We start from the raw sequence: 142,282 nt of genomic DNA on the forward strand, positions 1-142,282 counted from the left end.
ATATCTCACTTGGAATATTGATTATAATGATTCATAGTTCAAACAAACTGCATTGCAAGTTTATGACTTTGACATTGAAAGTTTTTGTCTCAACACGTTGCCCTCGCCCAGCGTGTACAAATTCCTCGCTGACAACAGTAACGAAATTGAGCCCCGAGAGCCTGGCCCTTTCTCCCTTCCCCTTAAATCTCTCGGGGTTTAGGGTCCTGACTTGCTGACGTCTCCCAAACGTCCTGTTAGGTGGACAGGGGCGAGGCTTCACCAAGTTCTGCAGCAAAGCAGACCCCAGGGCCTGCTGGGCCAGCTGGGTGGGCCACAGCCCACACCCTGCTGACCATTGCTCTTATTAAGTGCCCCTCTGGGTTTGGGGCACAAACCTGCCGTTACTCAAGTGCACCCCCTGCCAGGGTGACGCGTGGCTTCTACTGCATCAGTGTTAACACTGCCCAGAGGCCGGCAAGAGGAAGGAAAAGACAAGCCCATCAAACCCCATCCAACCCGCAGGGAAATGCCACGGGGTCAGGTTCTGCCACACGGGTGGCGGCCTTGCTCTGTAGCTGAGCTGCGGCGGGGCCTCCCAGCTGGCTGACCGCGATGATGCGGACATCCTCCGAGGCCCCCTCACTGTCCAAAGGTCAGCAACAGAGACTCCTGACATTTGAAGTCTGCAGCAGGGGGGTGGGGTGGGGGGGGGCGTGAGGGGGCGGGGGGGGGGGGGATGAGTGCTGGAGAGACCCAAGCACTCGTTGACCCAGGCCCACATCCAGCCTCAGGGCTTCCCCAGGGCCGGGGCCGGGCTGGAACAGCGTTCAGGAGGTGGAAGCCCGCTGACGGAGCCCCGGAGGTCTGCAGACGGCGTTGTGCTAGCAGCTTTCCTTCCTCGGGAGCTCAGCGTTCAGGGCAACCCCTGTCCTCTGAGAGGTGATAAAAATAATGAGGCTAAGACGACAGGACCAAAACAGATGTTTTTATCTGAGCAGACAGCATCTGTGTGTCTGGGGGCAGAGGGAACGGCCTCGGGTCTGGGATTCCCCCCACCACCACCTCCGGGCCCCTTTGGGGAAGGGTCTGTCTAGAGCACCTCACCCCCATAGGCTCCTGCCCACCCTCTGCCTCTCCCTGAAGGCCTTCAGAGCTGCTCGTTTCAGCTTTAATGTAGCACAGGACATGAACGGGGGCAGAACAGGGACAGGAACATGACACAGACGGGCACGACTTCTTCCCCAGTGTCCCAGGACTACGTGCTGAATTCAAGCTGGCGGTTTGGAGGAGTGATGAAAACCATGAGAGTTTTTACCCCGACTTCCAAGAACTAGAGGCAGACCCTAGGACAGTGGGAGTTGTCTGTGTGTAAAAATAGGAGGGCACATCTGGTAAGGAGGCTCCTCCTGCCCAGGAGAAGACCTCGGAGGCTTTTCCCAGCAAGGCCCAGCCCCAGGGGTGCTGCCTGCCCCCAAGGCTGGGGACTGATAAAGATTTCCCTCAACTCCTGGTGTCCACAGAGAGCAGGGAACATCCTGACAGTGAGTCATACCCTGCTCTAATCCGGCCTCGCTTTGCCAGAGAGAAATTTCTAGAACTCTAGCTTGTCCGAGCAGGCCACTGGTCTATGTAAATTCACTCGCTGGTCCCCAGACTCGGCAGATTATAAAGACGCCCCTCAAGGTCAGGCGCCAGCGTTATCTGTAAACCGAACCGCTCACAGGACCACACGTAGTGCCCAGTCTCCCTTGCTGCTGGTTGGTTCTCTCTTTGTTCTAGTTCTCTCCCTCCGCCTGACTGGCTGGCAGTTGGAGGTCTGGTTTTGGGAGATTCCCAGGTGGCTGCTAGCACCGCCCACCCCCTCGGAGTGAGGAGGGACTTGGCCCCCACCGAGGCCCGGCAGTCCATGTCTCCGGCCTGGCATTACACACCCACACGGAATTGTCTTCCTCCTTTCTGCGACGTCCCTCGCAGTATGAGACCTTCAAGGGCAAGGACCGCTCTTTGCCCTCCCAAGGACCGATTTTCCTTTCCGTCAGTGTGTCCCAGCTGCCGGGCTAAGCTTTACAGAGGTAGGGGCGAAAAACACGGAAAGGAAGGCGTGATGGCCACCTGTGTTAGTCTGGCTGCTGTAGCCAAGTGCCACAGACCGGCGGGCTTAAACAACAGAGGCGCATTGTGACACAGGTGTGGGTGGGCGGGGAGTAATGGGACCACCGTCAGCATCCTCCTCCGCCTCCTCGGAGGAACAGACCTGCCAACCCATCAATAAAGCTGAGGCATAACCGCTGCACTGGAAACGTGGGCGGGCGCAGAGGAAGCAGAAAAGCCAGAGGAATTCCTGTCCCCTGCAGAGGGCTCAGCAAGGGGGTGGTGGGCGGGGGGCCGGGGGGCCTCAGGAAAAGCTTCGCAGCGCAGTGGCTTCCAGCCTTTGTGCCTGGAGCAGAGAGGCCCCGGGAGCCCCTCCCGAAGAAGGTCGCTGCAGGATGGAGTCGGGAGGCTGGGTCCGCACCCACGTGGCCACGTGCACTCGGGCCGCTGCGTTTGAGATCTAGAACGCACGTGTGTGTTCTTGTCCTGGCTGTGGTCGAGGGGGCGTGGAAGCGGGCAGAGCGAAGTGTTGCCGGAATCGTAAAAGTCCGCCATCATTCCCTCTGGCGGGACGTCCCAAGGGACGGACACTGGCGAGGATGGAGGTCTGTGCCCCGGCAGCGGGTTCTGGAGTCGGCATGGGGATAGAAATGATGGTGGGAAGGGGGTAAGAGGCAGGGAGGACCTGAGGGCCGGACACACCCCCCTTGCAGAGCCCCAAGGGGTAGCACCGCTAGGCTGGGAGTGCAACTGGGTGAGCCGAGGGTGGGGTGGGGTAGGGTAACGCAACTGCCTGTGTTCCCCGGAGTGTGAGCGCCTCCTCGTGGCGGGGGGATGAGTGCGCTTGCTTCTGCAGTCACCAGGCTGGGCTCCGGTGCCACCATGGAGAAGGGATCCATCCGTGTGAGCTGATTCCCCTGGATATGTGCTTAGGGACTCTATTCAAAGTCCTTTTTCTCATCTGTCGTTTCACTTGAGCCCCATCTCATCCCTGAGAAATAGGCGGGGCAGGGGTTACTGACCTGGCTGCCCGTGAGAAAACACAGAGGCTGGGCGGCTCGGTGGGTGGGGGACACCGGGGCTGGCCTCCCCTTGACCTCTGCCCCTTTGGTGGGGGCCTGCATCCCCTTCCAGTCGTGGGGCCTCATCTCTTTCCAAAGTGTGGAAACGGGATGGATTAAACTATCAAGTTGCTTTCAGCTGTGCCTTAAACCCCAGCGCGTGGAGAGCAACAGGCCAGACATATGGATGTGCCCCGTGGAGCACCTAGAGACAGGGACAGATGTCCCTGCAGCCGCATGGGGCTGTCTTAAGAAAGCAGTGTTGAGTGAGAGGGTAAGAAGCAGCAAGAGAGACAGGACACCATAGGCTTTTGGTAAATTAAAAATGCATGCATAAAGAAACAGTATTTTTAAGAAACTGACCCTAGCCGAGAATCATTTATAGAGGGATCAGATCTCTCTTCCGCCCTGACTGATACGCAGCTTTGACTCAGGGCTCCGCTTTCTAAATACCAGCTCTCTCATCCATAAAATGCGGGTCATATTAGTACCGACTTTAAGGCAGCTGTGAGAATTAACCCGTTTATGGCTCCTGGCCCACCAAGCATGGTTCATGCACCATGTCTCTAATTGTTATTTCTCCATGTAGCCTTAGAACAGGGACAGACTTCTGTGTGTGAACTATACTTTCCAAAGTAGCAGAAAGGGGCGTATTAGGGTGCACACATTTCCTCCGAAACACCAGAGTTACAAAGGAGCCCAGTGGGGTTAAAAACAAAACAAAAACCTTTTCTTGTTTGTCCTGGGTTGACACAGGTTGTTAGCAAATCTCATTCCGGTTGAGGAGGCTGGCAACCACGGATTGCCCATGGACGGTTACCATGGCTGCGAGGGGGGAAGCAGAAAGACCTTCCGGCATTGTTTGCTGGAGAAAGGGAAGTCCGGCTCCGATAGTTAACTAGTGCCCGCACCCGTGTGCTTCGGTCTAGGAGACAGGAATGGTGGCAAAACGCTTAGAAACACCCAGCCATGCCCTTTCCCAGGCAACCCCAGAATGTACCCCAGCACCCTGAAACCATCGTCCCCGACCCCATCAGTATGGTCCCTCATAGGGAAATATGGCCTATGTCTCCTTTCTTCCACATTGTAGGGGATTTTCCGTCCCAAGTGCCACTGTATTCTACAGTTGTGTTCATGCTCTCAGTATTTTAGGGACACTTTTTTTTTTTTCACGAAGTGAAGGTGGGTGATTCATAGTGGCCCAGATCTCTGGATTAATTGCGAGAATTGTGGAAATGGTGCAGGAGGAGAGAACTCGTGAAGTCACTCGTGCCCCCTCCCCGACTTGTTGAGGGCTGTTTCCACCAACAGTGGGTTCTGATCTGTCAGATGAGGGTACCGGTGGTTATTAAGTGAGAATGACCTTTAGTTGGGTAGATGTACTTTTGGATTCTGTACTTTACCCCTCAGAGAGTGTGTGGCACCTGTTAGTTATACAATGATCTCACCCGCAAACTGAATATAACACTCATACCGAATGTCACACCTCGGTCACAGGATGTTGCGAGGGCTGGTGATGGTGCATAGACAACAGGGAGCACAGAACGTGAAATGCACCCCCAGCGTGCCCGCGTCCTGATTTCTGGGGCCTGTGACTGGTGTGGCACAAGGGACCTTGCAGGTTTGATTACGCCAAGAATCCTAACGCAGGGAGGTCATCCCGGGTTATCCGGGTGGGCCTGGTGTAGTCACAAGGGCCCTTCCGCGAGAGAGACAGGAGACTGGAGTGAGTCGTGGAAGAAAGTGCTGTGACCACAGAAGCAGAGATTGAAGCGATGTGGCCGTAGGCCAAGGGATGCTGAAAGAGGCAAGGGACGTGTTGTCCCCCAGTGTCCCCAAGGGAACCAGCCCTGCCAGCACCTTGACTTTAGTCCCAGGAGGCTTATTTCTGCCACTCCGACCTCCGGAATGAAAAGATGATAAATTTGTGTTGCTTTAAGTTACTAAGATGATGGTAATTAGTCACAGCAGCCATAGGGAATGAATACAACCTTCTACAAATGGTGGTTATGTTCATTACCAAGCACAGTAACATTAATATCAAAATATGGAGACCCTCTGAAAATTGTAAAGTGCCGTGGTGAAGATTATGGTGGTAAATGTTCTTGTTTTGTTCTGTTTACATTTAAATCAAGTCAGCTGCTTGGAAACATTGCATTTCAGTATTTTCCTGTGATTGAATCCATGTACGGCAAAGCTGTATTTTCACTGTCTTTACCATTTTCCAAGAAGGTTTATATCTTAAGAGACAGTCAAGTGTAGCCCTTGCCCCCCAGGGGTGTGGTTGACTGACCTCCTCCCTCCCCTCATGGGTCCGTGTCACACAGGACGCTGCAGCTGCCGGGTTGAGCACTCATGGGGGGAGCAGTTGACAAGCGGGGAGAAGAGCGGAGCAGGCTGACGCACAGAGTGGTGGACACTGCCAGGAGTCTCCCCATACTCACTCTTTCTGCGTGGTGTCGAGACTCTACCTGGACACACGGTCACCCCAAAACAGAGACTGATGTTCTCCGACGGCCTTGCATGCAGGTGCGGTCCCCCTGAGCTCTGGCCAAGGAGTTGGAAACAGAGTGGACATAGGCATCTCCCAGGAAATGTCCTCCAAGAGCAGCTCTGGGCCGTCCACGCCCCTTTCCACGCCCCGTTCCTGCTGGCTGGACTGCGCATGCGACCTGTGGGTGGCCATGTTGTAATCCGTCCTGCGTTCCTCCCTGCTGGACATTTAGGTTATTTCCAAATTTCCTCTCCTCCAAATAATGCTTGGGTGAAGATTAGTGTAGCACCATCGTTACAATCGGTCTTTTAAATATTTTTTAAAAGGCGTGTGTAATAAAAGAACACCTATTCTTGGTAAAAAACTTAAAACATTACAGATATGACTGAAGAACCTATCAATGACCAGTTTCAACTAATCATAGTCACTCTTTTTAAAAAAATATTTATTTACTTTGTAGAGAGAGGGGAAAGGAGGGAAAAAGAGAGGGAGAGAAACATCAATGTGTGGTTGCCTCTCAAACACCCCCCCTACTGGGGACCTAGCCTGCAACCCAGGCATGGGCCATGACTGGGAATCGAACCAGTAACCCTTTGGTTCACAAGCCAGCACTCACTCCACTGAGCTATTCCAGCCAGGGCAAATCACTGTCACTCTTATAGAGATAACTACCTTTATTGGCTAGTGGGTACCTTTCTATTTTTAATGCGTTCACACATATTTTCACGCATCTCAAGAGAGTGTACGGTGCTGGGTGGTTTTTACCTGTGACGCTGGGAGTGGCGCACAGACGCTAACGCGCTCCCGAGTCGCTCAGCAGCAGAGTCTAGAAACGTTTACACATCGGCCCAGGAAGCTCCGCGTCCCTGTCCGCAGCTGCTGCGTAGGACTCCATCATAAGGCCGAATCACTGTTCCCTGCGCTCTTTCCTGGCTTTGGGTCTTTTCAGTTTCCGCCAGCACGAGCAATGAGGCACTGGGTCTTTGCTTTGTGCACATGCGCAAAGGTTTCTCCGGGGAGACTCAAGCAGTGGGACTGCGCCGTCAGGGAGGAGGCGCGTTGTCGCAGTGCCCACCAGAGCGGCTGCAGAGCAACTGTGCCACCAGACCTCAGATGAGGGTGTGTGTGCGTCCCCCCTACTTTACTCACGCTTGGCGGCCTCTGAACTGGGGTTGTTGCCACTCTGATTAAAAACGCTATCTTGTTCATTTGCATTTCCCCGATGCCTCGTGAGATGAAGTGTCTTCTCAAGTTTGTTGGCCATTGTAGGTCATATTCCTGGAAATTTAGTGGCTGGGCCAAAGGGTATGCGGCCTGTGTATGTGTGTGTATCTATGTGTATCTGTATGTATGTGTGTACATATGTTTGAGTGTACCATCTACTCTTTAAAGACTACATATTTTTTCCAAATTGCCCTTCTTTAATAATTGAGTCACATGAACCTGCTCACTACAGAGTCTGTAAACTCTATTTTTTTCCTACTCTCTACAGCACTGAGTTAACATTTTTTTAATTTGGTGAGTAAATATAGCATCCCATTTTTTAAAAATTGGTTTCATTGAACAAGAATGACTACTTGCTTATGCCGTTTGACAGTTTATACTTCTTTTTTGTGAATGACTTCTTTATTTCCTCCACCTTTGTGTGAGGTTGTTCACCTATATTCTGTGTGGATCTGTAAGAACTCTTTATACCCATTAAGAATGTTAACCTACATCTGAGGGTTCAATAAACTCTGGATAGTTCAATAAAAATAATAGTTCTAATATATTCATATATATTATATAACATGTACTAGAATTCTTAGTGACAATATAAATCCCTCACTGTGCAGTGACAAGCTGCCTACAGAAGGGAAACTCTCAGTGAAGGATTATCAATAAGCAAGGGAAAGGCCTTGCACAGCCCGGAGATGGAAATGGGTCATGGGTAGAGGAACCCTGTGTTCTTAACCTCTGCAGCCCGAGACACAAAAACCCAAAATAACTAAACAAACCAAACCCGCACAGCCCCCTTCAAAGATGTTGCAAAGGGGAATGAACTGTGAACTTGTGACCCGAAGCTTTGTTGACCGTGAGTAGCGAGCCAGTGCTTTTTTTCTGTGTGTTCACTTCACGGTGTAATTTTTCCTGGTGTTTCCTCAATGAAGATGTAAAACATCCATCCATCCATCTATCCAACACAGACATTTGTCAAGAGCTCCGGAATGTGAGACCCTCCCTTTGGCACCGGAGGGAGAAACGGAGCGAGGAGAAAGCGTGGCCAGGAAGCCGGGTGGAGGGCGGAAGCAAAGTGCTGACGACACCGTTGAGGACGAACCCATTGCAGCCTCTCATTGCTCCAGGCACTTCTGGAGTCCAGGCTCAGACTGGCAGTGGCCCAGGTCTACCCACAGAATCTGGCCCTTCGCTGGTTGTGACCAGCCTGGACGTGGCCCGGTCCCTCCACCCTCCATCTGCTTCAGCAGGGAGTGGGTCAGGCCAAGGCAACGGCCTTCTCCTGGTGGAAGGCCTTCTCAAAGACTAGAGAGTGTGACCCCAACAGCTCAGGCACCTGGGGTTTGCTAGACACGAACACGCAACCCAGGCTCAACTCAACTCCCCCCCTGCTCTGTGGAGCGCAAAGCTGGGCAGTTAAATATCTGTGAACCCCCTTTTCTGGCTTATGAGAAGCTTGTTCATAGTCACCAAATCGGGTCCCCCTTAAAAGTCAAGAACAAAGTGGTAGAGCTCATCAAAAAGCCACTCTTTAATGGAGTGGGTCGGTTTTACATTATGAAAAAGGAACAAAGAGAAAGAAGTGAGAACAGAAAAGAGGAGTGGGCGGCGAAGGCAGGAGAGAGAGGTGGGGGCCTAAAAGGACCACAGAGGTTTCCACTTTCACAAATGACAGCGCTGCCCCCCGTCGCTGCGGCCGCCCCCAGCAGCACTGGAACTTGAGGGGCTTCCGGCCCTTCTGCTGCGTGGGGGTTGAGAAGGGCAGTGAGATAAGGTGGCAGGGTGGGGCCAAATTGAGGGTCCACATTGAGGAGCCAGGGGAAACATAATCTGGACAGTTGTGGTTAAAACAGTTCAAGTAAGCAACCAAACAAACAAATCCAAGTCGCCGCTTGATTTTGAGGGTAGAGATGAGGAGGAATCAAAGGAGCGGGAACAAGGAAGAAGCATTTCTGACTTGGGAGGTGTCAGGTGCCTGGACCACTTCTGAAACCACGAGTGAGGGAGTTCAACTCCTTTCTTCCATCCTTCAGTGTTCCTCTGCGGTGCTTAAATCCTCTCCCTGGCCCCTGCTTTTCACCCTGCGTGAAGTAGTCACTCTTAGTGAAGCAGACTAACACTTCAAAGTCCCTCTTTTTTTCTTTTCTTTTTCTTTCTTTTTTTTTTTTTTTTAAATACTAAGTGATCCCTTGCATGGAAAGGAAGCTCCCAGAAGGGGCAGATGGTTTTCGGAAGGAGCCATTTCCCGTGTTCCCAACAGAACCGCAGACCTGCCCGGGTCGCACACGCGCCAGCTTCCGAGCTCTGCGTAACGATGTGTTTTGCTTCCGCTGTCAAGCTTGCGAACACTGAACACGGTTCAAAGCTTTTCTGGGTGATTTGTCAATGGATTTACGTAAACTATTTATATCCTGAGGCTGAGCCGAGGTCTGTGCTTTTGAGCAACACTGACCCCCAGTGTCTGAATGTGTAGAATTGAAAGGAAACTCCGAAATAGCGGGGCTGGGGAAGAAGACATCCTAAACAGAGCAGCTGTCATCCATTAACCTTCTCACGCCCCCTCCCGAGGTCCAGAAAGTGGAGTGATGCTGAGCTAGTCCGTGTTCTCGCTCGACACCAGCACCAGACTCGTTGGACTCAGAAGTGAATGTGGGCATCAGTGTGAATTGGGGCGGCAGGTCCAGAGTCCTTTTTTGTAGAAAAGATTATGAGTGTTACATGTCACTGAGTCCACTCCTGGCTGCTGGAGACCCCCATGCGTGAGTGACGTCCACAGCGTCCTGTCCGCGTGTCCTCAGCAGCCCCGCTCAGCTCCTGCAGACGCACACCTGCGGCTTCTCTGATGGAGCCTCTCCGTCTCCTGGTTGGTCTCCCCCTTCTCTGGCCGCCAGCTGGTTTTCCCAGCACTCTCGTCTCGTCCAGAGAAACCCCACCGCTCAGGATGCGCCCGAAGTGGGACAGCCTCTGTTGTGTTATTTTTGCTTCCTATGATGTTCCCAGCTTAATTCGCCCTGGGGTCCACCTGGTTATCTTTCTGGCAGTCCAGGGTGCCCGCAGAGCTCACCACCAACACTGCAGTGCACATGAATCCATTCTTCTCCCATCGGCCTCTTCACTGCCCAGACTGGCATCCATACCTAGTCATCGGGAACACGAGGGTGTGGGTGCTCTTAGCCTTGGTCTCTAGTGACACCTCTTTGCTCTTGGTGACCATTCCTAACTCTTCCGTTGCCGCCTTTCGGGGGTTCAGCCTTCTCCTGATTTCTTGGCTGTGGTCTCCGTTTGAGTTGGTGGCTTAACCAGTTTTATTCAGGGACTGTTTGGTTTTAAAAATTAATATTCAACCTATTGAAGTTTCATTTTAAAAATAAGCTCACTCTTCATTACGTTTTTAAGCTCCACTTTCAGATCTTATTATTTTATTAATTAGGTACCTTCTCAACAATCATATTTACTATTTGGGAAGGTCTGTCAAACAGCAACTGAAATGCTTAAAAAGAAACCGGAATATTAAAAAAGTGGGAAAATGCATTTAAAATATTTAAGGAGACTAATTAAATTTGTCAGGAGGTCCCTTAAACATTGTGATTTTGTTTATATTTATTATATTCAGATACTTTAGATACATTTTTACAATTATAGCTCACAATATTATTTTCTGTTTGTGTCAGGTGTACAGCGTCGTGGTTAGATACTTCTACAATTAAAGAAGTGACCCCCCCCCCGATAAGTCGAGCGCCCACCTGGCACCACACGTGGTTGTTGCAGTATTAGTGGCTGAATTCCCCGTGCTGTGGTGCACATCCCGTGACTACTTTGTAACTGCCAACGCGTACTTCTTAATCCCTTCGCCTTTTTCACCCAGCCTCCGACCTTAGATAACTTTTTAAAATCACATAAACATATAAATAAGGCAGCTTAAGTTGTTAAAATGCTTCAATATGGCTTTCAAACTTAAAAAATTGTATCATTCCTTACACTTCGAATCAAAAGTGTAAATCACTGAAAATACTTGACACCGGGATCGCAAGGCTCATTGGTAAAATTCTTCAATAGGGCAAATTATCTTTATCACTGTAGGCACCTTGAGTTCCCAGTAAACGCATTATCCTGAAATGTGATGTAATAGTATTAACAATGGGTTAGATTTACTCAGTGATCCAAACCTTCCTGATCTTAAGCAGACACTTATCCCATAAACTGTTAACGTCAACCCAGCCCAAGTCCATCCTGCTCCCTGTGTGGATGCTCCAAGCTCAGCCACAGCCCCTGGGACCACAGTGCACACCCTCGCTGATGAGTTGACCGGACACCGGAGACTAACTTATAGCCACCACCCCAGCGACTCCATTGCCTCCAATAGGCCAGGCCTGGCAGTCCGCACCTCCGGGTTTGAGACATTGGGCGCGTTTCCTCCTCCGTCCTCATTAAGATTGCAGCTGACTTCCTTCTGCTTCAGCTACGTCTGCCTTCGTTGGCTCCCCCATGCACCACTGCCAGCTGAATTATGACGCCGCAGTTTCCTATCACGTAGGGTTTTCGCTTTAAATTTACTGAACATTCTCGCTTGCGCTGAATCATAGTTTTAATATTAATTGCCTTTTGCAGAACCTACAGAAGAATGTGAAATAAATTGGTGAAGGCATTTCTACAAGTTCTTCACATTCCAGCTCTTTTAAATCATGTTCCCACTTAGTCGTTGACACTTACTCTTTCCAAAAAAGTTCAACAAGGTTCACATGCAAGTGTGCAATGAACAAAGGTCAAAGCTAAGGTGGAACCAGTGGTGTTGTTACAGAACAGACCTGTGTGTGGGGGGGGAGGTGAATGATACACTATTACTGAAAGAATCTCCCCTTTTTCTCCTGGGTCCCTCCCCACTTACTAGGTTCGCTTTGCCTGCTGCCAGAGGAAAGACATCTTTCAATGCCAGAGATTGGTGAAAAGGAAAGGAATTATTTATTTAAAAGTTATACAGACTTAAGAGTAATGACTTAATATCTTCATTAAAATACTAAATAAAGTTCTTTAAAATACCCGCAAATGCACACAGTCCTTCCTTCTTCCCTTTGCCCAGTCCAGGGCACCATATCTCAGGAAAAGAAGTAGAAGTCTGTGATTCAGGCAGCCCCTCAGTTCCAGCACCATTCACTGCGTTTCCACCACGCGTGGAATCCAGAGCCACGTGGCACCTTCTTGTGGCCCACCAGCAAGAGTCCTTTCTCCCCTTCTCTTCCAGGCAAAGTCTCTCCTGCTGCCTACGCCACGTGTGGCAGAAGGGAGCACCCCAAAGCCACGTGGTCCTAACTCTTGCCCAAGCTGTGTGGTCCCAACCTATTCCATCAAAGCCACATGGTCCTCTCTGGTATGGCTGCTGAGCCTGGGTTTAAATCCCCGTGCCAGACTTCCTCTGCAGCCCCACTTCTGACTCCTCCTACAATCAGTTACACCTGCCAGCACTCCTGTATTCTTCCAGCTTTCCTGGGCTGCCATAGTAGGTCTGGGCAGGCGTGGCCCCATGGCGTGGAGCCAGTCATCTCTGAGCTCTCATGCAGGCACTGTAACTAGGGGGAGTTGCTTCCCAGTTACATTCTGGGTTGAAGTCACTCCCATCCCGCTGGCTCAAAGCGTGGCCACAGCTATTTAACATATCCATGAAACCAGTTAAAGGTTATAGGTATGTTAAATGACCACGCCAGAGGTTAGCTGCAAAGCCGTTGCTGTACAAAACAGCCCTGCTTGTTCCTGTTCCATGTGTCCCTTCCCCCAGCTCAGACTGGTGGGGGTGAGGACATCATATATATGTTTCTCTAGTATTTCCTGAATATGCTGAGTTCTGGACCCCATTACAAATCCCCATTTGGGGGCCCCCCTTGGCTGCACCCTGTTACAGGGTGATACACCTGATTCCAAGGAGGACCGCAGAAAAAGCGTTTTGTGGGCATTAAAAAAAAATGCTGGAAGGAGATGGCTCGGTTAGAAACAAGACCGGTTTCTACCTGGTTTGTGTCCTACAAGGCAGTAAAACATATCTTTGTAGTTACTTTTCTGTTAGACAAAGATCATTTCTATTTCACCCAGACAAAAACCCCTGAGTGGACGTGTAAGTTCACCAACTGTAAGCCTTTACCGACAAGTAGATCCCCAATAAAACAGGAGAACACCCCGTTCCACCATTTCGTGACCTGTGACACATTAAAAGGACATGCCATTCTCCCTCATTCCAAAGTTTTGGGTAATTTTCCTTAATATTTCTATCAGAAAACACTGGTGATGCAGCATTTCTTAAAATAACCCACTGAGGAACCGAAACCACTGGTCTGCCTCATGCACTGGATTTATGACCATGATGCAGCTTCAGCCAACTCCGGCCTCCCCCTGCAGGCCCGCCGCTGGGCACAGCAGCTCCCCACCTCCCCCACCTCCTCCTCACACTCCCTGGAAGCCTCGGGGCGAACATGTGTTACACTGTTGTTTCTAGAACCTTCCTTCAAGCCACTCTAAGTTTTGCCACTGACACTGTATATTCTAGCAGTTTTAAGCAATGATAACCGTATCATGACCACTACCTGACAACCAAAGACTGTCAGAGGCTGCTGGTGTGAAGGCGCCCTCCACTTGAGAGAGGTCAGAGTGTGTGTGGGGGGGGCAGGGGGGAACACGTGTCGCAGGGCTGATGAAACAGAGCGTGTCACAGAGCAGCTGAAGGAGCCCGTTGAGAGACTGGTCTCGTATATAGGGTATGCGGAGCGTTCTGTGTATTTTTGGTTGTCCGCAGCTCCGTAAGGGGCAGTTTTCCTTCCCCTCTGTCAATACTGAAATCGAGTGACTCATCTAAGTACCTCTTTCTCTTGCAACGAGGAGTGCAGTGCGCCCGGGGACTGCTTGTTCTTGAAGGGGTTCTCTCATTGCCAACCGCCACGGGCCGGCTCTCCCTTTGTTATGAGCTCAGAGGGCAGGGGGAGGGTTTGTGGTCTGCCTGCTCCCAAGGGACCGTGGCAATGTCCTTGTGAGCCCGTAAACAGGGACACTTGTATCGCAGCGTTCTTCGGTTTCCGTGCAATGACATTCTGTCGACACCCCAGCACTTCACGGGGTGTCGCTGGCTATGCAGTGGTGCTCTGGAGGGCTCCCCGGTCTTTGTCATGTCACCGCACAGAGCAAATGGGAACATGTATCCGGCCACCGGGGCAGTGCGGAGGCCTCTCCGGACCGGAAGAGACTACCCAGGGGCTGCAGCTGCCCCACCCCACCTGACTGCCCAGGGCTGTGGGGACAGTGGCGGTCCCCTGTAGCCGGTGGGCGGCAGCACCGTGGGATCTGGTGCTGGCTATCCCTCCGCCTGAGTGTGGACCAAGGGCAGAACCTTAAAATAAGAGATAAAGCAGGTCAGGCTCTCGCAAAAGACCAGAATAATTTCTGTCCCTGGGAGGACGTGAGTAACCAGTCTTTCGAGATGAGTAGCCAGAGCTCAGCCACAGTGTGGTCACTAAAGCCCTCACCCCATGCTCAGCTGGACAGAGAAAACGCTTACGTCTCTCCGGCTGGTCCGATTTTCCTCACGAGCCCACGCCCTCTGGGCAACAGGAAAAACAGACTCGGCTCTGCGGAGCATGACCTGGCACGCTCGGTGCACTTGCAGTAATACAAGCTGGCCCAGTTTACGGGAAACGCTCAGTCCCTTCGGCATTTCTAACACTCGAGTGTCCGGCGTCCTCCCTGGCGCCCCCTCCTGGGGACGCCTGCGCTCTGGATGGGGAACGGGACCCTTGCTTTTCATTTTCAAAAAACCACCAGCCGCGCAAATGAAACTAGTGCCACGCTCTCACGCATGCCCCCCACCCCCCCCCCCCCCGGCCTCGGGGAAGCACCGCCAGCAGCAGCCTGCAGACGGGTCCTCGGCAGGCGCACGGAGACACCTCGGGCAGGAGATTTTGTTCTCATTAACAAATGGAACCACAATCTGCGCCTTATTCTGTAACATTTCTTTTATAGCCGCTCAGGTCGGATCAGTCCAGGGCTCGTTTGAGAGAGAAAGGGGGCGCTGCTACTAATGAGGCTGGGACCGCAGGCGCGTGTTCTCCTGGGGGCGGCGGAGGGGTGAGGCCCCTGCTCCTGTCCCTCCGAGCCTTCGGGTTGATGCGCTGCGGCCTCCGCTGGAGTCTGGGCCCTGGGCTGCTACCTCGCATCTCGACGTCTGGATTCACCGCGGCTTTTCTGAGGCTGCACGAGGTCTCTGCTCACCCATGGCATCCCCAGCACGGCTGTGTTCCCTCGTGGCCCCTGGGACTGCTGGCGCCCCCGTGGGCCACACACGGGCCCGGGATGCCCAGGAGCCCTGCGCCCACTCGTCATCGCCTTGTGCCATCTCAGCCGTGACGCTGAGACGCAGGCGGGCGTCTCGCAGGCCCCGGAGCTCCCCCTCCTCTGCCCGCCAATCCGGAGCCTCCCGGTTCCCGCCGCCCACGCTCGGGCTCCGCTCTTCCTGCCTTGGTGGGGAGTCGCGGGTAATCTTTCTCTCTCCCTTCTCCCTGCAGCCCCCACCGCCCCCCCCGCCCCCCCCCCCGGTTCCGGCAGAGACAGGCCCTGGGCTTGCCATCCCCCCCCACCCCCGGGTCACCCATCCTTCCGTGTAAGGGTGACAGCCTGACCGACCTAGCTGTCATGGAAGGACCTGGGGGTGTGGGGTGGGGAGGAGGAGAATGCGTGGGGGCTGGAGTTTCTCCATCAGTGGGGAAAAACGATCTGGGTCTAGGATCCGGGTCGTCTAACGTGGTTTCAACCTGCTGGAACGATTGAGAAAAATGTGTCTCGCCATGGAAGTCTGCTTTGAAACTGACCACCTCGCTGCGGACTCAAAGGGAAGCCCAATTTCATGGTCAATGCTGAGCAAAGACAGTGCTCATGAGGGGAGCTCTCTGCCTGTCCCCCGAGGCACTCCGCCCATGCTGGGAGTGGGCAGCAAGCCCTGGGTGGTTACCCCGCAAAATGGGAGCAGGAACCTGGGTGTGGCCCACACCTCCGCACCCCTGGGCTGTGCTCTGGGCTGGGGGGACTGACTCCCCCCCCCCACCCCTGGGGGTCAGGACAGGAAAGAAGGAAAGAGTGAGAAAGGGGGGCTCCCGCCAACCACATAACCACTCTGTTTCCAACTCATCAAAACAAGAATCTCAGACAGATGCTGGAAAGTACCCTGAACCATCCCTTCCTAGAAACGGGAGCAGGAAGAAACAAACGCACAACGAATTTTTTGGCACCAACAACCAAACATCGTCCCACTGACGGTCCCGCTTCGTCCCCTCCCGCTGCTCGCACTGGCCGAGCCTCGGGTCCCACTCCTCTGGACCCTCCTCCTCCTCCTCCCAGTTCAGGAAGAGCAAGTCCTGGTCCCAGAACCTCCGGACAACGCTCCGCCACCCTCTGGGGCGAGGGGCAGGGCAGAGGTGGGGAGGAGCATGGAATTTGGGAGAAGGCCGTGCTCGGTCCAGATCCCAGCTCAGCAGATGCATGACTCACAGCAATCTGCCTAAGCTCGGACTCAGTTGCCCCATCTGTAAGATGGGGATAATGCCACCTCCTTCCTGTGGGATACGCTCATGGATGCAGCCATCTCAGTGTGCCCCAAACTGCAGCCACCCAGGGGCTCACAGCGGAGCCCAGGGGACATGCCGATGGCCCTTTCTGCTGATTGTTTTCCTGGTCACAGTGGCGTTTCAGAAACACAGCAGAAATAAATTCCTGGGAACCGTTTTCATATGTAATTTCATGTGTCAGAGTTAATGAATGTGAGAAACAGCATGCTCATCTGCAAAGCACCCAGCACCGTGGGCTCAGAGCCAGCTAAAAGCCCCAATGAACATTGAGACCTCGAGCAAGGCCCCCAGCTTCCTGGATTGAGTTTCTTTTTCTGTACTCCGAAGGTTAGAGCCAGAGGGTCTCTGAGGCCCCTTCAGGTGCGGCCTGCTTTGATTTCCAGCAACATTAAAAATGCAGCTGGCTGATGGAAAACGCTTTCTAATGTTCTCTGGCCAGCAGCTCCACCGCCAACTCCTGGGTCTTGTTCTTCACCAGGAGGCTGCCAGACTCCCAGTGCCCAGCCTCAGCCCCCAGCCCCGCCCCCCCATCTCTTCCACAGGCAGAATTCTCCAACCTCGCTCTCCCATTCACAGCTGTAGGGGAGGACGGGGAAGGATGTGCGGGTGACAGACAGACAGACAGCGGGGCAGATTCAGAGGGACCATCAGCCCAGTGGCTCCCCATTATTGCAAGGCTCTTGCCTCTTCTCTTCTCCTGGAAAGTCTGAGAAGTCATCCACGCAGCTCCTGCCTCATGCTACAGTGACATTTGAGGAGGGTCCTAGACAGATGGTCCCTGGATCTTCCAATTAGCCCATTCGAGACGTTATTTTCAATGTGAGTCAAGTCCTTGATTCCTCAAAGATCCACACAGAAATGCCCATGCCCCCTGTCAACACGACTCTGTCTTAGACAGCACCCCTACCCCCCCCCATGGCACTGTCCCCAGTAGACTGTCCACCGGCCAGACAACCTCTGGCTTCAAAGCTGTGAGGAGGTGAAATCACAGACCAGCCAGACTCCTTAGGTTGCCTCACGGGAAAATGAGAAATGCAGCAATGAAAACAAGTGTAATAACTCCACTGTGGCATTTCCAGCTGCATTATGGGGGCGGGGGGGGGGGAATGAGGTCACCCACACCCTGCCACTCAAAGTGAGGTCCGAGCATCGTCAGTGAGGGTCACAGTGAGGTCCAAGGCTTGGCCGTCATCGAGGAGCTTTGTAGATGCAGAACCGCAGGCCCCAGGCCCGGACCCCCGAGTCAGAGCCTGCACTTTTTAACAGGGCCTGCAGGAAGGAGATTCCCAGGGCACACGACTGTTTGAAAAGCGCTGCTGGAAAACGCCTGGAGAAGTTACAGGACCTGTGTTGAAAGGTCAAGGATTTATATTACTAGCGTTTTGAGTAAAACGGCGTCTCCTGGGAAGCTACGGTTACACGTGTGTTTAGGTTCACATATGACAGAAACAAGAACACGAAGACTTTCCCCTCGCCCTCCTCCCTTTTCTGGCGCTGTGTGTGGAGCTGCAGCAATGAAAAGCTTCGTGCGGGCAGAGAGAAAGACGGGAGGTTCCCTGGGGTGGAAAAGAAAGCTCACAGACGTGGGCGGTGGGAAGGGGGAGAGTCAGAGGAGAAATTTTAGCAGAAGCAACTTCAGGGATTAGGGGAACTTAATGAAGCTTTTCTGAGACGGGCGGTGAGTTCGCCCTCGCTGCTTTTGGAGCTGAGTTTATGTTTCTTCTGGATGTGATACCGCATGGACGTGGGCCAGGAAGTCGGAGAGAGAGTCTCCCAGAATCCTCCGGGACTCCTGTGTCATCTCCCTGTAATGCAACTCCTCATGCTTCTGCTGTTTACCCAGCGTGGTACTAGGAAGACATAAAAACGTAAAAATGTGAATGTTCGGGTATTGTGTTAAAGATGTCATCACTCAAGAGCCTCACGTTCCAGATGAAGATGCTTTAGTCTAGGGACTGAAAGTACTTGCAGGAATTCGCAAGGAGGAAGAGCCTGGCTCAGGTGCGGCGCCGGGCCCTCAACGCTCATCACAACCTGATGCCCGAGACACCTGGCTCCCCCTCTGACACTTGAAAGCAGCAGGTGCACAGCTGGGGAGGAAACGCTGAGCTCTCTGGAAACCACCCCAGTGCCATGGAAACTCCCAGTTGACACCCCGTCGGCAGATGTTGATGCATGAAGTGGTTTTGAAGACGAGTGAGGACTCTAAGACTGACATGGAGAAGCCAACCCTGAAGAACACCTCCCCCACCTCCCCCACAAGGTGGCCGGGAGCCTGGGGAGTCAGGGGCTTCCCGCCCCACAGAGCCCCCTCCTCCCCTGCGGTGGGCACCGACCCTGCAGAGGGGCCCTCCAGCGGGAGGCAGGGTGGCCAGAGCGCCCAGCCGTGTCTCTGTCTGCAGTGCCCGGCCCCGGCTCTGAGCAGTGTGCTGGCCTCTCCCGCCGCCGCCCTCGCCCTCGGCAAACTGCTCTGTCAGGCCTGACAGGGTGGGCACCCCTGGGCTCTTGCAGTGGCCTGAGCACCCATCCAGCCCAAGTGCTTGGCTATTTCGTGCCACAGCCCAACTCAGGCTACTAGATTTTTTAAAAAGATTTTATTTATTTAAGCCCTAGCTGGCATAGCTCAGTGGATTGAGCACGGGCTGCGAACCAAAGTGTCGCAGGTTCGATTCCCAGTCAGGGCACATGCCTGGGTTGCAGGCCATAACCCCCAGCAACCGCACATTGATGTTTCTCTCTCTCTCTCTCCCCCTTCCCTCTCTAAAAATAAATAAATAAAATCTTAAAAAAAGTTAAAAAAAAAGATTTTATTTATTTATTTGTAGAGAGAGGGAGAGAAAGATGGATGGGAGAGGGAAATACCAATGGGTGGCCTCTCGCACATGAGAAGTAAGAGAGCTTTTTTATTTTTTAAAGATTTTATTTATTTATTTTTAGAGAGGGAAGGGAGGGAGAAAGAGAGAGAGAGAGAAACATCAATGTGCGGTTGCTGGGGGCCGTGGCCTACAGCCCAGGCATGTGCCCTGACTGGGAACCGAACCTGCGACACTTTGGTTCACAGGTAACAGAACCTTAAAGGTGAACGAGGGACTGGGGAGGGGAGAGTCGGGGCTCAGTGGAGTTAGGGAAGAGAAAAGTCACAAAACATGAGAGAGCGGGTCTGGTCCCAGCGAACCCCTGAGGGAGTGTTAGCTGGCTCCTCCCCGCCCCCAGAGGCCGGGAGAGGAAGGCCCTGCATCCAGGTGCCGGCTGGACTGAACAGCCAGTTCTCGCGGCAGGCTGGTGTTTTCTCAGGCCCTGTAAGCGGGGCTCACAGCCATCCTGGGGATGCGGCCTTGAGCTGCTGGAAAACTATGTGTTTGAGCCGTCCTAGGCCCGGGTGGAGGCTTCAGCGGAGAAGAGTGCCCCAGGGAAGGAACCGGGCTAGAGCTGGGTCAGTTGGAGGATCTCTGTCACTGGCCAGAGGTGGTCCCCCTTCCTGGGGAACATCTTCAACGGTGGTTTTTCAAGCAGCGTTCCCTTGGGGTCTGCGGACAGGGTCACCAAACACGTGGGAGCTGGCGGCCAGGGCTGCGCTGTGCTGGGCACGCTGACCACACGAGTGCCCCTTGCTTGGGGAGCGTGGGGGAGGGTGATGGCCCACTTTCGGCCCCGCCCCAGGATGCCCCGTGGGGGCGGGGGGGGCGTCACCGGTGGTCTCAGAGGAGCCATGGCAACAATCAGGCTTTGGTGGCAGAACTTGGTCCAAATGCGGTCAGCCCCTCTCGGAGCCTAAGCTCCACCCCCTCGGGACCAACCCGGGGCGGGGCCTCCCGCGGGCTGGTGGAGCGGACGGAGTGGTCCCGTCCAGTGGGCGGCCTCTGAGGAGCGCAGGTAACGTTCCTTCCTTTCTTCTCTCCTAGAAGGAAGCTCAGAAAGTGCCCAGTGTGATGCTCAGGCTAAAGACCAAACCCCGCCCTGGTCAGCCAGTCGTCCGTAACGTAGAAACAAGATAAAGCACGTTTAGATTCCCAAGCCCACCCACGAACACTGGTCTCTGCTAAATAGAGATGGTCCCCGGGTGCCTCCGGCGGAGAGTGGAGAAGCGAAACCCAGCGTTGGCGCCGGCCGTGCCCACGCGCACGGTGTTTCCAGGGGAGGCGCCCGCTGTCCGGAGGGCGGCCCCGGCGGAGCCCCTGGTAGAGCGAAACCAAGCGCCTGGCCTTCCTCCACTCCTGTCGGCCCCACCTGGAACTTTCTCCGAAAGCGAAGAACAGGTGTTGGTGCCAGGCTGGCGTTCCTGCCCTGACTCTTTTGTTCACCGATTCTGCGGGGCCGGGGCCAGTCCTCTGACTCACAGGAGCCTCACTGGTCTCACCTGAGAAATGGGCTGATCACACTGCGGGTCCCAGACGGTTCTGAGGGGACGCCCATGGGGAAGCGCGTGGGAAGTGCTGCGTGGGCTCTGTGGACCGGGGGGGGGGGGGCTGTTAGCAGACCCCGCGCCCCTCTGGGTGGCAGCCTGGGCTGCCCGAGCCCGTGCACGGCCGGCGTCAAGGAGCTGCTTGGAGCGCTGATCTGCAGGTGAGGGAGAGGACAGGGCCTCAGCCAGCCCATAGAGGACAGCTCTGCTTCATACAGACGCAGTTTGTGACAACTGCATTTTATGACAACTGCTGCTACCCAGCGCACTTGCCAGAAAGGCGCAGGTCGCCGGCTCTCTGCTGAGCCGAGTTTACAGCGCCCCCTAGGGGTGGAGCCAGAGGACGCAGTAACCGAGGGAACGTCCTGGCGCTCCCTGCAGGCTGCAGGGTCTCAGGGGGAAGTCATGCAGGCAGCCCCGGCGCCCCCAGGCCCCCAAGCTCTGGTGTCCCCAGGGTCAAAGCTTTCTCGTCTTGGCTAGCGGTGACCGAGAAGTGAGTGGAACCTGAACATATAGATGCACAAGGACATTTTTTTAAAATATTTTATTTATTTATTTTTAGAGACAGGGGAAGGGAGAGAGAAAAGGAGGGAGAGACACATCCACGTGAGAGAGCAACATCGATCGGTTGCCTTCTGCGGGCGCCCTGTCCGGGGACCGAACACACAGCCCAGGCAGGTGCCCTGCCTGGGGGTCAAACCGGCAACCTTTCCCTTTATGGGATGACCCCCGACCAACGGAGCCCCACCGGTCAGGGCTCACAAGGAAATTTTTATTTCATGTCAGTGAATGCTTATGAGAAATGTGACGACAGAGACAATGTGCCAGGCCGTTAGCTTCCTCATTCATTCATTCATTCGTTCATTCATTCATTCATTCATTCATCCCCTCACCAAACAGTGCTCCCACTGTGTGCGGGGTCGTGTTCCGGGTACCGTAGGCACAGCAGGGAGCAAAGCAGAGCAGTTCTGCCCGCCCGCACGGGGCTGCCACTCCAGCACGTGGGGGCAGGAAGGGACCGAGGGAAGGGGAAAGAGTAGAAGAAAGCGAGAGGTGGGGAGCAAGAGAAGGAGCCCTCGTCAGGGCCGGGGGGAACCCACCGCACGTTTTCAGGGTGCCTCTGATTGTTACCACGGTTACTGGCTCCTGATGGCCACCCCTGAAACTGAAAGTACTTTTCTGTGATTTTTGTGACCTTCATGTGCACCAGCCACAAAGCCCCTGTGTGGGCTGGCGACAACCCACCAGTGAACATCTACTACTGAGGGAATGACCCGGGAATTCTCCACATGCAGTTTTCTCCTCGAAGCGAGGCCTGTCTACGAAAAGTTCACATATGTCACACAAAGGGTGGCCGGGACTTGATCTGGCCCTGCCGTGAGTGTATCAGAAGGTGGCCGCCAACCTAGGGAGCAGGGCCCGTATACACAGACAGTAGGGGACCCGAGGTGGAGGGGGGCTGAGGGCATTGCCGAGGCAAGCCTCGTGGGGTGCTGCAGTACCACGCCCTGAGTCTGTGGGCTCCGGCTGCTCTAAGTTCCCGGGCAGGACCCCTGGCCCGCTCTGCTGCCTCCCCAGGGCCCAGCTGTCCCCACCCAGCACCCCAGAGGACTCTCCAGCTGTACCGTCCCGGGAACTCCCATCTCACCCCTCCCAACATGCAAATCGACTGGCTGCTGGGATTCCCGTGGGGGATGGAGAGGCCCTCCCCTGTCCAGCAAGGAGGGCCAAGCTTCCACCCTCCCCTGTCCTCCGCTCCCCACCGCCCCACTCCCCGCCTGGGTGCGTGCTACGCTCTGCCAGCTGCCGCAGCCCCCACGCCTGGGGTCACGCAGCACTCGCTCCCAAGATGGCTCCTCTGAGCCACCACGGTGGAAACGCTGGCAAAGAAAAGTACCCTCCTCCACCGGTGTTAGTCAAGGGGAATCAAGAATTTTTTATAAAGATTGCTCAACAGCCCTGGCCAGCGTAGCTCAGTGGATTGAGTGCAGGCTGAGAACCAAAGCATCGCAGGTTTGATTCCCAGTCAGGGAACATGTCTGAGTTGCAGGCCATGACCTCCAGCAACTGCACATGGATGTTTCTCTCTCTCTCCTTCTTTCCCTCTCTAAAAATAAATAAATAACATCTTAAAAAAAAAAAGATTGCTCCACAGCGCAGGAAGGGAAAGGGCAACAATTCAAAGCTTAGGAGTGAGTGAGCTTAGGGCCCACTTGGGCTCAGGGCACAGGCCCAGGCGCTTGGAAACCAGACAAACTCTCTGCCTTTTGAAGTAAATTTAGCCGTACCAGTCGGACTTCTCGTCCTTCCAGAACCGGCCGGAAAGTTGGAGGAGTGGGGGCGGGGCCATCTCGGGGCCATGCTATTGCTCGGACCTCCCTCTGCCCTGGTTCTGCCCCTTGGATGAGAGCAGCCTTGCTCCACCGGTTCGGCTTCTCCTCCCCTACCCCCCTCCAGCCCCCCCAGCCCCAGCTCAGACTTCCGCCAAGTCCCCCACCCCTCCCTACTCAGGATGATTGACAGGTAGGTAGACAGGCAGGTGACAGGAGAAATCGCGGCTGTTTGAATACACAGAGTAATGACTCAGTGGGGCCCTGGACACAGGGGGGAGCTGCAGGAATGGCGTCCTGCAGTTGCTAAGAGGTCCTGGGATCTAGCGCACAGGTGAGGCGGCAGCCTCGGGCGGGCGTGCCCAGGGAAGGAGGGAGTGCGAAGCTGGTCAGACGGTGTTTGCAGAACTGTTGCCAGCTTCTCATTTTACAGTGAAAGGATAAGCCTCATCCTGGGCTGGGAGTGCTGGTGGTGGAGGAGGTGCTGGTGGCGGCTGGAGAGAGGCGCTGTGAGGTCAGAGGGGAGACCGACTGGGCTGGGGGTGCCGGCCCAGAAGGTGCTGGCTTGAAATTCATGGTCCTCCAGTAAAGTGGGGTGGGTTTCGATTTTCTCGGGGCCCTTCTTCAGCTGCACCTGCGCCAGAGAGTGACAGAGCAAGGAGGGGCCGGGGAGTCAAGGGTTTATACAAAGGAGGGACCCTGATGATTTCCCTTGGACTCAGGGCTCCGGAAGGAGGACAGAAGGGGATCGGGTAGATGAAGGACAGTGCAGAGACGGCGGGGTCAGTGGGATGAAGCGCCTGATGGAGTCAAAGGGTTATATGAGTTGGGGTTCTAGGGGGAGAGAGTGGGAAAGAATGAGGTGCTGGCCGGTCTGTGAGCGGGGCAGATGAACAGGTCACGGAGGGGCACAGGTACTGAGGTAGCAGACAGCACAGGAAGAGCTCTGAGACTGCAGTACTGTCACTGGCCAGCATCTAGCACCCTGGTTGCCAGGAAACACCTTTTACCAATTAGGTGGAATAAACAGTAAACCGAGGCCGGGAGGAGGAAGGAGACAGGTCTCACATGCTAACTCAGCAGTCCTGAGCCTGGTCTGATAATACTGCCAGGTGTTCCAATATCACAAGAGACACTATGTTAGCAAGAAAGAAGGGAAGTCCTTGAAATGCTATGTAACATTTCCACTATCTGGGAAAGAAAGCCTTGAAACTGTGCTTTTATCCCAAGGCCTGAATGTGGGAGAGGGTCCCAGTGCCCACAGAAAGAGCCCATAAAACAACTTTGGTGAACTGCCCGCCTCTGGTCACTATCTGTTTTAGGAGGGAGTCCCTGATGCTTACGGAAAGAGCCCATAAATAACTTTGGAAAGTGCCCCAATTTTAATTAACTGTCAGGTATTTGTTTTACAACAAGATGACCAAACGGGGTCTGGAGCAAGATAAGGATTCGGGTGGACGGACCCCCATTCATCCCTAAATTTAGATAGACACATTCCCCCAGGAAAACTGGTGCCACATTTACCCGTTAATCAATATGTAACTTTTTTCCCTTCTATCCCACCAACTATGTAAGTCCTGAGAACAAAGGACTCGTGCTCTCTCCCTCTCAGGGGCTCAGGATGCTCTGTCTCGGGGGCTCAGGGGGCTCTTGGCTCTCGGGTCACAGGGCCTCTGGCCACCTGGCCTCAGGCTGCCCAGGGGCTTGCCGCCCTGGTCTCCAGCCGCTCTTGCTTTTCTCACCCTGCTTTGCTCTGAAACTTTGCCTTTCACCCTCTACTCTACCCAGTCCTGTTCTCTTGCATGGGAGCGAGCCACTCATAAACTGACTACACACTACTAGATTTGCTGATATGTAATTCTTTACATGCGTCAGCAAGAAGAACCAGGTCTCTCCCATCAACAGTGCCCGTCACGGTGCGATGGGTGACTCGGGATGTGCTCCCGAAGGTGGCTGAGGCGGGGCAGGGAGCGGGGTCTCTGGGGAAGTGGGCTCTGCAGAGGGAGAGGACAGAGAGGGCAGGTTGGGAAGCATGGAGCTACCGCCCCTGGGCAGGTCCAGCCTGGGGGGGCCCCCTGTTCTGTAAATGAAGTCTTGCAGGAACCCAGCCCCGCCCTTTCACTTCTGCACTGTCAGGGACAGCTCTGAAAGCCGAAAATATTTACTGCCCAGCCCTTTACAGAGAAAGTCTGCCCACCCCTGGTCGCAGTGGATATTGAACTCACCATTGCTTATCATCTTACGTGAGAAGCAATGGTCAACAACCGAAAAACCGAAAGCAATGTGGCTTTCTATAAGTACTCGTGGTGTAAGGGTCATAAGCCAGTTACCTTGAAACTGTGTAAACAAACTTTTCGACGTTACAGAGAAGCTCTTTGTGCTTCTTTGTGCACGGATATTGTCCGGCCTCCTAATGACGGGGTACTGAATAAGTACTGCTTTAACCTACATGATATGCTAACCGTTTTGTAACTATAGGACTGAACGTTACCCAGTTTTCATTACAAGGGGAAGGGTAAGCTGCCTGCTCCATCTTCAACCACCTACATATCAGCGAAGGCTGAATTAAGGAACAAAGAACTTTTAATTCCCAATTTTGAATTGGTGGCGCGTTCCAGTAATGTCATAGCCGTTTGGGTAGGTTCTGGACCTCATGAAGTGCTATGGGAATGACATACAAATATTCCGTGCTTTCAAAGCACCTTCGCTCCGTCCCCCGAAGAATCGGGAAGTGAGGTCTTCGGAGAGGGATTCCCTGCCCATTAAGTAGTTCCCCCTGCCGTTCTCTGAACCATGACACCATTCATTTTCTTCAGAGCAATTATGCAATGATGCAAACCAAGTCAGATAAGAGTATTTTCACTTACTGTCAAGTTTTCAGACATTTTCTAAATTTTGTAGATATCTGAGATGTTATACGCAACTTGTGTTAGTGGCATATATTTTTTTCATTGTGTAACTTATCTTTTGAGTATAATGTACATCTCATTTGCCTTCTATTTTGAAAGTATAGTTAACACAACTTTTTAGATTTGTGTTTTATGATTAAGTTAAAATAGTTCAGTTCACTCTTACATCATAACTTCTCCATTCCTGAGTCACCTCTTCTTGGGAGTTGAGTCATTTTGGGGGGTAAGAACATGTCGACAGGATACTTTCTTAGCTCTTGCGGGTGTGATCATATGCCCTTGCATTCGCACATGGGTGATAACATTCACTTGCTGTGGAATTCTTGAGTCACACTTGTTATATTTCAAACCTCCAGATATAGTCCCATTGCCTTCCAGTAATTACTGTTACGGAACCACTAAATCCACACTGGTTTCACGTTTTTCTCTACGGTAACTTTTTAAAGATCTGATTATTAATTTTGTGAAATTGAGCATTTCTCAAAGAACTAGTGTGTGTGTATGGGGGGGCCTCCACCCGCAGGGCCCCCCAGCCGCCATGGATGAGAATAAGTCTACCAAGATGTGATCTGCTTGGGGAGGAAAGGTGGCCAAACTCTCCAAAGAGAAGGACCAAGAGCCTTTTCCTCAATGGGCTTTTATTGGGTTTATTTGCACAGGAATCCAGGTAAAGCTCATTAATCATTGTCAGGCAGTAAGGATCAAACAACAGATAACAAAGAACTCTGAGGGTCTATTTTGAGTCAGGGTCAGATAGCTAAAGAGCTGTAAAACTTGGAGGAACAAACTCACTTCTTGCTTGGACCCTTATCATTTCATTGAGAGCATTCTAAACAAAACAGGTTTCGCAGGATTTTACACATTCTTTCTTAGGCCTGATTGCCCGGGGAACCCGCCTTCTCCAGCACAGGGCTGCACCGCCCTCTGTCATTGTTTCAGGGTTAAGGCATTGTCTCAGGCTTAAGTCAGGCAGGGGTAGTAAGGCAGCCAAGAGATTAGGAGATTTCTTGCAGACAGAATGAGGACTCAGGCTCTGTCCAAGCAGAGGGGTGCGGGTCCATCACCCTCTTTTGCTGCAGCCCCCAAAGTCCTTTCTTGGGGGCCTCCCATGTGATTGTGCCTGGCTTAGGTCATCCCCCCCTTGGGGAATCTTACCGATCATTGGCTAACCGATCAAATATTGGGGGCCAGTTATGGATGAAGTAAAAGGAGCAGAGGCAGTGCTCCTGCCAGGGAGGTAAGCTTTGTCTCCTTAGTGGCTTCTGGTCCAAAGGTCGCTCACTCAGCCTCAGCCTGGGGGGCGGGGGGCGGGGTGGTGGTTACAGCTTCTGAAACCAGGCCGGGGAGTTCCCAACGAACTAGTCAGGTGTTGGACTCTAATTTTCCTTGGTAAAGGAAGAGTTTTTTTCATTTCTAATTTTTGTTTCAGAAAGCCGTTGTTTTATCTCTGTTGTTTTTATTCAATTGCTCTGGTTTCTTCTTTTTACCTAGAAAATAGTCCCGCCTTCTCCAGCATCTCATGCATCTCTTCAACCTCAGCTCTCTCTGTCTCTGCACGCTGGGAGTCTCTCCAGTGTGACCCCCCGTCCCCCCAACCCCCAACCCGCAGCATCGGACCTTCTATTTCCTGCTACTCCAACGTGGTTCAGTTTTGCTATTGAGTTTTCTCTCTCTCTTACTCTGCTTTGATGTCCATCCACCAGGTGGCCAACACAGAAACCTGACTCTTGCTTAAAAAACCTTGCTGTCCCTGTGTCTCCCATCAACAGTCATACTTGTTCCCTCCTCTGGAAATATTTCTCTACACCGTCACTTTGCCTCCGTCCTTACTGCCCCCGCCTCGAAGCACCGCCCTCCCCACTAAGGCCGCCTGTCTTCGCTTCCTCCGTCATGTCTTCTAGTGCATTCTCTATACAGTAGTAACTAATATACGTGTATGATCGTGTCTCTGTGTAGGGACATATAAAAATAGATACGTATAAATACACACCCACATATGTCCACGCTCAGGGACTTCCTTAGAGTCCAACGTGCCTTCCGTGGCTCTGGGTGCTGCCGGAGCGGACGTGCTGGTGTTTCCAAAGTCAACCGGACCGCCCGGCAGGCGCCCCGGGCTTTGCCGGCTCTGCGAGCTCGGGGCCCCTCCCCCGAAGTGGTGTCTGCACTTGCTTTTTCTCAGCGCTGGCTCAGGCAGAGCATCACCCCTTCCAGAAGCTTCCGCCGATGGCTTTATCTAACTAAGCCTGATGTCCTCTTCATTTCCCAATAGCAATGACCACGTCAAGTGTTTTGTTCACGTTTTTATCGTCGGTGAGTCCACCAAAGGTTCAGCTACATCAGCCGAATGGCATTGGGGCCGTTTCACTCGTCTCTGTATTCTTCTAGCTCGGGGCTTGGCTCACAGCGGGGTCTGAATAAATATTTGTTGGAAGCATTAGTTTCTCTCATGTTACTCAGTTTTTATCTCCACTTATTTTTTCTTTATGTTTTTTTTTTTACTTTTGTTTATTAGAGTCTGTATCTTTTTATATCCTACAGGGGATGCCAGTTTGTTGAATCTTCTGGATCCTGCTTTTAAAGATACCATTCTTCTGGGTCTTCCAGATGAAACCCTTTTCCCTGTTTTTCTGTATTTTTTTTTCTAACTGGCTCCCCCAGAGGGCTCCCCCCCCCAATTGACTCATCCTTAAACGGAGTGACATCTATACAGAGCTCATATTTGGTAAGGGAGGGGGCGAGCAGCTTGTCCATGGTCATGTCCGCTTGTGTGGGATCCCATCCTCAGAACAAGGGGGAGGGGAGGTGACAATACAAGTTCTTGTCCCCAGCTTCTGGCTGTCACTCACCTATAGAAGCTCTATCTTACCAACTGGCCAACTTGTCCCACTTTATCTAATTGGTTCTCTGATGCCGAGTCCCGAGTCCAAGAAACACACAAAAACTTAGGCTTCCAATACGCTGCCGACCGGGTTCCTTGCCTGCTCTCCCAAAACTTAGAGAGCTGCACTGTGGGCACCGTTTTTCCTTAAATGTGATGAGCTTCTGCCGGTTCCTTCTGTTTTCTGCACATTGTTTTGTTTTCATTTGGAGAAGTCCCGATCTCTGAATGACCAGAGATTGAAAGGGGAATGGAGGGGAGGTGGCTATCACGAAAAGAAGGGAACTAGGTATCACAAAGAGGAACTCCCGGGTGACCTTCTGGCTGACGCAGCATTCCGGGCCCTGGGTCCTGGAGTGAGGGGCCCGCTGCAGGGAGAGGCGGGGTATCCTCCAAGCTTTTCCAGGTGGTCTCGGTGTCCTGAAGTGGAGCCTGGCTGTGCTTGGGGGGAGTCTGTTGAGCGGTATCTCCCCACCCAGTTTTATCTGCAAGGTCACTAGTGGAGGCCGTGTGTTTTCCAGTAGGTTATCCACCGAGCCTCGTTCTGGGGATGGTGTAAATTTTTGTTTCTGTTTTTCCCTGGAAGGCTGAGAAGTTGCATTTTGGGGTTGCTGATCAGATCTCATTAAAAACCAAACATGTATATATTTTTTAATGTTGGACACTCACATGATTTTCCTCAAAGCAGCATAAATACTGACTAGTGAGTATGTGCCTTCCCCCCGTCAGCTGTGCACCAGGGACTGGCACTAGCGGGAACCAGAGGAGGACTTCTGTGTTTTCACGGTCGGCTGGGCTATTTAAAGCCTGTCTTCCTCTCAGCCACACAGACTCTTGTTTTCTTCAGTACTTTCTATTTTAGTCAAGTGAGGAACAATCGTGAATGCCCATTTCTCCTTAAACTTTATTTTCTCCATTTCTTTTCTGTTTCCAACTATATGTGGGCTAGAGAAACATAGAATTAAACACTTTGACTAGGCAAATGAAAATGTTATTCTATTCTTTCAGGGGATTAGGTGATTATTATAGGAAAAACGGAACTAGAAGAGTTAGAAAACGTATTTATCGCTCAGCAACAGAGAGGATTTTAAATGTGTATTTAATAATATTTTACATATAAAAATATGTCCACTATGTTACACATAAATATAATATAGAACATATTTAATGGGAATTTTATATATAATGGTATTTACAAAGCCTGTATTTATTATTCAACAGCAGAAAGAAATTTAAATATACACAATTGTATATAAAATATAATAAATGTATATTTTATGTTTTTTAAAATTTAAGTATTATATATGTTATATTTAATTATAAATATGTTAAGTATATTTTACATTTTATTATATAAATCATATACATGAAATATATAGTTTATAAGTCAGAATACATTTTAAGCATATACTTTAAGTACTTTGTCACCAAGATAAATACGTATTTTGCAATTTCTCTGGCTTAATTTAAAAAGCACACGTTCACAGGAGCACAGACCTGCACTGTATTTAACACAATTATCCAGGGACCAAAATGGAAAGATTTAGCTCAGAGAGTCTGTGACATAGACTGTAGACTTTAGATCGGCATAAAATCTGCATGGGAGCCAGTGGATTTGCTGAGCGAATCCTTGCACTAAAGCTTTTATATTTTCAAGATAAGACGACCACTGAGCTGAACCAAGTAAAAACGAGTTCACAACTAAGGGATTAACACTTTATTTTGAAAGCAGAGCTCCACCTAGTGGCCATTCTTGTGCTGACGTGTAACGCTGAGCTTGCGCGTTTCCCAGGAGCATCTCCCAGTTTGCTTTCTTTCTGCCTGTATTTTCTGCTCCTGTACCTGAGCTGGATTTCAGCTTCCACCGCCCCCCGGGGGCGGGACCCCTGGCGTGTTGTCCTCCGTCTGGATGATGAAGACAGAGCCTTCCTCACGTGTGACCAGGGAGAAGGATGAAGGGAGAGGCTCACGTTGCTCCCAGAGCTCCACCCAGATCGAAGGAGGGGGGCACCGGTGCCCAGGCCCCAAGGAACCCGAGTCTCTAGGCCGCTGTGCACTAGGTGGATCAGAAGTGGCGCCTGTGATCGTGATGCTCGACCTCTGGATGTGAACTCCTAGGAGCCCATGTGGATACAGACCGGACGAGCAGACTTGCTCTGAAGTGGACACACGGTGTTCAATTCACGGGGCCATGCGCCGCGGCGGCCTCGCCCAGTCTGTGGCAGGCGGCGCCCGCCAATCACAGCACGCCATGGTCCAGCTCCAGTGAAGCCTTGTGGCCCCGCAGGCCGCGGGTGTGCTTGGTCCTTCTTGGAGGATTCACCAAGTCCAGTCTTCACCGTTGAGTGGGCTGACTGGGATATGGGTCTTCCTTGAGTTCTTTGCATGTGGATGTCCTGCATTCCGCAAAGTCAAAGGGTCATCCTCAGGGAAGGTGAACATCTACTTGAATGTTGCTAGCGAAAGTGGGGCGGGGCGGCAGGAATGTAGAACGGGGGCTAATGGGACAGGCTGGGTTTCCAAAGAAACAAGCAGCAGTGAGATCAGAGTCGGGAGGAAGCTTCTCCACACTGGTTTTGAGCCTGGAACGAAGCTGGAAAGGGGAACTTATGGCCCGTGCAAAGCCTCAGCCAGCGCCAGACAGCGGCTCCGCACAAAAACCGGGCTGGAACCCAGCTACGGCCTCGTGTACCACCAGTGTGGTGCGTGCGCACAGCAGTCCAGCTTGGGGAAGGAAAGTTCTCATAATTCATCCCGGAAATACATGGCCTTAAGAAACCCGTAGTCAGCACAGTGGCAGCAGTCTGGGGTCTTGGGGCTTCATGAAATTCAGTGCCACACTTTTCAGGCCTAAATCCTCCAGGTTATCGGGGACGAGGTAAGCCAGCTGGGATGTGATGCTGTTCCGGTGGGAAGGTTCGGCCTGACACCTTCTGTGAACAGTAACCATGGAGCTGCAGCCCCTGAATTAGGGCCTTTGTGCTCCAGCGGCCTGTCCGTGGTGGAGGGGAGGGGCGTCTCACACTTTCCCTCCCCCTCGGGCACACGGGCAAACTTGTGAGCCTGGGGTGGCTGCCTTCCAGCGGGGGCAGGAGAAGCTGAAAGAAAGGGCGGCCTTGCAGGGAGCTGGGGGATTGTTCAGAAGAACATCCATCCAGCTACATGGCTGCAAAAGCCTTCTAGAAGCCAGAAGTCCCAGGTCTTGCTTTGATACACTCTATCATGGAACAGATAAAATTGCAGGAGCAAAAGTATCATTGTTACTTTGTCAGCGGCTCCAGAGGCTAAGAACTCACAGATTCATAGAATTTGTAGAGACAAAAGGGACCAATGAGATTTTGGGGGGGTACCATCTTTGCATTCTGTAAGAGAAGAATCCTATTTGGCATGCTGATGTGCTCGCCGCATGGCTGGGCTTCGGGAGGACAGCGGGGCGGTCCCCTCTCACTGTGGGAAGGAGCAGAGTCATGACCCTGTGCGTGAGCGGCGGCCACAGGTGTCTTCAGTGTGAATCTCAGTCAGATGGGAGTCCTTTGAGCTGATGGCGCAGAGCTTACTGGCAGGCCATTTCTGGGTAGCAAGTGAATTTCAGGGCTCACAGTATTTCACATTTCCTCCGGGAGAGCAATTAGAGAGTGTATCAGTTTCCTGTTTCTGCTGAAACAAATCACTACCAAGCGAGGGGCTTAAAACGACACACATTTATTGTCTTACAGTTCTGGGCGTTGGAAACGCACAGCAGGGGCTGAAACCAAGGTGCTGGCAGGGCTGCGTTCATTTCCGGAGACTCTTGGGAGAATCTGAGCCTTGACCCTCTTGGTGTCCGGGGGCTGCCCACAGCCCTTGGCTCCTTGCCCTCCTCGAATCTACCAACACTGGTTCAAGTTCGTCTCATTCTTATAACACATCACTCTGACCTCCTCTTCCACCTTCAAGGACCCCTGCAGCCTCACTGGATGCACTCTGATACTCTCCCCACCAACTTTGACCCATCTGCTACACCCGTTTCCCTTTGCTGCGTGAGCGCTCTTATCCACAGGTGCCAGGAGTCAGGAGGAGACCCCCCCGGGGAGAGCCATCCCTCTGCCTTCCGCAGGGTGTTCCCAGAGGCGGCGCCTGCAGCCCAGCTTGGACATCCACAGTCTCGACCTTTGAAGGTTGATGGCTCTTGGGTCCCAACAACTTGGGAATGACAATCCACGACATACCACTGTCTGCTGTTCTCCTTCTGTGCTGTGCTGCCAGAGCCAGCACCTTCCTGGGGAGCGGGCCGCAGGGGCGCGCCCCTGCCTGGGCGATCCCCGTAATGATGCTCAGGGCAGATCTCAGAAAACCCTTTGCAGTTGATAATATCGTTCCAGGATTTATGGTGAGGAAACATAAAATTACATGCTGTCGTCACATTTTCAAATTCGAGGATGCCATACGGATTTCCCCCACAAAAATATAAAGGAGGCTCAAATCGTAAAAAAATGACCTTTGGCCACTAGAGGGAGACAACTCTCTGAAGAACTGAGGCCCTTAGGTCTGTGGGTCCAGGCAGATGAAAACGCTCTGTTAGCAGCACAATTTACAACAGCCAAGTGCTGGAAGCAACCTAGGTGCCCCTCAGTAAATGAATGGATCAAAAAACTGGTACATTTACACAATGGAATTCTATGCAGCAGAAAGGAAGAAGGAGCTCCTACCCTTCACAACAGCATGGATGGAACTGGAGAGCATTATGCTAAGCGAAATAAGCCAGGCAGTGAAAGACAAATACCATATGATCTCACATTTAACTGGAACCTAATCAACAAAACAAAGAAACAAGCAAAATATAACCAAAGACACTGAAATAGAGAACATGCTGACAGTGACCAGAGGGGAGAGGGGAGGGAATTTCAGGGGACAAGGGGTAGGGTTTATGGGAACAAATATAAAGGACACATGGACAAAAACTAGGGGGGCAGAGTGGAAATGGGAGGGAGGCAGGGAGGGTTGGGTGGGTGGGCTGGGATAGGAGTAAGGGACAGAAAACTGTACTTGAATGATTAAAATAAAATTGAAAAAAACGCTGTTAGTGTTTAAAAAGGGTCCCAGGGCTGCCCTAACAGGTGGACAACGCAGGGGGCAGTTCCTGCTCTCGGCCCCAGTGCCCACCTCCGCGAACCGCGGTCCCTGTCTCCCCACGGCTCCCTCTGCTGTGGCCACCCAGGCCATTCAGAGCAAGGGCCGTCTTAACATCAAAAACAAAAGCCTTCGTGGAAACATAGCCCAGTGCATGGTCAGAACTGGTACGGTGTAAAAATGTAGAATCCCAAAGGTTTCAAGTCCGCAAGTGAAGTCATGGAGGGTCTGAAACAGCAGCCACTGCTCGCCCAGACGCACCTTGCTGTAACCCCGAGTTGTCTGACAACACTGCTCTGACATGGGAAATGGGGTGCATTTGTTTCTGTTGGAGGGTTCTGGGTTCCCCAATACAGATTTGCTCCCGACAGCTCATAGTTTAAAAAAATGCAACTTCCATAGTCAAAAGGTTGGTCGTTCCCCACGAGGGACAGCATCTACTGTGGTCACCCTGCATGCCTAAGGAGGCCCCACGGATACCGAGCAGCCAAGTCAGAAGGATGAGTACAGTCAGGGCCTCGTGGGAATGACGTCACGTGACGTCAGCTCAGCGCTCGGTGAGACACGTCCCATGCACAGAAGGCTTTGCTAGATGACACACGCTCTCCCGTCCTCCCTCCCTCACACCGACCCGGGGATGCTGAGTTGTCCATGGGAGTGTCACACCCACGGGGAGGGGGTGGGGGACGTGCCTGCCATGCTGCTTGCATGCTGTGAGGACATAAAGGGGTCTGGCTCTGCCTTACAATCCGCCTTGGGGAAACCAGCCCTGTTATTTTTTAGCCGTGACTAGGAAGAGAAAACAGGACAGGTACCTGTAAAAATCCGTGGGCATCGAAGCCATGGCACACGAAACCTCTGTTCTTACAAATATGGATGGACCGAGGGAAACCTCTCTAAGTACTGGGCATAGCTCTTTGCCGTCACTAAGAGATGCCGGAAGAGAATGGTTTGGATGGAATAGGAATTTAGTTTTATTTTTCTCATGTACACGTCAAAGGTGGTTTGGGATGGCAGGCAGGCCTTGCTCCACAGGATCATTTGGGAATTCAGGCTGGTGGGGGACCCTTGGCGATGAAGCTCCCGTCGCTGGACCCAAGGTGGGGGCCCCGCCACCCCCCTCCTCACCCACGGGAAGGGGAAAGGGGCGTGCCGAGTGAACAGTTGTCCGTTCAGATCCCAAGTCTAGTCGCACGGCCTCACTTGCCTGCATGGGAGATTGGGAAATGGGGTCTCTAGTTCAGGGCACTATGCCCAGCGACAACTCAGAAGGAAGGAGAGGGGACTAGATAACAGGGGACAGGTTAGCAGCTCCTGCCACAGCCAACCTCCCTGCACAAGCTTACTCATGCACACCTTCTTCACATGGAGCGTCAATGCACCTGTCCCCAAGGGACGCAAGGCCGAGTCCCATCCGGTTCATCATGCAGGAACTCTGGGCAACGGAGAGCCCTTTGAACAGGGCCAGCTGGGGCTCTTGGTGGTCCAACAACCCCTGCACCAAAAGGCGAGTTGTCCGGCCGCCTCCCTGCATTGCACCACGGTGGAGTGGGAACAGGGTGTCTGCAGTACAAACTCCCACTCAGGACACAGCGGAAGGGGAACACCCGGCAGCCTGGCCATGGCACAGAGCAATCTCCCTGCCGTGGTGCGCTGTGTGTTCCGTGAGCAGCCCACCCGGCCTCCCCACGTGTCCCCTGGCAGGAACTCCCTTGTCCGGCGTCCTCGCTGGCCCCTGACTCTTCCTCTTGCCCAGTTCCCCTGTGGCTCCACTGGAGGCAGGTGTGGTGTCTGCCCTTCCTCGGGCCGTGTGGTGCTCACCGCCCACTTCCTGTCCACGCTGCTTCAAGGGCCTGGGGAATGACGTGTGGGCTTGAGCCCCGCCAGGCGTTTGCAGGCCAGGCTTGTGGTTTCTTGGGAGATGTAATTCTCTTGAAACACACAAAGGTGTCAATCTATTTTATTCTGTCTATTTCAGGAGCCAGTAACCACCCAAGGATCTCCAGTGACATGTCATTATTATATTTGCAGGCTGTGTGGTCTTCTAATTACTGTCCTCGGAGCTCAGCACATTTATTTCTCCTGCTCCCAGGTGGCACTCAGCTTGGGACCATCGAAAACCACAAGCTGGAGCGGGGAGACAACCTCCCCCCACCCCCGCACCACCCCCAGACACTGGCCTTCCCACCGAAAGCCTGTTCCTACTGAGGTGACATTGCTTCTAGGCCTTTCGGGTGAACAGAGCTACCAGTTTTTAAAAAAATAATATATAAGGATTTTTATTGGCATTTTCTTTTCAATTTTTATATAGCATGGACTGTTACTTAGTATCTTTGCTTGTTTTATAGGATCTCTTTTCTTGATGTCTTCTATTATTTCACTTCTAGTACTATCAGCACTTCATATTCCTGAGTCAGTTTTGGTAGGTTTTGGCTTTCTAGACATTTGGTAGCTTCCTCTGTCTTTGACTCCACTGGCATTACCTTACCCAGTATATCTTATTTATTTTTTGATCACTACAGGATCTGTGCTCACATCTGTCTTTTCATTTCTTTTATTATTTGTGCACACACTCACTTTCTCTTTGTTATGAACTTGCTAACTTCTGGTTTTGTTGATCTTCTCTATTTTTTTTCTCTGTTTATTTTCTACTTCTTTCATTTTGGCTCTTATTTTTATTTACTTTTACTTTTGTCGGGTTCGTTCTGTCGTACTAGTGCAGATTTCTCCAGTGGGACATTTAGCTCATTACTTTGCAGCTTGCTTATTTTAGAATGTAAATGTTCAAAGTGACCCATTTGCCTCCAAATTCAGTTTTAGCGGCATCCCACAAATTTGATCATGGAGTATTCATGTTATGATTTGGCTCTAAATATTTCCTAATTCTCATTACGATTTCCTCTCTATCCATGACTTAGTCAGTGTTTTCATCATTGCCAAACATACATGATCCAGAAAGTTATCACTAGAAAAACATTAAAAAGATATCTTTTTCCTGTTGACTTAAAATTTAATTAGACGGTGGCCAGAGAATATGGGTGGTTTGGTACCAAATTTGGTAATTTGTTTAGTAGTACTTTATGGCCCATTTTACACAGATATTCCACGTTTGCTTGGGCTCAGTGAGGATGCAGATGGGGCTCAGACTCACCACAGGGCTGGCGGGGGTCTTTTTTTTAAGTGATGGCCTTCTACCAATTATTGAGGGTCCTATCTTCATGATTCTTGTAGACGCCTCACTCCTCATCTCCGTCTGCCTAGGACCTGTCTCCTGTTTCTGGCCAGGAAGGAACCTTGAACAAACAGAGGTCCAGACCCCCACAGCTGGGCTCATGGTCACAGCTGACTTCAGGGCTCTGACCAGTGTGGCTTCTTCCTGTTTGGGGCTCTAGCAGTTATTTTCTTTCTTGAGACATTATGAATGCGTTTTATAAGTACACGAAGGAAATCACTTGGTATTTTCGTTGTCTGCAGCAAGCAGGCCAGGCTCGGGGATTGGGTTCACCACATTCCTAGAAGTGACATCCCCATCAAGCTCTTCAAAGGTCGTGTTTACTGAACATCTACAGCCAAATTTAAAATTAAACCTTAGTGGCAAGCAGCATGCACCGAATGGAACACATTGCCTCAGCGACAGGCCTACCAAGCTCATTTATAACACAAGATCAGAAATGCTGCTCCAATTTGACATAACGGCATCATTTGCTGTTAAAATATAGTTGCTGTTTTCAATAAGATTAAACTACCTCTGTAATGCATTTATGTTTGCACATTGCTCCAATCCGTGGATGTCTCCAGAGAAGGCACTCCCAGTAACTAGAATCTTGGGCTGGCCTCTAGCCCAACTCAGAGGAGAGCCGGGCCGAACCGAGACCAAACTCTCCTGAGGGATAAACGGAGGCCTAGAGGGCGTGTTCCTGGTGATCTGGGCCGCTGCTGTCTCCACGTGAACCAGGTCTGGCAGACACGTGATTAGCGTAATGCAGAATTTCTCAGGGAATGAGGCTGCAGGCTGTTTTCTGACTCCTAGCAGTGAGACCTTACGAAGACTCAGACCCCCCTTATGAAAAAGGGGGTTCGCTACAGGGACACTGTGGACTGGACATGGCGCCTGCCAAGGGTCCAGGGCAGAAGGAAGGCGGGCTACCCCTGCTTTCTCTCTCTCAGGGGAAGACAACCCCCCACCTAGACCTCTGCCTCTCTCTCCATGTACTCCTTTCTGCCTCTGCCTGTTTGTGGTTTCTGGTCTTCGTGCCTTCAGCTTCCACAGCCTCTGACGGCCGGCCAAGCATCTGTTCTCAGAGGAGGGACTCCCTGAGCCCCGCTCACGGGGCCCTATGCGGCCATGGCAGGCCGTCGGTTTTCGGTGAGGTTTACATTCCACTCTTGTATAACTGTGACGTAATCCACCTTACCTCCGCCTGCCTGCGTGATGACTTCTGCTTACCCAGCAGAGCCGTGGAGAGGGGACATTAGGTCGTTCTTACAACTGTGTTCGAGCCAGGACTCTGAGTTGCTCCTTGGTGGGTGGGCTGGGGTCACCTCTCTAGTTCTAGCTTGAAGATAATGTTCCTTTGTTGCCTTGGACCGAGGTTTGAATTCAGTGATCGTGCCTCTTTTTTTTTCTCCTTCTGATTTATATGATGAGGCGATTGCTTAAAGATGACAATTCCCCTCTAGTACGACGGGCCTTGACACACGGCGTCCCTCCGCCATCCAAGCCGGAACCCCGGGGACTACGCAAGGCCCCTCCCTCTTTCTTACCACCCGCGTGTCCAGGGAATCACCTGTTGGCCATTCGTAGATCTTCTTTGAAAAAAAAAAGTCTATTCCTGTCCTTTGCCATCTTTTTAAAGTTGTTATTTTTCTTGTGATCCAGTTGTTGAGTTCCTTGTATGTCTGGGATGCCAGTCTCATATCAGGTAGACGATTTGCGAATATTTTCCCCTGTTCTGCGGGCTGCCTTTTTCATTTTGTTGACTGTTCATTTTCCTGTGCAGAAGCTTTTTGGTTTGATTGAGTCCACTTGTTTATTTTTGTTGTTTGTACTTTTGGCGTCACAGCCAAAAAAAAAATCATCATTGCCAAGACCAATGTCAAGGAGGTTTGCTCTTATTTCTTTCTTGGAGTCTTATGTTTTTGAGTCTTAAATGTAGGTCTTTAATGCGTTTCAAGTTCATTGTTGTGAGTGGTGTAAGACAGGGGTTCAGTTTCGTTCTTCTGCATGTGGTTATCTGGTTTCCCAACACCATTAGTTAAAAAAGACTGTCCTTTGCCCGTGGAGTGTTCTAGGCTCCCTTGTTAAATATTAGGTGACGGTATTTGTGTGGGCTCCTAGTTCAGTTCCTGGAGTCTACAGTTTTGTTTTGTGCTAATACCACGTTGTTTAGGTTACTGTAGCTTTGAAATAACATTTGAAATCAGGAAGTGTAGTGCCTCTAGCTTTGTTCTTTTTTTTTTCTTCTTTCAGGATTGTTTTAACTATTCAGGGCTTTTTACAGTTCCATATGAATTTTAGGATTTATTTTATTTCTGTGAAAAATGTCACTGGAATTTTGATAAGGACTGAATTGAATCTACAGAAGGCTTTGGGTGGTATGGGCCTTTTAACAATGTTAATTCTAATCTATGGCGTTGGGATATCTTTGCACTTATTTGTGTCTTCCTCAATTTCTTTGACTAGTGTCTTATAATTTTCAGTCTACAGATCTTTCACCTCTTTAGCTAAATCATTCCTAAATATTTGATTATTTTTGATGGTATTGTACATGAGATTGTTTTATTTCTTTCTTTTCCAGATAATTCATTTTTTGCATATATAAATACAACTGGTTTTTGTATGTTTTTTCCTTCAACTTTGCTGAATTCACTTGTTACTCATTCTAAAAACTTTTTAAAAACTCTTTTTGAGTCTTTAGGGTTTTGTATATTTATAGGATCATGTTATCTGCAAACAGAGGAAATTGGACATTTCCTTACTGATTTGCATGCCTTTTTTTCCCCTTGACTATTTGCTCTGGGGAAGAATTCCAGCACTGGGTCGAATAGGAGTGGCGAGAGCGCGCATGCCTGTCTGGTTCCTGATCTTAGTGGAGAGATGTAACCTTTCACCACTGAGTATGGTGGTAGCTATGGGTTTGTCATGTATGGCCTTTATCGTATTGATATAGTTTATTTTTTATTGACTTTTTAGCTGTGCCTCTTTTGTTATTTTTTAGTGGTTGCTCTTGGCATTACCATATGCATCCTTATTATAATCGACTTAAAATGAATATTTGATCACTTTACACTTTATTCTTTATACCTGACTTTTCCCATTTTGTAAATAAAAGAAAAAGGTCACAACAGTTTAATTCCATATAAACATCCTACCCCTGTATTTTAAGCTACTGTTTTTTTATGTTTTAAGTCTTCATATATTATAAATTACAGAACCCATCATAGTGTTACTATCTTTACTATAAACGGTTATTTTTTAAAGGACGTTAAGAGAATAAAATATAGTCTTTTATGTTTACCTACACACTTACCATTTCTGATAACTTTTTCTCTTCCTGTTGACGTTAATTTTTATTTTGTAGTAATTTCCCTTCCACCTGAAGGACATTCTTTAGGATTTCTTGTAGTACAAGTATGTTGGTGACTAATTCTCTCAGCTTTCATTTTCCTAAAAATGTCTTTACTTCATCTTAATGTTAGAAGAATATTTTCCTGGATCTAGAACATATTCTGTAGGGTTTCAGTGATTTAAAATGTATTAAGACTCTAATTCCAATGCCTTAGCAGAGCGGGGGCCGATGGGGCAGTTGCCTGGGCCGGGGGTTGGGGCAAGCACTTGGAGGAGCTGAGCTCAGACCGCTGATTCCCGGGAAAGGGAAGCGCTGGCATGGCCGACCGGGCCAACATGGCTGGCAAAGCGGAGGCAGCTGGACAGGGCCAGTGAGGGTGGATGTCGGCCAACACGGGCTGACGTGGGTCCCGACTTTTGAATCTCGTCAGTTCTATAGCTGGAAAGGACCTTAAAGCATCTGTCACTTTTCAGAGGTAAAAACGGAAGCGTGGAAAGGCAGCTTTCTCGGAATCCCACAGGCACATAATGCCCGAGGTCCAGGCTCTGCAACCGTGTCTTCTCTCTTCTAGGACCCTTCCTTCCATCTGTGCACGGAGGCCGGGCCCCAGGGTGCTGCCGGACCGGGCAGCACATTCCTGAGAGCTCCTGTGTGTCCCCAGCAAGACCTGGGACAGCTTCCAGGGCAAAGGTGGTTCCCAGCTCTAAAGGAAATTTCTCCTTTTTCTTAGTTATCTAGGTTAACCCCCCAAGGGCAATGACCTTGTAGCCTTGCCAACCCTTGAAAAGCAAGTGGCAAGAAGCACTTTTACGTAGCAGGTGCTGAGACCCATCCCCAGTGGAGGACACTAGAAAACAGGCAGATGAAGTCTTGGACCACAGACTTTGGACCCTGATACTAACCACGTTTTCTGATTGAGTGACTTTTGTTACTGCTGTTCAGCTCTCGTTTCCAGTCTTTTCTAGGTCACAGTGCCCAAGACCAGGGGTGTGACTAGGCAATGCTGGGGTTTCCTTGGTTTAAATTCCATCTCAGTGGTTCCTTGCTTTCTTCGCAGGTTGGTGTGTGTGATGAAGGTGTTTACTTACAGTAGTTTGGGCCCCAGACTTTAGAGGAACTGTCTGAACATTATCCTACGACGATATAGGATCATCGTAAGCCAATAGAGGTCACATCGACGGTGCCTCTGCCCATCACGTCACAGCATTATCCGTGGGGCCCTGGGAACCTCGGAGATCTGCGGACACGCCAACGAGAGCGAGGTGGTGAAGGCGCTCAGGGGGCCGTATGTTCGGTTGTGCCCCCAGCTGGCCGCAGCGGAAAGTGACGCCCCTTTTATATTCATCTTCAAGATTGCCTCTCCCTAGTGAGCCCCCGCAGAGCCCCCGCAGAGCAGGTCACGTGGCCTGTCGCTAGTGTCTTCACAGTCCAGAAACTTCGGACCGCCCAGGACCTGACGGAGCACACTGGTCTGCCGCCTCCTTGGACCCGCACGCACTCCCGGAGAAATGCCTTTTCAGCGTGTGTGGGGCTGGCAGGCAGCCCCGCAGCCCTCAGTGCCTCCCCCGCTTCTCCCTCCCTCCCCCGCTCTCCCTCTTCCATCCTGTTTATTTTTTTTTTCTGTTTAGAATAACCACAATAGCCCGCAACTCAAAGAAATAGGAATTGCATTGTGCTTTCAAACTAACAAACATTACGAATAAGCTCCCCTCTTTTTTTCTTATTTGTTTAATTGTAAAAAGCAGGATTTGCCTTAGAAAATGGAGTCTGAATCCTGGGTAAGTCCACTGAGATGGGATGGTCACTTGGTTGGGTTTTGTGTGTGTGTGTGTGTGTGTGTGTGTTTAACAGCACAATTTAGAAAGTGACCTGTGGTCTCACGTGAGGGCTGGACTCTAAACGCGAGAGAGCAGAGGAGGAGGAGGCACAGGCCCAGAGCAGGGGGAGGGGCAGTGCAGAGCTGGCCGCCGGCCCGCAGCTGGTGTCCTCCCACGGCCTTGGGTCTCCGTGAAGCTTTGCCCTGAGCCTTGCAGGTTTCCACAGGCTCCGAGCTCCGTTACGGGGCTAATGATAGCACCCGTGGAGCACTGGCTGGGGGCCCTGAACATTTTATAAGCCTTTTTAATTTTCTGCCAAATGAAAGACCTGCTGTAGGGAACCCCGAGAATTGAGACCTGGTGCTCAGCCTCCTCACCCAGCCAGCCTTGCTGACTCCACTGGCCTCCGACTCTCTCTCCCGCCTGGTCTTTCTGGTGGCAAAGCCCGAAGCCTGAAGCCCAAGCCCCAAAAACTTTCTGGCTCTGCTTTTCCATTGCAAACGCTCGTCCTCCAGCTCCTCGTCCCATTGCCTGCCTGGGGCAGTGCTGTCGTAGAACAGCCTGCCTGTAGTGACCCCTGTTGTCTCTCTCTGGAACTTTCTCTCTGGCTCTCCAGCTCTGCTGAGAACCACCCCCTCCTACAGATGGTTTCAGACACCAGCAACTGGGAAAATAAAGCAGTCAATCCTGTCTATAGCTGCATGGGGCACAAACACTTCGTTTGTGACTGACCACTGGATGTGATTGTCTCGCAGTTTCTTTCCACCCTGAGCCGAGAGGCTTGCATTCCCGAACCGTCAGTGAAAGTCAGCCAGAGGGTTTAATTCAGCGAAGACGTGGGATAACAGCAATTTGAAAGATTGCCCTTTTCCTCGGCCCCTCCCTTGGGTGAGCCCAGCTGCAAAGTTAGCGTTGACCTCTGTCATCTTCTAAAGTTCCCCCTCTCCGTGGGTGCCTATATTTCTAGAGCATTCACCCAAGAATAATAAGGTTGCACTTCCTCCCCTGGTGTTCATTCAGGGCTGTCTGGGAACCCAGAGGAGTGGGTCCCCTGATTTTCCAGCCAAGGGTGAGCAGAGAGGTTTCTTTTAAAAAGGGGTGCTGTATCTTTAAATTCTGAACGTGAACTTGGCTCAGGAAGGCCAGCAGTCAAGATCCAGCCCCTAGAAGAGAGAAGAGCTACAGATTCTCCATCCTCAGTCTTTGCGAGGGGCCGGCCGTGCCAGCCAGCCAGCTCGGGCAGGCTCCTGGCAGCATGGCTGGGAAGCTCGGGGCCCTCCTGCTGGGCCTTGCCCTCGGCCTGGCCCAGCCCGCCGAGGCCCGCCGGAAGCTCCTGGTGTTCTTGCTGGATGGTTTCCGCTCAGACTACATCAGCGACGAGGCCCTGGAGTCCTTGCCTGGGTTCCAGGAGATTGTGAGCCGGGGCGTCAAAGTGGACTACTTGACCCCTGACTTCCCCAGCCTCTCCTACCCCAACTACTACACGCTCATGACTGGTGAGTGCCCTGCGCCTGCCTGCCGTGGGGAAGAGGGGGCCGGGGTCCAACTAACAGGGAGCCGCCGGTGCACGGCATCGGGGACTAATTTCAATGTGCAGGTTCCCCCAACCCTTTGGGACACCGGAGACAAGCAGGAAGTGTGTGTTCTTTGCCAGGATTTTTTTTTCATGTTTGTGTTTTTCTCCAAAAATCGTGTTGGATTCTCAGTGTGGAGAACAGAGAGCTATATGACTAGATGATTTTAAAGGGGGTTGTTTGTTTTACACACCAAACTTCTAGTTCACTCTGTTGTTGGAAGGTCAAGTTTAGCTAGTCAACCAACAGGTCCTCCTGTGTCTGTACCACATTCCTCTGGTCCCCTTGCTCTGAGGTCATCTGTCATCCTGGAGGCATTTGGCCTTGTTTATCGATGTGCTAGGCTGTGTAAGTTAACATGGGTTCCTGGATTACTTGGAGGGAACTTGTCAGCCAAACCTTGGAGTATTCCTTAGCCATGGCCCTTGCCCCTTCGTTTGCCTTTTTGGGTCAGGTAACATAACACGAAGAAAAAAAATGACCGTGTGGTTGAGATGCCCATTTTTAACTTCTAGCGTCGGTTTAAAAAAACAAAACAGAACAACAATGCCAGCTAACCCCAGACTGTGCCTGGGTTCGAGAAAGCTGGATTTCGCCCAAAGATGACCTTCATCTGGGTTGGCCAGAGAGCCAAAGCGTGTCCGTGAACTTGATCTTCTGTCTGAGCCACATCACGGACTTCCTGCTCACACAGTGGGATTCCCGGCTCCCAGCTGGTTTCTCGGTGACCTTTGTGAGGGCCGGCAAGGCTCTCTCGGGAAGAATTTCGCAAACTGTCCAGGGGTGGTGTCAGGAATGCACTGTTATTCTTACTGTGTATGCTGAGCTTTGCTGTGGGCCCTGAGAACAGGGACGGATCTATCAATGATGTTAATGGGAAGGGGGGTGCGAACTCTTGCATTGCATTACGGAACTCCACGGAACGGCAAGGCCATAGGAGTCTGGGAAGACGGTCGATCTCTCTGGCTGTCGGGATGGCTACTCCATGCACATGCACATCAACGTGCCATAAAATTAAAGGGGAAAGACGCTCCGGAGAACTAGACACGAAGGCGTGGAGAGGAAAGGAATCAGCCTGTGCATCCGCGAACAATGCGTTTGTTGATTGTTGGAAGCTTCCCCCACCAGCCGAGCGACCAGCGCCTCTGGGACGCAGAGGACGAACAAAGGCCCCCTGGTCCCGCCTTGGCACGCGTCTCCCCTCGCAGGGAAGCAGTTTGCCGGCCGCTGGGCCGCACACAGACGGGACTGTGTGCCCCAGCCCGACTTCGGTTGCGTCCGGGGAGTGTCGCGCACGCACACCGCCCCACTCCGGTCGCCTCTCAGAGCCGCGCTGGCAGACCCGATTGATTCGTCATGGGCTGCCACGTGCGGTTTCCCCGTCTCGGGGGGAAATGAACAAAATCCGTTTCAGAAAGTCAGGCTCCGGGGAGTCAAAGGGGACCATTGCAGCCTCCACGGAGGGACCAAGCCAGTGACACGGTCTTTTGTTGGTCGGGGCCGCATTCCTGAGATGGGCACAAGGAGTCATTGGCAACGAGACTCTGTCTCGGAGACATGCCTTCTGTCCTGGAAGGGCTGTTGTCACTTGTCCTTTCTGTGCGGGGACGGCCCAGCGCCGGGAGGGTCTGACAAAGACCTCGCCTGCCCTTTCAGACCGAGGTCAGCCCGCGGGAGCTGTGTGTCACACCTGTGTGTATTTTTATGTATAATCTGATTGGAGAGACGGCTCGGTATTTAAGTCGTCTTTTCCCTTTCTAAAGAAGCAATATTGCCCTGGCTGGTATAGCTCGGTGGATTGAGCACAGGCTGCAAACCAAAGCATCGCAGGTTCGATTCCCAGTCAGGTCACATGCCTGGGTTGCAGGCTATGGCCCCTAGCAACCACACATTGATGTTTCTCTCTTTCTCCCTCCCTTCCCTCTCTAAAAATAAAATCTTAAAAAAAAAAACAAAAAAGAAGCAATATTAACGCAGGATGCGTCCAGCAAGGCTCACATCACGTTCATGTGCACATGAGGGTGGGCACGACTTGTCTCGCGCCTGCTGACGGAGGGAAGGCTGGGAGATGCCGGCCGGCCGCGAAGCTGGGGGCGCCCCTGCTGTCCTGGCACTGACTGGGCGCTGCGTTTAGGCTATTTCCCCCAATATCCATGCTCGTTTTTCTACCTGGTGTTGAAAATTTCCTCTTTTTTTTTTAATATAGGGAAGACTATAACCGTTGGGAATTACACATATGGTTTGAGCATTTGAGCATTTTATGAACTAACAGAAGACTCATGCTAGATCCTTTTGGTGCTGAAAGGGGGGCTGTTTTAGGGTCCCTCAGAACTCATAGGGGAGACTGCGGTCTCACTTCGTTACGTGAATCACTGCCCACAAGCCGTAAAGCTTCACGTTCTCTCTGCGTAGGGAGAAAAGAGAGGTTATTGGGGAGGACCCTGGCCTTGGGCCTGGAAGACCTCGGCTGTGTCACCGCAGGGTCCAGATGATGTGGGAAGACTTGGGACAAGTCACTTTCCTGCCTCGGTTTCCTTGGTTCCCATCCTAATCAGCCCAGGATCTCAGGTGCTGCCAAATGCAGACGTGAAAAAATAAGCAACATAGAGAGAATTAGAAAAAGTCAGAGAACGAGGCGGCAGCCTCTTGAGGGGCCTGCATCTAAGAAATAAGCACACGTCTGAAACTCCTAAGAGGAGAATTTTGTGGGAAGCTGCCGGATCCAGCTCCAGCAGGTCCAGGGATCCCCAGTGGAGGGACGGCGTCGGCGAAGGAAAGACACGAGAGGTGCAGTTTCAAGCTCAACGGCCAGGCATCTCTGCTGGCTCTTGAGTTCTTTATTTTCATACAGTTGGGTGTGTACATGTGGCATATGTGAAAGCAATAAAAAGTGAGGTTTTTAAGTCATATTTGCTTTATCCTTATTCTGCAGAAAATAGGAAGCAGCTCTCTATTGTATATTATTGTGCGAGCTTTTAGCTCCTAATCTTTGCAACTAATCAGTAACACATTTTACCACACTATATAACACCTTGATTTCTTAAAGCTTAACTTGATTTTAATCTATATATTCTAAAGTTGCAAGCTGGGCACGTAACTGGGCACAGGACTGTTTTAGCTCACTGGCAAAGGCCATGCGGAAGGCTTTCGTGGTCAATGTGGTTAGTACCTGTCTCTCACTTCTCACTTCAGCGCCAGAACCCTGTCTTTCTATGCAGGTAATAATCTTTGTTTGGCTCAGTCCATTCAGCTGCCTGCCATCTACCTTGGTGTTGATGTATTTTTATTATTTGTTTCTATCTTTGATGTCTGACTTTTTAGGCAATAAACACCGTGGGGGTCCCGATCGCTTAAGTATTCATAGAAAAGGAGTGTATAATAATCTTTCCAATACCCGTTCTTTGAACTCTCCAACCCACTTAGGAGGACACTCTGGTGGGGAGTCACTCTCCAATGAGCTGTCATTTTCTTGCTTACTTTCAAAGAACTGTATTTCTTCTGTGGAATTGCCATTTGTCCCAGTCCCGTGGAAAATCACATAGACCCTATAAGCACGGGCAGTAATACAATGATTAAGCAGAGGAGTGCCAGGTACTTCCCCCCGCCGTGTCTGCTGTGCGGACCTACGGCTCCCTCCGTGACTGTGTCAGACAGCAGGGCTGGGCTGGCTCTCGGCAGGAAGCCACCTGCATCGTGATGGGACATGAACAGTCATAAGAGCTATAAGGAACCTTGGAAATCGTGTGGCCTGGTCGTTGGCGTGAGGCCACGGTGGCTGAGTTTATTTTCTCCTTCCAAATACGTTTGCATCAGGACACAGGCGAACAAAACTTCTCAGTGATCAGGAGGATCCATCAAACAAATGATTCCTGGGGACCCGGAGGATCTTAAAACAGGGTCTTTCGCCCAGGGAGCCTGCATTCAAGGCCAGGACAGGAGACGTGTCGAGTCCCTACTACTCTAAAATTGAATGACAGGGGCTGAAATGTGTCCCTCCAAAATTTGTGCGGTGAAGTCCCAACACCCAAGACCTCAGAAAGTCACCCTGTTTAAAGTTATGGCTTTTAAAGAGGTTTTTTCAGTTAAGATGAGGTCATTAGCATGGAGCCCTAATCCAGTATGACCGATGCCTTTTAAGAAGAGGAGAGAAATGGCCACACGAGGACACCACGAGAAGGCGGTCCTCTGCTAGCCAAGGGGACAGTTCTCAGCAGAGACTGAACCTGCTGATGCTTTTGATCTTGGGCTTCCCACCTCCAGAACCGCGAGAAAGGACTTTCTGTTGTTTGGCCTCCCGGTCTGTGACGCCTGGTCGTGGCCCTGCTGGCAAACTAACACAGGGAGACCAGTGGGTAGTCCTCGGATACGCTACGGAGGAGCAGAGGAGGGGACAACTTCTCCCAGCTGCAGTCGCACGAAAGCGTCGTGAGGGAGCAGGGTGGGCAGCCATAGGCCCGGCATTTACCGTCCTGTCCTGTCTCCGTGCGCACGCCCTTTCTGAAGAGCGGCGAGCAGATCAGCTGCGGGCTAGTTCAAATACAGCCATGGGGAAATGGTCCTGGGATGCTTCCTGCCTGAGTCTCACTGCGGGTCTTTTCCTGAGGTTACTCTCTTTTTGGATTAAACCCACGTTTGATTGGAGTAAAGTTTGATGTAAAATCCAGGGAAGAGAACCAGTGGTTTGTTCAGCCCAGACCGTGGGTGAGGGAGAAGGCCGAGTGTGCTGTCAAGGAACACGACAACGGCGTTTGGCCAAGGCCAGTGGCAACGCTTGTTTGCAATTCTCGGACACGTCCTTTTTAATTAAAGTGCGGATAACACATATTATATTAGTTTCAGGTGGACAACATCGTGATTATGCATTCATATACCTTACGCGTGATTGCCTCGATGGGTCTACCAACAGTCCGTCGCTGTGCGAAGCCCCATTGATATTATTGACCGTGTTCCCTGTGCCGTGTGCACTACACCCTGTGGCTTATTACTATTTTTTAACTAGAAGTTTAGACCTCTTATTCCCCTTCACCTTTGTTACCCACCTCCCCACCCCCACCCTGGCAACCATCAGTTTGTTCTCTGTATCTGTACGTTTGTTTCTGTTTTATTTTGTTTGTTCATGCTTTTTAAAGTTCTCATGTAAGTGAACGCATATAATACATTTTTCTCTGTCTGACTTCATTTAGCATGTACCCCCTAGGTCCATCCACGTTGTCACACATGGCAAGATTTCATTCTTTTTTATGGCCAGGGAATGTTCCATCGTGTGTGGGGGGTATCCCATCTTCTTTACCCTCTCCTCTACTGCTGGGTGGTCTGGTTCGGCATTTGGGGAGAGCGGCCCAGGATGTCCTGAGTAGCAGGGAAGCCAGTGCAATCTTCCCTGAATGTGACTACTGACAGACGAACACCCACAGGGGTGAATTTGCTACGCAGTGTGTTATTGTTACTTGAACATTTAGAAACTGGTGAATGAAGTGCCCGGAGGTGGGATGCTCCGCTCCAGACACCAAAGAATGCCGGTAGCAGGAGGGCAGAGGTCACGGGCTCAGTTCTCCCCCAGCAGGGCCCTGACCCAAATCCTGGAGTGTCTAGCAGGTTGTGACCTCGGACCCAGGGGTCTCCCCAAGACCAGTCCAGGAGCCAGCAAGAGCTCGAATAAAGGTGCGTTATTAACCTTTCACCAGAATCAAAGCAAAACCAAGCATATGAACTGTGTAGAATTAATAATTTGTGCTGATGTATTTCCCACGGCACTCTCAGAAGTTGCACGTGAAGCCAGTTCTTCCCAGACAGGCAGGACCCAGCGTGCTGGAGTCAGAGACTGCAGGGGAAGGTGCACTCTCCCCGGCCTTCAAGGAAATAGCTGGTTTTTCCCTGGCTGGTGTGGCTCAGTGGACTCAGTGCCGGCCTGCAGACCAAAAGGTTGCGGGTTCAATTCCCAGTCAGAGCACATGCCTGGGTTATGGGCCCAGGTCCCTGGTGGGGGGCTCACGAGAGGCAACCACATATTGTTATTTCTCTCTCTCTTTCTCCTTCCCTTCCCCTCTCTCTAAAAAAATCTTAAAATCTTAAAAAAAAAGAAAATATCTGGTTTTGATTAAAACCGGCTGTCACTTAGACCAAAGGATATCAGTGCAGGAAGTACTGAGAAATTAGGTTTTGAAAAGAGCCCACACCCTCAGCCTTCTGGAGATCTCGGGTTTCCTGTGGGGGCTGCCGGCAGAACCCTGCACACCCATGATGCGTGCACCGGCCCGCAGTGTCCGTGGTGTTATGGATGAGGCACAAGAGAAACTCACACGGACTACCGAGTCCTGTGGAGGAAAAGGGACGGCATGGCTACTCTCTCAAGGGGAAAGCAAGCCTTGCAGTGCCTGGCCACTCTCTCAAGAAGAGAGTGCCCGACCCTTGCCTTGACAAGCTTTTATTGGCTTTCAATCTGCATAGGAATACAGGTAAAGCTCACTAATCATTGTCGGGCAGTAAGGGTCAAACAATAGATATCATACAAGGAAATAAAAAGGCTTATTTTGAGTCAGGGTCTGTTAGCTAAAGGGCTACAAAACTTTGGGAAACAAACTCATTTCCTGCTCAGACCTTTATCATTTAATTGAGAACGTTCTTAGCAAAGCAGGTTTCACAGGAGTTTATGTATTCTTTCTTAGGCCTAATCACCCGGGGAACCCACCCTTTCCAGCACAGGGCTGCACCGCCCTCTGTCATTGTTTCAGGCTTAAGTTAGGCAGGGGAAGTAAGGCAGCCAAGAGATTAGGAGACTTCTCGCAGACAGAATGAGGACTCAGGCTATGTCAAAGCCGAGGGGCGAGGGTCCATCACCCTCTTTTTCTATAGCCCCTAAGTCCTTCCCTGAGGGCCTTCCTGTGATCGTGCCTGTCTTAGATCGTTACCCCCCTTGGGGAATCTTACCCGTCATTGGCTAACTGATCAAGCATTGGGGCCAGGCAGGGTGAAGTAAAAGGAGCAGAAGTGGTGCTCCTGCCAGGAAGATAAGCTTTGTCTCCTCAGTGGCTTCTGTTCTGAAGGTTTCTCACTCAGCCTTAGCCATGGAGCAGGGGTTACAGCTTCTGAAACCAGGCAGGGCGGTTCCCAACACACCCACAGCAGGAACAGAGTGGGCTCCCTCTCCCCTTCGTCCCAAGGTCAGCCCTTGCATGAGGACCTTCTCCCCAGTGGGTCAGTTTCCTTTTCCTTCCATACACACAGGGCTGCCCTCTTCATCTCCTCCCACCGTCTCTTGTACAACATCCAGTCATGCTCTTGGCTCCACCAGTGTCCCACCCCCTGGGCCAGGCTCAGTCCCCAGGCTTGGATTTCTGTGCCCAGGGACAGCATTGGGCTCAGGCCGCTCAGTGTTGGATTCCTCTCATTCCACCGGCTACTCCTTGGTCCCTCCCGTTGCGTCCTCCTCATCTTCCTCACCTCCTTTTCTTTGAGTTGGCTGTACTTTCAAGACGAATCACAAAGCCTCCACTTCTCATCCCCTGCATGTTCTACTGCCCAGAGCTTCCCAAGAGCTCCTGTTCCCTCCTTGTCTCCGGCCTGCAGTCTGTCTCCACGTGCGAACTGGGGTGCTCCTTTTAAAACACACATCTCATCATGCCACTCGTCTGCTCAGAGCCTCTGGCAGATGCTGCTTTCACTCCAGGTAAAATCTAAAGTCCTTCCGGAACTGGCCCCACATGCTCAGCTTGCCCCTTTCGGACCTCGTTCCCCACCCCTATTCCCCCGGCTTCTGCACCTGTTCCAGCCACGTGACCACCTCAGGACACTGCACTTGCTCTTCCTTCTGGCTGGACTGATTTTGCTTTTCCTGTGGAAAGACTCAAGGTTTGCTCCACTGATTTTCTCAGATCTCCCCCCAGAGTTGCTGTCATGGGCGCACCTTCCCTAGCTAGCCAAATGAAAGGAGCCTACACTACTCTGTCATTGTCTTTCTCACACTCCTGATTTTTCATCTGAGCACCAATTTGATTATTCTGTCTTCCTCAAATAGAGTGTATTATACTGAAGAAGCACTATAATGGTTAAAACATTCAGAGTTTCAGGAAAGCTGATTATTATTTTGACTTTACATGCTCCTAAACTAATAAAGAGAAAAACTGAAATTATGCTTTGGTTTTTTGTTTGTTTGCACTTTTTTGTTTGTGTGTGTGTGTGTGTTTTCATTAGACTGTTACAGTTGTCCCAATTTTTTCCCTTTGCCCCCCTTTGCCCAGTACCCCACTTCCCTCCAGAACATCCCCCCATAGTTCATGTCCATGGGTTGTGCATGTGAGTTCTTTGGCTTCTACCTTTGTTATAGTATTCTTAATATCCCCCTGACTATTCTGTTCCTACCAGTTATGCTTCTTAATCCCCGCACAATTTTCCCCATTCTCCCTCTTCCCCCGCTTCCCCCTCCCAGCTGATAACCCTGCAAATGATCCCCATATCTATGATTCTGTTCCTCTTCTGGTTGTTCGCTTAGTTTGCTTTGGTTTTGTTTTTATTTTTTTTAGATTCAGTTGTTGATTGATATGGATTTGTTGACATTTTAATGTTCATAGTTTTGATCTTGTTTTTCTTAAATAGGTCCTTTTAACATTTCATGTAATAATGGCTTGGTGATGATGAACTCCTTCGGCTTTCCCTTGTCTGGAAAACACTTTATCTGCCCTTCCATTCTATATGATAGCTTTGCTGGATAGAGTAACCTTGGGTGTAGGTTCTTGCTTTTCATCACTTTGAATACTTTTTTTCCAACCCCTTCTAGCCTGCAAAGTTTCTTTTGAGAAATCAGCTGACAGTCTTATGGGAACTCCCTGTAGGTAACTCTCTGATTTTCTCTTGCTTGTAAGGTTCTCTCTTTATCCTTAATCCTTGACATTTTAATTATGATGTGTCTTGGAGTGGGCCTCTCTGGACCCAACTCGATTGGGACTCTGTGCTTCCTGGACTTGCATGTCTACTTCCTTCACCAAATTAGGGAAGTTAGGATTTTCTTTCATTATTTTTTCAAAGAGATTTCCAATTTCTTGCTCTTCTTCTTTTCCTTCAGGCTCCCTTATGAGACAAATGTTGGACCTCTTGAACTTGTCCCAGAGGCTGCTTCTACTACCCTCATTTTTTTGGCTTCTTTTTTTCTTCCTGTTGTTCTCGTTGATTGTTTTTGCCTCCTTATGTTCCAAATCATTGATGTGATTCTCATCTTCATCCACTCCACTGTTGTTTCCCTGTAAATTGTTCTTTATGTCAACAGTGAATCCTTCATTTCTAACTGGATCTTTTTTATGCTGCTGTGGTCCTAAGTTCCTTGAACATCCTTATAAACAGCGTTTTGAGCTCTGTGTCTGATAGATTGCTTACTTCCATTTCATTGAGCTCTTTCTCTGGAGTTTAGATCTGTTTTTTCACTTGGGCCATGCTTCTTTGTCTCCTCGTTTTGGCAGCCTCCCTTTGTTTGCTTCTATGTATTAGGTAAAACTTCTTTGACTCCATTTCTTGGTAGTGTGGCCTAATGTAGTAGGTATCCTATAGGGTCCAGTGACACAGCCTCCCCTATCACCCAAGCTGGATACTCGAGGTGTACCCTTTGTGTGGGCTGAGTAGACCCTCCTCTTGTAGTTGAGCTTTGGTTGCTGTTGGCAGGTCAGTGGGGAGGATTTACCCAGGCCAGTCAGCTGCAAGGATTGGCTGTGACCACTCACCACCAACCTCCACCTTCCATGGAGAATCAGCTGTGCAGGGGCAGGGTGGTAGTGCTCCAAAGTGGTCTGTTGCTGTCCACTGGGTGTCCTGGCCCAGGGGTTTCCTGGGTGGTGCAGGCCAAGGTCAACTACCACCTGTGTTTTGCCTGAGTCTGCCCTTCCTGAGCTATAAAGGAATCTGAGAAGGTTGCCACTTGTGTTGGGCTTAGAGATTCCCAGGCAAAGTCAAGCTGTGAAACTAATCTGGCTGCTGCTAGTGCCTGGCCTGGAGCTCCCTGAGGCCAACTGTTGCTTGTTTGATAGGATTTAGGAAGTTTCAAAGCATGGGGCAAGACCCAGTATTCAAATGAAAAAGCAGCTCCAGTGGGCCTATAAATGGGGTGGGGAGGAGTCTCTGGGGATCTCCAGGTCAGGGCAAACAGTGGTAGCCAGGTTGATGGAGTCTCAGATATGACACCAGCCTGCTGGCTCCATGGCTGTGTGTGCGGAGGGCTCAGAAAAGGGACGTCTCCCAGTGTGCCACTGGTGCCCTTCAAGCTGCTACCCAAGTGCTGGAGCTCAGAGGGAGTAAGTCTGAGTGGGTGAGTCTGTGTGTGGATTCTTTAAGAGGAACTGCTTGGGGCTCCAGCAGTTTCTCCACTGACTCAATCCCTACTGGTTTTTGCAGCCAGAAGTTGTGGGGATTGATCTTCCCGGCACAGGAACCATGGGCTGGGGGCCTGGTGTGGGGCTGGGACTCCTTGCTCCTGAGATATCTCTCCTGAATTTTTATCCTCCAGATATGGGTGAGAGACCACCCCATTCCACGTCTGCATCTCTTCTATTACTATCATTTGACGTGGTTTTTTTAAATTCTGAGGTGTCAGGCTTCCGTTCAGCTCAATTTATGATGGTTCTAAGTGATGGTTGTCCTGTATTTTAGTTATAATTTTGATGAGGTTGTGTGAAGAGGTGAGGCATGTCTGCCTCTGCTGCCATCTTGACCGGAAGTCCCCCAAATCATGCTTTGTTTTATTTAAACAATTAACAGTCGTTTAGGTGAACTGATTACCTTTTATGTCTAGAAATCTTCTCTACCTCAAAACACGTCTATCAATTTTGTTTCAAAGTTGGAGGCAGCAAGAGGTCGGGAGGAGAATTACCATGAGGAGGGGGCTGTGCCAAGTAAGGGATCAAAGGCCTGGGGTGCTGGGAATTTCACCAGAACACTGGTCGTGAGCACAGCCTGAGACAGAGCCCAATTCTAGCCCAGAGCGCCGAAGCCAAGAAAGCCGAGGGCACAGCGAAGCGTGAACAAGGCGAAGGGTTCAGAACCACACAAACGACTGCGAGAGAACAGCGAAGGCCCCGCTGTGTGTGGTCCTGGCCGTTGGACTGGAGATGGGTCTGGCTAACGGAAGGGCTGGCAGGGCCACCCTTGCGCTCCCAGATGGCTCAGGTGGACGGGCTGTGAACACAGGCCTCGTGAGGGGCTTCTTAGGTGTTTGCAAACATGGTGCTGCGGGCTGAATTCCCCCCCGCCCCCAGCCCCCGGCAAATCATAAGTTGAAGTCCCAATCCCCGGTGCCTCAGAACGTGATTGTATTTGGTGATAAGATCATTCAAAGGGTAATTAAGTCAAAATGGGGTCATCAGGGTGGGCCCTAATCCAATGACTGATGTCCTGGTAAGAGGGGGAGGCCAGAACACCGACGGGTGTACAGGGAAGGGACAGCCGCCTGTAAGCCAAGGAGACAGGCTTTAGGGAAGACCAACCCTGTGATGACACCATGATGCCGGACTTCCAGCCCCCAGAATCGTGAACAACAGATTTCTGTTGTTCAAGCCCCTGGGTCTGTGGGCATACGTGTTTGTGAGGCCCTCAGAAACGAAAAGGGCCGCATGGTGACTGGGCTGCCGACGGAAGAATGAAGGTTTTCCTAGTCAGCCCACGTCCAGCCCCAACCTACTGACTGAGCTGCTTCTCTGGTAGTTTCTGCCCTGAAACTGGGGTAGTAACAGTGTCTTGGTTTCCTAGCGATGCCGTGGCAAGTGACCACAGGCTGGGGGCCCTGTCGGACCAGCAGACAGGCTTCCTTCACGGTGCTGGAGGCCGGCTGCCTTAGATCAAGGTGTCGGCAGGGCCACGGTTGCTCTGAGGGCTCCCGGGGAGAACCCGTTCCACGCCTTTCTCTTAGCGTCTTGTGCACCATTGCATCACTTCCATCTCTGTCTCCTTCTTCGTCCCTCAGCGTTCTCCCTGTGTGTCTCTTACAAGGGCACCAGCCATATTGAATTAGGGCCCATCCTAATGGCCTCGTGTTACTTGATTACATCCGTGAGGGCCCTGTTTCTAAACAAGGTCACAGTCACGGGCACTGAGGGACAGAACTTCAACGTATCTTTTCGGGGAACACGATTGGACCCACGACACGTGGTGCAGTGGAAAGACCTATGGGTTCACCGCAGAAGACCCACTGTCATCCGTTCTGTCGCTTGCTGACTTTCGGAATGGAAACAAGCATGTTCTTTTGAGCTTCAATGTTATTTGTCAGTAGGACGGAGAAAATAAACATCCACCGGGCTTGTGGAGAAGGCAGAACGAGACACTGTATGTAAGGCCCGCATCCTGAAACTACGCACAGCCCACACTTGAGCTGTGCGCTTACGCCGACTCGTGTTGCAGGAACGAGCTACGTCGGAGGCTTCCCACCACTAAGCTTGACGTCTCACTCCGCCCTGTTTCCTCTTCACGTGGAGACCCAGGCTGATAAAGCAACGTCCAAGCGAGATATGCTGCTGGCCCGGCAGGAGGAAAACAGGAAACGGCCAGACAATGTGATAATGCGTAAAGCTTCTGCTTGGAAGGGTCACGAGTCACATCCACACCCGCTTCGGTGGCCAAAGCAAGTCCTGTTGTGCAGTTGATGCCAGTGAGTCAGGGGTGCATCGTCCCCCCCACGGTGGGTGCAGGGATTTTGCTTTACCATCACAGACGCTGCTGAGTGGGTGCTCGGCACAGTTCAGAAGAAAGCAGAGTATGTCGTCATGAACGTGAGTGGCACAGAGAAGGTGGATCTAGAACTGAACCCTGAAGGATGAGTGGAGAGACTTTTTGTAAGAGATGAACTGTGGGCCAGGTCTTAAGGAAACATATAAACCTATACAGACTGACGACGCGAGGGACACAACGGAAGCCAAGGCGCTGACGCATTCACGAGACCGGGGAAGGTGTGCTGAAACCATCCGCCGCCCACGTGTGGCTTGGAGCGTGGGAGACGGGTGCATTTGTTAAAAAACAAAACAACATTCAGTTGACGGAAGGCTTTAAAAGCTAATTTGCCGATGGCCCAATGAGACCCTTCTTCTCCCCTTTTCCACTGGGAACACCTGAGCGTCTGTCCTCTCCCGTGGGCCGTAGGGAGGGGCTGACAGGGAAGAGCACGGCAACTGGAAAAACCTGCTTCCGGGGCAGCGAGTGCACGTGGGAGAAGGAAGAGGAGGAGACCCTGAATCGACCGCAAGGCCGAGAGCTGTTCAGAAGTCTGGGGCTCCTGTGAGCAGGGATGAGCAAGTTTGGAGGGCTGCTTATTTGGGGAAGTAAATTTTCGTCAGAATAGATTTCAAGTCGGAGTTGGATCTCCACCTGGCGTTGGAACGTTACGGGGTCAGAGACGATGTCTTAAAGGTGAGTTCCAGAAGCTTGTGGATTAACCAGCCACAGGGGTAACAGAGAGAAATTGCTCTGAGGGTCCCAGTGGACCCAGGTCCATGACCTTCTTGTCTCTCTGCTTGCCACACGCTGGTGGAGGATATTTCTCATGGTGGCACAAATAAGTCTGTCTTCTCATCAAGTGAACTTTTGTCTAAATTTTGTCACTTACTTCCTAGTGACACCTAACAGCATCTTTCCACATTTCTACTTAAAATGACAATCTGTCTCAAGGGTCCTGACTAAGCTGCCCAGAGACGCAGGCGGGGTGGGTGACGCGTGGGGCCACAGAAGCCCCGAAGGGCACAGACTGACTCCTGCCCTGAGAAAATAGCGTGTTCCAGGAATTTGCAAAAATAATCTCTCCTGGCACGTCATGATGTCAGCTCCCAGCAACAGAGCTCTGCACCGAAGTGCCACTTTTTAAGAAGCGTGTTTCTCTTGGCTTTCCACGGTGCTGAGAGGGAGCCCTTGTCACGCGGTATCCAGTGGCTGGAAACCCACTCCCCGAAGGAGGGGAGGGCCGGGGTGCTGGGCGAGGCTGCGGAACGTGGTGAAAGCTTTTGATTAGCGTTACGGTAAGCCCCTGTTTGAGAGCGTTCACTCACACGGAGCCACTGCGGTCTGTGAACCGTGGCTGATCTCTCCCGCCTCCCCCTCCCCTCACCCCACTGTTGATGGATGGCAGGGCCCTCTGCCTCCTGCCAAGGCTTCTGGGAGTTTGGTTGGACCCTGCTGCTCTTGGGATGCATGCTATGCCAAGAATGGGTAAAAGGACGTTTAAAATTAATTCAGAGGGGGCCTGAGTCAGCAGGTTAATGTTTATTTCAGAGACACTTTAAACAACACCTACTCATGTTTCATAGTCCCCTTCTGTGAATGGGGCCATTGTCTGCGGTGGCCCCGACGGGGACCTGAGGCAGGTCTGGGGCTTCCCTGGGTCCTGGGTGGAGCATTTGGCTTCTGCTGGATGTAGTGCTTGATCATAACCTGCTCCTATCTCCGGCCCTTTCCACGGGGAGGAGGCAGGGCCCAGCAGAGAGGCCCTGGAACCCCGCGTGGGCAGGCTCCCTGGGACAAAGGGCGGCCAGGCCACTGCCACAACCAGACTGTTGCTCAGGGATACTGCGGATCCTCTGCACCTGGATGACGTAATCCCCCTCTCAGGTGCCTGCCCTCAGAGCTCGCGCTCCTGCGCTTGCCAGGCCCGAGGCGGGAGGCCAAACGGGGTGGCCGTGGGAATGCGCACAGGGCACCGACCTGGGCTGTGGGCTGTGAATGCTCCAGGCGGACCAGCAGGCCAGGTCCTCTGCCCCGGCACCTTGGGTCTGAGTGGCCTTGCCTGTTCACCCAGGTTGTCCGCCCAGAACGCCTGATGTGCAGCAGGTTGGAAAGCACTGACGGACCAGGATGGGCAGGGAGGGGAGTCACTGGGCCAGGTTTCTTCTGCCACGAGCCCCTGAGATGCTGGATAAGCCACATCACCGTCCGGGTCCTGAGCTCTCGCTGCTTTAAAACGAGCAGCCTTGGCCAACACAGCCTGGGTTAGCAGGGTCAGCGGTCCCCCGCGTGAGGCCGGCTGCCTGCTGGGAATGTTCTAGGTGCTCTGTTCTCGGACTGGGAATGTAGTGCTGAGGTCCAAGGGGATCCTGGGGGGACATGCAGGGAAAGGGTGACCAGAAGGGGCTCTCAATGATAATCTGCACCTCTTCCCGGTTACGGTTGACCTGGACCTCTTTTACACATTTGAAAACCTGGTCTGTGGTTAGTGGCCCTGGACGCTGATGGGCCCTGACGAGGACTCGGCCCGAGGGTGGGGTGGAGGCAGCGTGGAGGTCCTGTGTCTGCGGATGGAGGGGGCAGGACACCCCCAGGATTTTTCTAGGGGGCGCTGGGCCCCGGGCCCTTCTCCCACGTGATGCACACAAAGCAAAGAAAGCAGGCCGCCCGCGTGCAGTGCGCCTCGTGCCTCCTGAGAAACGGTCTGCACGTGTAAGACGCTGGCTTTCTCGGGTAGATTGGAGGAGACATTCCGCTTGGATGGGTGAAGGCAAAAGCTTTACACGAACATCGGTGTTTGGGAGAAAACCTCAAATTTGGGGCTTTCAGTCCCTCCCTAGCAGACCATAGGCCCAGCCTAGAATACACTGCCTACCCCCTTCAACCCCTGCTCCTCAGCCCAGGGCAATGAAAGCCTGTGAAAGCCCCTCCCCGGCTACAAGCACTCCCCGCCTGGGCTCCCAGGTTCTCACTGGGGAAGGAGGTGGGCTCCTCCAGGGTGCACCCTGGCCTGCAAGACTGGCCACCAGGAGTCCACTGCAGAGGGCAGATGTGAGAAGCAAGGCCATCTCGGGACAGGGCAGCACCTCAGAGAAGTCACCAGCGTCCTCGCTCTTGCTCCAGCAGCCCCTGGAAAATGCCACCACATCCCCTAGCCTGCGATGCTCCCGGAAGTCAGGCCATATAGCATGTGTGAGTGGTCTGATATTTGAATTTTTCACCCATGACCCCCCAGTCCCTGGTGAGAAATGCTCTGGGGTGGAGGCAGCATCCTTCCTGGCCCCTGTCGAGCTGGGCTCCCCGGGGGGCAGGAAATGGTGGGCAGCAGGAATGCTACCACTCAGGGGCATCGGGGCCCAGCCGAGGGCTTTTGCCGGTTGGAGGGAAAGCATGTCTTTAAATGTACGTGAGAAATGAGGAGCTGTGGTCACTTATTGGAGGGACACCCGGACAGAGGAGAGGCAGATGTGTGAGAGAGCGGTCCTGTCGCCTCTCTTTTTGAACAATAGCGTTCATCCATTCAAAACCTTAAATTCAAAGACATTCCTGGATGCGGTGGGCCTTGCTCATCTCCAGCTGCCCAAGGAGGCATTGTAACCGAGCGCTGGTTTAGCTCCCATTTTGGTTCGGGCTGCTGTAACCAAGGACCACAGGCAATTCAGCGATGTTTAGTGTGTTTGCAGAGAGGCGCAACTATCACCACAATCTCATTTGAGAGCATTTCCGCCGCCCAAAAGCAACCTTGTGCCCTGGGGTTGCTCACCATTCCCCCCTCCCGCCCTAATCCGCTCTCTTCCTCTAGGGGTTTGCCATCACACTTCGTGGGAATGGCACCACGGAACACGTGTCCTTTCGTGTCCGGCTTCTTCCACTTAGCGTGATGCTTTTGGGGCTCATCGTGTTGTGTCAGTTCCCCGTTGCTTTCACGGGTAAGAAGGATTCCGTTGCGTGAATAGACCCCATTTTCTTGATCTATTCACCAGCTGGGCCACGTTTGTGTGGTTTGCGCTTTTCGGCTGTTGTGAGTAAAGCTGCTGTCAACATCCACGTACCAGACTCTGTGGAACATTGTACATCAGGGAATATAAAATCTGCAAATACTGTTCTTCCAGGTGGTGGTTGTCTTTTGACTTTCTTGATGGAGTGTCTTGAAGTACAGCAGGATTTAATACTGAAGTCCTATTTGTCTATTTTTTCTTTTATCCTTGTACTTTCAGCACCACAGCTCGGCAATAACTGCTTAACTCAACATCATGGAGATTCACTCCTGTATCTTCTTCTAAGAGTTTTAACACTTCTAGCTCTTACATTTAGGTTTGCATCCATTTTGAGTTAATTTTTGCATATACTGTGAGGCAATGAATGGTCCCAGCACCATTTGTTGGAAACTATTCCTTTCCCATGGGATGTTCTTGATACTTTTATTGAAAATCAACTGGCCACGAGTGTCAGTTCATTCCCGGGCCCTCGGTTGAAGTCCACACGCCACCCTTAGGCCACGGCCACGCTCTCTCGATCACCTAGCGCTGTAGGGAGTTGGAAACTGGGGTGAGTAGTGCTTTCCACTCGGTACTTCTTTTGGAAGATCGTTTTGGCTCTTTTGAGTCCCTTCTATTTGCAAATGCGTTTCAGGATGAGCTTGTCAACTTCTGAAAAGAAAACAAAACAAAACACGCAGCTAGGATTTTGGCAGGAACTGTGTCGAATCTACAGAACAATTTGCGAGGTACTGCCACCTGAACAATGTCGTCTTCTGACCCGTGAGTGTGGGGTGTCGTCCCGTGTCGTCAGGTTGGACATTCTCAGCAAGGCTTGGTGGTTTTCAGCGCACGAGTCTTGCACTGTTTTTGTTAAATCTTTCTAAGCACTTTATTCTTTTCTGAGTTATTGTGAGTGGAATTCTTTTCTTAATTTCATTTGTGCAGCATATTAAAACACAACCCATTTTGGGTGTTCATCTTAACATCTGCCTGCCTTGCTGAACTCGCTTATTAATTCTAATAGTATTTTGTGAATGCCTTAAAATTCCCTGGTATCAGAATATACGAGACCACGATTCCTGCAGAAAAAGATAGCTACTTCTTCCATTCTCGAATCCTGATACCTTTGGTTGATTTTTGTAATCGCCTTGGCAGTTACGGAAGGGCGTTTTTGCAGCTGAGAGACTTGAAGCCCAGAGAGGGTGAGCAGCTGGCCTGAGGCCACCCAGCCAGACAGTGAGTAAATCAGGACCACGCAGAGCGCTGCTGCCCACCACGCGTCACTCAGCCTTTTGACCGCACGGCCTCTGGTTGGCCCAGTCGCAATCGGAGCGGACAGTGGGTGGCCTGCATCTCCGCAGAACTCCTGTTGTCTTCCTTCGGGACGAGCAGCCACATTCAGTCAAGCAGCGGGCAGACCTTGCATTTCCCAAGCGTCGAAGAACTCACACATCTACATGTCGGCTGCGCTCAGTGCCAGGTGCTTCCAAATACTGTCCATCCTCATAGAACTCTACCGGGCAGGCACAGCCATCCCCATGGACCGCACCAGGAAAGCCAGGCTGGGACACAGTACCGTGCTCTTCAAGGTCACGGAGCCCGCACATAGCAGAGCGTGAGGACAGAATGCCGTGCTCCCCCTGCGGCCTCGGGCTACCTCTCCTCTCCTGCTCTCAGGGAGGGGCAGCGCCCCAGTGCAGCCACCCCACCACCTCTCCACCAGACGGTGAGGTACACGGCACAAGCCCGCAGACACAGACACCACGGGCGAGCGTCTCCGCCTTTCCAGGCTTCCTCCAGACTGAGCCAACTCACGGAAACCAGCTCTGCTTTAATCCCTCCTTTGTGAGTCTCAATGGACAATGCAAACAATCAGTGCTTCTGGGGTTGAGTATAAAAGAGAGGATTCAACCTCGGACACTCAGCTACTCATCCCCAATGGCCAGGACTGCACAGTTGCGCGGAATGGTTTCAACAGGCCTCTTGTGATAAGCCACATCTGGGGTACTGGCCCCGGCCACCGAGACATAGCTCTGGGCTAGGCGCTCCTCATTGCCCTTGGCTCTGGGGGCCTGGGAGGGCATGGTGGTCCCACAAAAGGCACGGTCCCAGTCCCTGCCCCCCACTCAGCTGTCTTAGGCTCCCTGACACTTAGGAACTCAATACATGCCTGCTCGTATTTGCTTTAAAGTTACTCGGAAACCGCTTTATCCTCAACGCTCAGCCGGTTCCTTTTTAAGCTGTTCTCTTCTGATGCCACCCCAGCTGCTGCCGGACGGGGCGTTGGCTCCCGCTGCCCCTCTGTCCGGGGCCACGCTTCTGGCCCCCCAGTGAACGCAGAGTCCAAAGGGAAGTGGCAGTGGTTACCTCCCACGTGGCTCGCCTGTTCCCTCCGCCTCTCCTCCCCAGTGCCCTCCACTCCCCACCCAGGATTTAAGAATACAAAAGCAGAAATAGGTATAATTAAACATTTTGCAAACTCTCTTGAGTATTTTAAGAGGCACGCAGACACCCAACTTAAAATTATTATGGTTTGCCGAATTCCAGCTTGGTGAGTCATCCAGGGGCTCTGGTGGTTTAAAACAACTTTCGTATCCCCAGGAGATCTTAGGTTTGGGAGTTTAAGCCATTTATAACGGAGCAGCGTCTGGAAAAGTTCTCAGAAACGACAGCTCCCTCGGGCGGCGTGGTGGGCGGGAGAGCTCCCCGGTCTAAGCCCAGCCTCCACGCCCAGGTGGTTTCGTGGTCGGCGGGAGCGTATGGATTTCTTAATAACCTGAAATGAGAAGGCCCCGCTTCTGCCAAGCAAGCCTACCTTGTGCCTCACTCAGCCGTATTTTATATCGTTTCAGTTCACTGCCAAATCCAACTACTCCTCCCCTTGCTTATGTCCCCCGCTTCCAGGGCTTCGGCCTGGGCGCGTCTCTCCGGGAGATTATTGGTGTGAGGGCAGCGATGGGCTGGAAGCGAGACACGGGGTCTAGCCCAGGCTGGGGGGGGGGGGGGGTACCTGCACCTTGTGGCCTCAAAGTGATTCTGGGTTCAGGGTTTTTTTTTCCTGACAAAATGGGGGTGGGGGGGTGAGGGCTCCAAGGGGTGAATTCCAGTGTGGCGGTCCTCCTCTTTGTCCTCTAGTGTCGTGACCCCCTCTGAACTGCTTTCCTCTAAACTTTCTGACCTTGACTCGTGTCGAAGGGCAGGCACGGTGGGTATTCGATCTCGTGACCACACTTCACGGCCACGGCCGCTGAGCCAAACCCGAACTGTAGCTCTGGTTAGCGTTTCCGTCTCCTCTCAGGGCATGAATTGAGTTTTGTTTGTTTGTTTGTTTGTTTTCGTCTTCACCTGAAGATATGTTTGTTGATTTTAGAGAGGGAGAGAGAGAGAAAGATATCAGTGTGAGAGAGAAACATCACTTGGTTGCCTTCTGTACATGCCTCGACTGGGGGTCTAACTTGAAACCTAGGCATGTACTCTGACCGGAATCGAACCGGTGACCTGTTGGTGTATGGGAGGCTGCGCCAACCACTCAGCCACCTAGCCAGTGCAAGAATTGAGTTTTTACACACACCCCTTACTCTGTTAAGACTCAGTGCTATGATTTAAAAAAAGACAGAAAGAAAAAAAAAAAAAGCCTGGCTCGTGGTAGGATTTTTGGGATTAGAGACCTAGGCCAGAAATGTCTCTTTAAAATCACACCCTTCACTACCAATTTCCCTGAAGAACAACGTTTAAGTCTTTTTAGGAAATACCTAATGGGCTCCATCCCCGTCCGCACTCTCTGGAGCCACCCACACAAAGAGCCATGAGGGGAGGGCAGCTGAGCGGAGGAATCCCCGGCACAGCCACGAGGAACGATTTATTACATCAACTCCAATCGGCTTCCCAGACAGGCCCGCCGGCCCCTCCGCTCACACGCGGAGCTGCCGGCCTCCGGGCCTCGGCCTGGGCAGCAGCTGCCCGGCCGAGGGGCCACCCTGGTGGGTCACCCGAGGAACACCCAGGAAATGCAGTTTTAAAAGAAGGGCAAATACATTTGCCTGCTCAATCACCTGATCTGTCGTTTTGATTCCTATCAATCTTTCTAGATCTACTTGGTGTCAAGTCCGAGTGTTAACAAGGCCCGAGGCTGACTTCTCCTTGGCCCTCGGTACCTCTGCCGTCACGGAAGGAAACACGGGACATGCAAACACGGCCTTGTCCTCGGGCCCGGGGGCGTTAGCAGTGCGTCTCACCCTTGTGGTTTGATGTTGGTATTTTGAAATGTCGTCACCGTTTAATTGGCAATAGGTTTTCCTAATCTTTTCTCCCCAGAATTGTGTCTTTTTTGAAGGTAAATTATCCCTAAGTGTTCAGGCCTCTGGAGCTAATGGGCACCAGTTTTCACATGGTGTCATGTGGTTTCTTTCTTTTTATGTCCCCCACGAAATGCCCGTCTGTGGTCCCATGTGGGGAGTCCGGGAGGGCTTCCAGCAAACAGTGGCAAGGGGCAGCTTCGGGGCGGAAGCTTCTGGTCATGTGACCACCAGTGCCACACAGGGGGCATGGCTTCCCGGGCCTTCAGAGGGTGCTGGGAGGACTGAAAGTGGCACTTGGTGAAGACATGACTTTCTTACTTGGAGCCAAATCCTCCGACAACGTCTGATGTTGTTAAAGACAATTGGGTTGGTATTTTAAGAAAGCAATTGCGAGCCCTGGCTGGCGTAGCTCAGTGGATTGAGCGCGGGCTGCAAACCAAAGCGTCGCAGGTTCGGTTCCCAGTCAGGGTACATGCCTGAGTTGCAGGCCATGACCCCCAGCAACCACACATTGATGTTTCTCTCTCTCTCTTTCTCCCTCCCTTCCCTCTCTAAAAATAAATAAAATCTTAAAAAAAAAAAAAAAAAAGAAAGCGATTGCTTTGTAAGCCTCGAAATTGGCCCCACAGCAGCCAAGCGCGGGTCGCATTTCCATCAGGACACAGCCCTGGAAAAGGTTTCAGGCACCAGGGAAGCCAGGGCTTCCCTTCTAGATGTGAAACAGAAACACTGGAACAAAAACGAAGACCCCTGGGCCTTTTCAGGCCCCGGGCCACGTTACACTCTTCCCTGGGATCGACTCCTAGGAGGACACGCCCCTTCAAAATTAACCTCCAGGGACGTATGACAAGATACGTGCATTCGTAAGTCATGGCTTAGACTCCAGCGCCCAGTAGCCAACCGTTCATTTTATTAAAGGACGCTCCCCGGGAGCGGGGGCCTCGTCGGCTTGGGTGCCGTATCCTCAGCCCTGCAGAGCGCCTGACTCGCTCGCGCATCGGGCAGATGCTCTCTGCGCACGCGCTCTGTGCACAGACAGGTGCCCGCCACCCACTCTCCATTTCTACACAAAGTCTCCTTCCACGGGCCCAGAGGGGCTACTTTAGCAGAGACACGAGGACAGTTAAGGAGGCTGGCCGGCCCTGTCCCTGTCTGAGAGTCCAGGCGGAGGGACACACCAGGTCAAACGCCCAGGGCTCGCACACACCGGGGGTCCCGGAGGTGCGGTCGGAGTGAGGAGGAGCGGTGCGGGGGAGACCAGGTGAGGTCTGATGGGCGCCTAGTGGTGCGTCAGCCATGAACGCGCTCCGCCCAGACCTGGGGCTGCTCGGAGCGAGGAAAGCCGCGGCTCCCTTGCTGCCCGGCTGAGTCCACCGCTGCTGGTGCCGAGGCCAGTGCGCCGGGGTTGGTTCTGACCAATGACCGAGCGAGGTCCGGGTCTGAGTGATGGCCTGTCCTCCACGGGCGGACTTGGCTGAAGGACCACCATCAACCTGGCCAAAACGTCTCGGCATCGCATAGGTCCTTTCTCTCCAATCCCTCCCACCTCCGTCTTCTTGCTCACATGTCAGACCTTTGCCCAAGGAGGGATCTCCTGCAGTCCCGCTTCACCCCCTTTCCCCGGAACGTCCCCCAGTAAACTTCGTGTGTGTCTAATCTCCCCCCAGTCCCCCGTCCCCAAGGACCTGGACCAACCCAAGGCCGCATCAGGTCCCTGCGGGTCCTGGTGCAGACTGTGCGAGCAGTGCCTTTGGCTGCCATGTTTCTTTGCTCCCTGTTCCTCCGGACTCCTTGCTTTCTCCGGACCTCACAGTCCTGACGTTCTTGAAAGCCCAGCCAGTTGTCTCCCAAACTGGCTGAATGCTGGATTCGTCTGATTTTTCTTTCTGGTGAGATTCCAGTTAAGCTCTATTTTGGCGAGACTACTACATTTTACAGCTCCAAATCAGGGCCAGGTTTCAGGTACGCCGGGAGAGGGCGATGGGTGCAGAAGTGTCCCGAGGTGTTGGTGTTATTCCAGAAGCGGCTCACACCCGCTCCCCCCTCTGCCGCCCGCACGGAGGCCGGGGCTGTGTGGCTCTTTGCAGCTTCGGCTGGGCTGCACCATCGGCTTGTTAACTTGGCAGTCGCAGGGATACTCTGTCACTTGTTTTGTGGGAGAGCCTGTCCTTGGGGTATTGGTTTTTCGGTGTCTGCCTGGAAGGGGGGGGGGGGGATTTGGGAACGTGCAGGACCTGTGCAAGTCAGGACACTTCTGAGGATGGAGAGGGAGCCAGGGGCCAAACCCACGCCCACTGCTCCCGCCCACAGGAGGGGTCTCTGTGGCTTCCGCATCCAGGGGCACGGGTGGGGGTGGGGGTGCCCCTCTCTGCGGCTCCCTTCTGTGGCGTGTGTGCAGGGCAGCCTCAGTTTCTCCCCCGGGGAGCATGTCTCCTCCAGGGCACCTCCTCCCAGCATGAGGAACGAGGGGGCAGGACCCCGACACACCCGCCCAGCCTGGATCTTGGAGGAACTGTGTGTACTGGGGGTGGGGCACAGCTTAGGACGGATGTCCACTCACTGTAGCCAGGGAGCTCAGCCATACAAGCCCCCGTGTGGAGCACATTGGGGGCAGGGGCAGCTGCTCCTGGAAGGAAAAGGGGGTAATAGGAAGGTTAAGCGTCCACTGAAGTGACCGTTACCAGCTGGATTAAACAAAGAAAGCACTGACCTCCACCGGAAGAGGAAAGGGCTGAGGTCAGGGATAATGAAATGCCAAGTAACTAAACAGGAATTAGGAGCGGGGTGCATGAGGACGTGGGAACTCGACAGGAGACTTAGCAGGAGGCGTGTTGGGACAGGACGGTCACTATGTTCCCCAGGCCGCAGTGACCGCGGGGGCTGCCTGGGTGCGCGGCCGCCTGGCCCCCCTGGCTCGCTCCCTGCCTCGGCCTGGATTCTTGGCAGGTTCGGCATCTCCACCAGCAGCTCTAAGAGTCCGGAGGCGCCTTCCAAACGCGAGAGGCGAACACAGAGTCCGAGGGGGCTCTCAGCCTGGCCCCAGCGAGGTTGCGGGCGGTGGAGATTATTGAGAGCGCCGGCAGAGGGCAGTGTCGGGCCAGGCATTTCCCAGGCGTGGGGGGAGGTGCCTTCTCAGCCCAGGTGAGCCCCGCGATCAGTTTCTGAATTTGGCGTTCACCCCTGGCCCAGTTTCCTGAGCGAAATGGGGTAATGTTTCTTTTCATTTCCTCCCAGAACTTTGAGAGCCTGCCTCAGACTAGGATGTGTACATACTGAGAATTAGGCTGCCCAGCCTCGTACCTCCCTAAAAACCATTGATAACCGCACGCTATTTGGTCACGTAGCGCTTTCAGGGGCCGCAGAGGGTGTCGTGCGTTTATTAAATGCTTCCTATGTGCCAGACGCCGCGCTGAAGTCTTACCCCCACCCCCATTATTTACCCCTGCAAGAAAGTATGATGTCCCCATTTTCCAGAGGAGGAAACTGAGGCTCACTCAAGTTCAGCGGCTCGTGAGCAACGTTCCTCAGCAGGAATAGCATTCGGCCTCCAGTTTGCTGGGCCCTAGGCTCCTCCCAGGCCCTCAGTTCCCGCCCGTTCTCCTCTGCCGCCCAGATGCATCTACTTTTCAGTGGAAATGCTCCTCTGTGCCCACAGCGTCTACCGTTTGGACAGGGAAACTGTCCGTGCATCAGAAGGACTCTTGTCACACGGAGCCGAGTGATGAGTTTTGCATTTGAGTAACTCTTTCATCCTGAAGACAAATGATCTTTCAACACGTTTTGTATACGCTGAGAGCGCCCAGAGAGCACTGTGTACACAAACCATCAAGTGAGGCACCTTGTCAACGGCAAACACCTTTTGTTTCCGTGCTGCTCACGGATCAGAGCAGGTGAGCTGTGGCTTCAGCGAGGACCTACATGCTCTTCCTCCTGTGACTGGGGGGGCTGGTCTCACCGTGCTATGGCCACACCTGGCCCTGGGCAGTGAACCTGAACAGGCCATCATCACACCTCACCCATTCTACCCATGGCAAACATAATTAACCATGCTGAACAAATGAGTTTTCTTCCATTTGTTTCTTATAAAAAAAAAGAAGGCGGGTTTCTCTTTTGTTTGTTTTGTGTGTTTTTGTAGATTGGTTGGTTCACACTAGATTGAGGTGTTGATATTACTGGTGACCTCACGCTGCCTGAACAGCTGGGTTTGATCATTCTTGATCAGCTCTTGGCCTTAGTGGTGGATCTGATAATATTTTTGATTCTGGTCCATGTTGCTGGAGATGACCCCCATCGGTCATCCCAGGTTCCACACCAGCTGACACACTGGACTGCAGAACGTGGCGTGGATGCAAAACCTAACTGAGCCCTTTTTTCTTACTGAACTGAACTTCCCATCCTTGGCCCCCAACCCTGTCCCAGTCACGGAGGGGGTGGCACCTGGGAAATGAGAGCAACCCCCTGCTCTAGGGCAAAGAGAACTCCCGTCCTGGGGCGAGAAGAGAGTGCAGACAGGGCCCGTCCACCTGCAGCGGACAGGATGAGGAGGGGGTGGGGTCTGTTTTTCGCCCACGTAAGAACCGCCCCCAGTGGTGTGAGGCACCGGGCCAGCCTGACATCCCTGCGGGAGGGGAGGGAGCCAGGGGCAGGGGAAGGTGGACAATTTATTACCAGGGAGAGAGGGGCGGAGCTTCAGGACAAAGGTGCTGGCTATGTTTCCCTCTCGTATGAGCAATATGACCAGGAACGAGTTTCCCCTCCAAATACCGTCCATCCTTAGACGTCCCCGAAAGTGCTCAGTGTGATGGAAACGTGGCTCAAGAGAGGCTCCATCATAAATGCCACAATTCAGTCAGGCTCCCCTCCAACCTGTCACAGAGGCGAGGACGGATCAAACTGTCCGGACCTTTCTTAGAGCTTCAGTAAAAATTCACCTTCCAGAACCAGAACGTGTTTAAAGGAAAATGCCAAGTTTACATTTCTGTCCTCGTGCAGGGAAATCATTTTTGCCTCTTTTTCCGCCTTTTGGTGGTTAAATAGTGGCACCAAGCTAGTACACCCCAGAAAAGTCAAGCAGTGCTTTCCGCGGACTCCCGTGACCTCAAAACTCCGAGCAAAAAGCGCCTCTAATCAAAAATCTCTCCCCTTTGAACGAGGCGGGTTATTTTTGTAGCAGCCTGCACCTCGCCCTGTAATCAAAGCCTGTTATCTCAGCCTGGCGATATTTGTGATTCAGAATCTAATCATGACTGTGTCTGGCACATACATCAGTAGTTGCATTCAAAGGGGAGCAAATTGTGAACTTCTCTTTCAGCTTGATCTTGCAGATTGCATTCGAAACTACTTCCTTAACACGGCAAACTCTGACTTTGAACAAGCTAAGAAAATAGGACGTAGTCCCCCGTGGAGGTGATCCATAAAGCAAATTCCGATTGGTGACTCGGGGGCTTTGAGTAATGCATTGCTCATTTTTTTCAAGTCTCGGGGGTGTCACGTATTTATTTGAAAATTGACTAAGCAGGGTCTAAACTAGTCTTGGGACCCTGCAGATGCTCCAGGAAAAGTGCTCGGAGGAGGCCGGTCGTGGGAAAGTCTGCCTTACAGGACATCCTCAGGCTGCCGGGCGCTGAATCGGGTCTGTAATTACTGTTTGGAACCATGTCAGTCTGAGGTGGTGCATATGTGTCCAGTCTCTAAAATGCACTTGTTAACTGGAGACCCAGAGTTTCCAGAGCTCTGGGAGGCTCTCTTCCCAGCTGGACTCTTTCCAGAGGGGGAGAAAATGTAAGATTCCCGTCTGCGTGGGTAGCTCCCTGGTCTGGCAGCATTCGCCGTTAGAAATGGTTATGCTGATGCACGATAGGGGATTGCAAGAGACAGGCACGTATCTGGCTTTTTGGAGACCTGGGTCACCCACATGCGGTTACTTCAGTGAGCGTCTCAGAAGCAGACCTGGATTCCAAGGCAGTTTCTATTAAAACAGCCAGACCCTGGAGGGTGGATGAGAACCCAGAGGCTGGAGTGGGGCTGGCAGCGGGAAGGGCACGGCTTTGGATCAGGGCCTTGCCCTTCTAGCAGCTGCGTGGGCCGAGTCTCGTCACCCAGCCATTCTGAGCCTTAGTTCTCCCACTGGCGACACCAGGGTAATGCCGTCTAGCTCTTGGAGTCTCAGTAAGGACTAACTGAGGTGGGAGGTTGAGGCCCCTAGTTCCAGACACACAGGAGGTGGTCAACAACTGGTAGCTTATTACTAAGTGGGCCAGGAAGCCCCTGTCAAATTGGCCCAGGCCTTTGGTCTTCAGGTGATGACCCCTCCTGCGTCTGACTGGGCCTCTGGCACCTCCAGTCATCGCTCCAAGTGAGGTGCTACCTGTGTAGCTGATCCCTGGAACCTTAGCCCTGGGCTGACCGGGTCCCCTGAAGTCATCCTGTCCTCAAGGGTGGGAGCCTGCAGATTGTGTAACAGCTCATGCGACACAGGCAGCAGCTTCGTCCCTGCGGGCTGGCCAAGTGCGGGGACCGGCGCTGAGTGCCAGCTCCTGCCCCAGTGGTTAGTGCTAGGAGGTGCCCTCGGCGAACGGCCAGGGCTCTGGGCCCGGGCGCCTGCCTTGGCGACCGGCTGCGCTCCCCCTCTTGCTGCGACACCAGGCCGGTCGCCTCTCTGGCCTCAGTTACCTCACCTGCAAAGTGGGCCAGCCGTGGTCTGTCCGACCACTTGCCTGTCACCTCTCCACGGTGCCCATCATCTCCCCGAGCTGGACACACCGTCTGCAGCCTGGGTCAGCGTGCCCGTCACACATGGCTGTGACCCACACTTCCAGCGGGCAGCCCTGGAGGCCTGCCTGTAACTCTGAACGCCAGGCACCCGGGTGCTGCCTGCAGGTGAACACAGGTATGTTCCGGAAGGGTCATCTCTGAGCTTCTCGTCAGCATTTTGTTAACTGTGCTTCACATGGCCATGTTTTGAGTGAGTTGAAGCGCCTAAAATGTAACTTTTCCACCAGCTGTTTGATGCCTACTAGACACAGCTCCATTCATCCCAGGAAAGCACAGGGGACACATTCAGAAGTTAAAGATGATTATTACTTTGTAAAGGCGATTACACAGCAGGAATTAAGAAAGCATTTGTATAATTAAAAAATTCCTTATTGGAAGCCCTGGCTGGCATAGCTCAGTGGATTGGGCGCGGGCTGCGAACCAAAGTGTCGCAGGTTCAATTCCCAGTCAGGGCACATGCCTGGGTTGCAGGCCACGACCCCCAGCAACCGCACATTGATGTTTCTCTCTCTCTCTCTCTCCCTCCCTTCCCTCTCTAAAATATAAATAAATAAAAAATCTTTAAAAAAATTCCTATTGGCCGTGGAACCTGAGTGTTCACACCCTCTCAGGTTTTAGGATAAGTGAGAAAAAAGGAGAGAAATGCTCACTGTGTTTGGAAATTCTCGGACCAGGAGCTGCCCCCATTTTCACGTCGGTGCTGGGCCTCCCGGCACAGATGTTAAAGCCCCACACAGCTGTCCCTCAGGGGAGAAGCAGAAGTGGGCCTTCCGTACACCACCCCTGAAAACCACCCGCGATCCGAGGTTGGCGATGACGTCAGGAGAGTCTCCGCCGAATCCCCAGGCAAAGGGTCCCCCCTGTAGAGCAGCTGCCACATAGCTCCGTGTGGTGGGCCAGGGAAAAGTCCAGGAGAGGCGCAGGTGCACAGAACCAGACGTGGGTCAGGCAGATGCGTGGAGGTGAGCCGGGACTCTCTGCCTGCTCTGTTCTGCCCTTCCAGCCACCACGGTACCCAGGCAGTAACCATGGAAGAGCAGGAGAAGCGGGGCAGGCGGGGAAGCCCGCTTGGGTTAAGAGTGGGCTCAGGCCGGCACAAACCCAGGTGCCAGCCCTGATCTGTTCGTGCACTGGCTCCGGTGAGACGCCCCCACCCCCTGCATGTGGGAGGGTGTCAGAGAACACCCCCGGGGAAAGAGTCTGTACAGGAGGCATTTGTCATGGTTGTCATGTTGTCATGATTCTCTTGCCTTGCGAACAGGCTGAGTGAGCATCCTTAAAATGATAAAAAAAAATTTGGATGCTCGATGTAGTATTTTGAGTAAAGATGAAGAACTTTTATACACGAGAGGGGTTCTCTTAATAATATCATTAAGCGTGGACATGCAGAAAAAGATAACAATGGGGGGCCGTAAGAAGTGTGCCCCAACTTTCGATGAGTTAGAACACACTGGGCATCATTCTCGGCCGCTGAGGGGGTGAGCGTCCCCCCGATTCTCGGGTTAGAGCTGCCACCTGGCCCCCTTCTCAGCCGGGCCCACGGAGCCTGGCTCTTCCGTGCGGAGGAGCCCCCTGCTGAGCCCCACCGTGTCCCGAGCACCTAGGACGAGGCCACAGTTACTCAGACAGGAACCTCTGCACCTGCCCTTGGGTGTCGTCCCCAGGAGCCCAGTGAGTGTCCGCCGACGGAATGAACGGAACCGGGAAGTTTCCTAACCATTCGAGAATTTGCACAGAGTTCCTATTTTATTTAAAAAATGTATCAGTCCACCTATAAGAGCTTTGGTTAGGATCAGAAAACTAATCGTAAAGCTTTTGGTCCAACAGACAAAAAAACAAAAATAAAAAAATAAAACCCAACTACATTCGGATCGCTGAGCTTTACATTCAAAGCCTGATTTGCATGACGCCTGGGTTTCTGTGATGAAATACAAAGATGATTCCTTTATGGTACGTGGGGCCTCCAAATATTCAAAATTGTATTTTATGGTTTTCCCTGGTTTCTGTTTAAAAACAAAGCGTGTGCGTGTCGGGCAGGGGCAATCACGAAGAACCACCGGCGGCAAACCAATGAAAACCCCACTCGGGTGACGCATAAGCAGCTGGGTGAGGCGTGGTTCATCCCGGCGCCAAGTGACGCTCCCTAACATCACAACGGTTTTTGATGCCCTTGCCAATGTTTGTGGGACTTTCACTTTAAAGATGTCACAGACTGCCACAAAAATAAATAATTTAAGCCTTATGTTTCAAAAGAGTCCAAGCGCTTGCGTCTTGCGCTTCTGGCTTCTCTTCCGGGACTGAGCCGTGCCCAGCAAAAGCAGCCTCCCGTCTCCGTAACGCTCCCTGTGGACTGTCGCATGGTTTGTCGTCGTCGTTTTGTTTTTGCAACATTGAATCTATTTTCCGCTGTTCTGTTCCAAGTGCCATGGGTTCTGTCACTGCTCGGCGCTACAGCGATAGCGCCCCTTATGCAGGAAGAAAGGGGGGCACACGCCATAGCTTCTGCTTTGATCTTGTAGGGGCGCAGTTTGGGAGGGGTGCCCAGAGAGAGCGCTCAGGGTTGAGAACTCAACCCTGGTTCCCCCCGAGGATCTGCCATTTCCATACTGAGTCACATTTGGGGTTCACGCCACGCACAGCGGGGCAGATTTTGCACGCCATGCCCTCAGTTTAACTTCAGATAGCGTCAGCCTTGGCCAGTTTGCACAAAACAATCCCACCCAGTTATTGGTCAGTTATTGGGCTTCTCACTCCATGGTGTGCCTTTATGGGACCACTAAGAGAGAAGGAACATCTCTGTTAAAAAAAAAATCAGGAGCCAATATTGATGTATGCTGCCCTGTCCTTCCCAAAGGCGACCGAGTGGCTTTTACAAACAGAGAACAAAGGTGCTGCCTGAAACACCTGGACAGTACGCTGACGAGCCGGGTGTTGTGTTCCCGCAGGCCGCCACTGCGAGGTGCACCAGATGACCGGGAACTACATGTGGGACCCCAGCACCAACACGTCATTCGACATCGGCGTCAACAGGGACAGCCTGCTGCCCCTCTGGTGGAACGGGTCGGAGCCGCTGTGGGTCACGCTGACCAGGGCCCGCAGGAAGGTCTACATGTACTACTGGCCGGGTGAGTACGTCCAGGCCCTGCCCGCCTGCCAGACCCCCAGACACCCCCCACGGTGTCGCCGAAGACGGAGCACGTGGGAGAGGTGTTTGCAGACTGAGCCAGGGTTTGGAAAATAGGATCTTTATTCAGGAAGTATTTCTTTCTTTCTTTTTTTTTTAAAAGATTTTATTTATTTATTTTTAGAGAGGGAAGGGAGGGCGATAGAGAGAGAGAGGAACATCAATGTGCGGTTGCTGGGGGTCATAGCCTGCAACCCAGGCATGTACCCTGACTGGGAATCGAACCTGCGACACTTTGGTTCACAGCCCGTGCTCAATCCACTGAGCTACGCCAGCCAGAGCAGGAAGTATTTCTTAGGAGCATGTTTGTAAAAAAAAAAGTTGTTTGGAACCCTCTAACGCCGGGGCAGGCACCACACCACTGCCCGGCCCCCCGGCTCAGCAGCGTGGCTGTAGCATGGCATGCCTTTCCTCGCACAAAATGTCAGGTGTCCAGGAGAGATCATTATAGCATGCTTATTTGCCTTACAAGAGAACTTGGCGCACCATTTCCACAGATTTTGAGTTCCTCTACTATGTTGAAAACACTGCTCAAAGCACTTACAACTTTTCGGTAGCGTATTTAACGAAGCCCCCTTGTATTCATATCCCGGGAGAAACTAAATGACTTTACGTATGGCAACCAGGTGAGGAACCGTGTAACCTGTCCTGGCTGCCGTGAGGGGTCTCCAGGATACTCTTGTCTTGGCCAGGGAAGACCTTTCATTAGGGATGAGAGGGTCGGTGATAACGAGATCATCGTCTTCCCACTGTCTCCCACGGGTGGGCTTTGCTCCTGGGGATGTGGGTGATTTGACTTGTCCATGCACAGGGCTGCAGACACTGCTCTGCCTAACTCTTGATGGAGTAACGCTGGTGGGGGCCGCTAGGGAAGAAGCTGTGGGGGAGGTCCCCCGGGAAATGAAGGCCTAACTGCGGGGAAGCAGTGGAGGGCGTCTCATTGGCCGGGGCTGGGGGCGGCAGCCGCCTGGTGGAACTGGGACAGCACCATGGGAGGTGGGGGAGGGCAGCAGGCGGGGCGGGGGGAGGGGAGAGAAGGCGGGGTGAGCCGAGGCTGAATCACGGCTGGCCCACACTGAGGACGTGGGCCTGCGGCGGGAGCTGGGAAGGTGCTGGACGGAGGTGGTCCCGTGGAGGGCTGCTCAGGGCGCTGGAGGCCGCCGCAGGGCAGAGGCTGGCATCGCTAGGGGAGCCTGGCAAGGCTGGCGCAGGCCGGGCTGGCTGGCAGATGTGGTTTCAGGGGCAGGGCTAGGGTTTCCTCAAGGCACCTGGGATTCTGCCTGTGGGGCTCCCTTGGCTTGTTGAAAGCTTGTTGACCCGACAACAAGCTTTCGAGCAAGGGAGGGAGTTCAGAGAACCGCATTACCTTAAATGGAGACTCGGCGTTTCTCGGAGGGGAAATCGAGGAACCAGGAGGGTGCCTCAGCCAAGCAGATCAGGCTTGCTGGTGGAGCCAAGCTCGTGGTTCGGCCCGGTGTGATGCGGCCTGAAGCCAACAGATGGCGCTGCACTGTGGGGTCGTTCTCGGAAACCGTCTTCATCAGTACGAGTGCTCGCAGGCACAGAGCAGGAACACACTGGGCGCGCTGCCTTGGGGCCCGCCCTCAAACAAACCCAAGGAGCCTCAAGGTGAACATAGCCCCGGTGTCAGAGTCATCTTCCACGGCGACTGGTCACCTTAGCACTCTCCCTCGCAGGACTTTTTAAGAGCTCCTCCCCCACGATCTCTCCCCAGCTCTGCACAGGCGTTCCTCCATGGCTGATCTCCTGCCGAGGGCCTTTGGGGGACCCACGGATGACAACGGTCAGGAGAAGGGGAGGGTGATCACAGAGTGGGGGCAGTTGCCTTATTCCAGACCTTTCTCCAAGGACCAGTCCCCGAGCACTATTCTGTATCTCCTGAGGAAGAATGGGGCCCCTTGATGATAACAAACAACTTGAATTTATAGGTCACTGAGTACCTAAAAAAAAAAATCTCAAAGCTAATTTGCACACAAAATATCTTGTCGCTCCTTTAAAACAGCTCCTTACTGGCAAGGAAGGGCCGGTCTCTTCCTTTGGTTCCCAGTTCAACAGCTACTGTGATGGAACGCCTTAGGGTCAGCTCGTACTGTTAACTCTCAGGAGGAAAGGAGCTAAAAGGATAGCCTGCTAGAATTTCCTCAGTGGCCGCAGTGAGGATGAGCTCCAGATCTCGCCGTGTCGAATCTGGAGAGAAATCGGGTGAAAAGTCTCTTGTTTCTTGGATACTACCCAGTCCTAAACTGGATACACAAATAAAGGCTCTCCAAGGTTCTCCCAGAGCTGGGTCTGTCTCACAGCCCTGCCGCCGGCCCAGCCAGCGTGGCTTGGGACACCTCCCATTCTTACCAGCTGGTGGCTGAAGGATTCCGGGTCACTTTCCCCTGTCTCCCTTCCCCTGGACCCCCTCCAGCCACAGCGGATAGCACGCACAGCGCGTGCTCATTTGTCTCCGCGAGATGAAGCCAAGGGCGGTGGCATGTCTTCTAAACACGGCTTGATTTTGTTTTTCTTCCCGAATCCTCCTCTTCCTTCCCTCCTCCCCCAGGACACTGTGCAGACCCCTGGAGGAGGCCTGGAAAGCCTTCCTCGCTCCAGTGGGCTGTGTTATGACACTCCGAGTCTCGCCATTGAGTCAATATTTAGAAGTGCAATTTAGAAATGGCAGTAGTTCAAGTCTTCCTGTCAGGTAGATAAAGCAGCAGACTAAAAAATTGATCGGCGGTGAGGAGTCCAAAATAAGGCGCCTCGGGCCTGGGGAGCGAGAATCTTGTAAACAGACCCTTTATTCTCGTACCCAGCGGTGCCACTGAGCCATGCAGGGAGGCGTGTGCCTCGGGAAACACGCCCGGGCTCTACGTTAAATGTTTTTTTGGGGGGAGGCCCAAAGACATCAGCAGGCACCGCACAGCTAGGACCTAGTGGCGCTTTTGCAAAGGATGAGAGCCGATTACGGTGTCCTTTGCAGATTTTATTCCCCTGCTCTGTCTGGCCTTGCGGTTTGACGTCAGAGGAGTTCTATTGAGGGGGAGGGGGAAGGGGTGCCCGCATTCGCTTCACGTGGAGAGGAGCACAGAGCAGAGAAGGATGCGTTTTCGGGCCCTTGGGGCTGCCTTACACAGCGGTGGCCCTTTCTGAGTGCATCTCGTGGCTGTCATGAAACACGAAACAGGAACAAGGGAGAGTCACCTTTCAGGAGTCGGAGGTTCGGACTCCCCGGAGAGAGTGCATGAGGACTCGAAGCGCCCCGTCTCTTATCATGCCTGTTGCAGTGCTAACTCCCTGCAGCCAAGCCGTCTGGGGGGCTTGGGGGAGACCCTTTGCAGGGCCCTGGGAGGGTGCTGGGTGTAGTCCAGCACTCGTCTGCTGGCCTCTCGCTGTCCTGTGCGGGTGTTCTGGTGAACAAGCCGCCTTCTGTGCGGGGGAAAGACACATCTGCCCCTGGCTTCCCCGCCTCTCTTTCAGAGGTGAGCCGGGTGGGCAGGTAATGGTGGGGATCCGACTCAGCTTCTGTCAGGTCTGGTTCGTGGAATGAAGGCGGTTTCACCGGGACAAGCAAGGGGGCACACATGGGCTGTCAATTGAGAACTGTGGGTCGTGCACAGTGCCCTACCTGCCTTTCCTGCTGTGGCGGCAGGTCCCCTAGGACCTTCAGATGTGCTTAGGCACAGGGACAGTTAGGAGCCAGCAGTAATCACACAAATACGTGAGTTAACATGACAGCCAAGTTCTTAGACTCTGTATGTGTGACTTCAAACATTTGGATAAAACCTGGCATTTTGTTTTCCAGGCAGACAGCTGGCATTGCAAATATAAGGGATCTCAGTTTCTACTACATTTTCCAATCACATCACCAATTTAGCATCAGAGTTTAAGACGTACCTAATTTTAGACCTGGCCAGTGTGGCTCAGTGGATTGAGCACCAGACTGTGAAGCAAGTTTGACTCCCAGTCAGGGCACATGCCTGGGTTGCAGGCCAGGTCCCTAGTGGCGGGCGTGGAAGAGGCAACCACACATTGATATTTCCTCCCTCTCTTTCTCCTTCTCTTCCCCTCTCTCAGAAAAAAAATAAATAAAATCTTAAAAAAAAAAAAAAGACGCACACAATTTTAGAACCAGGAAAGGGCTTCGAATGTCGTTTGCTGGTTCCTGGCCTTGTTCATCCAGAGCTCTTCGGGAAAGTGATCACAACCATGGAGCCCCTCATCCGGAAAAACACACCCATGCGTACTACACTCCCAACTCTGGGCTCTGGTAACATGGGACACTACAATGAAGAGGATTCTTGCATGTAACACATGCAAGATGGCCACACATGCATCACACGCATCTGTAATATCTACTGATTTGATCTTTTACATATGCTGTAAACATGTGTTAAAGACTCACCAAAATATCCAGTGAAACCAAGCTCTTGTAATGAATGTTTTCTGGCCACAGTAGGCTCAAGCCAAAATTCTCAAAGACTCTTTTGGTTGAATTCACCCTGAGTCGTTTCCTGTGCTTGTTGTGACTTGGACAAAATCAGCCTCGCTGATGTTGTCTGTCTGTGTCAGCAGGAAAAAGATCACCCGCTCTCCTGTCCAGTGAGGTTGTCCCCAAGAAGTGACCTTCAAGAGCGTTCTGCAGGGTTTCTAGGCTTTGGCCATTCCTGCAGCAGGGAAACTGAGGGGGCGGGGCCTCTCTGGGCTTCTGCCGGTGGGAGCCACTCCCCCAGCCTGGGGCCGTTTTCACAGCTGTGCAGCCTGTGAAATCTCCTGTCCTCGGATGGTGTCTTGGCCAGAAGGGCTCACCGTGTCTCGGCAGCATCCATTATGGTCATTAGAAAGCTTTACAGGCAAATCCAGGGATGAAGTTTCATTCCTCACAAATCTGCGTCTTCATAAAACATCTTAAAAGGGTGTGACTTGAGGGCTGGGGATAAGCTCCCTGGAGACAGCTGTGAGCAAAACCAGACACAGGCCCTTCTCAACCCTGAGAGTTTACCCTGCAATCAGGGAGGCAGCTGGTGGTCTCCCATTAGCGCAGACACATGGGGAAGTATGCCTGTTAACCACGGGACAGTGAAAAGCATGCCTCAGTGTGGTATCATTTCATAAGGCACCTGGTTTCACCCGGGGCTGTGACGTAACACCTGAGAGGGAGAGATGAAGTGGGGGAGCGACATTGGGGGTGTTGGGGGGACAGGCATCCACAGGGAAGGAACAGCATGTGTTAAGGCCCTGGAAGGGATGGCAGAAGCATGGAAGGTTCAAGAAACCGAGACGGGAGGGCGAAGGTGCTATGGCCGAGGTGGAGAGAAGCCGAGCGAGGCCAGGCCGGGCTCTGCGGTTCGAGCTGAAGAGTTTATTCTTGTCCTGAGACGAGCAAGAAGTCATTGGAAGGTTTCCAGGAGGAAGGTGACAGTGTCGTACAGGCATTTGGACAAGACCGCTCTGGCCGCCACATGGAGAGCGGAATGTGTGCACCTGCCCTGGGTGGACAAGGGGTGACCGACCACTCAGGTGTTGCTGCAGGAGCCTGGGGAAGAGGTGGGAGTAGCTGGGACCAGGGTGACCGCAGTGACAAGACCCAGACGGACGGATGGCCAGGGCCTCGGGGAGGGAGTGGATTGGGGGTTCAGAGACTGAGCCAAGGCCGGGGAGGACCCTGTGTTCCTCCTGCACCAGCGCCCCCCACCCCAGGCTTGCCAGCAGCCCCTCAGAGCGCGGGGAGGGGGTCCAGAGGGAGGGGCCCAGCGTCCCTTTTCCCAAATTAAATCAACCCTCAGTAGAGGATGCCGAAGTCTTGGCTCTTGGTGGCTGAGGGCCGCCCTGCACCCATTTCTTGGTCGGTGCCGAACACTCCCCGGGCGGCCGGTGGGCAGGTGGGCTCAGCCCCCTCTGCTGCGCCTTTCCTGGCTGGTCGGTGGGCCGCTGGCCGTCTGACTCAGCGTGTGCTGGGACGCAGGGGTGGCACTCCCCTGCCCCCGAGCCCTCGGTGGCCAGAGAGCCCTCGGTGGGCAGAGAGCCCTGCCAGCTCCTGTTCCCTTGCTGGGCTCCAGCCCCTCCCTGGGGTGCTTGGGGACCCCGGGGAGACTCAAAGCAAGGAGCCAGAACATGGATTCTAGACCAGTTCAGCCACCTCCTTGCTGGGGACGGTCCCTTCCTTTCTCTGTGCTCCGGTGTCATTATTTTCTTCCTCTCGGGCTGGCTGGCCTGTGGAAGGAGGAGGGATATGCAGAGTGTGTGGCCAGAGTCGATGCTCAGCCCACCCTCCGTCCCCAGGTTCCGGAACGAGAGCTCTGAGTCCCACGGGGAGTGCCCTGGCCCAGGTCCCTCTTGGCCCCAAATAAAAATTCTTGAATTCACACCAAGAATCCAAATGTACACTTTAGCAAAGACCACAGAGTGAAACCCAAGCTCTGTTTTAACTCCCCAAGGGAATTCTGGGAGAGGCCGTCAGGGTCAGTAAGGGACCGGAGGGGCATTCCCAGAACAGGGGCGGCAGCTGGAGCTGGCCACTGGGGTGTTGGAGAAGGGAGCGAGGACAAAGCCTGGCTTTTTCACGTCCCAGGTTGTGGGGCAGAAACTCAAGGCCACAGGCAGAGGTGGAGCTTAACCCTGGCCCCTGGTGGTCAGCCCAAGGATTGCAGAGAGGTGGCTTTTTGGGGCCGGCACACACAGCACCCACTCCTGGTCCCAGCGTTCCTTGGAGTGGCTCAGGGCCACCTCAGAGGTCAGGGACCAAGGAACCCCCAGACACACAGGGAACGGGCAGTTTGACAGACCTGGAGACCACAAGCTGGGACGGGAGGGGCCGGGGCTCCTGGACAGGTGCGAGAGCCCCAGCAACCAGCGGCAGCCCTCAGCTCTGCTGCGGAGGGATCGGCAGCATGTTGCGGCCCCGTCTGTTGTGATCCAAATGCCGGGGAAACACCTGTTCGGAGGAGGAGGCTGTGTGGAGAATAGCATGTGGTGCAGAGGGCGAGACGGCTTTCCACGGGGGGAGCGTGATCTCACTGTCACCATTTGCAAGCCATGGATGATCTTGAAGCATATGCCTCAGCCCCGATAGTGTGTCTGAGGGGCCTCAGGGACCCCAGTCCAGCAGGGGTCACTCACTCCTCACCCGGGGGGGAGGGAGGCCCTGACCCCCTCCCCCAGCCCCGAGATCTCCCCCATCGAAAGCCGACCAGGAGATGCAGAGATTAAACCCCCACTGGCCCCATGATGCCTTGCTGTGGTGTCACTACCGACCTCCCTCCCGCAGCGGAGACCCAGCAGGGGTCAGGCACCCATGCCTGCTCACCCTGGTTTCCCATTAGTCACTTCTGATGCCCACTGGGTCCTCTTCAGCCCAGTTTCGGAGTCCGCTCTAATGGACAAGTTGCTTCTCATCTCATTCTTCTCCGGGGCTTGCTCTCTGCCCCCGAGCACAAGGCCAGTCTTCGGCAGCAGCCTGCATCAGGCCGGCCCACCACCCTCCGTCTCCACCAGAACACAGACGTCTCTCGGCTGCGGGGGCCTGGCCGACCGGCGGGGATCAAAGGCCCCGCTTTCCCCAGGGACGCGTTCCCACCAGCTCCTGGGCCTCAGCTGCGTGTTCCTGGAAAAGGTTCCCTGTTTCTAAGTGAGTGAATTGGCTTAGCTGTTTTAATAAGCTCTCCTGAGACGTGTATTCAACCGTCGTACACCTGCCTCCTATCGCAGAGAACGCGGCGCACGGGGTTATTGTTACAAGACGTGTCCAAGGCGGCGAGCGGAGCTGCACCCGGACGGCGGGACCTGTGCTCCCGGAAGCTGCAGAGACGTGGTGGGTGTGGGCTCGGCCTGGCGGCCCTGGGAGAGAGCCCTGTGGGAGCAAGGGAGGGGCAGGGAGCCGTGCGCGTGCCGGGAACGCGCCAGAGCTGGGAGAGCCCAGGACTGGCCAGCAGGGAGACCGCGGGCTGTCCCCTTTCCCGTCCTGTGGCCTGTGTTTGCTCTCTGGCGAAACACCCTTCTCCCTCCTGTGGCCTGTGTTTGCTCTCTGGTGAAACAAAGGTGCCTGATGTGAGGCTGCTCTGGAGGTGTCCTCCGGGCAACGCTGGAGTTGTGGATGCCATAGCTTTGCATAATTAATTCCTATTTTTTATAATATTTTATTTATTTTTTAGAGAGGGGAGGGAGAGAGAGGGAAACATCAATGTGCGGTTGCTGGGGGCCATGGCCTGCAACCCAGGCATGTGCCCTGACTGGGAATCGAACCTGCGATGCTTTGGTTCACAGCCCACACTCAATCCACTGAGCTACGCCAGCCAGGGCTGCATAATTATTTTGACAATGTTGTGGCCCATGGCAGTCCAGCGTCATGGCAAAATAGGTATGTTACAGTAATCTTCTGATGACAGAAGTTAAGTCGGTTCCTGTTTCACAGAGTAGGTTCCTATTTCAGGGGCCTTCCTACTGGGTTCCCAAGGACTTACACGAACAAGATTAGTTTTAAGGGAACACCCATCCTGAAGCCTCCGCTTTCATATGTGTTGTGAAAGTTGTCCTAAAACATGCCCTTTTCCTACTTTGCCTAAGAAAGAAGTGTCCCTCAGCCATTGTACTGAGTATGTTACACTCAGTGTACTGAGGTACATTGCCATAGTGTATAAAAGCCTCTACACACACACACACACACACACACACAAAGAGAAGACAAAAAATTTGTGTAGGCATTGAAAAAGTGAATGTATCCAGTGATAAAAATAACAATTTAAAAAAAAAAACTCAAGTATTTTCCAATTCTTGCTTTTTTATCATTTAAGAAAACCTTCATTGAGTTGTCAGCTAAAACATAATTTAAAAATTGATGATGATAGATCATTCTGTGAATGTTGGCATTCCAAGACATACTTCAAAGAATCGAATGCCATTGGTACAACGAGCTACTTCTATTTCCATCTACTTATTTATGGGAACAACTTCCTTAATACTTCTGTCTAACAAGTGAAAATAGAATGGATTCTGGACGTGTCTCGTACTAGAGATCAGTCATAATCATGCGTGGATATATGAATTAATTTTTGAAAGCACACCTATGTCTTTCATTACAAGATTCATTTTTAATAAGATGTCACTTTTTAGGTTTAATAATTATTTATTGGTGTTTGGGGTTCCCCCCGGAGCAATGCCAGGACTGGTTGTTTGGAGGCCACTCTCTTCTCCAACAACAAGCAGAAAGTCTGCTGGGCCACATGCACATGTGTGGGGGATCAGAGACACACCAGGACCTGGAGAAAGAGCATGTCTGGCCGTCGGCACCGTGTCCGCCTTCCAGGCCAGCACTGGTCTCAAGCGCAGCAGGTGAGGAGCTTTTGAAAGGAGGAGAGGAGAGGGGAGAAGGACAACAATCTGAGTGCACACACCACCCAGGAGAGGAGGCCTAATGAACACCCCAGGCTGCTGGTTGGACGTTAAAAGGCAACAAACATTCTAGGAAAAAGGATCAAAATAGAAAAGAGGTGAAGACTTCTTGAGGGCTGCACCTTCATGAAGACGAAGCTGGGCATCCAGTCGTCTCCGTCTCTGATGAAACACACTCTGGGTCGTGATGGTCTGCCCAGGGCCCAGGGCCCCATGACGAACAGGAGCGTGTATTCTCCGGAAGAAGATAAGATAAAAAATGTCCAGTGATACCTATAAGTTTACATATAAGGTATGCAGCATTCAATTGCAAAAAATAACCAGAATCTAGGAAAACGAGAGCTGACTGAAAGATCAAGAGGCAAAAAAGCAGACGACAGATGCAGACCCAGAGACAGTCCAGATGTCAGACATGGACGCTAAGAGCGCTATGGTTAAGGACTGAATGACAGTGTGGAGACATACCAGCAGTCAACTGAAAATTTTTTAAAAAGGTTTTATTTATTTGTTTATAAATATTGTTTGTGAATAAAATAAATATTTTATTTTTAGAGAAAGGGGAAGGGAGGGAGAAAGAGGGAGGAGAGAAACAATGTGTGATTGCCTTTCATGCGCCCCCTACTGGGGACCTGCCGTGCAACCCAGGCGTGTGCCCTGACTGGGAATCGAACTGCCGACCCTTTGCTTCATAGGCTGGCACTCAATCTCCTGTGCCACACCAGCCAAGACCAGAACTGTTTTTTTAGAAAGTGAATTCTAGAACTGAAGAACAGCTATCCAGTTTAAACGTGAAGAGGCAAAAAAAGATGAAAAAGGTAGAAAAAAATGTAAGAAACATGCGGGACCTAGTGAAAAGGCCACAGAAGACATACCCACGGAGAGAATGAGACGCAGGTAATATCTGCGAGATAATGATTGAGGGTTCTTCAAAATAGACAAGAGATATCAAATCACAGATTCAAGAAGCGCTGTGAAACCTGGGCGAGAGCATCACAAATTTAAGACCTGCTGGAAACCACAGCTAATGAGGAAATCTTAAAAGCAGTCAGAGAAATTTGTTCAAAGGGGCAGTAATAAGACTGACTTTAATAATCAGACTTTACAAAAGAAATATTGGAATCTAAAAAGACAATGGAAGGGCATCCTCACAGTGGTATGATGAACTAAAGATCAGCACAGAATTCTACATCCAGTGAAAATAGCTTTCAAAACTAAAAGCAAAATAATGGCCGTTTCTAGAAACAAAGAAACCTGAATTTATTGCCAGCAGGTGTAAAGGACATATTTGTGATTTCGTCTTATGTTTAACAAAAATGTTTAAAAAGTATCAAAAAATAAATTTAAAAATGTAAACTGAAAAAAGCTTATAAAATAAAGATATAAAGAAAACATTTTTGTGCAGCTGTACGATGTGTTTGCATTTTAAGTGCTATTATAAGTGAGTCAAAAAAGCTTAAACAATTAAAAGTTTATGCAGTAAAAATGTTATAGTGAACTATAACGTTATGAATAAAGAAAAGATGTTATGAACTGGGTGTAGCGTAAGTGGGCGGTGTTCACAAAGTCGACAGTTCTGTGCAGGAACATCCTGGTCCTTCGCCCTCACTCCCTGCCTCAGCCAGAGCAGCGCCCAGCCCCACGGGCTCCACTCACGCACGTGCCCTGTACGGGTGCACCCTTCTTTATCTTGTGTGCCATGTTTTCCCTGGGCCTCTCCTGTGTTTAGACACCCCCACTCCCTGTGTTACAGCTGCCTGAGGGCTTTAGTGGGGTGGCCCGCTGTGCGGGTTTTACTGTCCCGCCTGAAAATCCCATGACTACCAGTGCCCATCTTCACCATCACTTCCTGTTTCATAGAAATCTACCTGGCTGTGTAGCCATAGCCACTGGTGTGTGTTTATTGGTCCAGGGTAAAACATTGCTCCATCCTTTTCTTTTTAACCAGTCAGTGTATTTATATTTTTTAAAAATTTTCTCTAAATGGTAGCATATATTTGAGCTTTACATTTTTATCCAGTCTGACCATCTCTCACTTTTACATAAAGTGTTTAATCCATTTACATGTGATATAATTACTGATATGGTTAGAATCAAGCCTACCACCATTTGTGTATTGTTTTTTAATTTAACTGTTTTTTTTATTTCTTTGTAGCTCAATTTTTGTCTTCTTTTACATGAATTAAGCACATTTGGAACCTTATTATATATTTTCCATTGATTTCAGATTTTATTTTTTTCTGATGGTTGCTCTAGACACACCAACATGCACCCTTAACTTACTCAAGTCGACTTGAAATATTGTATCACCTCACAAATAATGTTAGAATTTTGAATTTGAGAATGCCATTTGTTTGAGTATATTCTTTATACTCTTATTGTCATCTATTTTACTTATTTTTTCATATGTTGACCCCATAATATATTGCTATTAATTTTGTTTGAAATAGCCAACAATATTTTAAAGAAATTTCTTTTATGTTTACCCCTTCTGGCCAACATTGGTGTCATCTGTGGATTTGGTTTTGTTGACTATTTTTCTCTTAAGTATGAGGTACATTTCAGTGTGTGTTAGCCTAGCTCATGGTTTTTATTATATGCTGAGCCTTGTGTGAAAAGCTCCAGTGGAGAGTGTAGCCAACGATATTTTCCCCCTTGTGGTCTGATAATATACAAACACAAAAAAAGTGTGTAGTTTCTTTTATCTGAAAAACCATGGTCAAAACTCCACTACTTGCAAACTCGCATGACCCTGTGTCAGGTGTGGTACCTGGCCGTACTGTGCGTGCCGTTCATCTTTTGAAGGACAGGTGGGGTCTTGTTTGCATTAGGGTTGCTGACACTGAGCGTGGAGTGGACACAAAGCGTGGGCCCACTCGCACATGGCCGAATAAGTATGTCTGAGAGCGCAATGATCATCCACAAATAACATTCAACCGATAAAACACAGATATCTCAAGTGCTGTAACTGGTCAAGGTCCCGCCGGCATTTCTCCCAGTGATGAATATCTTCCAGGAACTCATGGGCAGGGTTTACTCTGGGGGCCACTGCACTGTTCATCCTACTCAACACACACGTCTTGGAGGGGCAGCTTCCTGCTTTCTAGGTCTCTCTTTATTGTCTTAGACAGCCTCTCGCTCCCTGAACCCAAGAAATCAGGCCGAGAGCGTTGGGGTGTCCCCGGAGCACTCGGAGCTCGCTGTGGTATGCTGGATGGAGGAATTCTTCTCGGAGGCCGCCTGCCTTCTCATAAATCACCTGCGGCCAACTGTAGCCCAGATGTTACCAGCTGTGACCAGATGCACCCAGGAGTTGGCTTAATGCGTTTCTTGACAGAGACGTTCCCTTCTCCCCACATTCCCAGCTTGTCCCACGTTCACTCACTTCCACCTTGGAAATCATTTTCCCTGGGCCACAGAGAGCTCACCATCTGGTCTCCTGATAGCCCTGGTCTGGGCCTGTGCTCTGCTGACAGCTCTCCACACACACCTTATTGTTTCTAACTTTGAGCTTTTGCTTCTGCTGCTCTCTTTGCTTGGGATGTCCTTTTCTTTCCTGCCTCCACCGCCACCTTCTCCCCCTGCCCCAATGCACTGGCTAGATGCCGCCTGTAAGACTGAGCCCAACGTGGGCATGCAAGGAAGGCTCCCAGGAGGAAGCGCGCCTCATCCGAGTCCCCACACCCCCCAGTAGGTGTGTGTGTCACTTAGACAGGACTCCTCTGGGATGCTCCAGGTTGGAGCCTCTGACTGACCCATTTCTGTCTCCACCGTGTCTGAACGTAGTCACTAGTTCACAGTAGGTGCCCAACAAATGCACCCCACTAATTCAAACTGAATCTGGCTCATCCTTCCCCTGCCTTGCATCCTGAGAAGGTTGGGTGTCTCTTCCTCAGGGCAACTGCTTCTACTTTCCGGGGGCCTGGGCCGGAGAAGCTGGGGCCATAGCGACTCCTAACAGCTGGATGCCTTTTATTCTTTTACTCTGTTTTGGGAGGGCCAAGGTCATGGCTCAGAGTCCTTGCTTGCACTCTGTGACCTCTAGGCTTGCTCATGTAGGGCTGTCCCTGTAGGTCCAGTTAGACTAGGGAAATACTGATTTATTATTCCTGGACTCATCGGATACCACCTAATACTTAATTCTAGAGTAGGCAAAGGTACCGTAGGAGAAGTGGTAGTTATGAAAAACTGTATAGGAAAAATGTTTTAATTGAGACATTTCTGTGTCCTAATTTTTTGTTTCAAGTTTGAAAACTGGGAAAGACAATTACTGACTCGTTTTTGCTAGTCCCTGGCAGGGGACACCCGGGGTTGCGTAGGTAGCAATGACCTTCCAGAACCTGTGCTCCAGTTAAACAAAACGACGGGTAGCTCGACCTCTCTTCAGCACGGAGTCCCACCATTTCATGAAAACGGGCACAATTTTACTTCGACTGGTGGGGCTGACCTCGTGAAAGAGGCTCGCAGCCCTGCCTCGATTCCCGAGGAAAGTAACCGTGGACCGTCTCCCTCCTTCCCAGGCTGCGAGGTGGAGATTCTCGGCGTCAGACCCACTTACTGCCTGGAGTACAAGAACGTCCCGACGGACATCAATTTCGCCAACGCAGTCAGCGACGCGCTCGACGCCTTCAAGTAAGTGTCCCGGCCGCCCGGCCGCGCCGTCACCCTTGCTCGTTTCCAGGACCAACCGTGAGCGCTAACGTGAGCGGAGAAGGCCTGGTGCAGGTGGAACGGCGTCTCGGAGAGGTGGCGGTTTGGGGAGTGCTGGCATCTCAGGAGACATTAATACGTATTTGGCAACAAGGGAGGATCTGCGGTGAAACAGGTTCAGACAGCGGCTTCCTCTAACCCTCTTCTTGGGAATGCACAAAGCACTCAGCGTATTAGAACGCAACACCCGGTTTGAAAAGATGCAGAAATGAGGAATGCCGCCCTGAACGGCACAGGAGAGTTTGTCAGGACATGCGACCAACGAGACGGGTCAGGGCAAAGCCGCACGTCAGTTTCAGAGGTCACTGGAAGTGGCCGTCAGTGGGTCGCCAGGTGGGGCTCTACACGGAAAATCGGCAGCCCAGAGGCTGAGGGTGCTGGGCTCTTACGTTTCCAGGGCCGGACGTGGGGTCACCTGGGCCACTGAGTGGGTCTCCTGCGTGGGGTCTCTTCTGGGGCACATGCAGGTTCTGTCTCTGAGCAACAGGTTGGTGAGAAAATGAGTTTAAAATACTTAAAAACTGAGAAGGAACAAATTAAAATTTTGGGAGACTAGGGGGAGGTAGGCAGAGGGAAGGAACAGGGTCTGGGGGAAGTAGCCGTTGAGTAAATGTGTCCCACCACGGGGTCTGTAACTCAGGCTGCACGCCCCTGCCTCCTCCCCGCTCTGCTTTCCCCTTCTCCCCGGGAGTGCCGAACTGTGGGGACGACCTGTGATGCCCACAAAGTCTGTGCAGACGAGGCTGAGCGGCATGGCAGGCGCAGCTGATGGGCAAAGCTGGACCTCGGGGAGATAGGGCTGGGTCTACGTGAGGCTCTCTCCAAGGCAGACAAAGGCTGGCCATCCCTGCTGTCTGTTGCCCCGGCAAACAGGGAAATTTGGAACACAGTGGTCCCACAAACACCACCAAATGATGCAACACCCTGTTTGGGAGAGCGGTCTTTCTCACGTCCGTCTGGCCGTGACAGCGCGGGGTCTCCCAGCGTGCAGCCCGCTGTCGCAGGCGGACAGCCCGAAACAAGGGAGTGTATTTAGAATGCTGCATGCACCTCTTCCAGCTCAGCCTCCAGTTCCTAGCTGTACTAAGAAGAGCGCTCAGGGCTCTCACACACCAGTGTGCAAACACAAACACAATATACACACACTTCTCCGTGTCAGTGCCGCTTATTTACAGTGTCTTTGTCAACTGCCATTAGCTGGAGGGGCAGAGAGAGGGACGCAGGACCGACGGGCTTTAACAGAAGGCAGGGGAGGCAGTGAAGTTCTTGACCGTGGAGTCCCGCCGGGGACAGCATTTCGGCACCGGGTGCACGTCAGCCCGGACACTGCCCATGTCTGTGCAGGAAGGACTGACCGGCGGCCACGTCTGACCTGGGCCTGGCCCCCAGTGCTCTGCGGGCTTCACCGACCCAAGTCACACACGTGTCAGGTGCTGCCTGTGCACGTGGGCCACGTTGGTGCAGAGGAACGGGGCCAGGGAAGAGCACGGATGCTTCCAACAGGATGCTTCAGGAGATGACCAGGCTGGTTAAAGGGAGGCTGTAAGAGACACCAACGAAGGGAAAGGATGAGAGAGAATCACTCTATCATCATCATTATTATTATTAGATGTAATTATTATTAAATGCAGAAATGCTTAATAATTTCAAGGACAATCCAACCATGATTTTGGGAACGGCTGTCTTATCGGACAAAAGTTACTTCATCCTGCCCCCTTCTACAGGGCGGCAGCTAACCGTACGGGGCTCGAACCAGTCGTTACGTCTGCTGGCCTGTGAGTAGGCTCGTTAGATGCTGCTCTTGTACCGCCCTGGAACGGCAGGCAGTTGTATTTTTGGCCGTATTTGTAAGTTTTGTATTCTTTTTGTGAACAGTCAGCAACTGTAACCATTCCTTTCAACTGCCTCCGTTTCTCTCTCCCACCTCTTTCTCTTTCCAACCTGTATCTGTTGGGAAAATGGATGAACGGTGACAGTATGAACTTTTTACATTGGGAAGAAGTCTGGACAGAATCCTGAGGTGACGGGAGACCCGCGTGTCCCCGAAACCCCAGGACTAGGGGCCCCTCGCAGCTCTCAGGTAACCGATGACCACATGTCCTTCTGGCGCGGTTCCTGGACCTGGAAGCTGTACATAGCCAGCCCCGGGTCTGCAGGCATTCCCACCCATCGCTCCTCACTGGGCCGCGCCGTGACAGATGAGCTGGCCGGTGATGGAGCCCAGGCCCAGGTGGAGAGCAGCTGGCGACCCTGAACTTGTCAGCTCCACTCCAGACAGGCGAGAGCTCCCAGCCCCTGAAGACGCAGGTCCCGGGTGAATCCGACAGACCCAGCCTCGCAGCCTCTGGCGAGAGGCACGTGTAGAAACCCCTCCCCCAGGCACCCCACACCCAGCGCCGCCAGCATCTGGACCTGACAGCCTCCTGACACGGAGCCAGCAGACCCACCTGTGGGAATTCCTGGCCCTCAGATCACATGGAGGTCTGTGAATACGGCAGGTAGCCTGAAGGAAACCAGCCCAGGGGCTGCTGCCGTGGAGCGAGGTGTCTAAGACGAAGTGACTTAGAAGCATTTCATTGAACTTGGCTGCAGCAGGGACCTGGTGTGAGAAAGGTCCTCCGCACACAAGCCCCGCACCTACACGTAGGCACCACTCTGCGAATCGCTCACCTGGGTGCTGTGCGTGCGAGTGCACAAAGCATCTGCATGCTGTGGGGCTTCTTCGGGGAAATGACTGTTCTGGAAGGTTCCATGTGTTCAGACGTAGAGGTGGAGGAGGTGCCATTGCCCATCGGTGTAATGAACTGGGGCCTCAAAAAGAATTTAGGGGAATGCGTGAAAATGCCATTACACAGGAAGGGCGTTTACCCATCACCCACACGCTCGCAGTGGCTTTTCAAGTGACCTCAAACTGACTGTTGTTCCCTGCTGTCTCTGGTGGCCGGGAGAGCGAGGGTTAGTCATTCACACATTAGCGAGTGTGAATAATGACACTATCACCTGTGATAAACACCTCACTAACAACCTAACCCCATCCTCGCGTGCAAGGTGCTGGTCATGACATTTGTAAAGAGGGGCCAATTTATTTCGTTCTAAAAAGAGAAAAGGACGTTTGGCTAGCAATTTTGCTTAGCATGAAAGCAATGTGCCCTCAACACGGTGAATGAAGCACACCTCAGGGCAGGCGGTGGGACATCACAGCATCATTAGAGGGTGCCCTTGGCAATGACGACCGACCGCAGTGAAGAAAGATACCGTACCAGAACTCAAGGGGCCGATTTGTTTGTGTGCATCAAAGCCCAGTCAAATGGGAACAGGAGTTTGCAGCGGAGGGAGAGAGGGTTTATTAGTCGGGGAAATGGCGCCCAGCCCAAGTCACAGGTGAGCCCGTGTCCCGAGACTGGCTCCCGGATGGCTTCCAGGGGGTGGCTCATGTAGGAGAAAAATTATTACTCCCGGTGGCTAAAGGACCTGGGGTGGCGGCCTCTGCTGGTTGGCTGGGGCCAGGGCAGGCGGTTGGCGATCACTGTATCAGGTCCTGAGGTCAGCCCCCGCCTCGCTCTGTCCGGTTCACGGGGGCGTGGTCTGCAGGGTCAGCTCTGCCCTCGGGGCCTGGGGCCGAAACACCCCCGACGCCAAGATGTTCTCTCCGGCTTGACTGACACTCCGTCTCTGCGGTCAACAGACCTGAGGCTTTGTCCTCAAGACAGTTTCATGCTGACCAGAGTCTGAGGTCCTAAGAGGCCAATGGTTAAGGAAGGGAGTGGACAGACTGGAAAGGAGAAAGGGTCGAGTTAAAGGAATGATGTTTCTGCGTGGTGACAACACCAGAATGTTCTCCGGGGACAGTGCAGTGGATGACGTGGACGGGGACATTCTCGAGCCCAGGCTGGTGAAGCGCCCTGACCGTGGAGGTGACAGGTGCGCGTCTCCAGGTAGCCCTGCCCCCGGGGTCTGGGAGGCCTTGGGTGGCTTTGCTCTGTCCCTTCATCTGCATGGTACGCACACGCTTTTCGACAGGGACGCCTTTCCCTGACCGTAGTTCCAGGACTCAGAGGCCCGTCCGACCCGCAGACACGGGCCTGTGCGTGGACACATGAAAAGGACTCTGAGTTTCACCGTGCTGCCTTTGCCGCGTCTCCCGCCGGCCTTCCTGGGGCGGCTGGGACTCCTGTAAGAGCACGAGAAGCGCTTCCACGGGACCAGCCGGGCTAAGCAGGATGCGCTGTGGGCTGCTGAGACCTTTCGGGGCGCTGGCGTCCACCCCACCTGGTCTGGGCCTCGGCTGCACCTCTCTGCCTGGCTAGTGTGCGGTGCTGGCCGTTGAGGATGCCTGGGGGAGCCCTCACCGCTGTGCTGGCCCGGAGGAACTGTCACTCACGGAGCGCTCGCTGCGGTTATCCATCCACTGGCAGTCACGGTGCGCCTGCCGTGTGCCAGACCCTAGGTGCGAGCTGCGAGGATGAAGCACCGCCCCGGGGGGAAGGGACTCGTGCAATTTAGAGAGTGAGAGGGACGCACAAGTGGACAATTGCGGCCGGGATGAAAACTCACAACTGGAGATGAACCTAACGTGCTACGGGAGCGCCCGGCAGGGGGCTCCTTCAGAGCCCGCTTCCTGGAGGAGGCAACATCTCCCCCGAGACCTGGGGGGCAGGCGGGGCGTGCGAGCCCGGCCGTGTGAACCACACCGTGTGAGCGACTGTGCGGCTGCTTCGGTGCCCGTGGGGACAGCTGGGCCCAGGGCGCGGCAGGCTGTGAGCACGCACGTTCCTCCATTGCCCGTGCTCTGAGTGAGTGTGGGAGGGCCACCCCGGGGAGACCACGCCACCACACGTATGTGCGTGTGTTTAAGATGTAGCTTCTTCTTTACTGTTTTCCATGGACTACTATGCTGTGTTGGTTTTAGGCGCCCAGCGTAGTAGTTAGATGAGTATGTGCTTCACACACACAGTGAGTCCCCCGACATGTCCAGTGCCCGCCTGGCCCGTATCACCGGGTGCATTTTAAGGGGTCAGCTTTGCTTGGCCCTCACGGGGGACCGGCTGCCTGCCGGGTGAGAGCTGAAAAGGCCGGCAGGGCCTCTCTCAGCTGGCCTGCCCCCTCTCCCCCCACCCCCAGGAGTGGCCGGGCCGACATGGCCGCCATCTACCATGAGCGCATCGATGTGGAAGGCCACCACTACGGGCCCTCGTCCCCGCAGAGGAAGGACGCCCTGAGGGCCGTGGACACCATCTTCAAGCACATGACCCAGTGGATCCAGGTGACCAAAAACACGGGCCCCCGGGCTACCCTGCCTTCTGGTCAGTCTCCTTCTGTCTCCTCGACTGTCCGCCCCCCCCCACCCCCAGTGCCTTCTCTCCTGCCCTTCGCACACGCCTTTCAGGTACCAGGAGACCCCCGTGTCACAGGCCGGCAGGCGGGCGGGAAACAGCTCAGACCTGTGTCCTGAGCCGGCTCAGCTGGCGAGGCGGCCCGGCTCCGCACCAAAGCTAGGGAGTCTGGAAGCCGGCTTGGCCTGGGCAAGGAGCCGGGCCTGGGCCCCTTCTCTCCTTCCGCCACATCCCACATCCTGGCTGAAGGACTCTTTAAGCAAGGGATTATTTTAAAAAAACGGTCCAGGGCTTTATTTTCTCACCTGTGAAGTGGGTGAGTGACAGCTCTCACATCACCAACCACACGCATGTGGTGGAAGAGCCAAAGATGACAGCACATGGGCACCTGGCAAGGCGGGAGGCCCGTGTGTGTGGTCTGCAGCGCCATGGGGCGGGGGGCCGGGCCGCCCCGAGCCCCTCCGCAAAGTGCTTCTGCCGACACTTCGAGCTGTGTCATGGGGGGAAGAGGAGATGATGGAATTCAGGATTGGGAAGTGTTGTTTTCCCAGAATGCATAGTTTAAAACACCTCTTTACGCAACAACTTTCCCAGAGCACGCCTCTCTGTCTGTCTCTCTCTCTGTCTCTCTCTGTCTCTCTGTCTCTCCCTCTGTCTCTCTGCCTCTCTCTCTCTCTCTGTCTCTGTCTCTGTCTCTCTCTCTCTGTCTCTCCGCGGGTGCTGTCGTGACCGCCTGTGTCCACCCACAGGAGCGGGGGCTGCAGGACAAGCTCAACGTCATCATCTTCTCGGATCACGGAATGACGGACATTTTCTGGATGGACAAAGTGATTGAGCTGGACCGGTACATCAGCCTGGCCGACCTGCAGCAAGTGAAGGACCGCGGGCCTGTAGTGAGCCTTTGGCCGGCGCCAGGGAGGCACTCGGAGGCAAGAGGCCCCACGATGGGGGAGGGCGGGCGGCTCTTTGTGGACTTGGTCTTTGTGCCGTACAGAGCGGCTGGGTGACCCCGTCAAGGTTTCACCCTCCCCATCTCTCTGTTCTCTTCCCCGAGGTGGGCGTGCTGGCACCCACCGCCCTGAATGGTAGTGGCAACTACATGAGATGGAGGATGGACAGTGCGGAGCATGCTGAGTGCTCAGCCCTGACTGGGGCTGTTTTATTATTGGCCCCGACGCAGCACTTCTCGGGCCAAATCAGATGCGCCCACAGAATGAATGCTCTTTCCCTGGAAGACAGCCACCTGTCTGCACTGTGTCCTTCAGGGACCCAGAGATAAGAAGGTGATGAATGAGCCGGCCGAGGCCCTGCGTGCTGTGGGCCAGCGCCTTATCTCAGGACCCACACTGTGGGGGCTCAGGTCCCAGCTCTGTCACGACCGGGCGGCTCCCTGACCGGCCCCTGTGCCGCTTCTCTGTCCACGTGTCCATGTCCACGTAGCTTCCTTCCCGGGCTGCAGTGAAGCATGCACACAGACGCATGCAGGGCTCGCTGTGAGGACGACGTACGTGTCACTTATTACCATTGCCACCATCAAAGGGGGAGGTTCCCAGAGGGTGTGAGACCAAGCTCGCTCCCCTCAGTCACTGCCCGCCGGGAACTCGGCACCCCGAGATCAGTAGGCCTCTACTTACCCTTCCTCCCAAACACTAAGTATATCTGGCAGAACTTGGCGAGTCACCCTGAGAAAGCGAGGAGGAGCGAGGGGCTTGTTAAACACTGGGAGTATATGTACAGAGTTTGCCGTGCCATCAGTGGGGAATGACCACTAGTGCTTTTAAGATTCAAGCACGGCAGGACGAGCTGTAGGTCCAGTCCCAGGACAAATCCGCTTTCTCTGATCTCAGGGGTGCCTGATTCCATCATTTTCCCTTTCGCTGTATTTTAGTGTCTTGACATAAGTGTTTGTAATGTGTTCCTTTATCATTTAGTAGGCACCAAACAAATTTTATAAAATATGTGTGAAAGGATAATGTTGCGGTGACACCTTAGATTCAGTAAGCAGGTAAGAAACAGGACACCGCCAACCCCGTGCTGACTCCTGGGCGCCTTCCTCAGACCCCTCACCCTTGCGGCCGCCTCAGGGAAAACCCGTGTTCTACATGTGGGGTTATCATTTCCCTAATTCTCCTTATAATTTTACCATACAGGGTCTTTAGTTTTGTAGTTACTAGAACTTTATATGGTAGGGAAACTCTCGTCTTGTATTCTTCTGCAACTTTTTTTTTGTCTGCAACTGAAATCCCCAGGATTCTCTCGGGTGTTCTGTGTAGCTGCAACCCATCCCTTTTCACTGCTGTGTAGTATTCCACCCCCAAGACACACCATGATTCACGTGTCCCTTCCACTGTGGCTGGGCTTTGGGGCTGTTCCAGTTTGCGGTGTAATCCCTCTACGTGCCTCCAGGTGCGCATGTGTGAGGGCTGCTTCAGTCCTACTGCGGAGAGCCATCTTCTTTCCTGAAACACACAGAAGTTTCTCGTTTGTGCCTAGTTGCATCTATCTGTTGTTTCGCCATAAACACTTAAGTGGTTGTTAAATACTGGGAATATATGCACAGAGTTTGCCGTGCCATCAGTGGTGAATGACCACTAGTGCTTTTAAGATTCAAGCACGGTAGGAGGAGCTGTAGGTTAAGTCCAAGAACAAATCCGCTTTCTTTGATTTTATAAGCTCCTCCCTCTCCTCCAGGTCTGATGAATGCTCACATATATTTAGAAGGGGAATGAAACACTGGCCACTCTCGACTTCCTCTGCAGGTGTACGCCAAACTGAGGGCGGTGGAGCACATGACCACGTACGAGAAGGAAGACATACCCAGCCGCTTCCACTACAAGAACGGGAAGTTCGTCTCTCCTTTGACCTTAGTGGCCGACGAAGGATGGTTCATAACCGAGGTAACTGTAAAATGTATGACAAGGTAGTCAGCAGACGACTTCTGTCAGACAAGCAAAGGTACACGAGTACGCAGCTTTCACACTGCAGAGATCTGCTTGCACTCGAGGGTTGTTCATTGCATCACTTCGCTCTTGAGAGGATCAAGAGGCGTGGCCAGGGGGCTCAGACAGAAGCTGTGGGCTCGGCCCTGGAGTCTCGGTTTAGCCAGCAGGGCCCCAGACCCGCCCTGTTTTAACGAGTGGACCCTAAGGCAGTTACCTGGGCTACAGTGTGAGCGACTGGGTTTAAAGGGCACGGCAGTGTGAACCAGAGCAGCTGCTTTAGGGCAGCGGAAAACAGGCGCTCAGCTTCGCTTTTGCCTTTAAGAGAAGTGTTGGGCGCCCAGCACTCTGTAGATCTGGGTTGTCCATTCGCCACCCTGATGTTACAGAGGAGATTGTCTTGCATTTGGGGCCCAAACTGTGGTCACCCTGTGCCCAAATGACGTCAGTGGCCTCCTCCTTGCTGGCCCGGACGCCAAGGTCATCAGACTCTTTGATCAGCTTCTGATATTGGGCCAGCACGAGAAGGCCCAGCCCTTTGGGGAATTGTGGTCCCGCCCTGTTCAGAGCACCAAAGAGGGCCCGGGTTCCTGTAGACATGAGTGGGAAGGTGGGCTGCAATACAGCAGACTTGGCGGGGCGGGGGGGGGTGGCAGGTGCTGGCACAGCCGGCCGAGACCCCCGGAGTAGGATGCCTAAGACTAGTACTGAGCCTGCCAGAGAGATCAGAGATGGTGAGTGGGCAAATGCGGGGACATCTAGGGGCCCAGGTGGGGCACAACGGGGGTCCCTGGACACGCAGGTCAGTCACTCAGGAGGACTGAGCTGTCCCTGCGGGCGCTCAGGCGGAGAAGCACCGGGCCACCGAGGAAACAGAGCAGACGTGGTCAGCACTGTCGGCGGCGCTGTCCCCGGGCCGAGGGGTGCTCTCTGCAGACTCGGCTTCCTAGGCCGAGTGGTTCTAAAATTGTGTTGATTGATTGATCTGAGAGAGAGAGGGAGGGAGAGAGAGAGAAACATCGATGTGAGAGAGGAACGTTGACTGGCTGCCTCCTGTATGCACCCTGACCATGAATCAAACCCCGCGACCCAGGCACGTGCCCTGACCGGGAATCAAACCGGCAGCCTGCTGAGTCACAGAACGTGGCTCCACCCAACTGAGCTACGTGGCCAGAGCAGGCCGTGCAACTTCAAAAGTCTCCAAGAAGTTCACCTCTGCCCCTCACGCTCTCTACAAGCCAAAATGCCCCTCTTGGCTTTGCCTCACTACCTGAGATGAGACTCACCTGGCACAAGGGTGCTCCCAGCTCCCGGCACTCTCACCTGGAGCGGTTTTCTCCGGATTTCGCATGGAGCATGCACGCCGTTGAGCGGGGGAGGGGGGGGGGTCTGTCCAACTTCGTTCTGTGAAGCCAGCTTTTCCGAGTTGTGCAAAAGGCTTTATTCCTGAAACTCATTCAACTTAGAACATTCTGCTGGAACTTCTGTTGTGTTTTTAAAGCGAATAGACGAGTTCATTCACAGTTGGCTAGCACTCATTTCTGAGCACGACGGTGTATTTCCTGCTCCCTTTCTCATACCGAGCTGAACTCAGCCGCCCCGAGAGGCTGCTTCCTGGTACGGAGGGAGGTCGTCAGAAGGCAGAGGTGATTTGGGGTCATTCACAGGAAAACAGGCTTAGGTAGGGACGGTGGCAGTGCCAGAAGCCATCATTAAGAGTATGGACAAGTAATGAGGTGCTGGGGGTGAGGCCCTGCACCCCTCCAGGAGGACAGGACAGACGCAAGTGAGGCCGCTCCAGCCGCAGCGGCTGCCGGGGAATGTTCAGTCTGGAAGGCAGACACGGCATCTTGGACGTGGCATGATTTTCTGATGAGTGATTAACACAGTGACGGGGGACCCCGGGGTATCAGTCAAGATCTTCTTGGTTATAAGTCATAGGCCCCTTGAATAAATGTGGTCTAAATAATAGAGATTTATTATCTCATATAAATAGAAATCTAGAGGTAGGCCGTTGCACGGTTGGTTTATGAGCAGCTCAGTGGTATCAAGGCCTTGGGCTGGCTCTTCTGTAATTCTTTAGGTTTTCCCCTCAGGGTCACAAGATGGCTGCTGTAGCTCCAAGCGTCACATCCCTTCCATTATCCCAAAGCAAGAAAGAAGGGGTGTGGCTTTTTCTTATATATCTATTAGTTTTATCAGGGAGAAAAAAAAAATGTATCTCAGCCTCAGAGGCAGATACAGGTTTTGTGGGACCCTGGCAATCGTAAAATTTGGGGAAGGGGTCTCTCTTTAAGAAAAAAGGGGATACAATTATAAGGATAAAATTATGGGCAGGGACCTGGAAGAAACCCATGCAAATGAGAAGCCCCAAGGCTTACACTTTTTAAATTCCACTGTGAATCCACTTCTGCCCAGAACCCACTAGCAAACTTCTGCTTAGGTGTCATCAGCCAACTCACCAGCTTGGCTAGAGGGTTCCTGCCTCGGGTCCACCGAGGTGCTAAGACCTGGTGCCATGCTGACCTACAGGCCAGCAGGCCATGCCCACCGGACCACAGTGGGGCGGGGCTGGGGAGGAGGCGGACTAGGCCTGAGAGCTTAGAGCAGCAAGCAAAGGACTCAGAAGGATGGCAAGGGCACAGTGCTCCTGGTCCCTGGAAAGCCCGGTGACAACCCCGTGGTGCCTGCCCCTGCCCCGGCGCTGCTTCCGTCACGCCCTTCCCCGACCCTGCAGCGACTCCAAGTGCCTGCTTCCCTGCAGACACGGGCACGTTCCAGCATCTTCTGAGGGTGAAGCGTATGGCAGCTGCACACTATCCTATACACTATATTACTTTTGTATGCATCGCACAAATACACAGACACATACACACGTATGTTTGTGTAAATCAGAACTAGGGCCACCCGTCATTTCACAGGATGGTGTAGGAAAGGGGGAGGAGCCACGACAACAGCAGGAAAGACTGCCTGCAATCCTCTCCCCCTTTCCACACATCCCCCACCCCCTCGCTTCCAGAACACAGTCAATGACGTTGTGATGCGTTTCCAAGGTGACAGGTGATTCCTAAAATTCATGGAGTGATTATATGGTAAGGTATAAAAAGGTGGAATCACTGTATTTTATACCTGAAACTAATATAACCAGTGTGAGATGGTATACCAACCGTACTTAAATAAAAAGTAAACTTAAAAAACAAAGAATGCCTAACTACTGGCGATTACTTAAACTCTTTTTAATATACACACAATCATTTCAGAAAGCAGATAATTTTTTTTAAAACACTTGAGGCAGAAACTTTTTTTTAGAAAGGAAAGCCATCGGAGGGGAAGCTATATAGGACGTGAAAAAAGTGAGGTTAGCTCGGACAGGTGCTAACCTCAGGTGAGTGCTGACCCGCTGCGCGCGCAGACTGTCAGGGCTGCGTCACGTGACTGAGTTACGAAAACCGTCTGCCGCGAAACGGGCCTCCATTCATCACACCTGGCTCGGGAGGCGCTCGACAGTGACTCCTCCCCCCAAGTTTCAGTGACGTGAACATAGCGACGTCGCCCTTTGTAGATAAGAAATCTATCAAGGAAAATTTCTCCTTGAAATGTTGGTCGACAGCACTGATGAAATAATAATAGTTGCCTTGGATTAAGTGCCCCCCGGCTCCTAGTGATAATTCTCCCAGTGGCTCTGCCTCGCGGATGCTGTGGGTCCAGAAAGGAACATTCGAGACATGCAGTGGGACACCCACGTGGCTCTGAGCTCCCCGGCAGCCGACCCAGAGAGGAAAGGACAACCAGCGGCGGCCTTAACGGGACTTGCGGTGCCTGCAACACGCGGACACGAAGGGTTCCCTGGAAAATCATGGTTGTCCGTATGTCCCGAGAGAAATTTAGGTCTCCTGTAATCACTCCCTTTCGTACCTTAGTTCCCTAAATGAAATGCTGCAGGCATTTTACTCCTACGGTTAGATGTGTGGGTTTTTTATTTTTCAGGCTCACATGTAGAAAAATATAGTCTCTGATTTCGACTTTGATATAGCCTTGAAGTTCTATTTCTTTGTCTCCCCCAAATCCTAGGAACGGGAGCACCCACTGTCTCCTTGTAGCCTCACACGTGTTTCTTTCACATCTTTCTGCTCTTTATTACACTTGCTTGACCACCGAGGATTGAAAACTCCCTCCTCTCGCCTGTTCCCGCGCTGTGCCAGGGCCCCTCCCTTCCCCCCGTGCCTGTCTGCGACGTCCCTCCCCACGTGGCAAAGGCACCCTGGGTTTTGTGCACCCCCGTGTCCCAGCGCACAGTCCTGCCGGATGGCACCGAGCCCGCTGCTGCGGCTGCGCAGGCCTCTCGGGCCTGCCGGGGTTCCCCCTGGGTCCGGGTCCGGGGAGCCCAGAAACGTTTTCCCCGGTGCGGCCCTGACCCCCGGGAGGCAGCTGAGTCAGGGCGCACGGATGCGGGCTGGGGGCCACACGGCTGGATCCCCTTCTCCCTTGCTCCCTGCGGCTGCTGGGCCAGCAGCCTGCACGACTTTGCTTCCGGTCCCAGAGAAACACCAACTGTTTGCCCCCCGTTTAAGTTTAGCAGACTCTGCGGCAGCTGGCTGCTCTCACAGGAAGACTTCACCGAGTTAGATTTTGTCTCGTCTTTTTTAATGGTCGTTTGTTTAGAGCACTGTCACTGAAAAGGAGGAAGACGGGACAGCAGATTTCATTTGTGGCTCGGAACCGCTCGGTTCCCCGGGGTGACTGCTGACGCTGCTCCTGGCACTGAGGCCCCGCAGCTTGCTTCTGCTCCGCACCCTTTGGTGCACGGGCTGGATTTCCCATGGGGCTGGCCCTTTCTCTGCCTTCTGTCCCCCCCCCCCCCCCCCACCATGCTCTCAGAGAACTAAAACGAAGGAGCAAAACCCAGGCAGCCTGCAGAGGTCTCAGGTCCCAGCCTTCCACACCAGCCAAACAAGGAAATAGGGGGCCCAGCTGATGCCATCACCTCCTCTGTCCCCCTCAGACCTGGGCACTGTCCTCTGGAAAGCTCCCACTGCTTGTCCTTGCCAGGGGACGAGGGTCACAGTCTCCACTGGAGCGTCTGAGCCTGGAACAAGCGGGACCCATACGCCAAGCCCAGGCGGTTTCCCACAGCCCCGTCACGCCCCCATGTCCCACCCACCCCTCCCCCGGAGGCACTGGGGCAGCCTGGTTGTCACCATGTCTAGGGTGGTCCAAGGTCCCTCGGGAAGCGGGTCCAGAGATGCTAAATGCCCTTGGCACGTGGGATAGTCAGGAGCAACAACTCAGTGAACTGGAGAGCGGAGACTCAGGGGGTGGTTTCCGCCAAACTCAGGACACTCTCCTCTGCCGTAACATCCACGTTCTGCCTAGAAAGTCAACTACCACGTCCAGCAAATGTTTGAAGAGTGCCTACTGCGTGTGACCCGGCAAAGCTCTAATTCTGGCTGGAAGAAGGAGCTGCTGGCCTCCCCGGGCTCCCAGCCCAGGGAAGGAGCCAAACATGGAGCAAGCACGCACGCACGCCATGCACACGGAGGAGCGTGCAGTTACAACACAAACGACACTCTGGAAGAGACCGTCTGGGAGGAGAGGACCCCCTGAGACGTGAGGGGGCAGAGGGTCTCTGGAGGATGAGTGGTCATCCCTCAGATAGGCAGGGGGCCGGAGGTGGGGGTGCTGCCTTCCACGCCAAGGACTGAGATGCTTGGAGAATCAGAGGCAGGAAAGAGCGAGTTTCAAGGATGAGAGGAACTGACAGAAGGGGCCACGTGGCCAACGGAGGGGAGTGAGGAGAGGAAAGGGGCCTGGGCGAGGTGGTGCAGAAATGGGCCAGGCCGTGGCAAAGACGCTGTACTCTCTGTAGGACAGTGGAAGGTAACAGTTCTAACGGGGCAGCACCGTGACCATCACCTTCAGGACTCTGTCACTCACAACTCAAGGGGAAGAGTTGAGGAACGGAGGTGGCGAGCAGTTCCTTCGAAAATCCTGTAGTCCTCATTCACCCACTAGATACAGAGACAATCGGTGTTACTCCCTACACCTTCAGTGAGTCATAATGAGTGCCGTAAAAACAATCTCCACTTATCAGGGATCATCAGCACCTTTAGAATGAACCCCCCACGACCACCTCCAAAAGTTTCAATGATGCGCATATCGAGTTATTTTACATTTTGTAGGTGTTAAATGTATTGAGAATTTTTTTTTCAAAATTTTGGCCAATAATTACAACAGCACTAATAGCTACCTTGAATTAAGTGTCTCCTGGTTACTGTCCCTGCATTGTGGATACTGCCACCCCAACTGTATGAGTTGACTAGGCTCCAAGTTTTAAATGTCCTGCCTAAGGTTACCAAGCTGGGGAGGACAAGGCAGGACTTGAACCAAGTATAACCAGGAAGCACACCGTCCGCCCAGTTTTGCAAAGGTCCTCCAAGCCTGGCATCAAAGTGTTCGCCGTCTCCCCGACTTCCTGTTTCAGAGGGACAGGCTCGCCCCCCGGTTCTCAAGACGAGCTGCCTCGCACCGGCCGCAACAGACGTTCTGCCATTACCATTCACTTCCGTTCTCGCTCCTGGAGGCCTGCAAAACCCTCTCTGCCAGCTCAGCGGTTCCCTTTGCTTCCTCTTTCTCTTCTAAGCCCTGGGCCCGCCCTTTCCTATTGCCAACATGGATGATTTGCACACGCATGAACCGCAGTAGCCATGTGTGTGGAAATGATTTGTCTGGTTCGAGGTCCAGGTGAATTTTTTAAATGGTTGGAGAGGCGTAACTGCTCTCCTGACATGCTCCGTGCTCTCTGCCCCCAGGCCCGCACGCAGGGGTTCCGGTAACGTCACCCATCCCAATACACAGTCGGGACAATCCCCGGAGTGTCCCCTCCTCCCTGGCTCCCTTTAAGGCCAACTCAAACACCATCTGTCCCACGAAGTTCCCTAACTTCCTCGATCTTGGAATTCTCCTAGAACCCAAATCGCTCCCCCGGGGGCTGTGTTTGTCTGTCTGCTTTTAGACTCTTCCTTCGGGGCTAGAAACTCCTTGAGGTCAGGTCTGTGGCATCTTAACCTTCCTTTTCCTCCATGGAAAACTAGTTCATGGCCAAGGATTGTTCGTGGAATACGAATTAAATGAATTCATTGTTGAGATTAAATATGAGTTAAATATTGAGATTCTTGGTTGTTCAGTTTGTAGGTTTGTAAATCAGTAACCAAGCAAACAGAGAAGAAAGCTGAGTCAGGCCTTGAACTTGAGCTAATTATTAGTAGCCCTAGAAGAGACTTCAATGGGGAAACGGTGTGGACACCACTCATGGAATTCTCCGAGCTTCCATCAGCCCGCAGCTGGAGGCCAAGGGCAGGACACGTCAGCTCCCTGCGGTCCCTCTAGTCTCAGGGCCGATTCCTGTGGCCTCTTCCAGACAGCGTCCGCCTCACGCCGCCGTGCTCAAAAAGGCGGCCAGATGTGGCCAGACCCTGGTGAAAGGTCGTGAAGCACGGTGTCTCCTCGCCGCTCTTCTGCGTGGAGAAAAACATGCAGCAAACTCGGGCCAGGCTTCTCAGGCAGTCCAGCGCACGTCCCCGGAGGAAAGGTTTATTTTGAACGCTGGCAAAGGGTACGCCACACCAGCCTCCGTTCTAAGGCCTGTGGATGATTGGCAGTCAGGCCCGGGCCCAGAACGTTTGGGGACATGAGGACAGTCTGGGAAACGTGGCTGCTGAGTGTCGGTGGCAGCCCGAGTGGTATTGTGCAGGCCCGGCTCACGGAGCTTCAGGAAGGCGGGTGTTGAGTGCTGGAAGCTGCTGGCTTTCTGGAGGTGATTAGGGCCGTCCGCATGAGCCGTCTGAGAACACACGCATGCCCTCCTCACCCCTGGCACACGTCAGGAAACACGACCCTGGAAAGAAAGAAAGGAGGAGAAAACCCCATCCACTCAGTGCTGTCCTCCAACACGCCTGTCTGCCCCGAGGAACTCTGTTTTTCTCGCTCCTGCCGACTTTGCTGTCTGGCATTTTTCATTTCCAGGGTCAGGCCGTGTGTGGCAGTAGGCTTCCCAGGGTCAGAGCAGGGCCAGAGGCCTGTGCGGCGAAATTCTGCTTTAGACGGAGCGACCCTTCCGAGTCGGAGAGAGAGGCTGTTGGAGGGACATCTCTTCGCAGTGGCGTGTGGCACACGTACGCCTCAAGGCTCGTGACCTCCGTCCCCCAGGGCTCTGCGGGGTCCCGCCAACAGAAAGCCCCTTGGAAGGAGCCTTTAAAATAGCTAGAGGCTGCAAAGTCTGAGAAATGGCAGTTGTAATAGGAACTGAAGCTCGCTCTGGACCCTAGCAGCAACGGCGTGAGAATGGGCCCCATTATTGTCGCTTCCTCGAGGGTTGTAGTCGAAGCCACCGCCGACCCACACATTATTGAGTGCCCTTGCCAGCCTGAGAGGAACTCAGAAATTTATCTCCCTTTCGGCCCCTGGGAGGTTCCTGTTATAACCGTGTCCTGGGAGAATCCAGTCGGCCCCTCACACACCTAGACAGGGGTTCACATTTCCTTTCTTTTCATCAGATTTCAGGACAGTCGGTCACCCTATTTGATTGGCGTAACCTCAGGCAGGCCAGCACCCGAGGGTAATCAATTCTCATTTCCTCTCGCTCTTTCCCACAGTCTCACTCCGGTAGCTGCTTTCTTCTGATGCATTTCCCGTGGGAGGTCCCCGGGGTCTCCTGGCCTCTCGGGGCCCCTTGGTGCCAGACCGTCCCCACTAACAGAATTCCCAAGGGCCCTGATGCTGGGGGACCTCGGCGCCCGCCCACTGTTGGGTTAAGAGGTCCCTGTGCAGCCTCTGTAGTGCCCCACGGCTGTGTATACTCACCCCCACACACACTACACAGCATGTACTCACACTCACACTCACAGCCACAGACGCTCACACTCACAGCCACAGACGCTCACACTCACACAGCTTTCCCCCAGTGCCTCTCCCACGTGCTGGCAGGGACGCCCCACCCTGCCTGGGATTCCTCTCACCGATGACACCCCATTTCTTCACTGCCTTCATAGGGTGGATTCCCCCCTTTTTATTAGTGGGGAGCCACCCCGGGCAGACAGGACTCAACATGTGTCAGAAGGACTGCGTGTTTCCTGAACCTTCTGGGAATTGGCTGCCCGCCCCACAGCAGGCCTGGCTCTTTCAGTGACCCAGACGTAGGAGTTCTCCCTTCCTCCCTCCCCGACACAGCCCAGTCCTCTACCTGGCTCACTTTGGGCCAAACCTGGAGGGTCTGGGCACCTCCCTGGGCTGTCACTAGGTGGCGCTATGGGGCAGTCCCTGGACCTGGCGGGTCGGATTGGTTGCATCAGGCTGCGGGGGACTCCTGCTCTGGAGGCTGGTCTGTGACGCGCATGCACACGCACACGCACACTTCATCAGTGCCACCTCACATGCAAGCATGCGGGAGGGGGGTGACGGGCGCCCGCAGGAAGGAGAGGAACAATTGTTCAATGCACCATGTTGAAACTGGGGCCCTGCAGGCAAAGCATTCAGTTCAGCCACCTAGACGAAAGGGTTAGCTTCTCCCACGAGCAGCCGGTTTACTCTTACTTTTGAAAATCAGTAAGAACAGTTGTTTCACTGAAGCCGCTTGTCACTTTCATAAAAACTAGTGGTTTTCCCTGTCACCAGACTGCTCCCCTGTCACCGTTAGGGCTGAGATGTTCATTGCTTGTACAGGGTCCGGCACAAATAACGCCCCTGGTTATTACAAAATCACAAGCATGTATTTCTGTAACATAACAATCTCACACTCAAGCACACCATGTGGCCTTTTAGGTGAAATGTTCACATTACAACTATACATGATCACACCCATGTTATTGCCCCACCAACCACACGCAAGCAGGTGTGACTTCTGCCGGCCCCTGTATCTGTGGAATCTAGACTGAAATTTTTTTTAAGGTTTTGTTTATTTATTTTTAGAGAGGGAAGGGAGAGAGAGAGAGAGAGAGAAACATCAGTGTGCAGTTGCTGGGGGCCGTGGCCTGCAACCCAGGTATGGGGCCTGACTGGGAATCAAACCTGCCACACTTTGGTTCACAGCCCATGCTCAGTCCGCTGAGCTACACCAGCCAGGGTAGACTGGAATTTTTTAACCAGGTACTTGGCCTTCGCCTCCCTGTCCCCTGTCCCTCTGGGGTGGGGCACACACGTCCTATGGGGCTCATCATTGGTGAGGTCATCAGGAACAACACGTCCCACCCAGAGCTCCAGGAATGGCCACCTCGTGGCTGGGACATGGGCAGCCTCCCAGCACATTAGCCACGGAAGCGGAGTCGAGGCGTGTTGCAACCCTCCGACAGAGAAAGAGCGAAAAGGGCACAACCAGTCAGAAACACGGTGAGTTAACAGAAACAGTCCCAAGGAAAAGCAGGAGCTCAGCTGGAGGAGGAGGGGCGCGGGAGGGTGGAGATGCAGGAAACGGGGAGTCAGTGAAACAGTGCGACTCGGCCGGCAGTCACGCCAGGGAGCGATGTATGGGCTGAGGCCGGACGGGCGTGCGATGCGGTGTGACAGCCGCACCAGCAGAGGCGAGCGCAGCCCTCGCGGCCACCCCCGCCCGGCCGCACGGGGCCAGAGCGCCCGCCCCACGGCCCGGGCATCTGGTGGCCATCCGCGGCCGTTCAGCGAGCACCTCTCGTGTGTCAGGCACTGAGTGTGCAGCCGTGCCACGCTCGGAAATCCCGGTGGGGCGGCGTCATCACCCTCCGCAGGGCAGCGGAAGCTCGGAGGAGCGAAGTGGCTTGCCCCGGGTCCCAGAGCTAGAGAGCGGCGAGCTGGAACTTCACCCCGCGCGGATCCAATTCCAAAACCTCTTCCCTACACTTTATAACCGGCCACCAGCCAGGGAGCGGAGAGGCAAGGGACAGGGGAGGCCCTCACTGTCCACTGCCCACAAGAGCACTGCGGTGACCTCTGGCTTCGGTTAGTGAAAGGTGCATAAGGACAGGGAGACAGGTGACCTGGGTGTCAGTCCCAGACCTGCCGCTCAGCAGCCGTGTGACTCTGAGTCCCAGTCCACCTCTCTGTGCCTTGGTTTCTTCAACTGCAGAGGAGGCACGCTGTGACGATTAGGTGAATGTCAGGGTCAGCTCTTGGTGAACTGTGCAGCCCACCGACCACTCGGACTGTTACAGGTCCGTGAGCCAACCTGCGGCCGGGCGGTACTTCGCTGTTTTGCTTCTGCTCATTCATCACAACCAGCTGTTCTACCGCCTGTGTCTGCACTGTCTGTGACATCACACCTGCTTAGTGAGGGGACGCCCGGACCGGCAGGAGGGAATGCTCAGCCTGCCACGAAGGGCTCGGTGTGTCCGCCTGGCCACAGCCTCCTCAGGACTCACCCTTCAGCCTTCTGTCCCCCGAGCAAGCAGCTGCAGTCTAAGAGCAGAGAGTAGAGTTCGGAAGGGAGGAAGGGCGTCAGGGGAGTGATGGCCCTGGGTCCCCCCAGACGAAGGACGGCTGAAGGGAGTGTGGAACTACAAGACCTGGATGAGAGGAACCTGCGTGTCATCTTCAAACATCTGACCACGTGGAGAGGGGGGCAGACGTGTTCCGAGGGGCTGTGGGGTGGGAGTGGGGGGCCAGAAGAAGGAAGGACGGGTGGCACAGATGGGGGAAGGAGCACCCCGTAGGCAGGGTGGGCTACCTCTGGGCTTCAGGGGCTCTGCTAGCGACACAAGATGATGACATTAGCTGCAGCTTTCCCAGTAATTCTGACAGGGCTCAGGTGTCCTGCAGGGCAGTTCAGTGATGACACTGACTGCCCCGAGTTAGAGCAGCATGCCTCCCCCCGCCCCCCGCCGTGTGTTCAGGGGCTCAGTCCCACAAGAGTGTGCCCTTTCACATGACAGCCACAGTGTGGGTCCCCAGCCTCCCCACACTCGGATCTGACGTGGCTATAGTTGGAGGGTCTCACCACCCTCTGCAGGTTCAGTGCATCTCAGAACTCAGAGAGGTGCTGTGCTCATGATGTCCGTTTCATTGTAAAGGCTACGACTGAGGTACGGCCACAGGGAAGAGACACATGGGGGTGGGGGAGTGCAGAGTGTCCCGTTCCTTTTGGGTAAGCCCCACCCCACCCCACCCCAGCACACAGCTGTGCCCATCCGTCCCGAGACTCCCTGGCGGTGTGGTTCCCGGGCTTGACATGGGGTTTTGTTGTGTAGGCTGGGGTGATTCGACCACTGGCCACATGGCTGAGCTCATTCTTAGAGGTCAGGGGTCAGGAGATAGGCTGAAAGTTCTGCCCCTCTCACCCCCCAAGAGGGACCAGCCTCCTTCCTGAAGCTATCCAGCCCCTCCCTCAGACCCCCCCCAAGTCATCCAATTAGCATGAGCCCAGGTGGGAGGAAAAGGTCCCTTAGGAATAACAAAGGCACTCCTGTCGCCCAGGACATTCCAAAGGTGCAGGGAGTCCATACCAGGAACCTGGGACAAAGGCCAAACACATTTTCCATGACGCCACAGAAACACTTTACGGCCGGTCTGTCTCGAACCTGCTGTATTTAGTGGTTCTAAAGCCCACTGGGAGGCACAGGTGCCGCGCAGCTCCGAGTGAGAAAACGCCTTCCTAACCAGAGCTCCCTGGCGGCGGGATGGGCTGCCTGGAGGGGTCCGAGCTCCTGGAGTAGGAAGAGAGGACCCCAGGGCTGAGAGAGAAGGGCGTTGTCCCCACGCTGGGAGGTGGTTTGGACCAGCTGCCCCCTGATGACAGTTGTCAGGACGCGGCGCGAGTAACCACCTTGCTTGGTCGCAGAGCCGGGAGCTGCTCCCATTCTGGATGAACAGCACGGGCCAGCGGGGCGGCTGGCAGCGCGGGTGGCACGGCTACGACAACGAGCTCCGGGACATGCGTGGCATCTTCCTGGCCTTCGGACCTGGTAGGTGAGGGAAGGGCGGGAGTCCCCTGGCCACCCACTCCCAGGGGTTCCCGGGGGCTCAGCGTGTGCAGGGAAGCTGGGCCGCTTTCTCTCTGAGCAGCACTGAGCTGGCCCAGCCGGTCTCCGGGAGACGCCTCGCGCTGGCTCGCTTTCAGATGCTTCTCGGGTTTGGCACATGTGGCCAAATAGTTTTCCTTGTAAATGTGAAATCTTGAGTGCAGCGAAGAAAATGTCTTCCACATGTTCGTGATTCATCTTTTACTTAATTCCTCAAAATGGGTTTCACAGCCATCGGAGGTCCAGGAGAGCTGACCGGACACCCGGCTGCTGACAGCCCCAGGTCCAGTGTGGACGGGGTGGCATCCCGGGGTCTGCCCCTCCCACACACAGTTCCTCCCTGTGCAGAGCACCCGCCCCGTGGGGCCGGGCTGCACGGTCCAGGGCCCGACCAGAAGCCGGGATGCGCTCAGGGGTGGCTAGGAAATGACCTGGAGAGCGACTCTGAGAATCAGCCAGAAAGACGAGGGATGCCTGGGATGAAAGATTGACTGGGCCTTCTCTGGCCGGGTGAATCCCTAGGGCTGGAAGGGAGCAGGGGACAAAGGTGGCCTATTTGGGCATTTGCTTTAATCATTTAGAGAGCTAAACATTCACGTTTTGGAAAAGTTTATCGAACACTCTGAAGATCATACAACTACCCAAATACCCTCTTCTTACAAAAAAAAAATTAGAGTCAAAAGCATGCGACAGCCATTACTCATCAGTTGACGGGTCCACGAGCCACTCTTCTTTCTCACTACTGTCTGCCCCCCTGGCTACATGTCATAATCTGGCCCTGACACCCACGCTCCAAAGCCTTTACCTGGATGTCATCAAAATGCTTCAGCCCATGAAATCCCCGCTTTTCTTCCAAATGCTAAGTTAGACATTGGACCTAGAAGCCTTGCTCTTCTTCTGGATGTAGCAAGACAAAGGTATACATCAACCCACCTGCCGTGGGTCACGCTGCTTACGACAAAATAGCGGCTGAGAACTACCAGGTGTCCATTTCTGCACCCTCCATGGGAGCCTCTGGGACCCTGAGCGTAGGAAACACAGCGGTCCAAATCCTTTCCCGCTTGTGGTTCAAGTTCCCAGTCCCGAGGGAAGCCGCAGACAACAGTAGCAGCAAACACTTCCAGAGCCCTGGCTGGGTTCAGGACTTGGCCGGAGGGGGGAGCACAGAGGGTGTCCAGCACATCGCTGTCAACCAGTAACAGCTGTCAGGTGCTGCCCGTCAGCCGGCCCGTCGGCTCGGCGGAGCTCCGGGCGGAGTGGGTGAGTGATGACACCCTGCGGACTTGGTGGAGGTCGACCCGCTAGATTAGGTTGGAGACACTCCAGGGCCACGGCCTTTGTACGGGGGAGCACCAGACAGCTGGGCTCCCGTTCAAAAGCATCACCTTCTGCGTCCCCGGAGAGAGAAAAAGATTGTGAATGCAAAACAGTTGTCAGCTACAGGAGTGTTTATGAGCCAGTGTCTCGGGCCTCTTCTGAAAGCAGAAGCAAATCCCCAATAAGTTCAAACCGAATTCCCCAAGCCGAGTCAACTCGGAGTTCACCTCGGCGGGGAGATGTTGTCCATTAGCCAGGGCCTCCGTCGTGGGCTCCTTTAAAACTCAAAGCCTGAGTCCTTTACAGACAGCAAGGCGACCCCTGATGAAAACGGACTGGGCTCATTGCAAAAGTGTTTCCAGGCAGACTGAGCCCTGGGAGCCTCCCGCCAAACGTCACGTTCCTGGCTCCGGTCCTCACGGGGGATCGAACAGCTTCACACACTGGCTGTTTACTCGGAGGGACATTTAAGAGCAAGGCCGTTCATAGCGATCGAGCCGCACTCGGAGATAAAGGTGCATCCCTCCCAGTTAACTGTACGTGCCTCTCGCCGAGGGAGGAAGCTGGGCAGCGCTGTGGCTGCACTCAGACTGTCTTAGGAGTGAGTGAGTCTGGCCCGGCCAAGGGAAAGGGGACCAATTCTGGAAGGCAGCCTCTCTCTGCCTTAGGACATGGGTAGTTTGGGGGCTGTGACCTTTGTCATGGCTTTGCTGAAACAGTTTCTAATGTGAACAACCTAATCCTGCCAGGGAGAACTCCACACTCCCGAAGAGACAGCAGGAGCGTGGCCGGGTGAGCTGTGTGCGGGCCAGCGAGCCTCGCTCAGCCAGCAGCTCGGGGGACTGGGCACCGCGGGAGGCTGCAGAACCTTCACGCTTTAAGAGAAATGGTTTTAACATCTGCAAAATGTAAAACCCATGGGAATAACTTGGATTCCCGGTACAGGTTCCAAATGCCATTTGGAACTGGGCAGAGTTTGGCGGAGTCCTCCCAGATCGGATCAGGCCTTGTTCTGCTATTCAGGAGTTTTCTAGAAGCTCCCACTCCAGCCTGGATCATGTCTGCCCTGAGCCCAAAGTCCCAGTCCTGGGGAATAAGAAGCCACGAGCCAGGTGGAATGGGAAAGAAAACTCAACTCCGCTTCCTGCAGACGTGCACAGGATTTGATTTTGCTCTTTGAACGTACAAAGATGGTCTTCTGCAGAGTTTATCTCAACACTTCGCCCAAGCGTTAAAGAAGGGGTGTTTGGACAGCTGGGGAAGGGTATCTTGGGTTTACTACTGTCTACCTCCCACACTCCCCCACCCACCCTCCCCCACCCACATGCCCGACAAGGACAGGACCACCATGTCACCATGTGATGGGGAAGCAGGACGACCACATTCAAGTTCATGGCGAGTTGGAAGGATGGAGGGGACTTGCTTTCCTGTCACCAGGGCAACCTTTCCATTGATTCCTCAGGCTGCAGCTGGTTCACCTCTGGGGACGGACAACCACCATCTTGGCCCAAGCGTGCCATTTGCCTTGCTATGAAGAGGGGGGGCCCCCCTGGGGTGGCCCTAATCCTCCTCTCCTAGGAGGTTCTGGATTTTTTTTTAAAAAACTAATTTTACCCTGAGGTGATGCCGACCCTTATCATCCCTGCCTCTAGAGTAAAATTAATTCTCCTGAGAGTTTATGGTGGATATTCCATCCACCGCTTGCTTTTGCTGGGCATTTATCCTCCATGCCTGCTCACAATGCTAGAAGAATGCTAGCTACCATTTTCTGAGCACATATGACGTGACTGCAGCTATGATTCCTGGGTGCCATATCCCTGTCTGTCTCCTGAGGTGGCCCAGCTGGTGAGGCTTGCAGGCTGATTGCACACCCATGACCCTCGTTGCTCCGAATTCCATTTTAAATCTGCAGAGCGAGCAAGAGCCATCGCCTGCCCTGGCTCTGCTGTGCTCTACGGCTGAGTTCTCTGCGTGTGACTTCCTTCCAACCTTGTGCGTCCGGGGCTGACACCAGAGCAGAGTGCGGTGCTGGCCCTCTGGATGGCGCTGCTGCGGAGTCTGTTTGCTTTTTCAATAAAGCCTATGCGACCCTTTCAGCAAAGCCATGACAAAGGTCACAGCCCCCAAACCACCCATGTCCTTCAAAACTCTTACACGGACTGAAAGCTCATCCATGGGCTTTACTGATAGACAGACAATTTCCCTTCTCAATTCAGCCTCAGTGTAGCTTCAGGTATTTTGTGGGAAGGCCTAGTTTGGGGCCTAAAAGGGAAACTGCTTATGGACACGATCGCCAAGCTCTTCCAATGACTGAGCAGCAGACAGGCACTCTGCAGTCGGCATCTCACTGCCTCCAGTGGGGGCGGAGTGGGTGCTCTCCTGTTGGACGTCCCTCCTCCAGCGCCCTGACTTACGGTGCTGTGAGTGGCCAGCCCTGCCTTCACCTCCCGCGTCACCGCTGGCGTTGGCTGCAGCCTCTGGGTTTCTGGAAGCACAGCGCTTCCTCATCAGATCTCCCAGAGCCTTCCCTGGCCCTGTAACTCTGCCAATTCGCTTTTTCCCCCACACGGCCAAGTTACTTTGTCTGACAGTGAAAGCTCCTCAAGCAGGTTCAAACGACCTCCCAGGAGTACTCAGGAAGGCGTTGCCGTTGCTTTGAGCCGGCCAGCTCCGGGGAGACCGTCCAGTCCTACATCTATCTGTCCAGCCTTGGGCTCTCCACGCAGCAGGAAGATGCAGAAACATTCTTGAGTTGCGGTGGGGGTCTCTGCAACCGAAATTGGCACGCAGCCAGCCAGCCAGCCCCTGCTGGAAGGTGTCCTGAAAGATGAGAATGCCCTTGAACTGGGCTTCGGAGGGCCTAGTCAGGGGTAAACTTCTGTGACCGCACCTGGGCTCCAAGCTCTGCAGAAGTGAGGCGCGAGGTCAGTCTGTTTGCTGATGCGGCTCATCTCTACGGGCCACAGGAAGTTACTCCCTTTCACAACCTGTGGCCTTCCACGTACTCTCCCGAGGGCACGATCACCCGGCCACGCCCCATCACCGGAGCTGATCTCCCGGTCCCAAAGCCACCTGCAGCCTGAGCGTGCAGTTCCTCGGGCCCCGGGACTCAGCCCCGCTCTGTCCGGTGAGTGGCTATGATAACTCTCTTGCTTGCCTTTCCCTTTCAGATTTCAAGTCCAACTTCAGAGCTGCTCCAATCCGGTCCGTGGACGTCTACAATGTCATGTGCCGCGTGGCGGGCATCACCCCCCTGCCCAACAATGGGTCCTGGTCCAGGGTGATGTGCATGCTGACGGGCCAGGCTGGCCCGGCCCCGTCGGCCCCGCCCGGCGGGCTCCTGCTGGCCGCGGTGCTCCTCCTGCTGTTCCAGTAGCGGCTCCTTTCCATCCCAGACGGACGCTTGGCTGCGGGGGCCTCCGCCTCCACCGTGGGAAGGGTTTCATTTCCTATCTGAATGATAGCTTCATTAACACAGTCCAGGCCACACAAACTGTAAATGTATTATTCTTGGAGGACTCTCTCTATAAAAGTCCCCACTCCTTACACAAATATCCAAACTTAGTTTTCTTTTTCTGAAGATAAGGAACATCTCACACTGCATCTGTTCAAGGGTATGTCGTTTTTCTCCTTTTTTTTCCCACGTGTGGTGACTCAGATGAGCTGTCTGAGCAGAGGCCTGCCTGGGAGCAAGTGGCCTTCAAGTGGACACTGTATGAGAGCCCTGGGCCCCGCTGTGCCTGGCTGGGCCCTGGCCACGCCCAGCAGCTGACCAGTCCTCCAGGCCCAGGGCCGCCGTCCTGCACTGTGTGCCTTCCTTCCCGAACAGAGGGCTTCCCCGTGGCACGCCTGGCTGCTGTCGGTTTGCAACCCAGCTCGTGCAGTTTCTCCATCTCATTCCAAGTCCCACCAAGGGTGTATCTCAGCTTGGGTGACCCATCCATCAAAAATCACTAAGGACTGGAGAACTCAGAATGAGGTGGGTGACGGGCATGCGTCCCCTCCCAAAGTCAGGATGCACCAAGCATGTCCCTCTGGCCTCGAGGAGCAGGAACGCTTACCGTAGATCCGGCTCCTGGGTGCCTTCACACAGCGCATCTGAAGCCCCACCCAGAGCGGCCCTGCGGGGTGCGGAGGAATCCGCGGGTGCCGCCAGCTGGCCCACCCGCCTGCCTGCCTGCCCGCCCGTGCGGAGGTTAACTCGGACACCACCGCTCTGTCACCGCACACGCCGCTGTAGACGACAACAGCGACACTGGATGCCCACCAGAGACGGGGATGTCGGGCTGAGTGCGGGTGCCCGTGTTGCAGAGACCTCAGCTCCCTGCTGGGAATGGTGATGCGTGAAGCCTGAGTTTCACGCACCGGGGACCCGGAGCCTTGCTTGTTAAACGGCAATGGGGCGAAGTAGGCCCCTGAGTGACCCAGAATTCCAGGGAAAAGGAGGGGAGCCGGAGAGAACGTGCCGGAGCCAAACCCCCAGCACTAACCCACGGCCCATTTGATTAGGGAGCAGGGTGGCCCAAGTACCGCCCCCCACGGAGACTGGAGTTCTGCAGGCCCCGAGATGAGCCACTGAGCCTGGCTGAAGCGTTTGCAGCTCAGTCGTCTGAGTCGGGTGCAGGAGACCTTGTGAAAAGTGGGATAACTGCATTTCGAAGTGATCGGAGTCATGCACACACATCGCTGCATTAAAAATAACTTTGCACTGAACGAGGCAGAGCTGCCAGTGAGACGTTTGGTCAGGAACAGAATACCTCCAGTCTCCCCAGGACGGAGAAGCCCTCGGAGGGCGTTTGCCCTGAGAAATGGGCACTGCTGCCCAGCCCCAACTCAAGGAGGCTGGGAGCCGTCCCCACGCCTTGGATCACAGGAGCAAAGGGTCATGGCTTACATGCACCGAATTTATCTTCACAGAAGGTTTCCAAGGGCTTATGGAACACGGTTTTGAACCGCAGCATCGGACCCATGGGAAAGAAAGCAAACCGGCCTCTGTTATCTGGCTGCAAGCACATGCGTGCTCTCGAGACTGGCTGTGGGGGCTGAAACGCCCACCTGTTATTCCAAGGCCCCTTTCTCCTTAAAGGACGGCGCTCTGAGGAATACACGGAGCCTGCCTCCCTCCCTTGTGAGGGACAGGTCCCTGAGAGATAGCCGCGTGACTCACTGAGAAGTAGGTCATCCAAATGAAGAGGAGTGTGGCCGGGGACACAGCCTCGCTTTTGTCCCTCCCGCTCCATTCTGCCCTCATGCGTCCTTAGCGTCTTCAAGTTGCGTAATAACATTCCAGGCAGGCGTCTGACAGAGTGCAGGGACTCCATAGATACTCTTGAATCAACAGATGAGTATAAGATACCTCTGGAACCGTGACTATTGGTAACTCATGAAGAAAATTCAGCCTTTAAATGGAGAAAAAAAAATTTGCCTAAAATAATGCATACATTTTAGTGGCTTACTTCTTTGGCTGAAGTTTCCACCCCCCACCTTTGATTTTTGTTTTAAAGTGACACTATTTCCCCCAGGAAAATTCTAGTTTCTCTACATGGTGGTGTTCCACCGGAGTAAAAATCCGCATGGAACACCTATAGACACCTCTCCTGGATTACTTTACTGCCCCATCGCTCCCTCCAGAGGACCTCAGTGGGGCTGACCTGCGAACACCGATGACCAGTGAAAGGAATGACCCGAAACTGAAGAGGAGAGAAGAGCCCCCTTCCCTGCCTCTCTGCATAGACTCTAGACCCCAACCCAGCTACGTTCTGATGACGTCAGCGTGAATGAGCACAGGCCCGGGAATTCTTTCTCTCCCGAAGGGTCCTGAATGATAGAGTTCCAACTCTCTTTGCTTTTTTTTTTTTTAAAGAAGTTTTTTATTGTTGTTCAATTACAGTTGTCTCCCTTTCCCCCCATTACTAACTCTCTTTCATCTTAAAGGGGTCTTGGAAATCCCTATCAGATTGAGTTCAGTCCCAGACACCAGTCCGTCCCAGACACCAGTCCGTCCCAGACACCAGTCCATAAATGCTCTGGGATGGTAAGCATCCTCTGACCCACCTTCAGAGATGCGAGTTGAGAGGATCCACGTGGGGAAACATTTTCAAGTCACACCGATGGAAGGTTTGGATTCTCTCTGAGCAGAAATGGGTTCTGAATTGAGCCTGGTAGAGCCGAATCTCCTGCCAGTAACTCCATAACCCACCAGTGTCTCCTGGGGCTGGCTGAGGCTACTGACCCCAGCGGGGTCTGGCCCCCGGCCCCCCTCAAACCAAAGCAGATCTGTGCACCCCAGGGGTGGAGAGAGGAGCCAGGAAGGCTACCTGGGCTTCTCCACGCCCAGCTCTCGTGGGTCTAAGATTCCCAGCGGTGCTACCAGACAAACTCATTGTTCAAGACACACAGCTATTTTACAAATTTTCTAACAAAGTGTTTTGCATTTCTGTAAATATCAGGGAATTTCCCGATGTGACTGTGTGTTTACTCTTTGTAAGCAATTTGCGAAAGACCAAACCCAGCACGCACAGACCACTCGCGAGAAGGACGGGAGGGCGCTGCCGTGGCAGACTGCTTGTAAACGTGGGGAACCTGGTCTCGGGCACACGCGAGGCTAGTGCACTTCCATGTCCTGCTGAAGTCACAAAACAGCACCGTGTCCAGTGCCTCCAATGGGTCATAAACGTCCCGTAAATATGTGTTGAATAAAAAAAAAGGAATAAATGTCATTAAGAAGACTTGGCTTACACCTCAGATTCTCTCTCTCTTTGTAGTTAGTTCCTCAAATTAAATAAACACTTCCTGTTTGGCTGGCTACCTTTTCTTATCACCTAATTGATAACTGTACTTCATTCCATGAACTAGACATGTTCCACCCTAGGCTTATACATTTGACAGAAAGAAGGAAAGGAAGGGAAAGAGGGAGGGAGGATGGGAGGGAGGGAGGGAGGATGGGAGGGAGGGAGGGAGGAGGGAGGAATGACAAAATTAGATTTTAAATATACTGAGCATATTTGCTTTTTAAATGTGTCACAGCTTTATGGAGACTTAATTCATATGCCATGCAGTTCTCCCAGTTAAAGCCCACAATTCAGTGGCTCCAGTATGTCCACAGAATTATGCAACTATTACTACAATTTTAGAACAGTTTTATCCCCCACCCCCCAGAAGAAACCCACGCCCATTAGCCCATTGGCGGCCACTCCCTAGTCCTTCCCACTGAACTCTGGGCACCCAGCACACTCCGCCCTGCCTCCGCAGATGTGCCTGTTGGACAGTGCACGGAAATGCACTGGTGCAACATGTTGTCTTCTGCGGCCGGCTTCTCCCGCGCAGCATAATGTTTTTGAGGTCTCAGCGCGACTCAGTGTTCTTTTCACCCCCAAATAATATTCCACGGTACAGACCCACCGCACTTTATTGTGTACTGATCACTCAATGGACATTTGTTCCACCCCGATTTTTGGGGTCTTATGAGCGCTGCCGCTCTGAACATTTGTGTGAGTTTTTTCGGAGGTGCATTTTCATTTCTCCTGGGAGTGTACCTGGGGTGGGACGGCTGCCTCTTGTGGGAACTCCGGGTCACGCTTCTGAGGAGCCGTGAGGCCGTTTGCCAAGTTGGCCGCAGCATTCTGGGTGTTTGCCAGCAGGCTTTGTCTCTCCGCACCCTCGCCAGCACCCGCTGTGCTTCCAGATGACAGCCGTCCTGCCGGGTGGGGTGCGCATCTCCTCGTGGCTCTCACTTGCATCTCCCTCACGACGCATGACATGGAGCATCTTTCCATGTGTCTGTCTATCGGCCATTTGTCTATCCTTGCCGGGGAACCGTCTACTCTAGTCCTTTGTCCGTTTTTTTACTTGAATGTTTGTCTTTTTATGATTGACTTGTAACCATTCTTCCTGTGTTCTGTATCCAAGTCCCTCCTCTGATATATGGTTTGCAAACATTTCTTTCTCATTATGAGGTCCTGCCCCTGTAAGAGCTCTGCAGTCAGCAGGAAGGAAGGCTCAAGGACGAATCCACAGCAGTTTGAGGGTTAATTTCCGGAGTGCCAGGTCCCTGCCGGGGGGTTCATTGCTGGAGCCACCGAGCACACACACCGGGCCAGGACAAGCTCCTAGTGAGCGCCATTGTGGTGGCTCCAGTGGCCACCGAGGGGATGCGGGAGGGCTCGATCTGGCCTGGTCCACAGTGAGGCCACACAGGACCTCCTGGAATCTGGTCCTTGGAGAAGAGTCCCACGCAGCCCACTTCCCGGGTCTCTTCCTCCAGCCCCAACCCCACCCAGGCCTCAGGCTGCCCCGGCCGCCCCACTGTGCGCTCCATATTGAACGTTGTTTCATTTTTGCCTTTGTTTTTGCCCAGAAGCCCTCATAAATAAGGCATGACTCTGTGAAATAACATTCTCCCAATTATGAGTCTTAGTTTAACTCTAAACAAAAGAATGATTCATTTTCTTTCCTATTAAAAACTTTTGGGTCATGTCACTGCCAACGGAATTTGTTACATTCTCGTCAAGTTGAAAACACAGTCCAACAGATTGTCTCAGACGAGGTCAGAGCCCGGGTCTGGCTGGGTAGCGCCAGGGTAGCGCCACGTCCTGGAACAGAGTCCCGCACCCAATGGTCCCCCCGGGATTTGAACACACGGACGAGTCCGATTTGTTCAAAAGAGCATGCTGTCGTGTAACACAGTTACCTGGGGGTATGGGGCTGCCCCATGTGGAACACACCCCCCCGGAGAAGGCTCAGCCTGGCAGAGAGAGAGGCACAGCACATGCCACGCCCTTTGCTGTGGGCTGAACTGTCCTTTCCGAAAAGATGTATCCAAGTCCTGGTCCCTGGTCCCCATGAAGGTGGCCTGATTTGGAAGCTGAGGTTGCAGGTAAAACCGAATTAAGATGAGGTCATCCTGGAGGAGAGCAGACCCATCCCCAGTGACAGGGGTTCTTAGGAGGAGAGGGAAGTGTGGGCCCAGGAGGAAGGCCAGGTGATGACGGAGGTAAGAGGGGCGTGAGGCACCCATCAGGATCGCTGGCAACCGCCGGGAGTGGGAAGAGGCAAGAAAGGATCCTCCCCTAGCGCCTTTGGAAGGAGCAGAGCGCTGTGGACACCTTGACTTCAGAATTCTGGCTCCCAGAACATCGAGAAAACATGTTTCTGTTGTTTTAAGCCACCCAGCTTATCAGAGCAGCCACCGGAAACGGATATACATACCCACCCACTTGTTCAGGGGGCTCCTCCTTCCTACCCACCCCCGCACTGTGGTGGGGGGCACACAGGGGAGGAAAGCACAGTGGCCCCTCACAACACTGCCAGGGTGGCCATCTCATCGCTCCACTTTTGAGCAGAACTGAATTCTCCTTTCCGTGGGATGAAACGTTCGGCTTGCCACAGGCAGTGCATGGAGACAACGTCACATCAGAGAACACGGAGTCGCCCCGTGGGAGAGGGCACCCGCTCTCGAGCAGAGGGGCTGGGAGCAGGAAAGGCACCTGCTCATGGGCCCGGTGGCACCTCCTCCACCACTGCCTTTGGGACCTTGCTCCTGGCTGTTGGACGCCCGCCCTCCACTTTCTGCCCTTCGCCTGTATCATGATCTCACAGCAAAGCCAGGACGGCCACATGGCTCAGCTGGCTGAGAACCACCCTCGTCTCTCATCACTGCAGAGTTGAGGTCCAGATTCTGCCCCCAACCCAGGTCTGCGGGTTGCCCCCCCTCTGCCCCCAGGTCCCAGTGTGCTGTACCCAGTTTCCCAGCTGACACCCCTCCACGGCCGTGCCCTGCTCTCTTCCACGGCCCCTGCGTCCAGGGTGCCCCAGCCCACCCCGTGTCCAGCCAACTTTTACTTCTCCTTCATAGCCTGGATTCCCTGTGAGAACTTTCAGATCCTTTAATGTTGCATTCAGTGCAAAGCAAGTTGCACTGCATCGTGATCATTTGTTTTCAAGTGTCTCTGACAAGGCTACAAGCAAGGCAGAATGCCGAAATTGCCGAAATCGAAATCGTGTCTCCGCGGTTTTGGAGTGTCCAAACAAAGTCTGGAGTGCCAGTGAAGGCTGCCACCCAACAGCCGATAATTGTCCGGGGAACATATGAATGAGTGAATGAATGAACGAAGTGAACCAGGACCCCCCAGTCAGAAGGTCTCCTGAGTTGGGACAGAGCTTCCCATAGAAGCGACAGGTTGGGAAAGCCGGCTGCGGGTACCGTTTTTATAGAAAGGAGCAGGATTTGACAAATGACTAGCTGTGTGACATGGAACCAGGGGGCAAGAGTTCCTCTTCCAGGATTTCAGCAGGCTCCCCTTCAGCCACGAGCAGGAGGAAGTGGGGCAGAGGGGCGAGAGGGGGAGAAGGTAAACGAGCTCTGTCTCCGCGCGTTTCATCTGACTTTCAACAGGACTCGCGCACGAGCGTGTACTGTCACTCCCCCGCGGCACGGAGGAGCTCAGAACCCCGGCCTCCTCGGAGGCCCGTTTGCCTTTGAAACAGGGCGCTGGTGGCCGGGGGAGGCGGAGGGGAGCTTCCAGAGGGAGGGAAGGGTGATTTTTGAGAAACCCCCTTCCCGGGAAAGCCGCGTTGACACCTCTCCTCTCCTCTCCGCCTTCCCGCTGCTTCAGCAAGCCTGGCCTCGGCGGTGTCAGGGGCACAAGCAGGAGCTGAACCTGCACCAGAGCCCATGCCCGGGTGGCGCTCAGAAGTGCGATGCCCACACTGGGTGACGAGGGCCAGAGGGACAGGGCTGGGGGTGCGGACGAGACAAGGGAGACACGGAGGCCGCTCTGCCAGCGCTCAGACAAACGTGGCGGAAGGCATTCTGGGAGCTCATCGTGGTCCAGACCACAGTTCGACTCAACAGAGCGAGAGGGAGTTGGGGTCAACAAGTAAGAAACGTGACCCCCCTGGGCCATCTCTGGGAACCTGCATGAAGTGGGGGGTGGCTTGTGGGGCCTTCGGCCCGCCAGGGCCCAGGCCAGTCTCTGCATCATGGCCCTAAAACTAGCTAGCCCCTGCCTGGTGCCTGAAGTTAGGAAATGCCTTTTACACTGAGCGTCTCTCGTTTGTCACAGGCGACTGAGGAGCCAGCTGAGAGATTCAACGACTTGCCCAGGGGCACGCGGTGTGGTTAGCGTGACTCTGGGTGTGAAGAGAAGCGTCGCAGCAGCACTGGCGTGACCTGCCCGAACCCACCAGTCTCCATCAGCACTCTCTTTAAGCCCCCACTGTCCCCCAAACCCCGCGAACCCAGGCGGAGCAGGCACTGGCTTTGTGAAGGGCTCCAGACACTCCCTTAGCGCCCCCACCCCGGCCTGTCGCCCACGCCGTTCCTGGAGCTGCGCACGATGACCCCAGTGCCCCATCACAGGACCCTACCAGCAGCTCCCAGGGAGGAAACACGTTTATCTACGTGCCCTGTAGAATAATCTTCACAAATAAAGTGTGTGCTTGGGGCACGGGTTTTCAGACCGGGCTGTCCGGAGCTGCCTGAGGATGTCACTCACAAGCACGGTCACCAGGCTCCGGCCCTGCAGATTCTAACTCACACAGTCCGGACGGGGGCCGGGCGCCGGTACTTTACACAAATACTCCCAGGTATTCTCATGTTCAACCAGCAATGAAAGACAGCCGAGAGGAAGAAACAAAACTAACGGAAGAAGAGAAGCAGTAGTAGAAACTGTGCCTTCTGAAGAACTCTAAGGGAGCACGTGTATGCTTTGCATCATTTTAAGGTCGAATTTGCCCGAACAAGGAAACTCACTGTATTCTGCCACGTTGTGAGAAATACATCTGTCAGCGTGCGGGAAGTTCTTCGGTCCTTCATGATGCACAGCAAAGGAATAAAACCCGCCTTGTCTCTGTTTTGAAGCAGACCGCATTGGGGATGAGCCCTCGCTGCCGCGAATCACGAGTAGCAGAGAGCCCTCCTCTGCTGTCGGCAAGCCATCCTCGGCAGAAATGCCTACAGGCCAGACGAGACGCAGCTGCGTCCACATGGCCAGAACAAGCCATTCGGTAGAGCGCGCTCAGAACAGCAACCGGCCTTGTTCTGGGCCACCGATATGGAATTTCACGGAGGACGGAATTTAACTTGTCTTTGTGGGAAATGGTCTCACCTGGTTCGAACGTCAGGTGGAACCTAGAAAATCAACCTAGCAATGAAATGAACACGGACGATCCAGGTGCAGCAGGGACCAGACGATGTTGCACTGGGAGAGCTGTGTAGAGTGGATAGAATTTACTGGGCAAATACTTGGGGACGGCTTTTGTGTCCTGAAAGGTCAGACCCTGTGACTTTCCAGGGACGGGCCACCCTGGGAGCGGCTCTCGGCGCGGCACCAGCCCCGTGGCGGAGCTGCCGTCACAGGACCCTGAGGGAACGGCCAGGGCCAGCCGGGCACGGAGGACAGATGTGTCAGTGTTGGGGACACTCCTCCCCAGTTCATTTCCAGAGGCTCACACAACCTGCCCATCCACCACGATGACACACAGCTTTGCTCTGTCTTTCCTGGTAAACATGGCCTGTGCTCATCCCGACAGAAGGCCACTACCCACGCGAGTGTCATGAAACATGAGTCATTAAACCTTTGGACGCTGGTGTGGGTGGCAGAAGGGGAAAGCCGGACTTTTAAAGCTTAAGAACGATGATGGCAACTCTAAAGGCAACATGTAGTGTTGAAACTTCTGCGTCAAAAAATGAGCACAATCAGGCCCCGGCCGGCGTAGCTCAGTGGATTGAGCATGACTTGCGAACCAAAGCATTGCAAGTTGGATTCCCAGTCAGGGCACATGCCTGGGTTGTGGGCCAGGTCCCCAGTGGGGGCCACGTGAGAGGCAACTACACATTGATGTTTCTCTCTCTCTTTCTCCCTCCCTTCCCCTCTCTAAAAAGAAATTAATTAATTAAAAAATGAGCATAATCAAGATGATTCCCACTCAATCAACAACAGAACACACTGAAAAGATGAACAACAAACATGATACATGGTGAATATGCTCAATCTCTACAAAAGCCATATGAATCAATAAAAAATCATTTAGACCCCAATAAGTAAGTCAATAAAAGACATGGATCTCTATATACTAAATATTAAATGATAAAATAATTCTGTAACCTCACAACAGAAGGGACTGTAAAAAATTAGAAAGACTGCCTTAACCACATCTCCTTCCGAAGTTCAGAAAAAATAATTTCAAGGAAAAATGTGAAAATGTTGAAGTCAAATCCTATTCTAACATACTATTTTAAAGTGACAATAAGGAGCAGGCGAATAGTCCAACAGCCAATGAAAACATGGCAGGAAAACAGGGTCGCAAAACAGATCAAAACCATAACTCCTGTTTCAAGATGAGCCAAATTACATTCAAAAACAATGTAAAATATGAAAATAAAGAAATCAAATTCTAAAAACTTAGAAAGGATTACACTCAAGAAAGAAAGGAGACAAAAACAATTTCTTCAGCATTAATAATTGCAAGAGATAAGGCTTTAGGGGAAATAGAAAATAAAGAGGGAAAGTTTAAAAATTAAAAAATAAAAGATAGAAAGATTTGAAAGTGACAAATAGTGAAGAGAGCCAAAGACCACCTAACACAAAGTAACAAGACCTCCAAGAAGAACGAAACCAAAGCAAAGAAATAGGACCGACGTTAAAACTACAATGCAAAGAAACTTTCCTGAAACTGGAAGGGGAAAAAACCCTGAAACTAGAGACTGAAAGAATGTTTCACATACCTGAGAACATAAACCAGAACCACTGATCTCAAAACCGAAATTTATTGAATTTTATGACAAAAAAAATCCCTTCAGCATGAGCAACAGGAAGTGATTTATGATGAAAAAGATGTTTCCAACACGGTTCTTTATGGCAGAAGAAAATGTACTCACATGTTGGAGACACTAACGCAAAGACAAAGGGAGCCAAGGATTTAGGGCTCAGCAAAACCGACTCTCAATTGTGCAAGGTTCAACGTGTTAGCCCCATGAAAGAATTTAGAAACTGTCGTACCCGGGAAACACTCATCTTTCCTGATGAGTCTATCAGAGAACAAGCTGTAGACAACCAAAGCGACCAGGGACACGCTGGCGTGGGGCCTAGCGATGAACATTCCATCAACAGCTGTCACAGGGCAGGGAGAGGGCGCGGCACGCGGTGTGTTAACAATGTGGGTGCGACAACACTGGTTTCAAATGTGGGGAAGGTAGATCCCGAGGAGGGGATACGCAAAAAATTAACTATTGTAATCCGTCTTATCGGGGGTGGGAATATTTGTACTGGCATTACGAAACCATCACATAAGTAATATAGAATACAGCGTATGAGCCGATATGAGATGTTTTAATTATATCATCCCTGCGTTACTGAGAACCAGGATTTCCCATGTGGAAAAAAAAATATAAACCAGAAGAGGTTCAATAAAACCTCTCTGTCCTGAATTTGAATCGCAAGCACCAATAAAAACTCCTAGAGATTCTATCTTTAGATATATATTTTCTAGTCCTGTCCACTAAAAGACTTAGAAGCAATAGCACTTCCAGTAGCATTTCTAGTGTGTAGGTTGTGGTTTTGTAAAATACCAATCCCCACTGAAGGAAGCCAGTGCTTCTGAAAGAAAAAGTTGATTTCATGGCATTTCAAACACTTACAAAAAAAAAAAAGCAAGGAAAAAAACCTAAAGAAAATACACCAAAATATTAGTGGTAGTTTCTGAGAAAATGTAGGTGATTTTAACTTTCTTTTTTATGCTTTCGGTATTTTATAAATTTCCTCAAATGACCCTATAAGTTAAAAATCAAACATTAAGATAAAAAGATAGCAAGCGAAATGATGCTATGAAAACACACACAATGAAAATGAATACGTTAAAGCTCAGGTTTGGAAGCGGACACCAGCCAGCCAGAAGACAGGAATCCAAACTCATTCCCTGAGGAACCCTTCTCTGAGGTCGTCACACATACATTTGTCTCTCTTGACAGAAAGGTTCAAGTCCAGAGGCCACAAGGGCCTTGGGAGCACATTAGGAAATCTTCAGCCCAGAGCGGCCTGGGTGAGTCTCAAGGCCCCCCTGGAGCCAGCTGCACCCCTGCATGAGTGGTGCTCTGTCAGCTCCACTGGGGAGCAAGGGGGTGTAAACAGAGCAGGACATTAGCTTGCATTTCAAATGCTTATTGCTTGGTTCCTGGGAACTGGGGTCCCTAGACAATTTCTTTCCAGAAGACACAGTATTCCAAATAATAGGAAATGGAAGGACATACCTCACATCCAGAGTCTCCCGACGTCGGTACTAGTAATCCCGCCCCTTCGACGGAGCAGAGGCAGGGCGTTGGCACAGAGCATCTTGGGTAAAAGGTCTTAATGGAAGTATTTTCAGGTGAGTTGCAACAACACAGCTGATTTCAGGGGTCAGGGAAGTGGAGGCACAGGGAGAGCGGCCACAGGAGAAGGGGTTTGACCATTGGCTGCAGACCCAAACGTCTTCTCAAATCAGATACCAGGGGCCTCGACGTCCCTCCTGCAAAACGAAGGTGAGCTCACGTGTCACGCATTTCGCAGGGGTGCGGCAGAGATCCGTGAGAAGCTGTTCGTAAACATCCTACAGGCCCCCGGGGAAAGCAGTTGTATAAGCAGGCGTCGCACACACAAAAATAGAGGAAGAAGTCTAAAAGGAGAGTGTGAGACTTAAAAATACACCGCAGAGCAGTTTCTCAGTTGTTGGGGTGTTATATAGGTCTCTGGATGCAAGAGCGAGGTGACCTGGAAACACAGGACAGAGGCTGAGCAACCGCCCTCTGGGCAGGCTCTGTTGCCCTGGGTGCGGGGGCAGGGGACTTGTCCCACGGGGCTGCACGAAGGCCTGAAGGGGCAAGAGCTACAAGTTCCCGGAGGAACCACTTCAACTGTTTTAGGGTCAGTGCTGGAGTTTTCAAACTGCCGGGCGGATTAGAACCACCTGGCGGTTTGGATGGACGGCAGATAGATGTCCAGGCCTTGCCCCCAGGAATGGCTATCAGTTTGTATGGAGTTCTTCCGGGGAGTCTGAATTTTAATAAACTGATTCTTACGTGTCCCAGACTTTGAGAATTTGTGTTCTGACGTTCACAGTCTGAACTGGGACATCATTCTCCCAAGGCAGAGATGGGCTGGGCAGAGCCAAATGCTGAACCTAGTTCTAAATTTTGCTCCTGCCTGGTCAGTGGGGAGGAGAGGGGGAGCCACGTTTCCTGGGACCCACTCCGCACCATCACGGAACACAGTCCCTTGTGCGGCCGGAGCAGCCAGCGCCGGCTGCCTGAGGCTGGACGGTTAGCTGGAATGGAACCGACAGTCCGCTTGCCACAGGTGGCTACCGAAGACTGAAAATGGGGCTAGCTGAAGTTGAGATTTAATGTCAGTATAAAATGTATATCAGATTTCAAAGATTTAGCACAAACAAGCACATAACGTATTTAACATTTTATAGCGATTGCATGTTGAAACGATGTTATAGACGTAATGAGTTCAATAAAATACATTATGAAAATTCATTTCACTTGTTTGTTTCCTTTCCTACACGAGGTTACCAGAAAATTTTTAAATCGCTTCTGTCGCTCACACTGTATTTCGATTGGGCAGTGTTGCTCCGGATCAGTTCCCTGTCTGGGTCTTCGTTCGCAGAACCCCTTGACCTTGGAGTGTGCTCCTTCCGGACAACACCGTGTGCCCAGGGCCCCCTTCCTCATTTCCCTCCTCGCCGAGGGGACCAAACTGAAATGGCCCCTCAGGAGAGAAAAGAGGAGACGGGCCTGACCCAGCTCATGCATTAGTCCAAAAAGCCTGCCGGACAGAAACACCCCCACAATATAGAGAAAGCGTCAAATGGTATAAATTAATAATTGAAAGGATAATAAAATCCCCAACAGTGTCCAAAGCTATGTGCTATAGAGTAACTGTCTCCTCTTCACCCGCTCCTACTGTTCCCATGGAAAAGGGGAGACTTGGGGGAGGGAACTGGCACCCCGGCTGTAGAGAGGTCAAGGGCAAATACGGGCCACATCTATTTGTCCTGGGGTAGACCTTGTACCTGATGCAAGCCTGGCCGGTCCTATCAGCAGTGACTTTCAGGTACAGTGTTGAAGAGTATTTCTCTCACTTAAAGTGAGTCATTTCATTCTCATTCAGGTTCTCTGAGCCCCGGCCTAATGCCAATAAAGATACGACGGAAGCACCAGCAAACTTCTTTTCAAATGGCGGAGCAAGCGGAGATAAACTTGTAGGTGATTTGGGAGCGTGGAAAATTTTGTACCCAGAGAAAAGTGTAGGAGAAAGAGATTCCCACCTTGTTCACCAAACCGGAACCGGAAATAACAACTCAGATAGATGTGCTCCGATTGCCTGGCTGCCCTGGGTGCTACGGCACCCTAAAATTCCACGATCATTCCCACAGTCTCCCCAGCCACCATCTTCTGGACACTCGGCTGAGTTCCTCTTCCTTGTGTCCTCTGTCCTGGAGGGTCAGGTGACACCCACTGTGGTCCGACAAGCTGTCCACTTGAACCCCACGGTGGGACTGTTGCTCATGCCTAGGTCTAGAGTTAGTGGCCATAAAGCGACTTCAGTGAGTTACTCCAGTCGGAGCCTCCTGACTTGTGGGCAAGAGCTGCAATTCACCAGGGAAAACAAAACGAGACAAAAAAAAAAAAAAAACCCAATGTTTCAAAGGGCAAAGTTCACAGCATCTTGTCAGGCCTCGGATTCAGGTGGGATCTCATTCCCCCGGCAGAAGGAACAGACTGGACATTACATCAAGTCACAGGGAGGGAAAGTGTACTTTTCCCGGCTCACAGCAGCCACCCCCTGGGGCGGCGTGCAGGAGGACCCCGCTTTGCGGCCTCCGTGCCTAAGTTATCCTGAACGGAAGGCGGCAATCTGGCTCGGGCCACAGCACACCGGAGAAGCCACAGACCTGCCTCCTGGTCACATGCTCCATGTGCCAGTGACTTATTCCTCCGCCACGCAGGTCAGAGGCCAGAGACTCTCCCAATGCCACCGTTTTTGTTTGGCTTACTGTGGATTTTCTGACAGGAAATGGGAATCTGGTTGATAATTACCAGGCGTACAGATAAGGTTTCCTCATTAAAGTCTCATAAAACCATGAAAATAAATCATCGCAAGTGGAAAGAGAAAGAAAATCTTCTGTTTAGACTTTTCCATGACCGTTTAGGCCAATTATTCTTCCCTCTTCCAGCCCCGGTGACTTTATTTTCAGCTAGCGTGGGGCCTGATAATCAGAGGAAAGAATTTAGAGACCTCACAGAACTTCTCTGATTTTTTAAGTTAATGGCTTGGTATGTCAAGGACAGGCCAACCCTGGCAGAATAAATTATGGAAGTGCAGCTGAGGAAACACAGTAGAGGAAACCCACGTAATTCGTGTCTGCAGATATGATATAAACATAAATAAATAGTGCAATTTCAAGAAAATCGAAGGGGTTCATTTGGTCTGTCTGGGAGATGAAAGCCATCAGGAGTCACGGGGAACAGGGACACTCCCAACTGAGACCCCAGTAGGAATGAGAGCAAACCGCCCCTCCCACGGTCCCCCCAACACCAGGCACCAGGGCCCTGATGGAGTTGAGTTTCTCCCAGGAATTTCCCAACCCAGCCACAAGCCCAGAACTTTCCAACTTTTTTTTTTTTTTTGCCATCCTTTCTCTGGTCCCAAGTCCCAGCCTTAACAGCACTTTGCTTTCTCCAGAGTGAGCCTGGCCGGCCAATCAGAACAATGGTGGTACCAGACTGATAGGTGTCAGCAATGGCCTCCAAGGTTTCACCCCAGGTGCCTGAGCAATACCTGACCTTGGATGGGTGGAGCTGGCGCCTCTTTCTCAACAGAATGCCCTACAAGAGCAGGGAAAGAAACATACTCTGAAGTCAGTTAATCATTTCACACTAAATTAATCCGGATGGTTTATAAACCATTACAATGAAGGTATTCAGGGTGGGCCACAAGGTAGCAGGGTGACCAGCTGGCCAGGTTTGCCAGGGACTGAGATCAACGTCCAGGGCTGAAACCAGACAAAGCCAGAAAAGTTGGTCACCCTACCAGGTGACAGTAACCAAAATCTAACACAGTGCTCACTCCACCCTTCCCTGCGAGACGGAGACATTTCTTAGGCAGTGACTACAACGTGCCGAGGTATAAGAAGGGTTTGATTTGAGTCTATTTCCCCGCCTTTGGTGACAAGGACAACACAGGCATGAGCTCCAGCCGGGGGGCTCCATCTGCCCCCAAATGTCTCCGTGAGCAGCAGCGATTGTCCCGGTCTGCTCAGCTGCCGTGAGAAACTACCAGGCTGGGCGGCTTGAACAGGCATTTATTTTCTCACAGTTCTGGAGGCTGGAAGTCCAGGACTCGGGGTCCAGCTAATTCTGTTTCTGGTGAGAACTCTCCTCCCGGCTTGCAGACGGCCGCCTTCTCACTGTGTCCTCACATGGCCTTTCCTTGGTGTGCGGGGACCAGGACAGAGACATAAAGGAAGCTCTCTCACGTTTCTTATTACAAGGACACGAATTCTATCAGGCCAGGCAACACCCCCCCCCCCCGCCCCGTCTGTTGTCAACTTGTTTGGCTTTAATTACTACCTTAGAGATCACAGGCCCAGATGCCGCCACACTAGAGGTTAGGGCTTCCACGTAGGAATTTGGGGGAGACGCAAACATTCAGTCCGTAACAGTCATGTCACTCAATCAGAACTGACCAATTTTAAAGCCCCATTTGAGAAGATCCACTGAGAACATGGATACGACAGCCCTTGGTAGACCAGAATGCCCTGTGTAAGTCGGGCATACTGTGTAGACCAGGATGATGACGGTTGGCCATCTGGATGGTGATTTCTGTCTTCTGAACACACCCCTCTCTTCTTGTCCACCTTTCTAAATGGATAAGAGGGACTATCCGATGGCTTTTGTCTGCTGCTTGCCACCTGCTGTGGGTGACTTCAAATGAGCCCTACAACTGCCTTCCTGAGACCCAAGCTACCCAGCCCCATTGCCACAGGCACCTTCTTCTCCCCCCGCCCCCACCGCCCTCCTACCCCCTTCTGGTGCTGCAGCCAGAGGCGTGGGTCAGTGGAGAGAGAACAGGCAGCACTCTGGAGTCCACAGTCATGGCCACGCTTCCCTTTTGCTACCTGGCAACACTTCCGGGTGCTCTGTCCTGCCCGTTTGAAGCTCCCCGCCCAGGAAGTTATTTCCCATAACATTGCATAAAGTTTCCAATTAGCCAGTTAATTTGATCCAATTCCCTCTCAAGTCTTATTTGAAGATTCTGGGGGAATTACCAAGCATGGTAGAGAGGGCCTGGGCACCGTCTCTCCATCACCTGGATCTACCTTGTTACCCTTTATCTTAAATTGAGAACATCCAGGCAAAAATGTGTTCCTAAATCTAAGTGTCAAGAGCCCAGAGTTAATCCCTCAGTTACCTGGATCTTCATGGAGGTCTCGGTCGGTACTGATTTCATGGGCTTTGCAGCTACGCCTTCTGGGCCTCCATTACCTGCCATGAATGACATAGAGCCCCCCCTCCATTAAGTGTTGTGTGTGATGTGGCAGAGGGACAATCCCCACCTGTCACGGGTGGAGTGCCCCTATGGCTCATCAGGCTGGTGTCAAAAGTGTGTGTTGAATGACTACACGAAGATTTCACTCTGCCACCTGCTCCTGCGTTGACACACATGCTCACCCTGGCTGTGATTTCATGGTGGGTACATCTGGGGACTTTCAGATGAGAATTCAAGCCAAGAAGAACCGGGCACTGGTCATGAGAACGCGTCTGATGTCCCAGCAGCGACTTGGCTTCTCCTGTCAGTGGGGGCCGTGCCCTGCGCACGTCACAGCAGCTGTGGCCGTCTCTGAGTGCTCACGGCCCTCGAGTGTGTTTGCCTACAGTGGGACCGCCGCGCCTCTGCACAGACAGCAGGGCCATTCGGAGCTTCAAGGCTGCCTGGGTCTGCACAAAGCACCCACCTGGGTCCATAAGCAGTTCAGTGTAGCCACGGGAACAAGCCTGTTTGAAATGATAAAAGGCCAGGAAGGAGGACAAAAGAGGAACTTTACAGTGGAGAAGCCTGGCAAACACTGCTTCAGACCAAGGTCAAGATCAGCAGTCATAAATTATGTTGAAATGTACCCTTGATATGATGAGATGAAGATGGCACTTCACAACTGTGACCTTCCTTTTAAAAACCCATAACTCCAGTCTGATCTTGAGAGAAGCATCAGACAAATTCCAGCGGGGCATCCTACAAAAACCTGACCGGCACTCCTCACAATGTCAAAGGCATCAGAAACAAGGATAGTCTGAAAAGCGGTCACAGCCAAGGGGAGCCTAAGGAGACAAAACAACCAAATGGGAGGTGGGATCCTGGATCGGAGAAGGACACAAGGGGAAAGGTGAGGAAATCTGAACGAGCCGTGAGCCTCAGTGAATAACAATGTGTGGATGCGGGTTCATTAACTGTGACAATGGTACCATCTAGTGTAAGATGTTGATAATAAAGAAAAGCGTGAGAAAGGCACAGAGTAGTATATTCCCATATACACCACACTCCGTGCTAACGCTCCGTACGTACAACCACTACGTGCTGGATTTTCCTGTAAATCCCAAACTGTTCTACAGATCAAGTCTGTTAAAAATAGCAAAACCCACATAAGGCAATAAGACCAGTGTTCCCAGGTGGAGGGAGGTGTCAAGAATAAATAAAATGTTTATTTTATTTTTTTAAATAATTCTTTTTTTAAGATTTTTTTTTTATTTTTAGAGAGGGAGGGAGGGAGAAAGAGAGAGAGAGAGAAACATCAATGTGCAGTTGCTGGGGGTCATGGCCTGCAACCCAGGCATGTACCCTGACTGGGAATCGAACCTGCGACACTTGGGTTCACAGCCCGAGCTCAATCCACTGAGCTACGCCAGCCAGGGCTAAAATGTTTATTTTAAAATCTGTTGAAACTCATTGGACTTTGAGGGCACTGTGCTAAGAGAAATAAGTCAGACAGAGAAAGGCAAGTGCTGTATGATCTCGCTTACATGTAGAATCTACAACACACACACGAACTCACAGACACAGAGAACAGTTTGGTGGCTGCCGGAACCAGGGGGTGGGGTAGGGGGAGTTGCCAAATGGGTGAAGGTGATCCGAGGGTACAGACTTCCAACTATGAGAGGATGACTAAGTCCAGGTTTACTTTTTAAAAAAAAGAAGAAATAAAATACCACCACACCCTTGAACATGGAAGTCAGCTAAGGAGAAAACACTTTAATAGTCTAGGTTTTAATTTTCCACTTTATCTACTTCTTAATGCATAAAAAGTGCTTTAAAAGAATTAATGAAAAAGTCAGACAGAAAGCTCACACACTGTATGATTCCAGTCATACGAAATATCCCAAATAGGCGAATCTACAGAAGCGGAGAGCAGATTTGTGGCTGCCAGGGGCTGGGGGAGGGGAGGGGTGGGGAGTGACCACTAGTGGGGATGGGGTTTCCTTCTGGGGACCAGGAAAGGATCTTGGAACTAGACAGAGGAGACGGTTGTACAACAATGTGAATGTACTAAATGCCACAGAATTCATTTTAAAATGACTCACTTTAAAGAAAAAGAACTCACGGACCGGGACAACAGGGTGGTGACTGGGGGGTGGGCTGGTGGGGCACAGAGGTGGAAGAGGGTAGGGGGGGATAAATAGTAATGGAAAAAAGACAGTAAAAATGTTTTAAAATTCATTTTATGTGAAGCAAATTATACCTCAATTAAAAATAATTTGCGATAACAAAATCATTTAAAAATAATTTGATAACGACAATAAAACAGTGATGACAGAAATAAGCAGTGACATCAACACCATGCTTTGTGTCTGTCTGCCATGTTGTTCTCTGTCAGAACTCTGAATGTTAACATAGCATCATTGTACAAATGTAAATGACCAAATAAAATAAAAGTCATTTTATTGGGGGGAAAAAAACCCATCAGGAAGCAGTTCTAAGTCAAAATGGACCCGACTACAGGGCCCCACTTACCAGCGTAGACCAGTGTGGGCGCAGGCTGGGGGTGGGCGCAGTGACGGGGGCCTCCAGCAATACCCCGAACCCCGTGGTCCTCATGGTCTTTGTTCATGAGTGCAGAGGAGGGGCCAGGCACACTATAAGAGCCCCTGCCAGGGAGAAATATCCAAGGGTTTTCAAGTAGAATTCAGAGACCGGCGTGTTAGCAGTGGGCAAGGCAAGGATGGGCCTTGTGCCTGCAGCCCGGTAACGGACAGAGGGGTGACGGCCTTGACCAAGCTGATTGGTTGTTGGGGGGTCCTGCCAACCCAGCAGAGGGTCATGCCCTGCAACGTGTGAGGTTTTACTCCACAGGGCTCGGTGTCATCGATTTCTTCAGGAGGTTAGGTCGTGACAGCAGGGCCTGGGACGTGGCACTGCTTTTCACAAGGGCAGGCTGGGCCCTGGCTGGCGTTGCTCAGTGGATTGAGCTCGGGCTGCGAACCAAAGTGTCGCAGGTTCGATTCCCAGTCAGGGCACATGCCTGGGTTGCAGGCCATGGCCCCCAGCAACCGCACATTGATGTTTCTCTCTCTTTCTCTCTCTCTCTTTCTATCTCCCTCCTTTCCCTCTCTAAAAATAAATAAATAAAATCTTTTTTTAAAAAAGGGCAAGCTGGGAGCGGGTTTCTCTTGCTCCTGGTCTTCGGGGCTGGCGGTCCCTGCCCCGCAGCCTCTCTGTATGTGCTGGGGGCCCGCTCTGGCCCAGCACACACCTCCAGCCCCTCACACACCCAGAGAAGCCGGGGGCGCAGTGCTGGGGACTCCAGAGAGATTGCTATGTCCCCTCCCTGGCTCCTAATGCCCTTTGCTGGCGCGGTGGTACTTGAGTGATGATGGATCGACCTCCGCGCAGAGGTCCTTTACTACTGAAGGGTGTGGCAGGAAGGAGCTCTGAGGCCAGGCGGCTGGTACAAGGTCTTTCTACCCTGCAGGTACTGCAGAGCTGCCTCCTCCACACACAGGGCCGCTCCAGGGTCGGGGAGAGAGGTGCTGACGCCCACCCCCTCCCGGGTTCTTCCTCATCTCTTGTTAGGGTCTAAAGCACGGCCGAGCTGCCCAGCCCCTGCACGGCCCACGGTGACCTAACTCAGTGCTCCCTCTTCTGTCGTTCCGTCCAGGTACCGGGTTTGGACCTGGGGAGGGAGAGCCGGCATTCTCAGGTTTGGGTCAAGAAGCTGAAATTTAACATCTCTAATGCCCTAAACAGCAACTAAACACAACAGAAACCACAGCAGAAACCAGGCTGGTCTTCACCAAACCGAGTCAGTTAGCGTGGAGTTCTCTTCCTACGCCATCCAGAACGGCTACGGGGTTCGAAACCAGCCGTGAGCTTTGGGAAGCGATTTCTAGGGCAATGCACACCGCCACAGAACGTGACTCCGCGCTCCAAACCGTTCTCCTTTGCACATCTCACCCCCGCGCCCCACCCCATAACACTAACCATCTTCATCCAGTGTAAAGGCATGGTCCCCGTTCACTTTTCAAGAATTGTGTCAAATAAACATTTCGGCAGACGCGACCACATATGCACATATTTCCCTGCTTCTTGACAGCGTGGCTGTGTGGCCTTCCACAGCACGGCCTTCTAACCGTGGAGTCCCCTGTGGGGCTGCACGAGGCCCACGGAGAGTCCACGGGTGCGAAGGGTGACATTTAGAACGTCACCGCTCTCGCCGGGCACGGAGAGAGCGATATTAATGACCTCGCTCCTGGCGTGGAAAATGACTCCGGTGACCGGCACAATGAGGATGTCACACTGTCTTCTGGAATCTGTCACTTGTGCCGGACATGCTAGGAATCCGTGACACTTCCAGTTAAATACCAGAGATCGCTAAACACAAGTTCAGACGGGGCTTGTTTAAAATTATTAAGACTCGCCAAGGAATGGTCATCATTGGGGAGGGAAAAAAATGTTTAAAACAGCAAAAAAGCCCCACCAAGGGACTATCTACATGGTTTCCCCATTTAAAAACTAAACTGAAAGTCAAAAGCATTCGCTTTATTTAGACTGAAAGTCACAAAGATTAAAAATGTGCCGATTAAGAAGAATCCTTGGCAATGAGCCGTTTCCAGAGACAGGGCACTGTTTCTAGGGAAGGAAAAGGAGGGAAACCTAAATACCGCCCCTCCCTCCAGTGCTACGTTTCCCTAAAGAACAGAGGGTTCACCTCGGACTCCCATTCCGAGTTACAGTGGATTTTGGATTTACATTTATGTGGACAACTTTTCCCCACAAAGAAGGGACAGGAAGCAGTGAAAGATAACAGTGGCAGACTGTGAGGAGACCAAGATCTATCCGAAGACATACTCAAACTCTCCAGTAGCCTCAAGTACACCCCTTAAAAATAAGAAAAAGAAAAACCTCAGAGAAGCACTTTTTGTATCTTACAAGTTAGAGGGAGACATTTTCTCCTCAATACCTACCCGGCCATGAGAAAAATCCGTGACCCATTTCAAAGAGATCGTCCATGTCTATTTCAAATATTAATATTTTCGACCAGCGCGTAACTAGGGAGAAAGAAGGAAGAGTACCAGGAGAACATTGTGTGCAGCTTAATACGATCTACAACCTGCCGGAGATCAGACGGATGGTCTTAGAAGCGAAGTAAAACACACCCCATGCGTTTGAGCACACGGCTGAGTTTTCAGGGCAGCAGCTCCGGTTGGGACGACGGCAGGTTCAGCCCCAGCCCGAAGGCGGGCCTGGTGCTGAAGGAGGAGCAGGTGGCTGGTGGGGGGGGGGGATGGGGGATCAAAAGTGAAACCACGTGGCCTTTGTCAACCAATGACAGCTCCATAAAGACCTGCAAACACACAGGCTGAGGGAGGGAGGGAGGCAGGACAGGTGGGAGAGGCCAGCCTTGTTTCCCAGAGTCTGACACACAAAACCCCAACAAGGAAAGAAAGAACCCCGCCCTCCACCGCATGCTCCGGGGACAGTATTCCATTCACGGGACAGGAGCCCTGACTCCAGACACAGGGACACACGGACGGCGGGGTCCTGGCGGCCACGCTGCCTGCTTCCTCTGAAAAACCATTAAGATGAAGTCGCTACTTGTTGTAGACTTTCCTGCGCCCACTTTCAAGACACAACCCCTCAGTTTCACTCCTCACATCGCCAGCTCAGATACCACGCAGGCCAAGTGTGCCTGGGGCGGACCCACAAAGCAGGCTGCCGGTTTCCTGGGTGGTCCCCGCTGTCTCCATCAGAGCCGTTCTCATGAGGTTTCCTCCCCTGTCTGCCTCCAAATGTGTTTGTTGGTGGTGGACCAACTTCTCATGGTGGTGTGTCACGTGCACCTCCAGGGTGCTGCTCTGGCCATGTGGTATTGATGTGCACACCTTGTGCTGGCCCAGAGCCCCTCTCTGCATGTGAGGGTGGGGGGGGGGCCTCTGGGGGGTCAGCCATCAAGAGCGGGAGCCCATCTCCCAAATTTGAACCTGAAGTTTGACGGGAGGGCTCCGATAGCACAGAGAGGACACACAGAGACACTCTGGTTCTCTGGGCCTCATCTTTTTTTTTTAAGGTTCTATTTCTTTATTTTTACAGAGACGGGAAGAGAAGGAAAAAGAGGAGAAAAATATCAGTGTGTGGTTGTCTCTCACACGCCTCCACCTAGGGAACTGGCCCGAAACCCAGGCATGTGGCCCGGCCGGGAATCCAGCCCGTGACCTTTGTGTCTGTGGGATGATGCCCAACCCACTGAGCCGGACCAGTCAGGGCTGGGCCTCATCTTGATGGGTGAGCGTGGTTTCTGAAGACAAGTCAAGAGCCGGTACTTGAGGGCCCAGACAGAGTGACCCAGCTGGCAGCAGGTCCTCGGGGCTGGAATGCAGTGAGCCTGGTCCCTGAAGTCGGGCCTGCGTGACGCCCCCGTGGGCTCTGCTTTGCTTATTTTCCATCTGCTTCACCCTTCGGAACAGTGTGTGAGGTCCCAGCCTACTGTAGCTGCATTAAAGGGCACACGGAGAAGGGAAGGGTGTCTAAGCTCAGGCAAGAACTTTCTAGTACATTCTGTGGAGGGGCTCCCCGAGGTAAGAGAAGCCCACCGGAAGTTGGAACCCCTACAGAAGGAGCCCAGGTGTCCCCGGCTGCATAGAGGTTCTCCTCCTGAACCTAAGCATTGATTCAAAAATTTGGATTTTGATTCTAGGTTCTGGATTTTGTTTTCTCTGGATCTTACATCCCAGGCTCTTTCTTCCTACCTCCTAACAAAACGTGTTCCCAAGACAAAAAAAAATCAGACCTATTTCATCAGTAAACACATTCAAGGCTTAACTGTGCACCAAGCTCCACGAAATGTTCTGGAAGCTACAGCATGGGGCTGCACCATGACCTGCAGAAGGCCGAGCCTCCCACGCATGAGTGCGACCCCCACCCCTGCCAGCTAATTCCATTCTAAGCCTTCCCTGTGGTTGCGAATGGAAACATTTGATCCTCGGTTACAGGGCTATCCGGCGTCACCGGCAGTTGGGGCCGGGTTCCGGGCCCTCAGATCCCGGCAAGGCCAGTCCTGGGCGCAGGCCCCAGCCGGCTGCATTCTCCGCCATTGCTCTGCAGCGCCGACCAGATCCTGGTGGTTAGCACATCCTGAGTGACTCGGTCTCCTTCCCTGTGTCACTCACAGGCAGAAGCTCGCTGCGCCCCAACTGCCAGACTGTTAAGTGCGCTGAGTTAACTCTCCTGACGAGTAGTTGCACGACATCCTGCCCACTGACAAAAACACATCGACACAGAGCACCCCGACCCAACAACGGATTCGGGGTAATAAACGATATTAAATTACGAAGGCTTTCCTAGCCTTGGATAAGATCGCTATGCTAATAAAGCCTTCTTCTGAAAGGAGTGAGGTTATAAAGTCATTGTTCCCAGCACTCCCTCCAACCAGCAGCACCCAGCCAGGAAGAGAGTGAAAGGCAGGGCTGGAAAACAAGGAAAACACAACGAGAGCCTCATTGCAGATACCCATGGAAGGCCAGGACGCCCCGTCCTCAGGGGAGGAAAGCCGAACCTTCCTGGCCCTCTGTCGGAGGCGCCTCCACCTTGACCACACCCCCACATGAGCCTCAGGTTCGCTGCCCAGGGTGCGTATCCTGCAGTGCTTACAAAACGCTGGAGAATTCAAAGCAAAGTAACTGCCCTAAAAATACAAACGCAATACTGCACGACTGAGATTCATTCAGGTTCGATGTGATAGCTCTTGTATTGGTTGTAACGCTCGGCAAAGTATTTACCACCGCCGAGGGGGTTAAGCAATAGAAATGCATGTTCTCACAGTCTTGGGGCCAGAAGTCCAGGACCAAGGTGTCAGCAGGGTTGGTGCCTCCTGAGACCCCCCACCCCCGAGGCTTGGTGCTGCCCATCTTTTCCCCGCGTCTCCCTGCGTGTGTGGCTGTGTCCGAATCTCTTCTTAGAAGGACCGCAGTCATACCAAATTAAGGCCTACCATATACCCTCTCCTCTTACCTTAGTCACTCCTTTCGAGGTTCTACCTCCAAACAGTCACGTTCCGAGGGGCTGGGAGTTAGAGTTGCAACGTGAATTCTGGGGAGACACAATTTAGGTCTTCATGTGTATAAGATGCCCTTTACAATTATGAAATTTAGAATGCACACATATTTACTTGAAATAGTTTGTAGGTTAAAAGTTCTCACTTTTCCTGGCTGGCGTAGCTCAGTGGATTGAGCACGGGCTGCGAACCAAAGCATGGCAGGTTCGATTCCCAGTCAAGGCACATGCCTGGGTTGCAGGCCACGGCCCCTAGCAACCGCACAGTGATGTTCCTCTCTCTCTCTCTTTCTCCCTCCCTTCCCTCTCTAAAAATAAATAAATAGAAACTTCAAAAAAAAAATCACAACCAAAAATTTGTTCAACTATTTTAAAAAATAGTTTAAAAAAAGTTCTCACTTTCTAAGGACTCTGGCTGTTCCCAATGGTCATTTCAAAAAGTGTGCCGGACCTTAAGTTAGGTCAGTTACTCATAGCTGAGTGTCCCTGTGATTTCCATTCCCAGCCCACCCTTCCCGCCCTTGTGGAACTGAACTGCCTGTCCGGCACGTGGAGGTCTAAGCAACAGCTCGGCCTCAGCGGGAGCAGACCCCGGGGACGGGCTTCCCTGCGGTTCCCGAGGTGTCCTGCCCCCAGCAGGCACGCCGGGGCTCGGGTCCACGCCCACAGGGTCCAACCGCGGATCCCGAGCTCCCTCTCAGCCCGCCTCTGACACACAAAGCAACCCCGCTGGCTCCAGCTTCAAAAGACTCTCCTATCTGCCCGCTTCTCACCACCTCCCCTGCTAGGGCACCTGTCACTCTTATCTCGCCTGATTGTGGCTTGTCCCCGACAGTCTCTGCTCCCACTTGTCCCTCCACAGTCTCCTCTCGGCACTGCAGCCAGAGCGGTTCTTATAACCATGTCACACCGCGCCGGACCCTGTAATTTTCCACTTCGCAGGCCTCGGTGACCCACAGGACCTCGAACGCCCGCTCCCTGCTCCCTCTTAGGGCTCACCGCCACCCACTGTCCCGGAGCAGGTGCGCCATGGGCCTCCGTCCTGTTTTTCCACCACGGCAAGCACCCGCGCCTTAGTAATTCCCTGGGCAAGGGCCCAGCCTTCCTAGATGGAGCAAGGCCGACTCTCTGGCCTCCTTCCTGCCTCGGGTCCAATCGAACCTTCTCGAACCAAGAGAGGGCTTAGCCAAGCCCCGCACTGGACACTGCCTGCACCCCTCGGCGGGACTGCCAGCTCTCCCTTCCTCCGCCCTGCTAGTCCCTCCCTCCCTCCCTGGCGCGTCCTGCCTTCCAACACGCCACCTGGGTGTCACTCAGGGTCCTCACCGCCCCACTGCCACCCATCTGGCAAGGGGAGCTCCTGGTCGTCTTCACCAAGGTGCCCCCTCTGCCTGGACCGAAGCCCACCCTACAGTGGGCACTGGATACGTGTTGTTCAGTGGGTGGGTAGGAGAGCACATGAAAGCACAAAGTTCACCGCCACACCAGAAAGGGGCCTTTCACGTAGCATGTGGAGGCGTTTGAGAGCATTTGTGTGAGGGTGTTACTTCTCCAAGTAAGAAGGCCTCGTCTCTCTGAGCACTCTGCCCTGCTGGTTTCTGCTGTCTGGTTCTTCCCACGAACCCTTCCCAAATCCCACCCGGCTACTGGGGCATCTCCTACTTCTGTCCCGACCAGGAATCCTCCTTCCTGTTTCTCTACCTACAGAACCACAGCCTTCCTCTCTCTTCCCTAGGGTCAGGTGTCGTCTGGACAATTTCTAAACGAAAACAGCTTTCCACAGAAATGCCCCTCTGGGGCCAGGCAGGCTGGGGGTGCGCCCTGGCGTCACCTTCCTGGCCTGGGCGGTGTGGCGCTGTCCCGTGCGGCTGGTGAGTGGAATGGGTTCGTGCAGATGCCCCGGAACTCTGCCTGGTCCAGAACCACCATCCATGTGTTCGGTATTTTTCTTCTGGATATGACTGCACCATGAAGAAACTTGCTTGTGAGAGGTATGCTGTATTATTTTAACACAGGTTTCAACGGCATGGATCAACATCACCAAAACCATAACAAAACACAAATAAAAATTCTGTCCATTTGCATCCCACAG

At 52.7% G+C, this 142,282-nt stretch overlaps 1 protein-coding gene across 1 annotated transcript; it reads left to right on the forward strand.

Moving 5' to 3' along the window:
• Positions 1-43,218: 43,218 nt before the first annotated feature.
• Positions 43,219-116,244, forward strand: ENPP6 (ectonucleotide pyrophosphatase/phosphodiesterase 6). The gene is made up of 8 exons (XM_028526914.2): positions 43,219-43,949; positions 74,703-74,882; positions 88,852-88,963; positions 94,163-94,304; positions 95,124-95,303; positions 97,134-97,271; positions 110,113-110,236; positions 114,781-116,244. Exons 1-8 carry the CDS (start codon positions 43,709-43,711, stop codon positions 114,984-114,986), a joined length of 1,323 nt encoding a protein of 440 aa, XP_028382715.1. The 5' UTR covers positions 43,219-43,708; the 3' UTR covers positions 114,987-116,244.
• The last annotated feature ends 26,038 nt before the right edge of the window (positions 116,245-142,282 follow it).

The sequence above is a fragment of the Phyllostomus discolor genome, chromosome 11 (assembly GCF_004126475.2).
Source record: "Phyllostomus discolor isolate MPI-MPIP mPhyDis1 chromosome 11, mPhyDis1.pri.v3, whole genome shotgun sequence".
NCBI lineage: Eukaryota > Metazoa > Chordata > Mammalia > Chiroptera > Phyllostomidae > Phyllostomus > Phyllostomus discolor.

What these genes read in the sequence shown, in the direction of transcription:
- ENPP6 (XM_028526914.2), top strand. Translation starts at nt 43,709, where the DNA reads ATGGCTGGGAAGCTCGGGGCCCTCCTGCTGGGCCTTGCCCTCGGCCTG. An exon ending in CTACTACACGCTCATGACTG is followed by an intron (nt 43,950 to 74,702) that starts GTGAGTGCCCTG and finishes GTGTTCCCGCAG; the next exon opens with GCCGCCACTGCGAGGTGCAC. An exon ending in CGCCAGGGAGGCACTCGGAG is followed by an intron (nt 95,304 to 97,133) that starts GCAAGAGGCCCC and finishes CTTCCTCTGCAG; the next exon opens with GTGTACGCCAAACTGAGGGC.